General features: G+C 41.0%; 2 protein-coding genes across 2 annotated transcripts; one reads left to right on the top strand and one right to left on the bottom strand.

Moving 5' to 3' along the window:
* The first annotated feature begins 54844 nt into the window (after positions 1-54844).
* Positions 54845-73599, top strand: Nr2e1 (nuclear receptor subfamily 2 group E member 1). The gene is made up of 9 exons (XM_076859877.1): positions 54845-54869; positions 59477-59622; positions 62985-63072; positions 64642-64877; positions 66190-66336; positions 68752-68848; positions 69236-69385; positions 69637-69742; positions 73437-73599. Exons 1-9 carry the CDS (start codon positions 54845-54847, stop codon positions 73597-73599), a joined length of 1158 nt encoding a protein of 385 aa, XP_076715992.1.
* A 20441-nt stretch (positions 73600-94040) lies between these two features.
* On the bottom strand, positions 94041-141690 carry Snx3 (sorting nexin 3). Its single transcript, XM_076859876.1, has 4 exons — positions 141241-141690; positions 101711-101806; positions 96231-96355; positions 94041-94780 (listed from the first exon to the last, which is right to left on the bottom strand). Exons 1-4 carry the CDS (start codon positions 141400-141402, stop codon positions 94675-94677), a joined length of 489 nt encoding a protein of 162 aa, XP_076715991.1. The 5' UTR covers positions 141403-141690; the 3' UTR covers positions 94041-94674.
* Between the last annotated feature and the right edge of the window lie 2489 nt (positions 141691-144179).

The following is a 144179-nucleotide window of genomic DNA, read 5'->3' as shown; positions in this document are numbered from 1 at the left end:
AGCTACATTCCTAACCCTATTTATTTTTCATTGTTCATTTTAATTTATTTTATTTTGAGACATGCTGTCACTAAATTGCCCAGACTACTCTCAAACTTGTGATCTTCCTGCCTTAGCGTCCCCAGTAGCTGGGATTACAGGCCTGCACCGTGACACCTAACAAGATTGAGTAATTTATAACTAATAGAGATTTAATAGAATTTCCTGTCTAGTGAGGGACCGTTCCTTATAGATGACACCATCTAAGTACTCCCACAAGGCCGAAGGAACAGAGCGAAAAAAGGGGGGAAAATGTGTGCCCTCGCTTGATGGAGGAGTGTAAAAGAGCAAACCCAACCTAAGCCCTTTAAAAAGGCCTCATGTAATCCCTCCGTGAGGGCTCCACCCTAAAGGTCCCACCTCCTAGTACCATCATCACATTATATTTTAACGTGATTTGGGAGACACATTCAGATGCATAGCTCTTAGCTTCCAAAATACTTATTCTCTTCTGGAGGCTGGAACCAGTATTTGTGTGATTACTATTCCTTGTGGTCATTCAAAAGGGTTTATGGACACCATTTTTCCTCTCCATTTGTCTTACAGAATGAACAGTTGAGGAAGTTGTTCTTGTGAAAATGTAGGAGATGGTGAATGTCAGAGAGATAAAGATTGGTGTAGCCACACATTTCATTCATACCCTGTGGGAGACCAACCTTGCACTTGACTGAGTCACACTCCCCGGCTGGGTGCTGAGGTGCTCAGTCAAAGAAACGTGGCAGAGCTTTCCCCACCCTTCTTGGGTTGGAGGAGGGTCGGTGTCTCGTGCATGGGTGTGTCTTGCTACAGCCCCATGGGTGAAGCTATGCTCACCTGTTCCTTTGTAATATAACTCCTTGCCCTGTTTAGGATAGAATCTTCCATGGAAGTGCCTTGTGTGTGTCCCCTTCTCTTACTGTGCCCTTGGGTGTGGCCTACCCAGGTGTCAGTCAACCTGATGACAGTGGACATCATGAAGATAGACTCAGCCCCCTGAAACCTGACCCCTTGCCTCATTTGAATAGCTTCTCCTCAATAAAAGAGGTAAGGGCATGCTCTCTCACTCTCTCTCTTCCTGTGGACCCTTAAGGTCAGAGGAGCCGTCACAGCGACCCCAAAGGAAAAGGTCTCTTGTGTGGTTATTTTGCACAGCCCAGTTAGCCCAGTTTACCTGGAGTGACCCCTGAGCCTTTTAGTCTCGAGAACAGAAACCCAGCAATACCCAATCCCCATCTCCTTGCTACCTCTACTACGGAGGTTTGAAAGCCAAATACTGCTTCCCCAGCTTTTAGCAGCTCAAGACCTCAATATGACCCAGTTCTGACCCAAGAGAATTCTGTTAGGGAAACTTCTTTTTTTTTTTTTTTAATTTTTTATTTGCTCTTTTTAGTTATACATGACAGTAGAATGTATTTTGACATATATACATGGAGTATAACTTTCCATTTTTGTAACTGTACGTGACATGGAGTTACACTGGTCGTTTATTCATTTATGAACATAGGAAAGTTATGTTCAACTCATTTCCATTTCCATTCCCTCTCCATTCCCCCACTTCGCCCTGTTCAATCCAGTGAACATCCCCTTCTCTCTCCCCCTTCCCCTGCCTATTGTGAGTCAGCATCCACATATCAGAGAGAACATTCAGCCTTTGGTTTTGGGGGGATTGGCTTATTTCACTTAGCATGATAGCTTCTAGTTCCATCCATTTACCAGCAAATACCATAATTTCATTCTTCTTTATGGCTGACTAGTATTCCATTGTGTATTATTTTCTTGATCCATTCATCAGTTGATGGTTATATAGCTTAGCTATTATGAACTCAGCTGCTCGAAACAGTGATGTGGTCATGTCATTATAGTAGGCTGATTTTAAGTCCTTTGGGTATATACCGAGGAGTGGTACTGGATCAAATGGTGGTTCCATTCCAAGTATTCTGTGGAATCTCCAAGCTGCTCTCCATAGTAGTTGCAGCAATTTGAAATCCCACCAGCAATGTATGAGTGTACATTTTCCCCCACATCCATGCCAACATTTATTGTACTTGTGTTCTTGATTATTGCCATTCTGACTGGAATGAGATAAAATCTCAGTGTAGTTTTAATTTGCATTTCTCTAATTGCTAGAGATTGTTGAACATTTTTCATATATTTGCTAACTAATCATATTTCTTCTTTTGTGAAGTGTCTGTTCAGTTCCTTTGCTGTGAGGAGGACTTTTGATACAGCATATTTTCCTTAATAAATGGGACAGATGTGACTCTTACTACCCTTTCCTGAGCACCCTTCTCCCTGCTTTGAATGCAGAGATGATGGTTAAAGATATAGTAGACATCTTGAGACCACTAGGGAAAGTCTAAAGCAAACAAAGGCTAGAATACCTCTGGTCTTCTTATTGGGTGAGAAAAATTAGACCCTATTTGTTTAAGCCCCTCAAATTGACATTTTCATATTTTTATAACTCAGTACTGGGAACCAGAGTACTCCTGAGTGAGAAGAGTATTGTCTTTGGTTTCAATCTGGCCAAAATCATGTGGAAAAAACGTTGATTCACACAATGGAGATGGTTCAGATGTTCATAACCAAGCAAATCAAATTTCCTGTGTCTGGTAATCCAAACCAAAGTGACCCAAACTGGTTGGGATTCTCCACTAAATCCCCCATTAAGATCTATTATCTGAGCTCACTTTAAAAATACTCCACTGGGTTTCAAACAGCAAGGTACCAGGAAGCGTTATTGCCTGCCATGTTTTCTGCCACAGGAGAGTTTGGAATCAGAATCAGCAGATTGAATTCTGATTTTGTGTGGGCCCTCAAATCACCATGTAGCCCCCAAAGTGACTTCTCTGCCATTCCTCTGTATAATGAAGGAAATAATGCATAGCCTTCTTACCTCAGGCAAGTAAAAAAGAAATCACTTGCATAAAAATATTCTTTAAAACAGATGCCATCCTAATGCCTAAGGAAATACCCAATTCAATGTTATCAGTAATCGGGGGTGACAAGACAGGATGGGGTGAATCACCTGAGCCTACTGATCAAGCTGAGCTGCACTCAAAACAAAACAAGATATTGTGCCTTCTGATTCACTGCTATATGGAATCCATTTCTGATGCATTCTTGTCCCAAAAGACAGGCAGCGCTGGGGCAGCCTGAAGTTATTCAAGTTTTTGGATTTCACTTCTATTCTCATGGAAATACAAACAAAAAGAAGCAAGTTAAATTTCTGCTTACTTGACACATGAAATCGTTACCAAACGACAATGTGAAGAGACAAACAGCCAAATTCAAAATGGGGAACATTTCTCAGGACAACTAACCTGGTTTCTGAAAAACAGCCAATATCATGTGAAAAGAAAGGGTGGAGTGGGAGAAAGGAGATGTTATAATAGACGTTTAAAGACTTACAGCCCATAACAACAGCAACAATAGCAAAATATTTTAAAAGATTTAAGAGGTACTGGGTGTGGTGGTGCATATCTCTAATCCCAGTGACTTGGGAGGTTGAGGCAGGAGGATCAAAAGTTTTAGCTCAGCCTAGGGAATTAGCAGGGTCTAAGCAACTTAATGGGACCCTATCTCAAAATTAAAAGGGCTGGGGATGTAGTTCAAAAGTAAAGCACCCTTGTGTTAAATCCCCAGTACTCCCCCTCAAAAAAAAAATTTAAGAGCCATACAACTAAATACAAGTGTACCTTATTTACATCCCATTTCAAACTAACTAGTATTTTTTTTCAAGACTTTTTTTTTTTTTTTTTTTAGACATTCAGGGAAATTTTAAGATGAACTGACTATTACATGATACTAATTGTTGTTCTTTCCCACCCCACTCCCAGGACTGGGGATTGAACCCACAGCCTCACACATATAGGCAAGCATTCTACCACTGAACTACAACCCAATACCTTTTTATTGTATTTTGAGACAGAGTCTCACTAAGTTGCCCAGGCGGCTTGAAAGTTAACAATCCTTCTGCTTCAGACTCCCAAGTTGCTGGGATTAGAGCAATGCACAAGTATACCCAGGCCTAATTATTTTTTTTTAATTTTTTGGTTAGGTGTGATATTGCCATGGTAATTATAAGAAAATATCATTTTAGGTATAACTTCAGAAACTTAAGAGGCTGAGGCAGGAGGATCCCAAGTTTGAGGCCAGTCTCTACAACTTAATGAGACCCTCAGCAACTTAGAAATACCCTGTTTCAAAATTAAAAAAAAAAAAAGAAATGGGGATATAGATCAGTGGCTTAGTAGTAAAGCACTCCAAGTTCAATCCCCAGTACCAAAAAAAAAAAAAATTAAGCATGTGTCTATAAAACAGAAAGCAAAGAAAAATTAGTCAGCTGCTGGTGAAGGGAGGGGTTTTACAACTCATGTAATTTTATCTTTAAGTGTACATTCTGACCTGAATTGTGCTTCTGGTGGTCTAAAAACTGCAGTGTTTTGATAATTGTACTTTCTTCTCTTTGCTTTGTACATTTAGGCTCAGTCCAAACTAGAAAAAAGAAATCACCTTTGAAAGTAGCCAGAGCAGCAGTGGGACATTTAACCAGGACAGTGGTTAAAATACTAAGCTGAGCCAAGTGTGTAGCGATGCTCCAATGACAGAAAGGGAGGCCAGCTGAGGAGGGTCCATGAAAGCCTGACAGATGAGACAGGGTGGGCTGGGCAGAGAGCACTGTGCCAAAGTGGTGTGGACAGGGCTCTACCTCTGGCCCAGAGGGTGGTCACAGGGCTTATGATGGATTTGCCAGGGTTCCCTCTGTGGCCTTGGCAGCACTCATCTGAAGCCTGAGTCATGTGCTCTCCACGTGCCTTGCCCCTGTTTTGTCCCCACATGTGCACTTACACCATAAAGTTACAAGCACAGCGAGAGGGTTTTCCTGCCTGATACACTCAAATACAACCCCCGGCTGCATCCTCATCACAGCAAGGGTTGTTCTCAGTTGCTAAGGAGTGGCTGTAGTTCACACCCGATCCCCAAAAGACCAGCCCCAAACCACCGTGCTCCTAAGCCTGGCTTAAAATGCCAAACCCTGAATCTCAGCCAACAGCCAACAATTCAAGAAATATTCCCTGTGAACAGACCCAAGTCCTGGATTCAGTGCTGTGTTCAATACCCACTTTAGGGACATACAAACTAGTAGAAAGGATAAAGTGTATATAATATAATAGAAGAAGAAAATTAAAGGAAATGGTATTATATGAGAAGAGTTGAAAGGTGGGGAAATAACAAGGTTGTCTTTAAGGGACCAGTGACATTGAATCTTTACCTTAAAGGATAGATAAGCTTCCAGTAAACTGTCAGATTGGGGAGTTTTCCAAGAAAAGAAAATGCTTCATGTATATCTAAAAAGAACAAATTAAAAAATTAAAAATCTTTAAAAATTAAGAAAATGTTTGCAGGAAAGATGTGTGTCGGGGGGGGGGGGGAATCCCTGAAGATCAATACACTGTATAGGAGATAAGGTAGGAAGGGAGCAACATTGAGGTACATCTTGATAGTGAATTCAAGAGAGGCTTTAAAAAGCTCAAGGACACAAATGCCACCCTTTGCACTTCCTTGATTAACTTGAAGTGCTCACTCCAGGTAAACAGTGACATGCTAATCAGTGAGACCTTATTTTTGATGTCACCTTTTCTTTATTCTTTTTTTTTTAACTGTTTGGTCTTGGACATCAGCAGAAGCTCACTGTGGGTCTCCTTTCACTGTTTTGCTTTAGATTCTGAAATACCTCTATCATCTGGGCTCAAACCTGTGCCCCAGATGGTCCCTATTAAAAATGAATAAATATCAAAGGAATGGGGCTTGTATTCTTATCCACTTTCCCCTTGGACGGTTAATTTTTCTTTCGTTAATATCAGATACTGCAGACTAAAAGGGCAAAACGGTGGACGCGGAGGTTTGTTTAGAAGGAAGAGGAGGATGATTCTGGAACATGGATGTTCTTTGGGGCAAGGCAGTTCTTAGCAGGTGCAAGTGTCAGACTGAAACATCTCTCTTCTCTGTAATCACAGAGCTTCCAGATCCCTGATGTTAAGAAAGGAAATTGGATATCCTTGCTTGACACCAAACAGATCAGACCACAATGATGGAGAAAGCATGCTTGACCCAAGGGCCTAAAAGCTCAGTTTCTGAGTCTCACTTTTCCCATCTTTCTTCACTCGAATTCACTGGCTGTGTGGGCTCTCCAGTTCTCTGCCTCTTCCAGTCTTCCTTTTATTTATTATTTTTATCCCTCTGCTCTATTTTTCTCTCCCTCCTGTCTCCTACAAACTGTGTGGCATGAAGTTCCCCCAAACCTTAAATTCTTAAACTTTCATGTTCTTCCACCAGGGGTCGGCTTTGTTTCTTTTTTCGGAGGCTGATGCTGCTCTCATACTGCAAGACATCTTAGTGCACAAACAGACCCTTTTGGAGGTACCAAAGACATGGTGGTCAGGCCACAGGAGACATGACCCTAGGTTCAAAGTTGAGTGAGTAGAGAGGGTCGCCAAGAAAAAGGCTTGAAACTTCCAAAAATGCTACCAAAAGTGCTACCAAACTGCTCCTTCTCTGCTCCATGTGAGGCATTTGAACGGAATCAAGTCTCCTGGGTTGGGGATACCAGGAAATCTTGCGGAACAGATGAGGTCATGGCTCTGACCAGACCTTAATGAAAACACCTGGGCGGTGCACACAGTGATCTGGACAGTGGTTCAGGACGCTACCCTAAAGAAAGGAGCACAGGTCGCTGAGACTGGGGGAATGGAGAGACTTGGCAGGGTTAGGTCCCTTCCATCACCAGTGGGATGATGGTGATGGAAGGGCCCAAATGCCTAATCCCTGACTATATCCGTCCTTTAGGGTCGATTTGGAAGCCAAGGTCTGTTCCTCCGACTGTCCCACCCGCCTGCCTCATGGGTGCAGGAAACCAGTCTACTTCCCTGCGAACCCAGGACCAGGTATTCACCGCCAAAAGCCTTTTCTTCTTGTTGTGCTTCCTGTTTGTTTATTCCCATTTGTATCTCTCTGGCTGCAAATCAAGAGAGGCGCCCAAATATAAAAGTCAAGTCGAATTAAAATTGTATGGCTTGTGAGCTCCCAATAGCCCCCCCCCCACACACTTTTAAATTGTGTTTCAAAACAACATGGTGACTTTTGGACAAGATTTTTCTATTTCACCCACACCACAATAGAGATGCAATGAATGAGGCTGGTGAAATGTTTGGCTGTGTCAAATTCAGTCCCGCAGGCTGGCTTGGGCCAGCACTGGGGCTCTGCTTTGTGTTATGTTCACGGAGAAGATATTAATTAAAAGAAATACATGATTAAAAAGTAATGAGTTGAATAAAAATTATCTCAGCTCATTTTCTGATTATGTTAATTGTTAAAAACCCTTCAATCACGCCGTTGCAGTCAATGGGCTTTAATGTGAAATTAGTGGGCTCTTGATAACTTACAGTCCAGAATAATCCTGGCGGTTTAGTCATCATTCCTAATAACAAGGATGTTGCTAAGAACAGAAATTTTACATGATTTTGATACATTCAGCCCTTCCCCCATGTGTCATTTAAAAAAAAAAAAAAAAGGCTTAGCTTGTCGGCGATTTCCAACTCTTCCTTCCATGGCTCAACCGCGGCCATGGCGAGGACTTGAGTTTGGGTCCCGGTCCCTTCTACTCCCAGCTCTCAGCCCCTAGCCAGTGTGTCGGCAGACTGCTGACTGCCGCCGGCCTTTGGGGAACCGAGCGCGCAGCTTCCCCGCCGGCCGAGGCCAGAGAGCCAACCTGCTCTCTAGGCTCTGCCGGGGAACGCGGGAGGGGGTGGGCAGAAAAGATAATGGAGTTCTTAGTTTAAAGGCCCTAGCGGCTGCTGGGCCGCTAGGGAACTCGTCGTCCAGCGGCGGGAGAGTAGGGATGGGCAGAAACGCGTCTAGACAGTCATGGTGCGCCCTGCTGGGTTGCAGCGCACAGGCCCACCGAATTGTGGCGCGGACGTAGTAGCGTGCGCGCCTCCTCCTTGCGTGCTTTCGGGGCTTTGGATGCTAGGGATTTCCAGAACCCACCCAAAGCGCCAAAGGGGCGGAAGGTCAAGGAGCAAAGGAAATGGTTCTCCAGCCTGCCCGGAGCTCCTGACAGTGTGCTGCGCGCAGAGTAGACTCTTAATGGATGATTATTGGCTCTTAACGAAAACGAGTGAAATTCGTACATGATTCTGTTGTGTGTTGACGGCCGGGTGTTCTCAGCAGCCCCGGGCCCCCATGGAACGCCCCGAGAAGCTCCCACCCCACCTGAAACCAAACTCATAGCTGAGGAGAAGATAATAAGCTGGCGGAAGGATGGGGAGCAATGCTTCCTATCCTCTGTGAACTCATTTCACAACACATTTTTCACTCTCAGTGAGCCAAAGGAAAGAAAAAATACTCCGCACCCTCTTTTTTTTTTTTTTTTTTGGCTTCTTGGGAAACAATGCCTCTCGAATTTGGTCTGTGAGACTAAAACGACGGGAAGGGTCATGGGATTCTGGATCTTAGGCTGGTGTGGGTGATGAACTGCCTGAGACTGAAAGGATGGGCTCTGATCTGGTATTGGACGTCTAGAAATCACCAAAACTTCCCATTCAAAGCGTTTTGACGCCTTGACCAACCACCACCCGCCTACCAACTAGAGTTGAAGGTAACTTCTGCAAAAGTGAAGGTACCCTCAGCCCCATTTTTCTCCCAGAAGTGGGTAGGAAAATTGCATTTGCGAGGTGTGCCTGAAATTATACCTAACCCAAGATCTAGAGACACTGGTATGCAGAAAGTCCATGCGGCGGTAGGGAGGTCGACAGATGTTTGTGCCTGTGCTTTCCCAAGGACGTGCTCACGCCTGTGTTCTACAGATTTTTATTCCCAGAGCATGAGGTTCTATGTCTCCAAATGCCTTTTTTCAAATCTTCTACCTTCAAGGAGGTCTATCTGGATGGAGTTGGGGGTGGGGGTCTTCATTTGTTTTTCTTTTTCTCTGATGACTTCAAAAGAGCAATTTTCTTTCGAAAGCTTTTTAAATGTATGTAGGGGGAGGTGTTTTTCACCTTCTCAAGTCCAAAGTGCGAGGAATCTTCCCGGGGGCGGGGCAGTAGGGGGGGTGTGATGTCAGGGACTGGCTGGGACCAGTCCCAAGGCCAATTCTTCTTATTCGTCTCTCTATTTGCATCCGCTGTTAGGCTGAGGATCATTTTAATAAATAACAATGAACAGGAATGGCATCTAGAGGGCTTGTCGGCAACATTTAAAAGCCAATAGAGTTTATAATTCTACTCTATCATTTCTTATTGATTAGAGTAATCAAGATAAAAAGCTAGCCGGGCTCGGAGAACTTCAGCAGCATATCATTAAAGATAAGAGTCAGTTAATTCTGGAGCTGGGGTAATGTGGCTGAAATGAAGAGTTCATTTGCATGAGATGCTGAGCCCAGTAACAAGGGGACAAAAATCACTAATTAGGATTGCAGAGTGTCGCCCTCTCTGCAAGCACCCTTTCCAGACCGCGGACGAAGCGTGGATTCCATTTATGTAAATCTGGGGCAGGACTGAAAGCTCTCAATGGCTTTGTAGATTGTGATTATCACCCCCGCCCTCTAAGCCTTCCCCCCAGGCTGTCCAACCTGGGTAGGGATGGTGCTCACTGGATCTCCTCTTTCTCTGCCCATCCCACCCATACTCCCAGAGCCCATGTAGGGAATCCTGTCCAACTCCGTTGGGGGCACATGGGCGAGTGTCCAGTGCCTCTGTGAGCGGGTCCTTGCTGAGGGCTCTAGTCTAGTCGGTGAAGCCCCTAGACAGGCCCAACTCTGCAGCGCTCGAAGGATAAGCCGTATGAGTGTAGCACTGACCCTACAAGAAGTTCCAGGCCCTGCTCTCTAGCAAGGATCCCCAAAGGAAGCCCAAGGCCAAAGCCTATGATCCCCTACCCCCCACCTGGGTGGCTCCTTCTAGTCCCCTCTGCCAGACTCGCCATTCCGGACAAGCCGATTCGTGGGCGCCCAAGGGCGCGTGCTTGTACACTGCTAGCATGCGCGGGAGTGTGCACGTGCAGCATGTGCTTGTGTGTGCAGGAATGTGTGTGTGTGGGGGGGGGTGAGTTCAACTCTTTTATAAGTGTGATATGTTTTGTAAGTTTGTTACTGCGTGAACTTGTTTTTTCTGCATGTGTGTACACAAGTGTGTAAATGAAACGTAGTGTATGTAATATATACATATGATATCGTGTATGTGATATGTTCTTCCCCAGCGAGAGAAGCACAGCGAGTTTCACAGGTTTGGGCGCCCAAGAGTAAGACAGAACCCCTTCAATGCCTCGGGACGCCCCAAGGCCCTTTAGGGGACCCAGCAGGAGGCCGGAGGCAGAGCTTCCGTCTGCAGCTGCACCCGTGGGGTGGGCAAGGCGAGAAAGGAAACACCTTGGCGCAGCACGCGGCCCTTTCCTACGGTTCTACGAGCAACCAAGAAAGGCAGCCTTACCTTTCCATTGCCTTACCTTTCCCTCCACCCGCCCAGAGAAAATGAAAGTGACCACAAGGACGCCCAAAGACCAGTTTTTTAACATAACCAGAGAAGTGAACGTGGAAAGGCCAGAACCACACCGCGGCCCGGGAGCTTCCTCCGCCCGAGGCAGTTTGGGCTTCAGATCCTCCCGGGCCCTACCAAGTCGGTGCGAGTGAGAGTATGGACGTGGACCCCTTCGTCTACTGGTACAGGAGCCGTCCTTGACCTCGAAGATGGGGAGGGGGGTGGGATCCGCTGCTGGGGCTACTCCTCCCCGGAGACGCGGCGGCCTGCTTGACATCCGCCTCTTGAGAACTAACTTTGCCCCTTACTCGACTCTGACAGAAAGGAATCAAGGCCCGTGTCAGATAATTGTCGGTGTCACCGTGGAAAGTGGAAATGTTTGCACACTTGCAAGACTCGCTGTGTCTGCTCCCGCCTCTCCGCAGACTTCTCACGTCGCACTCCAGCCACAGCTCGGGGGCCACGGTTCCCTGCCAGACGTGGGGCTGAGCCAACCACGCGCCTCGTGCACAGGGCACCTGGGCTAGCGCTTAGACCGCCGCCTAGGCTACGCGCGCTAGCGGAGTGCGGGGGTCGTGGGCAGAGCGCCTAGCGGATGCCCGCACGGTGGTTGGACAGCTAAAGGCCGGGCAGAGCCGCCTGCGGGCGGGGAGTGGGAGGTTCCAGGAGAGGGGCGCGTTTCCTCAGCGTCCCTACCCCGCCCCCATTCTACTCTCCAGGGATTTTTTTTTTTTTTGTATCCGTGCACAGCTGGGGGGCTCCCTCACCACCCACCCCTGGGCCTCCCCATACAGAATAAAGTCAGTCTGTATTTAATGGTTATGGCGGATGTGAGAGGGATTTGGCAGAGGCAGAAGAGAGGCCTTTCGCTCTCAAATATCGCTCCTTACGTCGTGTGAGTCTACCAACCCACCACGACCCCATATTCTTGTGCGGGTGTCTGACTCGAATGACAAGCGAGCTGATTTTTTCAGTACATAGCTGGGAAATGTAGTGAGTGATAATAGAGATTTCTCTTTCATTTTTTACGCTTGACTTGGTTATTGTTGCTTTTCTTTTCCCGTGATTCCTTCTGAGGATTAGCTCTGACTTCCCCACTATTGGCGGTCAAAGTGGCCCCGACTCGGGATGACAATTGACGGGGATCAAGGGATTGCCCATTCTGTGCCTGTAAGAACGGATTCGTGCCAGAGAAACTCATCAAGTGGAGGCGGAGAATAAAGACCGTTCGGGGGTAAATGTATTCATTGAGAAGGGTTCTCCCAAATTGCTTCTAAGTTTTTTTAATGAAAAGTAACGATTGCAGCAATCAGCGGCTTTTTGGCGGATTACAAATCTGGAGGGAGCTGCGGCGCTGCATTGAAAAGTGCCCCCGCCTTCGAACGGGGCAGCCGGTTCACAGGAGCAGCGCGAGGGGCGGGGGTCCGGTCGCAAGACAAAGGCCGGGAGGGGGTGAGCCGAGAGGGTGCCTGGGGAGCTAGGGCGCACGCAGGGGAAGTGGACAGAGAGGTGTCCACTCGGGCGCAGGCGTGGTGCGCTGCCCCCCACAGGAAGGCCAGGAAGAGGGTGCACCAGAGGGTACCAAAGGAGACTGACCCCAGCGCTACCACCACTGGGTAAATTCTGGGCATCTGGAGCAAGGAAGGTGCGCCTGGAGGAGCTGAGCCCATCCTGATGGAGGAAGGGTGCCCTTCACCCCTGGCCCTTGCACATTTCTTTTAGGGATATTTAATTTGTGCCCGGGATCTAAGTTTGGAAGCCCACATGGCTATTGTGGGTTACAGGCGGGAAGAGGGAAAACAGGGTCCTCCTTGGGCAAGCACAAGACATTCGCATTCAGAACCCAACTGACTCAAAGGCTTCCAAGTGGCCCTCCCCAGTCCACTCTGCCCGGGGCAGGGCACCCTCACTACGCTGGTGGTCACCTTCTCGGGGCATCTCCAGTCCCGCGCTGCGCCCGGGCCTAGGCCTCAGCGCCAGCAGCCCAGGGCCTCGGCACTGGCCCTGAAGACACCGAGGGCGGGAGAGACAAGATGGCACTGAAAAAACCCGCCCTTCGCACCGAGGCCGAAATCAGCCTTCACAGCCTAAGGCAGTCCCATTCTGCCTGACTTTTGATACATTTATTTTTTAAATAGTGTATTCTTAGCAGGGGTGGGGAGTGGAAGATGTGTTTTTTTCACTCCGACTCTTTGAAGGCTTTCTGAAATAAAGGGGAGTAAAGAACCCAGGGCGGGTAAGGAGAGAGAAAAGAGACTCCCTTCTCGTTGTCCCTCCTCAAGTTTAAGAATAAATCCAGCAGACAGGTCTATAGCGCTGAAAGGTCTAACTTTTTTTCTTTGCAGCTTGTCAATGCGACCATTGCTTTGATGGGACGCTCCTCAAGGTGACACATTTCTGAACTTCACCCCCTTTTCAAACTAACTCCCTACCTCCTTGTTAGTGGCCAGCTCTGAACTTCTGCAGAGTGTTTTTGTGTGAGTCAAGGCTCATTCACGGCGCCTTTGTGGGCCTCTCCTCCTTTCAGGCCTCAGCGTGTTACACCAATTAAAGGGCGACGTGCTGTAAATGTAATGGGCCGCGCAGCGATTGTTTCTGACAAGCAACAAAACACATAGATCCACCCCTTAGATTAGGCCGTTGAAGGGGAGGTTGAGGCCGGTCAGTTTACTGAATAGTTTGTGAACTGTAATTCTGAAGGCTCATGTGAAAAAAAAAAAAAAAAAAAAAAGTCTCTTCCCACCTCCCTCGCCTTGCTCCCCCTCCCTGAAAGCTCAAAAAAAAGAAAAAGAACAAGGGGGGGGGGGACAAGTGACATCCATGGAACAGAAAGGGGTCAGTAGAGAAAAAACCTGTGTGAGGGGCTTATTCTGTCACTTGGACAGTCCAGAGAGCTCCTTCAGCTCTTCACCCTCCCCCCTTACTCTTTGAATATGTCTAACCTCTCCCTCAGTTTTATGGGCCCATGGCAGCCTTCTCCCCTGGTGGTGGGCCTGGTTCTCCCCACACTGAGATCAGGGTAGTAGGGAGGAAAAGTCAGGAATATTCCATGGGGGGTTGATCTGTTCCTGGTGGGACAGGGATGAGTCACAGGCTGCAGCAACCCTCATCCACCCATCCAGTGGCAGGACCCTTAGCCCCTTGCTTCCCTCCATCCTTTTTGCACAGAGCTCAGGATGCTGCAGAGGCCTAAGAAGCCAGTGCTCTGCATGGGCTCGCTCTCTCTCCTCCTAGAAATTGTTCTCTCCTCCAATGCCTTGCATACTTCCAACTTCTGCAAGTCACTGAAATCGTCTGAACTTAAAGGAGGCACATTTCACCTGGAAAGGAGACAGAGATTATTTACTCCATCTTCCTTACAAATTCCAAGGCCCAGAGGAAGAGAAATGGCTAGAGCAAAGACATCAAAGCAAGTTCTGAGCTGCAACTGGAGTTTGAGTCTCCTGCTTGACAAGCCACACCAGCCCACAGAGTACTGCCTCCCAACTTGCCTCTAGGGCTGCATTTCTGCCCCTGGTTGTCCTCAGGTAATCTCAGCTCTGGAACTTTGCTGAGGTGCTCCTTCTCCCACCCCCAAATTCCCATCCATCCTGCCACCCTGGGCCCACCTCCAGTTTTGCCAGACCAGCTCTGCTCAGCACATTCAAAGTTGGTTTTGCACAAAGAATGTTTTGCCTTTTCTACAAAACTTGCCCCCCCCCCCAGCTATTACTCCTCAGTACACCCCACAAGCTCCTCTATGTCAAATCCCTCCTCCCTCCCCATGGCTTTCTGCTTGGAAACCTATTCATTCTTCAAGGCCCTGTTCAAATGACACATCTGTAAAGTTATCCCAGACAGAAGAATCCCAAGGAAGGAATAAAGTTTACCCAGATGAAGGAACTGAAGGAGGCCCAGTGGGGCTGGAGCAGTGAGACTGGGAGAGGGCAAAGGTCAGCTCCCAAGCAGCCTTGTGGGCCACACAAGCACTTTGGATTGTACCCTGGAAGCAGCAGGAAGCCATTGAATGGTTCTGAGCAGGGAGGTTCCTTGTTGGACTGAACTTCTGGAGAATGGAGACTACATACATCCTTTTCATCTTTGTGTCGCTCTGCTCCAATTTCCAGTGTCTGCACATAACGCTCAAGAAACATTTACTGAGCCAAAGACCAAGATCTTATTACATAAGCAGTGAATAAGACATCTATACAACATTTAAAATCTTGCTATGGTCTGAACATTTGTGTCTGCTTAATTTCTATGTCAAAACTTAATGTGGTGGTAGTTGGAGATGGTGCTTTTGGGAACCAATTAGGAATTCACATGAATAGAATTTATGTCCTTTAAAAGACACTTCATGGCTAAAGACGTAGTTCAGCGGTAGAATATTTGTCTAGAACGTGTGAGGTCCTGGGTTACATCCCAAGAATGCAAAAAGAAAAAAAAATAATGTCTCACAGAGTTGCCTTGACCCTTCCACCTTGTGAGAACATAACAAGAAAACAGACATCTACAAACCAGAAAATGGGTCCTTACCAGACACTGGATCTACCAGCTCTCTGAGGTTGTACTTCACAGCCTTCAGAACTAAGAGTCATTTTTTTCTGGTTTATAAAACAATACATCTATGGTTTTCTGTTATAGCAGCCCAAAAGTACTAAGAAAGATGTTATTGACATAATATACAGGAATTATCATGTTCATATATTTCCTCTATGATTTTGGTGTGTGTGCATATTTTATGATCAGATGTTCCTCTTGGAATTTAATAATAAACCAATTTTAAAATAATGTTTCACTTAAAATATATATGACAAGTTAGTACAGATTATTGTAAAATTCATGGTGAAAAAAGATCATCTTTGTATATCATAAAACTTTTAAAATGTTTTTATTAATAGTTTTATTTTAGAGGACCTTATTATATGTGATTTGTTCTCTGGGTTCTTTTACTATCATAACCTTTTTTCTCTTCTGCCCAGTTTGCCTTATATATTATAGTTTTCCATTTTATGGCATTGTGCATTTTTGTATGCTATCTCAAATTCTTTTTGGAATACACTTTAAAAATGTTTCCTTGCTACCTGTTTCTACCAAAATTCTGTATTATACCAAACATATCTCATGTTATCATCCACAGAACCAAAGAATATTATAATTATACAGATATCCATGTGTTAATTAATCTGTCTTATTCCAATGCAAAATCTATTACCAGTCTTTTTGTAAGTCTCTGTGAATGAGATTTGGAAATATTGGAAATGGTCAAAATTATTACTTAATTATGATCATTGAAATGGCTTTAAAACTTTATATAGTTGACAACATAATGACATCATTCAGGGTAGCCTTCCTATTTTTTAATTTTTTGTTAATACTACTTATTCTTTCTACAGTGAAGATATAAAAGTGTCTCTAATTGTTCATAATAAAATTCACATGTATGTAAAAAATAATAAATAAATAAAATGCACACGACTCAGCCCTTCCTTATCTCTCACTTGCGATGAACCAAGTTGTAAGTGCCAGAATGTTCGGAATCAAGTCACAGTGTCTTTGAATCCTCAATAGTCCCTGATAGATGCTGGTCCTATGCTAAGGATTCAGTAACACTTGTCCATTGAAAGGGGTACAAGTGAAAAAATTAAAATCAGGAGGCCTGACACCTCTTGTTCTTGCCCTTACTAGAAACTTCACCTTGGAGAACATATTACTTAATCACACTGAAGCTTTAGTTTCTTCAATAAAGTAGGGATGCTGCTCAACTGTAGCAATTGTTTGGGAGGTCTAACACAATTTGTATGAGAATGACTTGATTTTGAAGTATACATTAATGAATGAAAGTAGTGCATGCCCTAGGGCCAGAGCAAGACCAGTAATGTGGGCACCACTTTAGAATGACAAAAGATGGGTCAGGAGCAAGTTCTCCTTGGAGAACCACCCGCCTTCCTTTGGGGCAGGCTTCCCCTCTTTTGCAGTTGGCACAGAGCCCAGCTGGTTCTATATCTTCCCTCAGGGCTGGCCACCACTGCTGACACCCTTCACACTTGGCTGCTTGTGCTTCTGGTCTAAAAAGCCAGTTTCAAAAATGCCCACATTCCCTTGCTGCACGTAGAAGCCTGCACTTGGAGACCGGACAACTAGATTCTGGGAAGCCATGGCAGGAATCACGCAGACTGCGATTCCTGCTGAGAACCAGGCTAAAGAACCACTCATGGTAAGAGCAGAGGGGCCCACCAGCCCCTGGCCACTCACCAAACTGTACTGCCCAGTGACTGTGAGGCTCTTGTCCTGGAGACCCCCTTGGGGATGAAATGAAATGTGAGTGTGAGACTACAGACTGCCTCACACCGGGATGCTGCTGGGAGGGTGGGTGATGGGTGTATGCACACACGTGTGGGCACGTACAAGTTGCAAACAACACTAGTCTCTGACAGACGCAGTAGGAAAAGAGACTCTCCAAAGAAGGAAGGAAGTTTTGTTTTTGTTTTTGTTTTTTAGTTTTTATATTCAAATAAAATTCCTCTTAAGAACTACCTCACCACCTTCAGTCAAAGAAAAAGGGGGCAGTAAAGGACTTGCTTAGTTTTTGCCTGGGTTCCTTCCCCAGCACTGAGGAGGAGAGAGGAGAGAAGGAGGGAGCGAGAGAGAGGGAGAGGCAGAGGAAGAGACGGAGATTGTCTGAACGCGTACAACCTCTAGGAGCAGGGAATTGTTTGGCATGCCCTGGCCCCCTGTGGAGATGGCTTTTGGGTCTCCAGGCTAAGTAGATGCCTAGCCAGTAGCCTGCTGTCTGGAGGCTAACATGGGAACGAATGCGTCCTTAGAGACCTTTCACTCCCACTTGATGTGTGTACTGCTAAATCCTTTCCCCAGCCCCAAACCAGAAAAGCTAGCTTTTTTCTTACAATTCTGGAATCCCTCAGCCAGGAGGAAAGATCCTGCTCAGTATCTCTAGTGCAATCCTAAGTGCTTTCCGTCTGGGATTCTGGACCTTCTCTCATATTTCCTCTCAACACATTCCTTCCAGACAGTATTTATTACCCAGATGACCAATGGCATCACTCATCGTCATAGGAGAGTAACTCTGGTGGTTGGCTGTGGCAGAAGCTTGGAGGAGCAAGTTGATGGGTAGTTTTGAGGAAGTGCAGGGCCAGGAAGGATCTCTCAAGGAAGGGAAATGACAGTGGAAGAAAAGACTAAGAAGCCTCAGAGATCTCTGGGAGATCCCTGGAGAAGAGGGTCCCAGCATGGTCTAGAAATGGCACAGTGTGCCCAGTGACAGCTGAGCATTGCTGACCTTGCCATCAGGGTGAAAGGTGGAGAGGCAGCAACCTAAACGAGTGAATTCAATTACATCTGAAGAATAGGCTAAATTAGGATACATTCCTTGGGCCAGTTCCAGGAAATATTTGTGAAAAGTTGGTTGAAAGAATACCACCATCCAAACCCTAATTTTGCTATTATATTCAAGCCCCAATTTCTTTGCAGTTTCTGATTAGAAAATGTTTTCCTGATTTTGTCTTTGCTACTGGCATGTGACCTCTTAATTTAATTTTGATTTTTGCTTATACAAACCAATTGCCATGGAAACTTTTTCCTGCAGTGTAGCAAAGACAGGAAAGTAGAACCTTAGTAGTTATATTTTGTACAATTAATTCATTTAATTAGTAATACTTCATAGCCATAGGCTAGGCTTTCCCTTGAGGACATCAGCAGTCTTTGTGTGTCTCTGCAATGAAAAAGGGGAGTGCTCTGGGCTGAGACATTAGTTGACTGAGGTTAAGAGCCACCGCTGGATGCCTTGATGCTGCCCTAAGACTTTCCTCCAGACCCCTTTCTCTGCCAGGCCTTCACACTAACCACTGCAGCTAGTGCCTGGATACTACTGCCCAATATCCAAATAGCCAGTCAGTGGAAATGAAGATGTAAAATCTCAATTTTTTAAAACTAATTTTTAACTTTTCTGTCAGTTGTCTGAAGTAGTAAAGAAAATGCTTTTTCATTTCTTCAATTTTTCCTCTTAAGGAGTGCTATTAACCCATTGAGAAAACTCAGCTTTATGGGAAATGTTATGCCTTAGCAAGACCCTGTAGCAAAAGAAAAATAAATAAATAAATAAATAAAAGGCCAGGGAAGTGTAACTCAGTGGTAAAGCTACTCAGGAGGCTTGAGTCAGAAGGGTCTCAAGTTTGAGGCCAGTCTAAGAATCTTAGAAAGACCCTGCCTCAAAATATTTTTTTTTAAATGGTTGGGGGATTTATCTCAGTGCTAGAGCATTTGCCAAGTATGTGCAACACCCTGGGTTTGATTCCCAGTAGAAAAGAGAGGAAGAAAGAGAAGAGAGAAGTGGGGGGAGAGGGGAGGAAGAAAAGATAAAGGGCCAGTATGACTGAGGAGGCGGGAAAGCTGTCCAGACAGAGCTGGGTTTAGTTCTTCTATAACCACCAGTCATGACCTTGGCCATGTCCACAAGCTTCAGTTTCCTCAAATGCAGACTGAGGATGATAATAGCATGTGCCTCACAAGGTTGTTTTGATAATTAAAGACAAAACATGGAATCTGTCCAGCTTGGTACCTGACCCTTTGTAGACTCTCAAAAATTGTTATGTCAGATTGAAGTTAAGCCAAGACATGACATTTGGATACTGTTACAACAGTGTCATTTAGGATGTCCTCCAGCCTAGGTGGGAGGCTGGGTGGGAGGTGGGCACGGTGGTGGGGAGGAACATAAAACTTCTCCACCCTCAGCCAGGGCAGGAATCCAAAAATCTATGTGTGGGATCTGCGTATGGGCCCCGGCCTTCTTTCTGCATTACTGGACTCTGGTGTTTGTCCCGTTCCTCTCACCTGCCAGACCCTAGTCAAGAATGACATTCACCCCTGGGCATGATAGTGCACCATGCAGTCCCAGCTACTCAGCTACTTGGGAGGCTGAGGTGAGATCATTAAACCCATCAGCCTGGCCAACATAGCAAGACCCTGTTTCAAAGGGAAAAAAAAAAAAAAAAAAAAGTGACATTCATAAACCTCCCCAGTTTTTTGCTTTTTTTTTTTTTTTTTTTTTTTTTTGAGAAACTGGGTCTTGCTATGCTGCCCAGGCTGGTCTTGAGCTCCTGGGCCAAAGCAATTTTCTTATCTCAGCCTCCCAAATAGCTTTTGCCTTTTTAATGTGACTGAAAGTCAGATTGTCAGTTCCAAGAGGGCAGTGACTATGTTTGTTTCTGTTCAACAATGTATTCTCGGTATCCTATGGCAATATTTGTTGAAAAAGGGTTTTTTTTTTTTAGCAATAAATTATTCATGACTTTCTTATATGCTAGCGTTTCAGTTAAACCTGAACTTAACAAACTGAACCCTCAATTTATCTGATGCTTCTACATCTCACTTTGTGAAAGAAGCTAACAGAACTAGTCCATATGAGGAATTTAGTATCCAAAAAATGGGCCTCAACTTTTCAAAATAATGATCTGAGATTTGCACAGATCAGCCTCATTACCCATACCTTGTATCTGAGATCATTAGCTCTGTAGAAGTCACTCAACAAACATCAATAGGGCAAGTCCTAGATGCCAAGGACTAAAACAATAACTTAAACTTTCAATTTACTAATTAACCTCATTACGCCTGAGCTAAAAAGACAAATATAACCTCCTCCATTTCCCCTTCTCATAGTAGGAAAGTAGGGCTCTGAGAGAGAGGTTCCTTGTGGTGCCTCCTATGACAACCCAGTGGGGCTAAGGGTGTCTGTAACTCTAAACCCAGAACTGCATTTCTCCCTGTGATCTCTTCCATGGAACTACTGTTTAAACTCATGATTCGCAGGTCACCAGGAGAGTGCAAATATTGTTATGTTTACCAAAAGAAAAGTGAACATTCTAAAAACACTTTTTGTGCAAGATTCTTAAAAAAAAAAAAATTCTGGTTAGCATGGAAATTTTATCCAGAAAATATTGTAAGTCAGAATACTTCACTCCCCAATGTACCCATTAATCCAAATTTGAATCTAATTATTTAGGATTTAAAATAGAAAAAAAATAATGTCTTTTTGGCTATTTCTAATAAAGCAAATAAAATTTTTTAGCATGCCTTTTTCTTAGTGGATACTTGATAACTAACCCTCTGCAAGGTCCAGCCCTGCAGCGGGTGACTGAGAGCTATGTGTGCAGAGGGAGTGGGCAGGCCTGCCCAGGTAAGCTAACACAAGAAGGCACAGGGCCAGAGAGAGAGGGAGACAGAGAGACAGGGAGGCATTAGCTGCAGTTTTCTGAGAAGCCTCACCCTTTATCCACTGCTAACTATGCTCCACCCATAAGCACAGGTAAGTTTGAATGGGCATTTTACCTTTAGGATCAAATGATCTTTGAAGAGGTCAGTTATGACAAAAAACGACCCTCAAGATGATTTGCATGAGAATGGATAGAAGCTCTGTATGATCTGAAGTCCTGAGAAAAACTGCAATGTAGCCACAGGAGTCATGCATACTCCCAGTTTCCCCATCACCCTCCCTGGCCAGCTTCTTAACCAGGTCTCCAGGATGCAGGAGAATGCAGTTCACAGGGCAGCTGGGCCAGGGCAGCAGAGTGGATTATTTTAGAAGGGAATCAGAGTGACGCAGTGATTGGTGCCTCCTTTATATGGTTCTTTTATTAGTCTACTGGGCTGCCATAACAAATACATAGACGAGGTGGCTTAAGCAACAGAATTTTTCACAGTTCTGGAGACTGAGATGTACAGAATTGAAGTGCCAACTAATTCAATTTCTGCTGAAGGCTCTCTCCCTGGCTTGCAAGTGGCTGCTTCTCTCTGTGACTTTGCATAGCAGAGAGAGAGAAAATACTCAGTTATCTTTTCCTCTTCATTTTCGCCCCCTGATACTGGGGATTGAATCGAGAACTCACACATGCTAGGAAAGCACTCTACCACTGAACTACAAACTCTGGCCCTTTCTTTTCTTTGAGACAGGGTTTTGCTAAATTGCCCAGGTAGACTTCAAACCTGTAACCCTCCTGCCTCAATTTCCCAAGTAGCTGGGATCACAGGTATGCTCCACCATGTCTGATTTCTTCCTCTTCTTATAAGGGCACCAGCCTTATTAGATCATGGCCCCTTCCTTAGACTTTAGTTAGCCTCTATCACCTTCTCACAGGCCCTATCTCCAAATACAGTCACATTGGGGTTACGGCTTCAATATGAATATTGAGGAATCACAAACATGTAACCTCTAACATTCTCCTTCAGGCTTTTCAAAATTCATGTCCTTCTAACAAATAAATGCATCTTATCCCAATAGCCCCCAAAGTTTTAACTCATTCTGATATCAAGTTAAAGTTTAAAATCCCAAGTCTCTTCTAAATTAGCATCTGAATCAGACATGGGTGAAGCTCAACTTGAGGCACTATTCATTCTGAGACAAAATTTCTCTCTAGTTGTTAACCTGTGAAACAGACAAACCATGTGCTTCCAAGGTGCACTGGTAGGACAGGTATAGGATAGACATTCCTGGTCCTCAAGGGACAAAAAGGAAAATAAGAAAGTGTGACAGGAGCTAAGCACACACACACACACACAGAAATTGTGTGGACTTAACTCACAAAAATTATGGAGAATGACAAGTGCTAATATATTCAATGGGAAAGATCTGCGGAACCCAGTACAATCCCAGTCTGAAGGCCAGTGGGCTGCAGATCCACCCAGGAACAAATGAATTTTTTGTTTGAATGCAAAGACAGAACACCACCAATGTCCCAGCTCAAAGGCAGTCAGGCAGGAGTTACCTCTTATTCATGGATGGTCTTTCTGCCTTTTTGTTATTTTTAGGCCTTTAACTGATTGAGTGTGGCCTACCCACATGAGAAAGGGCAATTTGCTTTACTCAGTTACGAATTTAAATATTAATCTCATACAGAAATATACTCATATACACACCCAAAATAATGTTTTCAACAAATAACTGGGTATCCTGTAGCCTAGTCAAGTTGAAACATAAAATCAACCTTCTGAGTTTTCAATCCCTCAAATCATTCAGATTTCTAAGCAAACTGGAATCTCCTAGGGAGCTTAAAAATATGCTATACCCTAATCCCACCCCTTGAATTACCCCGATGTAATTGGTCTGAGATGCAGCACAGATCTTGGAATTTTAAAAGCCTCTCAGGTGATTCTACTTGTGCCATCAGGGGGGCCAGACATGGAAATCTCAGCTAACAAAGTTAGTGGGGCAAGGAAGCCACACAGCAGTTCTTTGTGTGACTCAGCACCAGACCACCACCAACTACTAACATTCTGCTCCTTGACTGGGGGTGTAATTCAGTGATAAAGCCTGTACTTATCTTGTGAGAGGCCCAGGGTTCAGCCCCCAGCATTCCCCTGAGGGCCTTCATATCCTTCTAATTTTAACTGCAAAGAAATATCAAACAGTTTAACAACATGGTGCTAAGAACACATACAACAACAACAAAGGCATAGGGCTTTGGGCAGGGGAATAAGATTCTTTGGACTTGGGAATGGTGGGCTTTTATTTTAATCTACAGTGTTGGCAACAAGTAGCACTTTTGCTCACATTTCATAATGAATGTAGTTGACTATTGCACTTATAGCCACTCAGCTGATTTTGGACAGTTCCTGTCTGGGAACTTAGGAGCACATTCCTCTCCCTCATTTTCTCCAGTGTTGTGCCCACAGCCAGGAAAGGAGGGATGATTTGGCTAAGGGGACACCTGGCAGGGCCTCCACTGGCCATTGCCAGTGCCAGTGCCCTGCCCTGGTCTGATCTTTAGAGACTTGGGTCTCATGCAGGGTGAGGAGGGTAGGGGCTGGGAGGATGACAGGGAGACAGACCCCAGAGAGAAAGAGACTAGGACCTGGGTATAGATGGAGTTACCAGATATAGCTTTGCATATTTAGTATACAAATACTAAATTTCTTCTGTGCTGCTAAGAACTGAATGACACCTGTTTTCTGAGGGATAGAAACTCTTACCCATTCTGCCAGCAAGGAAAGAAGGCAAACCCAAATGGCAATTTATTATCTGGGTGAGTTTTTACACAGAACAGCTCAATAGCAATCTGGTGTGAGGCTAAAAGTACAGGAAATTTTTACACAGTAGACCAGGGTTATGTTATATTGTTCCACCTAGGGCCATGGAGAACTACGCTAAAACTACCAGCCCCTTCAAAGATGCAAATTTCTTTAATAGAATTTGTTGATAACTTGAAAATCCATGCAAGTTTCAAAAATGAGTTCTACAATGCGTGCAGAGATTGCTGCTTGGGAAGCCAAAAAAGTGTTGGAAATGGATGGTGGTGATGGTCACACAACCTTGTGACTGTACCTCAAAATGGTTTAAAAGGTTAAAAAAGAAAAGAAAAAAGGAAGAAATCCACATTTTAAAATAAAGGCATTCCGCGTTCAGAATTAACACCATCTTTATATTAATACTATCCAGACTCAAGCCCTGCAGTCTTTACCGTCCAAATCAGAAATTCTGGGTTCAACTACGTATAGACAGGAGGGTCGTGTCCATGGACCAGGACGCATACCCGCCTTTCTATGGGCAAAGCTCTGGTCGGAGGACTTGTTCCTCCTTGAACTGCAATTTTGATGTCACAGACTCAAGTACTAAGGAGAAAGACAGAACCAGGGAAGACCCTGGAGGGCCCTGAGAACTCCTCCCCAGAGCCACTGCCAGGGTCGGGCCGCACACCGCGGCCGCGAGGCGCCCCCACACCGAGCCGCGGAAGCCCAGCGCCCGCGGGGACCGGTCCCCTCCCGGCAGCTGAGCGGCGGTTCGCGGCAGACGAGGGCGCAGCCTACCCCAGGGGCTGGCGCTATTAACTCCCGGGGCCTCCTGTGGCTGCGAGGCGGTGGCAGCGGCTTCGCCCGCCTCCTCCCGCTCCCTCGGCTCGCAGGTTCAATAAGGATTACATCATGGAGCAAGTATGCGGGGCGGCCTGAGAATCAAAGCCGTCACAATCGGCGGCTGGTTAACTGTACTGTTGCTGAAACACATCCTTCCCACCCCCTCCCCGCGCCCTCTCCCCACCCCAGCCCTCTGCTTTTCGTACCATTAAGGATAGCATTATGGGGGAGAGGAAAATCTGATCAAAACTGTGGACCGCCACCGACAGATTTTCTATGGATTCTATAAAGGCCACCTTAAAGATTTCCCTAATTAATGGATGACATCTTTGGCTGAAGGAGAGGCGATGGATTCGACTCTGTCTTCGTCTTTGTTAACCTTCTAATTAACTTTCGTAGGTCACCCAGGTCTCCCAAACCTAAAAAGTGAAGAGGCCCATTGTGCAGGGAGCAGTCAACTTACTTTTGCTGCTGGGTACTTAAAAGGGAGGACGATTATAGGCCGAGAAAAATAACTCCATTTAAAAGCTTTGTGGCTGCAGAGAATACATAGGTCCCTCCCTTAGAAAATAATTGAAACACCTTTTATACCAATATTTCTTTGCATAATAAAAACAAATTAGCAAAATGCATCTAAATTCAGCAGCACTTTCAAATTACCTTTTCTGGAATGTAAGCCTCTGCAAGTCAACAAAAGAAGTTGGGTTTAGAGAGAAAATTGCAACTGCAACAGCCATCCGCCTTTATGCTGAGTGAGTGCAAGACAGGCCAGGGCCATGGGTACCTCCAGTCACCTCTCTGGAGAAATGTTTCAAATATATCACCCTTGCCAGGCTGAGTTCTAGGTGCCTGAGGGACCCAAAGACTGGCTATTAGCAAAAGAGCAGCACTTTTTTCCTAGATAGACTGGTCTTTTAGGGTTCATTTTTTTTCTTTTGAACGGGGTCCCCCTGTGTTGTCCAAGCTGGTTTCTAACTCTGACTCAAGTGATCCCCCCTTCCTCTGTCTACAGAGTAGCTGGGATTACAGGCATGCACCACCACACCCAGTCTGGGATTTTTGTTTTGATTTTTCTTGGTTTTTTTTTTTTTTTTTTTTGGTTCTAGGGATCCAACCCAGCTCCAGCATGTCTCCCACATGCTAAGCACCTGCTCTACTGTTGAGCTATACCTCAAGTCCCTGGAAATACTTTGAATGGTCTTAGTAAAAAGAAAACCACAGGGGGAAGCCAGAAAGCAAGATGGAAAACTAATGTGGAAAATGTAAAATCAGCAAACCAGAGGAATTTTTATTATTATTTTATTTAATTTTTTATTAATTAATTAATTTATTTTTGGTACCATGGATTAAACTTAGGGGCACTCAACCGCTGAGTCACATCCCCAACCCTCTTTTGTATTTTATTTAGAGACAAGGTCTGAGTTACTTAGCACCTCACTTTTGCTGAGGATGGCTTTGAACTTGCCATCCTCCTGTCTCAGCCTCCCAAGCCGCTGGGATTACAGTCGCTGACTCAGAGAAATTTTAAAAAATAAATAAAAAGATAACATTCCTGTTGAAATTTTACTTTTGGCAGATAAGATGCCACTCTAGCCCCTTGGTCTTTGAGGAAATATGAAGGTGACACTGAAGGTAGAGTAGGAGCTCAGCCAAATATGGAGTCACATGGAGCCTCCTTCAAAGGATTTTGCTCTAAGGGGCTTCCTCTGAAATACCTTGTAGGGACTGAGATTCTTAACCCAAGGATGACACCCCAGCTACTTCATTATTGTTTTCTGGTTGTAAACAGAACCTCAGCTAATTGTAGAAAAATATAAACCTTTAAATGTGGTCAATGTTTCAATTATAACAGTCCATTTATTTTTCTGCACACCCCAAAATTTCTATTCAGTTCAGATTTGTATCTTTCCTTTTCCTACCTTAATACTGTATCGTGAGTATTTTTCTGTGTTATTAAAAATGAGGACAAGATCCTTTTTTGGGTCCTACCCACATACCAGATTGAAGGTGAGGGACAACCTGATGACATCCCTCCTCTAGAAAACTGCCCCTTGTTGGGGGAACAAGTGCTCTCAGGTACTGCTGTTGGAGTTTAAATATCTACATCATCTCTGGAGGGTAAGCTGGCACTATCTATCTAAATGACCGACGTGAACATGCTGGGCTATAGATGTAACCCAGTGGTAGAGCCCTTGCCTGCCTTTGTGGGAGGTCCTAGTTTGTTCATGGGCATGGCAAAAACAAAACAAAAATTAAAAAAACAAACATCCCTTAATGTAGCAGTTCTTTTCTAATGATTGTTCTTTACAAGCATACTTGCATATGTAGAAAACTATATGTGTGTGTGTCTCACAAAAGTTATCCTTTACAGCATTGTTCATAATAGTGAAAGACTGAAACCAATCTAAATTTCCATCAAGGGGAAACTGGTTAAAGAAATAGAGTACCTCCATAGACTGGAATATTAGGCAAACCACAAAAAATAAACAAGGATGCTCTTTATGTACCAATTTGGAATGGTCTCCAAAATAGCCTGTTAGGTAAATAACAAAAACAATAAGGAGCAGAATATTGTATATTTGTAGGGAAATGTGAGGTTTGATGTAAAAACTTTCTTCTAGTACTAGTTGTTTTTGGAAAAGAGAACTGAATGTCTGAGGAATAGCTGTGGGAGGGAGACTTCACTAAAACTTTTATATCTCTTGAATTTTGTATTGTGCTTATACAGTGCCTTTTTTTAAAAAAAAAATGAAACTATAAATTTAAAATTAAAAAAAATGGTTGCCAGTTTTCAATGTGCCCCTTGCATAGCTCTGTACAATTCAAGGATGGCCCAATCTAGTCTCATCTCTACCATATACTAAATAATGTATTTTAGACTTCTCAAAGTCTGCCAGAATAAAAAGACTCCTAAAATGGAAGATATACAATAACTTTCACTTTGAAGTATTTAAATGTTTTTGATAAAAACAGGATAATGCATTCTGTGGTTTAATTGTTCAAAATTAAAATTTAACAGTGTTAAATCTGTACAAATAAAACATTCACAGACTTCATTGTTGCATACAAGAGGACAAAATGGCTTTGGGCCTCGGATTTGTGGAAATATTTCCTAACATTTGAGATGTGCCAAGCAAGAGATTTTTAAAAAATCAGATATTATGCAAATTCTTCTTGCTCACAGGAGTCTGATTTACTTGTATCAATCATTTTAAGTGATTCACACTTCATGAGCTATATTAAGTGATTGAACTAAAACCTGGGGCCAATATTATTTTCTCCCTACCCCCAACCAAATCTGTCTGTTTAAATGGCATTGGAAATCATTAGGTTGAACCATATGAAATTAGTGTTGTGTCAGAGATTCAAGAGCAGCAATTTCAAGATTCAATTGAATATCTTTCCTCATCATGATGCTGTGGTCTGTAGCCGAGACATTAATAATTGACTAGTCCAACATTCATTTTTCCCTTGTCCATTAGTAGAATTCCCATTTAGTTTCCATTTAGGAAAGTAGTAAATCTCATTTCAACTAAGTCATATATGTAGAATTCCCATTTCTTTTGCCTGTGATTGGTTTAGATGTGAGCATGTGACATACAGTTCTAGGCCCATGAGATGTAAAAAAAGACAGTCAGAAACTTCTGGGAAAGGTTTCTCTTCCATGGGACATTTTCCATCCAGATGGGCTTCCTGGAATTTCAGTAGCCATTTTGCTCCCACAAAGGTTGAAAGTACACATTCAAAATGGGCACACTAAGGTGGCACAATACAAGGAAGGAAGTTGGATTTTGATGATAGTACTGAGCTACTATTTTAAACAATTCAGTAATTCCTTCTTGCTACCTGAAATCATAATTTTCTTTGTTGGTTAGCAATTATGAACGGGTTTTTTATTACATTTCAAATATCAGTAGGTCTTTTTGGCAAATATTTTCACCACTTAAGCGGTGTGAAGCCCAGATAATACTTTGTAAAAGCTCTTAAGAGTGATTCTATTGTGCTCCCCCATAAAGATTATTTTAAATCATAAAAATAAATGACTCCTCAATATCATTAATCATTAAGGAAATGTAAATGACAACCACAATGACCTGCTGCTTTATAACCAGTAGCCTGGCTATACTAAAGATGGACACAAGTGTTGGTGATGGTGTAGACAAATTACACCCTTGTATTTTGTTGGTGAGAATGTAAAATAGTATAGCCACTTTGGAAAACAGTTGGGTAGTTCCTCAAAAAGTTAAGTATGGATTTATCACAGGACCCAGAAATATATCCAAAAGAGTTGAAAACATATATCCATATAAAAACTTCATATCAGCCAAGAAATTGAAACAATTCATTTCTATCAACTAATAAATGAATAAATAAAATTTGGCATATCTGTACAATGGAATATTATTTGACAATAAAAAGTTTTAATTATCAATAAAAAGAAATGTTATATTGATACATACTACAGCAGGATGAGCCTTGAAAGCATTAGGCTAAGCAAAAAAGAAGCCAAACACAAAAATATAATATATGCTTCCATTTATATGAAATGCCCAGAGTATGCAAATCCATAGCAACAGAAAGTAAATTAGTAGTTCCTATGGGATGTAATTGCTAAAGGGTATGGGGTTTGTGTTTTGGGGTGATGAGAATGTTCTGAAATTTGAGAGTGATGAATGTACAACTCCAAATATACTAAAAATTATTGAATTGTACTATTTATTTATTTATTGGTTCTGGAGATCGAACCCAGCTGCATTTAACCACTGAGCACTGAGCCACAGTTCTACCCCTTATTTTTTATTTTGAGGCAGTGTCTTGTTATATTGCTTAGAGCCTTGTTAAATTGCTGAGGCTAGCCTCAAACTTGAAATACTCTTTCCTCAGCCTCTCTAGTTGCTGGGATTACAGATGTCCACCACCGTATGACTTAAAAGATGAACTTTATGATACATGAATTATATCTCAATAAAGCTATTATAAAACATTAAAAATAAATAACTCCTATAATTGCTTTTAATTCCCAAAATTAATATACAACTAAGGGCTGGGGTTGTGGTTCAGTGATAGAATGCTTGTCTCAAATGTGTGAGGCACTGGGTTCAATCCTCAGCACCACATAAAAATGAATGAATAGAGATATTGTGTCCAGCTACAACTAAAAGAGAGAAAGAGAGAGACACAACTAAGAGCCAAATAAATGTGACTTGCTGGGCACAGTGGCACACGCCTATAATCCCAGAGGCTTGGGAGGCTGAATCAGGAGGATCGAGAGTTCAATGCCAGCCTCAGCAAAAGCGAGGTGCTAAGCAACTCAGTGAGACCCTGTCTCTAAATAAAATATAAATTAGAGCTGAAGATGTGGCTCAGTGGTCAAGGGCTCGGAATTCAATCCCTAGTACACAAAAGAAAAAAAAAACTATTTTTTCTCTAATTAGGTTACCATTTTTGCAGTCATTTAAGCAAAAATGAATGAAGATTCTATCCCTCAGCAGACTACAAGTTTCATAAGAGCTGCACCCACCTTTGCATCTTAGTGCCAGCAATCCACACATTATAAAATGAATGAATGGATGCTGGTGCATCTTCTTAATTAGCCCTTCTGGCCATCATTTACTTATCTGGAAAATGGGATCAAAGCAGGTATAGGATAGAGGTGAAAATTAAGTGTGATGGGTAAGTTAAAGCCTTGCATTGTTCCTGCCACAGAGTATCAGTCAGAGATAGTTTTTGCTGTTTTGTTTTGGTTTTGTTGTTACTATAATTATTTTTGTTATTATTGTATCTGGGGACCATATGTCCACTCATCACAAGAAATAGAAATTTCTTACCAGTTGTTAGGAACAAATTTTGAGTGATTATTTTTAAAATATATACTTTTTTCTTATTATAAAATTGAAGAAAAAGAGAATGCTGACTTTCAGATTTAAAAACAAAAATTTGGAAACTCAGACTTGGCAATCATAAGATTTTTTAACAGCCTATGAATATGTAAAAAAAATAAAAAATATTTAGATTTGAATTCCCATAGATGATTTAGTCTGAAACATTATTTTTCTGAATTTCTACTTTTTTCCCAGTTATTTCATGAATTTTAAAATACCAAAAGCCTTTTTCGTTAACCAGTCTGCTTTGGCCTATGTTACTTAAGTTTTCAAGAGGGCTCCCTCTTTCCTCCCCTCTCTCCTGGATTCCCTACTTATCAATTCATAAATCCACCTTATTTGAGTACAATAACATTCACTTTGCATGAGTGTAACACATATTGGTAGGCTACATATTGAGTCAGCATTGTTTAGGGGGTGTAGGGGCATGACAGAGGCCAAACTTCCATCCTTCCATCTTACACAGAAAAAAGTTTAGGTAAGTGATTTGCCCTACATCACATAAGTTGTTAATGGGATATTGAAAGGAAAGCTCATGGCAAGCTAAATGAAGTTCTTCCATCATATCACACATGGACAATAAGTGGCCACAGCAAAACATCTCTCCTGAGCTATGACATCAAATATTATTTGAAGAGCCAGGCAAAGCAGCACACACCTGTAATCCCAGTTACTCAGGAGGCTGAGGCAGGAGGATTGCAAATTCAAGGTCAGCCTAGGCAATTTAGTAAGATGCAGTCTCAAAACAAAGTTTTAAAAGGCTGGGAATGTAGCACAGTGGTAGAACACTTGCCTATTAAGTGCAAAGCCCTGGGTCAATCACCAGAATTCACACACACACACACACACACACACACACACACACAAAAGTATTACGAGACTAGACAAGTATAGGGAAAGAAAAGTACAAGATTTTCAAGTGCATTCTTCCAAATTCCAATGCAGGTTTTGATCATTTATATAGTCACAAGTTTTTATCTTATCAGTATAACCTATTAGTCTTCCTGTTTGCTCTTGTAGAGAAAATACACTAGCCAGGGAAAAGTGGAGAAGAGATGAGCAAGTAAGTGATTTGCTGGAGAGATTAGAAAATCTCTACTAGAATCAATTCACACTGTAGCTATCTCTCACTGCCCTTGACAAAAATAAGGGAAAAGAGAGGGCCAAATAGAAATCAGAGTCTTTTCACCCTGGGCATGAGCAAGGTTAGAAATCACTAAACTGGGCCAGAAAAAAAAATGGATGGCAACCTCAGCTTGCACATCATCCCTAGTATCAATTCCTTTTTCTTTGTTCTTAACATCAGGCAGACCCACCCACAAGAGGAAGATCTCCTATCAGTGTGAGGAAACTTTCTAACAACTAAGAAAGCTGGGTGTTTTCTCTGCAGAAAGGTTTCACCTTGTTTATGGGATGGGTTTTCTATTTTGACAGTTCACAGGGAGCAAGGCCCTATGGAGATGTATTCTTCCCCATGTCCCCAATTTAATCCCTTCATTCACTTTACATTTTCTTTTCCTTCCTCCTTTCCCCTTTGTTGTGTCTCTCTTCTCACTTACATTATCACACGGCCGTTTTATTCCTCTCATCTTGCCTTCTTTTATCACACCAATCTTTAGTAGTATGTTCTGAAATTCTAACTGCTCTGCTGAATGAGAGATCAGTTTAACACTAACAACTACAGGTGGGAAAGGGGAAATACTTAGAAATTATATTGGCCAAATTGTGTTGTTATATGGTGTGCACACACGAATATGTAACAACAAATCCCACCATATGTGCCACTGTAATACACCAATAAAAATGTAGAAAACAAACTACAGGTGGCCCAACATCCCTTTCTAAATCCATCCACCAAACAAGGAAGCCACATGTCTATCTAGACATATTTTGTAAAGCTTAATTTCATATACATACAAGTTTTGTATACAGACACATTAAAGAATTCTATGGGTAATATGTAGAGGCCTTTGAAGTTTCTTCTACATGTTAATTTCTCTGTTAATCCAGATGCTATTGCTCTTTGTGGCATTAGAGAGGTCACTGAGCACCATCCCGATAACCCCCCAGAAAACAATGGAATGCCAGGGCAAAACTTTTTTTCCATCTAGCCATTTAGTACTCTTTTTTCTTTTCTTTCTTTCTTTCTTTTTTCTTTTCTCCCTCTCTCTCTCTCTCTCTCTCTCTCTCTCTCTCTCTCTCTCTCTCTCTCTCTCTCTCTTTTTCTTTTCAGTAAAAGCAGTTAAGTCCTGGGAAGTCTTACCACTGATACCAATTTCTCCCTGGTTTGGTTGGTAGTTATCCTCTGCTGAGTATCCCACAGATTGACACATTTCCTAGCTTAGATAATTACTCCCCAAGGATCTACCTTGAGCCCCTCTGCCCTTAAACTGGCCTTTCTGGCCTTTCCATGATTACTCAGCACAAAGAATCATAGCTTTTACAGATGAACTTGCTTCCTGGTTTGGAATTCTAACAGCTCTAACTACAGCCAACCTGTTTATGGACAATGGGGGTTCAAAAGATGTAACAAGTGTTAGTGACTCCAGCCTTTTAGCTATCTGGCAAGCAAAATATCAGCTGAAATTAGAAGCTGCAAATATATTTTGTTTTAGCAAAATGCAGATGTAAGATTTATGAATTCTGCAGAACTTATTCTAACATATTAAACATTAAACAAAATTAAATTATTAAATTTAAAAAATTAAATTAAAATTAAAAAATTAAATTTAAAATTTAAATTATTAAATATTAAACATTAAACAAAATGTCCAAAATTATCTTAACTAGCTCTCTACAACTAGGCAAGCACTCTACTACTGAGCTACATCCCCAGCCTTATAAAAATTATCTGAATTTGTTAATATTTGGTGAATTTTAATTTTCCTAGCATGAAAAACAATTGTTCCAAAACAGAAACAGCTTATTTTGATGTGATTTTATAAAATATAAAAGTCTAGTTTATATACCATGCATAAAGAAAACCCATTTGTGTTTAAAAAAAAATTCTAGAGCTAGAAATGTAGCTTGGGGGTAGAGCAAGCTGAGCATTCATGAGGCCATGGGTTTGATCCTTAGCACCACAAAAGTAAATAAAATAAAATAGAAATTCCTCAATTTGTCTTAGGTTTTTGCTATGTATATTTCAAGATAACTTAAGTCTTTAAAAATTATGATTATTGCAGGAAATTTGAAAAACACAGAAGATAAAGAAAAATAATTGGTAATTCCACAATCTAGGCAAGCACTGGTGATACTTTCTTCCAGCCCTTTGACTATGCATATATTGCAAAGCTCCTGTTTTAGACTTTCAATGTTCTGTTTTAAAGCAATAATGCCTGCTGCTGAGGTGTGGCTCAGTTTTTCATGACAGAAAGGGAAAGAGAGAGAGAGAGAGAGAGAGAGAAATATCAAGAAAGAGGAAGAGGGAAGCTGCAGGATTCTCTTTCCAGAGAGGCTTTCCCCAAAAAAGCTTTTCCAGATCTGAAAAGTGAAAATATCAACATTTTGTATGTAATGGTTAAAAAACACCTGGTGAGGGGACTGGGGATGTGGCTCAAGCAGTAGTGCGCTCGCCTGGCATGCGTGCGGCCCGGGTTTGATCCTCAGCACCACATACAAAGAAAGATGTTGTGTCCGCCGAAAACTAAAAAATAAATATTAAGATTCTCTCTCTCTCTTAAAAAAAAAAAAAAAAAAAAAAAAAAAAACACACCTGAATGTTTACATTTCTGTCATCATTTCTTGGTATCTAAGAAATTGTCAATATTTTTCTATCAGCTTTTTCATGATTAATGTATTTTTTAAAAATATTTTTTAGTTTTAGGTGGACACAATATCTTTATTTTATTTTTATGTGGTTTTTAAGGATTGAATGCAGTGCCTCATGCATGCTAGGCAAGCGCTCTACCACTGAGCCACAACCCCAACCAATGATTAATGTATTTTTGACTGATACATAAAAGCATAGAAAATGCACATTTTAATGGAGTACTATGTGGTTTTTGATCCATGCATATATTGTACAATGTTTAAATCGGGTTAATTACATCTATATTCTCAAACATTTATCATTTCCTTATGGGAAAACATTCAGACTCCTTCTTCCAGCTTTTTGAAATGTGCAGTACATTGTTGTTATCTAGTCACCCTCCTGTGTGGTAGCACACCAGAGCCTCTTACTCCTAATTGTAACTTAACACCCACTGAGCAACCTTAAAAAAAAAAAAAAGAATCTTTCCAATTACCCCTTAGATTTAAACATGAGGATGACCATTATTCTGACATCCTATCACGTAGTAGTTAGTCTCTGCTGTCCTCCCTTCATATTTTTAACTTAAGATGCTCATGGGAGGGCTGGGTGTATAGTTTGGCGGTAGAGCACTTGCCTAGCAAGTAGAAGGTCCTAGGTTTAAACCCAATACTGTAAAACAAAATAAAAATAAATTAATGAGCTGGCTGTTTTTATGATGCTGGGGATCAGACAAGGAACTTCACACTCGATATTCATCCCAGGGCTACATGTCCCCAGCCTACACATGGATTTTTCTTCTATTTTTTCTTCTATTTTTTTTTTTTTTTTTTTGTACTAGCAAATGAACCCCAGGGTGTTCAACTACTAAGCTTCATTCCCCAGCCCTTTTATATTCTTTATATTCTAGAAATGGTTTTACTAAGTTGCTCATATTGGCTTTGAACTTGGGATCCTCCTGCCTCGGGCTCCTGAGTAGCTGGGATTAGAGATGTGCACCACCATGCCTTGTCTCCAGCCATCCATGAGCTGTGTATGTGAGCTGTGCACATTTGAGCATATGAGGGGACTGGTCTTGCATTGCGCGCTGATTGGGCTACACACTGTGCGACACTAATGTGCCTTTCTTCTCGCTCTGCCTATGATCCCACACAGCATCTGAGATGGGTGTGACTTGACAAGAGGTCAATCAATCTGCTGACCACAAGACATCATCAAGCAAGACTCCACCCTTCGAAACCCTACCCCTTGCCTTATTTGGGTGGAATATTCTATCAAATGTCTCCTCCCCCAATAAATAGGAGGTTTCGGTGTGCTCGCTCTCTTGCTCTTTCCAGCGCTGCCCAGCGTGGAGCTGACCCTTGGGGTCACTGAGCCGTCCTGCCCTCATTCTTAGAAACTCATGTTCGTGTGCTGCATGGTTTCTTCGCCATTTTCTTAGTTATTGATACAACCAGTTCCTTTGAACCCAGCTCAACTGGCCAACCCAGCCTGGCCAACTGGTGACAATGGCTGACCTTACCTGGAATCTTAAAAGATCCAAACAAGTTTGAATAAAGAATACAGTTTTCCAGGTTACTTTGTATCACAATGGCCTAAACCCTAAGGTCATTACATTACCTTCCTTTTCCTGTAATTCTGTATGGAAGAGCACACCCCTACAACCTACAGTGCCTGTAAGGAGCAGTATGAACCCACAGGGCAACACTGAGAGCAGAACAGTGTGTCAGCCTTCTAAGAGGATACTCAGTGTCTCATTGAACCTTAAGGAAGTCTCTAAGCATGACGGTGTTCAATACTTAATTGTGCTATTATTTCATCATGAAAATGTGTAGCTCTGCCTTTTGTTCCCAGCACTGTGGTGGATCAATGCTGATAGTTGATTTTATGTGTCAATGTGGCTGGGTCACATTGCCCAGTTGTTCGGTCTGACACCAGTCTAGTTGTTGCTGTGAGGGTACTTTCTGGATGTGATTAACATTTAAAGTAGTCTTTGAGTATAGCAAATTACTCTCCTTTACATGGATAGGTCTCACCCACTCAGCTGAAGCCCTTAAGAGAAATGACTGAGGTCCCTCACAGAGGAAAGAACTCTGTCTCTGAACTGCCCTTGGACCTGAGATTACAACATTAACAACATAAACTCTGGATAAAGACTTGAAACTGCTAGTCCGCTCTACAAATTGTGGACTTAACAGGCCCCACAATGTCATAAGCTAGCTCCTTATTTTAAAAAAAATCAATATCTTCTCTTATTTATTTATTTATTTATTTTGGTACCAAGGATTGACCCCGGGGGCACTTAACCACTGAACAACATCCCCAGCCCTTTTTCATTTTTTATTTTGAGACAGAGCCTCACTAAATTGCTTAGGACCTTGCTAAATTGCTGAAGTTGGTTTTGAACTTGCACTCCCCCTGCCTCAGCCTCCTGAGATGCTGGGATTATAGGCATGCACCATCATGCCTGACTCTACCATATATTTGATAAATATGTTATACAAATATATGTGATAAATAGCATGTAATGTGTAGTATGTAACATGTAGGTAATATATAGTATGTAATATCATATGTAATATACATTCAAATGAAGTACCTAATATTGGATAAAACATGTTTTAAAACACTTTAAATTTATCATTGAGTTGGTATAACTAAGAGGGACCTTCAAGTTTCAAAATAAATGAATAAATAAATGAAAGCAGTAACCTTGGTAGATAAGCAAGTTCCAAAGCCAGTTTTCATCTTGAGAGTTTCTACCAGACTCTGGAGACCTAGAGATCTGAATCTCAACTCTGAGATGATGCTTAGGCATTGTCCAAAGTGGGGAACCTTTTAGAAGAGTCCTTGCAACAAAAGTAGAAACCACAAAAGAATATCTATTCAGTACAAATATAAATATAAGTAAATAAAACCTGTCCCAAGAGGGGTGCTACATCAAGGACATTTGTCTATCTTGGTTGTAGAAGATTGACCTTTTCTGTTCTGCATAATGTTTAAAAAGCTCCTATTGTAACTTTTCAGCCAGGGATTATTTATCTGAGTATCTTCATGGAAGTGGCAGAGAACAGTATGTTGAATGTTAATTTTGGTAACTATAACCAATTTCATCTTGCTAAATTAATGTTTTGTACAATTTCTGAACTGTATACATTTTGTTACAGAGGACTTTTTTCCAGTTTCAGTAAATTATGAAAAGGAAGTTAATACAAAAAAAAGAGAGAGAGAGAGAAGAATAATTTGGAACCACAGGGGCTCGGGTTGTGGCTCAATAGTAGAGTGCCTGCCTCACACCTTCAAGGCACTGGATTCAATCCTCAACACTACATAAATAAATAAATAAATGTATTGTGTATATCTACAACCAAAAAAAAAAAAGAGTTCTCATAGAGGTTTTCTATCTGGATTCATACCATCTATATGGCCAAAACAAAATAGCAAACTAGCTAAATTTAAAAATAGAGTATTTCAATATAAAAGGATCCCAAGTTGGTAGTGAAACCAAGAAAGAAGGTTTCTAGTCAAGTCACCTGGTACAGAAGTATAAACCTTCTGTACAAATTCATCTTCAGTCTTGATCGTCAAGAATCCCTAGATAAAATTCCAAGACAAGAGACACTCAAAGAAGAAAAATATCACAAAACCTAGGAAAAAACATGCTATCATGGAGTGAACTGGAAGAAGCAAATTACCAAATACAAAAGCTACATGCCTAATGAAATAAAACAAGAGTTTGAAAATCTTGCCAAGGAATGGGACTGTCAGGAACAGCTAAATACATTTGAAATGGAACAAAATAGTACTTCAAGGATTTTTTAGAAATGGGAAGTGAGAGGCTTAAAAAACTGTTTAGTTTAGATCTGGCAGGAGAGAGAATTAGTGAACTGGAAAATAGATACAGAATACAGAATGCAAAACAGTTCAGAACAAACATTTCAAAGACATTTTCCAGAAAGCAGTTCAGAAATAACAAAGAGATAGAAAAATATAAAAGAGATGTTCAGAGTTATAATGCCTGCTAAGTGTAGTAGCACACATCTATAATCCCAGCTACTCTGAAGACTGAGGCAGGATAATCACAAGTTCAAGTCCATCTTGGGCAACTTTGTGAGGCTCTGTCTCAAAATAAAAAAATATATATATTTTTTAAAAGATTGGGGATGTAGTTTAGTGGTACAGTGCTTATCTGGCATGCACAAGACCTTGGGTTCAATCCCCAGTACTGCAAAAAAAAAAAAAAAAAAAAAAAAAGTCATAATACTTAATCAGTATTATGAAGGAAATCATAGAGAAGAGGCAATCCAAAGAGATACATTGATTCTCAGATCCAAAAAGCCAAGAACATCTCAAGCAGTATAAGTAAAAAGATATCCACCTGTAGCACTATGATTGGAAAAAATGCAGAACTCCAAAGGGGAGGAAAGAACTTAAAAGTAGGCACAGATGAAAGATGGACACTAATAAAGGTGCTGTCTTTGATTGAAAACTAACTTTTCAACAGCAACAAGAACAAAGCACAAAAGAAAGTAAAATTGATATGTTGAGGAAAATAACTACAAACCTAGAATTATAACTCCAGGGCAATATATTTCAAGAATGACCATAAAAGCCAGTCACAGTGGTTCATGCTTGTAATCACAACTACTTGAGAGTCTAAGGCAAGAGGTTCACAAGTTCAAGGGCAGCCTGGGCAATTTATCAAGACCCTGACTCGAATTGTTAATAAAAGGATTGGAGGAGGATAAAAGGGCTGGGGTTGTAGCTCAGGAGTAGAATGCCCCTAGGTTCAATCACCAGTATGGAAGGAAAGAAGGGAAGGAGAAAGAAAATTTCAAAGGTTATATTGCAGAAAGAAGTAATGTAAACCTTACCAATTAAAAGGCTTGATATAAAGAAGAAATAATCAGCAAAGATATAAACATGTGAGTAAATCTCAATTTGATTGTAAGAACAATGACATCTAATTTGTGGGGGAAAGGTATTAGCCTAGAACTGGATCCCAGAACTGGAAAGAGATTATGACCTATAAAGAATTTCTAAGGTTCTCCTATTATTCAGGAGGAGGAAAAATATTGTTAAACTTTGTTAATTGAAACTACTAAATTAATCAGGTAATCACTAAAGCAATAGATGCACAAAGATTATAACTTCTAAGCAAGAACAGAGGAGACTGGACTGAGAAGAGGGGGGAACCCTCAATCAATGCAAAGGAATGAAAAAAATGGGAATGACAAAATGGAGAAATATAAAGCACCAAAAAGGTGATAGGAATAAATTCTAGTAGATCAGTACATACAATAATAAATATAAACTAAAGTCTCCCTGTAAGGTCAAGGGGTGTAGCTCATTGACGGAGTGGTTGCCTAGCGTGCAGGAAGCCCTGGGTTCAATCCTCAGCACACAAAATATAAATAAAATTAAGATTCCAGTTATAAGACAAAAAAATTTCAGGCATGACTATAGTCCCAGGTACTTGGGAGGCTGAGACAGGAAAATCACATGAGCCATGAGTTCAAGATAAACCTGGGCAATATAATGAGACCCAACCTCAAATGGAAGGAAGAAAGAGAGGGAGGGAGGCAGGGGAGAAAAAGTAGGAAAATTCAAAAATTATCAGACTGATTTTTTTAAAAATCAGAGATACACTGTTTGTAAGAAATTCTAAAAACATAAAATCATAGAAATGTTAAAATTCAAAATATAGAAAACCAAAATTACCAGAAGAAAGTATGGAAATGTATATATTTTAAACATTTATATGCATTTTTTAAAAATACTATGGCCAAAGCAATATGAGAAATGAAAAGGATTACCTAATTAACTAACAAGGTATACCAATTTTATACTGATATGTTCTCAAAATCATACACTTCCCTTGAATATAAAAGAAAATGCAGTTAGTGCCATTGTGGCTGTTATTCAATAATATATTCAAAGACCTAACCTGTATAGAATGACAAGAACAGAGAAAAACTAAAGGTTAAAAAATTAACGAGAGCCAGGCACGGTGGCTCATACCTGTCATCTCAGTGGCTGGGGAGGCTGAGGCAGGAGGATTGCCAGTTCAAAGCCAGCCTCAGCAAAAGTGAGGCACTAAGCAACACATTGAGACCTCTTCTCTAAATAAAATACAAATTAGGGCTGGGGATGTGACTCAGTGGTCCAGTGCCCCTAAATTCAATCTCCGGCACAAAAGGGGAAAAAAAAAAAAAAAAAAAAAAAAAAAAGATTAACAAGAAAGTCAGCACAGTGGCACACATCTGTAATCGCAGAGACTCAGGAGGCTGATGCAAGAGAATTGCAAGTTCAAGGCCAGCCTCAGCAACTTAGTGAGACCCTCAGTGACTTAAAGAGACCCTGTCTCAAAATGAAAAAATAAAAATAAAAAAGAGCTGGAGTTGGAGTGCCCCTGGGTTAAATTTCCAGCACCAAAAAAGGAAAAAAATTAAAGATTCATATGAAAGATACAAAACTGTCATATTTGCACATGATGCTATTGACCACACAGAAAACCCAAAAGAAACTTCAGATAGAGTTTTCCCATCAATATACATTTCCTAAAGAAAAATTTATCAATAAGAAAATATGATTTTTAAAAGAATGGCATTATAATAGCAAAAATATATAACAATTCTAGTTGTAAATCTAAGAAAAGTTGTGTACCACATTTATAGAGAAAAATTATACCTTATTGAAAAACACCAGAGAAAGGCTTAAGAAAATGGAGAAATAGCAAATTGTTAGTAGGAGGTTTCAATAGCCCCAAAATGTCAATTGTCCCCATACTGACTAAATCCAATTCCAGTAAAAATCTCAACAATATTTTTCATGGAACTTGACAAACTAAATTTTCAATGTAACAGCAAAAGTTCAAAACTAGCCAAGTCTCCATAAGAATAATAATGAGGTAAGGCTTAACACCCTCCCAGATAGCAAGACTTAGATATAAAAGCTAGAGTAAGACAATGGGCTCCTGGCAGAAAGGTAGACAAAAGGGCCTTTGGCATATGATAGAGAACCTGGAAATAAATCAGTGCATGTGTAGAGACTTGATTCTACACATCTAGAAATAAGCAGGGAAAAAAATTCAATCCACGCTACTAGGAGAATTTATTTAAAAAATTAAATTTGGATCCCCACTTCATACCAAACACAAAAGTCAATTCTAATGGGACTAAAGATTTATCTGTAGAAAGTAAAACTATAAAATTTAGGAAACAATTTAGGAGAATATTGATATAACCTCATAGGGGGTAAGAGTTTCTGAAGACAAAAAATATCAACTCATGGGGCTGGGGTTGTGGTTCAGCAGTAGAGCCCTCGCCAGGCACGTGTGAGGCCCTGGATTGGATCCTCAGCACCACATAAAAATAAAATAAAATAAAATAAAGATGTCCAACTACAACTAAAAAATAAATATTAAAAAAAAATATCAACTCATCAAGGAAAATGTTAAGAAATTCTACTACATAAAGTTAAGACCTTGGTTCATCAGAAGACATTTGAGCTGGGCATGGTGGCACACACCTATAATCCCAGCTATTCCAGAGACTGAGACAGGAGGCTCACAAGTTCAAGGCCAGCCTCATCAACTTAGACCCTGTCTCAAAATACAAAGGGCTGGGAATGTGGCTTCATGGCAAAGCACCTCTCGGTTTCATTCCAGGGCCAACAGGGGTGGGGGAGACATTTGAAAACCCTGTCACAGAGGGAAAAAAAAGAAAAACAAACAACATTGGAAGGAGAGTGAAAAGACAAGCCATTTAATGAAGAGGAGGAGAGGGCGAGGGCTGGGGCTGGGGCTGGGGCTGGGGCTCAGTGGCAGAGCACTTGCCTAGCACGTGTGAGGCACTGGGTTGGTCCTAAGTACCACATAAAAATAAACAAATAAAATGAAGAGGAGGGGTATCTGCCATTCATATAAGTGACACAAAAGATTAGTATCCAAAATATTTTTAAGCACCTATGAATCAAAACAACCCAATGAAAAGATGGGCAAACTTAGAAACAGGTATTTCATAAAAGAAAAGAAAAAAATACAAATGGCCCACAAATACCTAAGAAATGTTCAACTCTATTAAGAGAGAAATGCAAATTAAAACCACAAATAGATCTTTTTTCCTATCTGAATAACAAAAAAAAATTAAAAATCAATCAATACCAAGTGTTGACCATCTGGCAGTGTAGCTCAGTGGTAGAGCACATGCTTGGAATGAGACAGACCCTGGGTTCGATCTACAAAATAAAACACAATTGACAACCATTTAGGGAAACATCGTGACAGTCTCTAGTAAAACTGAGTGTTAAGAAAGGCCCCATGAAGCATGCACAGGAGATGTTCACGGCAGCATCACTCATAACTGAGGGAGAGAAGGCAGGATCAATCACGGTGGCACAGTCCCACAGTGGAATAACATATGACAATGGGAAGGACGGTGCCACATCATATGAGTGTAGGATTAATTTAAAACTGAAATTAAACACGCTAGAAAAAAAAGAACCAAAGTTTTTTTAAAGGATATTTAAAGGATACATATCAAAGATGTAAAGTTATAAAGAAAGCAAGCAAATATGTAAAATACAATTCTGAGTGGTGGTTACCTCTGGTGTGTGTAGGTGGGGAGAGGCAGTGCCATCCAAAAGGTCACACAGGAGTCTCCTTGTGGACACTAAGATTCTAATTTTAACATAGCTGCTAGAATGTGGACATTCATTTGAGTTCATTATTTTAATTGTACAGATATGCTCAGACAGTATTTAATATGTATGATACATTTCAAGTCAAATCTTCATTGTGTTATTTCTGGTATCCTGGCTAACATGCTGAGGCTCAGCCTCTGACTCTTCTGCTTTCCCTCTGCAATGAAAAGCCACTTTAAATCCATTCCCTTATTTGTTTCAATATAGTAGAACCCTGAGGATTGAGTGTTCCTGCTTTTTTAGTTTGTGACTACCATGTTCGATATCTAATACTGAACTTGCCCCTGCTCCGCCATCATTAGATATTAGATTTCTGCACTTTTCTGCCAATCTAAGCCTTAAGGTACCAAGACTCTAAAGGTCCTTTTCTAACAGGGTTTGCTCAGGCTATAAGCATAGGCGGGGGTGTGGGGGGTGGGGGGTGGGAATTAAGTTTAATTCTGATCAGACCTTTAGGACTTTCCTCCAATGATGTCTCCACTGAGTGACTTCAAAACATGTTTTTTTCAAGAAGTCAGTAATCAAGCCTTGAAGGTTAACCACGGAGGGATGGAAATGCCTGATACCAGCATGTCACTCACCCCATCCATGGGTGGGTGCTACCAAAATTACCCAGCATCCTCCACTCTGAAGACTTTCCTCTGTTAAGTGGAAATGATAAGCAATTGTGCTGAGTGTTCTTAGAAGCTGTGGTTATAAGCTTTCTATTAATAGACAATAAAGACTCTCATCAATTCTGACTAAACCTACGCATCCCTACAGCCTGGAAGTTTCCTCAGGTCTGACTCATTCTTGCTTGTTTTTTTCTTCTTAATGTGATATCCCAGTCTTTACACCCTCACTCAACTTTTGCTGGAATGGACTTGCTCAGCATTATCACACTTGCCAATAAAGGTCAAATACTATATTAATTTTTGGCAGGCATTAATAACTTTCAAAATAAGCTAACATTCTTGTCATTTACTTGATTTGAACTTGCAAAGGCATCAATAAACTAAAAGAAAGCATACTGAGAATGGGTGGAAGAAAAATGTTGATTCCCAAATTTGTCTTTTGGGAATTCAAAATACACAATAGAGCACAGCTGTTCTAGATTTCCATCAGAGATTAGCAGATAAGTTATTATTGAAATTCAAAGTTGTGACATCTTTAGATAAATATTTGTCCTTGATTTTCACAGCCTCTGATTCAACAGAAATCTGGAAGGGTTCACAGTTTGGCCCAGAGAAGATTGTCTTAAATTGACAGCTTTAAAATGTGGTTGAAAAGGAGCCCAGGTTGGATTCTGCCAGCAGGTCTGTCGGCTGCTGTTGCTTCCCCACTACCAACGTCTAGGTCTCTGCCTCCAGCAGAGTTTCAATCTGTCCCTTGAACGTTGGCTTCACCCGTTACTGTGCCTGCCACAGATTTCAATACCTGGCACCAGATCTCCGCTCTCACTGTGCCCGCCCAGAGGGATGCCAACACACTAGCCAGATGCCTTTACGGAGACTCCACATGAAAGCCTGGCTCTTAAAACTTCAACCCTCTTACAAAGTCACTTTGCAGGCTATAAAACACACAAGTGCCCTAAGAGCAGAACCCCACCCACCTCCAAGTAAACACCTGGGATTAATACCTGGGGACCTCTTCTGTTAGCACTTGGCTTAAGCCCTCCACCCAACAGGTGACCTCCCTTACACACATGGTCCCTCCTCCAAGTTCATTCCCTTTGGGAGCTACTCCTCACAGAAGAATGTGGCCTTTGCACTGATCACAAAGACTGGGGTGTCTTAGATGTAACCACTGCCAAATCCAGCTTATAAAAGAGGCTCCTCTGCTGGGGAATGTGTCGAGTTTTATTGTTAAAGGAATCCCCTTCTCCTCTCAGTGTCAGTTGAAGAGCCCTTTGTACTCATTCTCCAATTTTGAGAAGAAGGGAACAAGAGGACATGAACTCCTGGGCCCTCCATATGTGGTGTTTAGACCAGTGACAATGTTAACCCTACAACCGATGTCATTTGTTTTTATTTGTTTTAAATCACTGATACTTCTCCAAGTACAGTGTGTCTAAAGAATAATCAGACATCTTTTTTCCATATGCTACATCTTATCCATCTTTTCAGAGAACGGGTGACTTCTCTGGCGTTCCCCAGACAAGGACCCCTCTCCCTCACCTGCTGTGTCTGTATGTTGAAGTCAAGCTCCCTAGGAACATAGTAGTTGCTCAATGCAGTAACTATCCAAAGAATGGTCACACCTCCAGGCCTAGAATACCAGTGAGGCAGGTTTTCCCTCTCCCCTAAACTACCTGCCTGTACTTCTCCCAACTGGGTGCCCCAATCCCCACCTTGGTCCAGTCACCACCTCGTTTCCCTAAGGCTAGCTGGGCTCTGGCTGGGATCTCAACTTCCGCCTGTAGGGTGCACCCGGGAGGGTGCGACACGCGTCCGGAGGGGATAGCAGAGGCGGGGACAGGGAACCGGCCGGCACACCCGCGTCCTTCCCACTCCTGGGTTCCCCGAGGTCCCTCCAGTTCCTTGACACCCCCCGCCCCGCAGCCAGAGTGAGGCCAGGAGCGAGTGGAGAATCTTGGCCACGGCCCCCTCCTCCTCCTTATAAAAAAGAAATTGACTTTTGTTTGGAGTTTGTGAAAAGTGGGGCTCGGGGCCCAGTCAATGGGGCGCCCCGCGGCGCAGGCTGAGTGGAGCTAGAGCGAACCGCTCAGCCGCGGCCCCAATTAATCCGCCCTTTGTGCGGCCCGCCCGGCCGCCCCCGCCGCAGCAGCACCAGCGGCCCATTGTTCGGCCTCGCCGGGCCGCGGGATTTACCCTTTTCAAACAGCCGGTTTTGTCCAGGGCAGTTCGAGCGGAAGTTTCTCACTGACAATTTGCCCCAAATAGATAGATTTGTCAGGAGCGACCTTCGGGAAGGAAGCAAAAAGCCACCGGCCTGAAGGTTGGGCCCGGGACCAGGACTCGGGCGTCCCACCCGCGGCCGCGCCGCCCTCTGCGCCCCCAGCCCCTCGGCCCCGCCGGCTCCGCGCGTCGCGGATGCGCGCACCTGCAGAGCCAGACGCGCTGCGCACCCGACCTCCACTTTCCCCATCTGGCAAATGGGGGCAGCTTGGCGATTGGGAGCCGTGAAGTCCAGAGCTTTGGCTCAATCAGAGCGCACCGCCTCGGTTTCCTTTCTCTTTGCCCACCTCCCCTTCCAGAACTGGGAGCCAGGCCTCAGTGACCGTGGGCAGCCGTCTGCCTTGAACGTGGGTCGTGGTAACAAGCTCCGGATTGTGCACGTGCTGTCTCTGTTCGGCCCTCCGCGCCTCCTTAACAAAGATGTCAACCGTGTTAAATCACAGGTGGTGCCTTTGTAAGACCGGCTATTGTCTCCTCATAAGTCAAGATATAAAACGCTTTGTACTGAATGGCCCATGATCTGGAGCTCTCGACTTGGGAGTCAGGCTGTTAGATTGTCCCCTCCATCCTCCCCCCCAACACACACACACAACCACCTACCAGAGCCACTCTTCTCCCAAATGACCTCACTTAATAAGCAAAATTTAAATGGGGAAGAAAAAAAACCCAACACGCTGTTGATGAAAAGAATAGTTACTGATTTCTTCACACTTAATGGCAAGTATGAGTCTTTTAAAATACAGTCTCATACCAAACAGATCTGTGAATTTTAAGCAGAACTGAATTGTATTAATCAGTTGATGGGTTTGTTCATTTTTTTTTTATCACTAGACGAGAAATACAAAGGTTGAGACTCCACTGTGTCTATTTCTACTGTACTCAAGCAATCTCTTCCTTCAGTCCAGAAATTTTCCTGCTAGTTGCACATGAGGGGAAAATTGAAACAACAATAACAACAACAACAAAAAAAAAATTCTGGGTTTTGTTTATCCATCAGGTGAATACACTCTTCAGCATCATACAGAGGAAACCCTAGGTGGTCTTTAACAAGATTTCAGTGGTTAAGAGCTACAATTTAGAGAAGATGACAATACATACACAGTGTCAATAGTATTTAAACAAACATCCCAGACAACAGAATAATGGTTATTAACTATGATGCTTTGGGCTTCTGACTAATTTCTCATGTCTGTCTGCAGCCAAACAGCTGCAGGGTTTTTCCCCCCCTTTAAAAACTGTTTATGTGCATCATTTTAAAAATTGCATTTAACAGCCATATTTTCCAGAACAGTCCCTCTGGGTGCAACTGAAGTGAATGGTTGAGTAATAGCAAGGAAGCCCATAGTAAGAATGTGTTTCATGCCAAACGACTCTAACCACTCTGCTAGAAATCCACTACTTTAAAAGATTATCCCTGTCTCTGCAGTGCTGATAGCTGTCTGACCTTCAGTATGCTTTACATATCTAAATAAATGGAGCTCCATGACCCTGCTCCCACTTGCACGAGTGTTTTCAAAATTGATTAAATTATGCCATTCTAGTAAAGTGTACCCCTCCTGGGGTTTAAAAATATTTTAAAATCAAAAGCAAAGGTAAGGTAATTTTGCATAATTTCTTTCTCGCTCTTCCAGACAAATATCAAATTTTTAAAATTACTTTAGACTCTCAGGATACGCTTAGTGATACAGCACTTGCCTAGCATACACTAGGCCCTGGGTTCAATCCCCAACACCACAATAAATTAATAAATAAAAATTACTTTAATGATCAGGACATTAGAATGAATGCATTTCTTGTATACCCCACATATGCAATTACAATTATTATTTAGCTAATGCAGTTGGAAATACTTATATTTAGGGATACAAATGTGTACAATTATGAATACTTGGGTAATTATACATTATTGTAGCTAGTCATAAGTGCAGGGACTAAAGTTGAATTACCTCCACTGTTTTCATTGTTATTTTTCAGTACTAAGCATCCACTTAGCACTAAAAGATGGTCAAAACATATCAAAAGAACCTCAACCTTCAAAAAAGGCATCTAAATATTTGTATCTTTATAAAGAGATACGCACAGTTGCACATGGTACAGGTGGATGTTTCAAATATCTCATTATTTAATGTCCTGACTGGATAGAAAGGTTAGACTTCAAATCCCTTTTTTATCTATCCCATATTCATGTAGTTACATATGAAATTTTAGAGACTGGGAGCAATGTCTGCAACCTGGTCCCTGAGTTGTGAACTCCTATACCTGAAAGGCCAAATCCTCTCCTCCCAGCAGGCAATCATCTTATGCCCTGAAGCATGAGATCTGATTACCCCTATCATCATCTTAGCTTGCATAGATACAGATGTTATTAACGGCTGTAGTTTATCCAACCCTTTTTTAAAACGCAGCTGCAGCATTTGACTTGGGGACCTCCTGTGAATCCCACTGGTTGACTCCTTCTTGCACAAAGCACGTGGGGTTTGGGGGAGGGAGAGGAGAGGGGGAGGTTTGTTTTGTTTGGGAGGGATTTTTTTTTTTTTTTTGAAACAGACTTCCCTAAATAGCCACTCGGCATCTTTGTAAGTGATGTGAATTCTGAAATTACTTACTAGAATAGGATAACAGAGTACTGTGTGAACTAGATCCATTGGAAACAAAGCATACTAGAATGTATGATGCTTTTCATTGCATTGGCAGAGATCAAATACGTGGTCCTGACATACTTAGTCACATAATAAAGAATCATAGCCTGTTCTCAAATATGTTAGCCACATTTAAACCAGGCTACCCAGTTTTACATAACAATCGCTTCTAGTAGTGTTGAAACACTAATCTGGATAAAGCAGATCCTAAACCTGGTATAGAGGGAAGACAGGAGTGTTTTTAAAAATCTAAAAGACCCAGGTTGCCAATCCGAATCGATCAAATTCAGTGATTCACTGATCATTGACTTTTTCTCAACATCTATCAGTAGTGCCTCTTAAGTACTAAGCATCCACTTAGTGTTTCTCTCGTAAATCACAGCATTCATACTACAAAACAGAAAGAGACCTCCCAGACTTTCTTATCCCTTGGGATACAGCAAACTTTAAGTACTAACAGGGAATTTGAAGAAAAATCTGTAAAAACATAGGAGGCTGAAGTTGCAGAGATGCTGAACTATTGCTTTAAGATTACAAAACACCGTTCTTAATTTTGATTACTTCACTAGTAAATGAGCGAAATTGCCTTAATTGGAGCTTCTAGAAGTCCTTCTGGGAAATGAGAGGTAGCTCAATGCAGTGGAATGAATATTTCAAAGAGCGCTGGACTCGGCATTAAGAGATCTGAGTTCTGGGGTGGTCTCTATTTCTAGATGAGTGACCAAGGACAAGTTTTGTCTTGAAGCGTCTCGGTTTCCTCATCTGTAAATTGATTAAATTAATGAGTACTATGGCCCTCTCTAATTTGTGTGCTCTGTGATTCTGGGCTATATGGAAATCAAGTCAGACTTTGAAAATCACAGAAAATTAAGAGGCTGAAGAAGGCTGGGTGGCCAATCTCTTCCTGAATGGAGTCTGCCTTCTTGTTTCTCTAGTTGTTTTGTTTTGTGTTAGAAAGCCAAAAATGAACTGCACTACTTCCCAAGGTTTGGGGAGTCAGAGGACCTGTCCCTATTCCCTTCTGGGGCTGAACAAAGGTGAGCCCCTTTAAGCTTCAGCTTTCATTGTGAGTACCACTAGGCAGCTTCTCATACATCCCACCTTTGTAAGGCCCCACTGTGTGCCAGGTACATGGAGCTAGTTAGGTGTTTATGTTTGTTTATTCTTAGAGCAAGAATAATATCAAGGGGCAGTGGGACTCTCTATGAGCCTCGAATGCTCAGCCTGACCCTAGAACTAAATTTCTTCTGCCAAATGAGGGTGCAAATTAATGTGGAGATATGATTTGCTATTTGTTAAGGGGGAAAGCCTCTCACACATGGTATTGTCTTATTGCTGCTGCTGTTAGCAGAGGTCTTCTTCTCATTAGTGGGAAGTACCAGAAAGTACTTAGCAACACGGTGCTAAGAATGCAGAGCACAGTATCGTAATGTGTGTCAAGATAAAACTCTGCAACTCAGCATCCATTGGAGTCTAGAAGACCTGGGTGTCTTTTCTGGATTGTTCTCCATATTTATTTTCTTAGATTGGAGCCAAACAATTTATAATGAGGTGCACAGCAGAATCAGGAGCAAGCTGGCAATACTTTTTTTCTTTCATTCTGTTACTTAGCAAGCTCTTACTGAGCACACACATATGCTACACACTCTGCTCCATTAACCATCTCTCACTCACCAACCATTAGTCAAGCAATACCATAGGTTGAATGACTTGGAAGCCAGTGAACATGAACTTTCTCTTTTGTGTACACAATCAAACAAATAAAAACTTGTGTCAGAGTGTCATTTGGAGACTGAACATTAAAACTCAGCCAAGTTCAGCAAGTAGGCTTTCCCAGTTTCCTGGGTCTATTTCTTACTGTTTGTAGGTAAAGATGAAGAGCATTTTAAAGAAATGGGTCTTCTGGAGGCAGAATGGTTTAAGATCTGCTCATTGATGGGAAAGCCTTTCCTTTCTCCCTTGTCTTTTGATTTAGGAAGGGGGTATGGTAAATGGATAAAATAGCATTTTTTTTTTTTTAATTTTTGGAGTAGCCAGTGAGTGGCAGAGCTAGCAATCAAACCCAGAAGTCTGGTGATTGGAAGGGTGCTTTCTACCATCTCTCTCAACACAACCTTTGTAACAGTCCTCTACCTCCCTTTTTAGACTTGGAAGAGACCTTAGCAGAAGAGTGAGCTATATATCACAAGACAGTTCTCAGAAGCAGCAGAGTCCTCTAATACAGGAAGTTTTCCACAGAGCCCCTGACAGCCCACCCCACTGCATACTGGTTTAGAAGGCCCTGTATATTTTTCTAGAGTTTCCTGTGTTTTACCCCAATCTAAAACACAAAACACTTTAATGTATCTTCTCCCCTGCCCTGATGTAGACTCCTTGAGAAAGGGGCCATGTCATTATTCTATATCCACAGGAATTAGCACATAGTGGGTGCACAAGCCCTTGATGAATGCGGTGGGTTGATGGATGGACAGAAAATGCCCCTTGATACCTGGTCCTTCTCAGTCTCCTTCCTTCCTTCCTTCCTTCCTTCCTTCCTTCTTTCCCTCCTTCCTTCCTTCCCTCCTTCCTTCCTTCCTTCTTTCTCTCCTCCTTTACTCCATATTGAGGATCGAACCCAAGGGTGCTGTACCTCCGAGCCCTTTTATATTTCTTTTTATTTCAAGACATAGTCTCACTAAATTGCTGAGGCTAGCCTCAAACTTTGGATCATCCTGCCTCAGCCCTCCTGAGTCCCCAGAGCCAACTGTTGGTCTTATTTCTCATTTTCTGGACTAAATATAATCATCCTTTAATAAAAGATGCCTTCCCTATGTTTTCGGTGTTTATTTTGTTTGAGAGATTCATACTCACAAGAGACTACAGGGGAAGTGAGAAACTATGTTTAGAACTGGTCAGAAGGGTTCCAGAACCTCTGGGCTGTGGTTTTCACCTCTGGTGGAACTTAAAGTCTTATTTCCCTTAAAAGGTATCTCTGAGATCGGTGGCACTTGCCACTTACTAATCATTTCCCTTAGTGGTCTCACAGGAAAAATCTTTGAAACGTAAAGCTGAACAGACTCAGAGTTCCTTAAAAATAACTATGTACAGCTAAGAGAGGTCTAGTCATTTGCCCAAAGTTCACAGCAGGTTGGAACAGGGCCTGATTTCTCATCTGGCTTCCTGTGGTTAACCTTGCTGTGCCTCTAGTGGCCTCTAGGGAAATCTGCCACTGACTGATTGACTTCCTTCACCCAACATTTATGTAGCACCTACTGTGAGTCAGGCAGTGTGCTGGGACCATGCACAGGAAAATTAAAAGATACAGTCTTTGCCCCTCAGAGGCTTTCTTCTCTGACCTGCACCCAAGAGAGCTCCCACTTTTCCACAGCTTTGAGCCAAGGTTCCCGTGGCCTGCAGCATCTTGGTGTGAGCAGAGATTGATGGACACTTAGGCTCCAGGCTTTTCTGGGACCTGGTGGGCCAGTGGGTCCCAGCCCCTCCCGCCTACCCTTGGAGCTTGTTGCCGCCGTTACCATCGAACCAATCATGCCAGAAAGTCATCATGATGATTTCAGAACTGCATTGTGAATTATGCAAAGCGCCCGGATAATTACAGCCGGGCGCTCAGAACACAGGACGCATATGCTGCGGGTGTGTGTGCCCGTTTGTGCCTTTTGCCAGGGATAGATTGTGTGTGTGTGTGTGTGTGTGTGTGTGTGTGTAGGCGCGCGCGCACATAAACGCGTGTTCAGTGGACATCTTGACACCCGGCTTGATTAGAAACTGGTGTCAGGAGAAAGAAAGAACATTCCGATTTTGATTTTGTGACAATTTGGTGCGTCTCAGGAGTATTTTTCAGCAGCGTTGGTGCTTGCAAATGAGCCAGCAGTGGGGATGTGGGGAGGAGGAATAGGGAAAGAGGTGATTTGGAGCCCAGGAAAGCCATTATTGTCCTATTTCTGAGCCCCCGCACTCACAAAGCAGCTCCTAGTTCTCCTCCTGGCTACACACACTTAAACTTTCCCCTAGAGACAGGCCCGGGTCTAGTCTCCCACCCCTGCCCTCATCTTTGCCCGAGACAAATTAGTTTGACTCTTGAAGTTCTTTGTCCTTAACCAAGCGCCCCCTTCCGCCTCCGCATCCAGATCGTGGTAGTGGTGGCGGCAGCAGCAGCAAGTGGATTTCTGGCGGGAACCAGAACCTGAGGATCCAAAACAGAGCCTGGCATCTTAATTGTTTCTCAAACCCTTACCGGAAATCCTTTTGCTCCCTGGGCGCGGAGTTCGAGCTTGCCTAGTCGCACACAGGGCTCGATGCGCACGCGTCTGCCCAACTTGACCGTAAAAAAAGAAAAAATGTTGATTTCTCGGCTTGTTACCTAAAAAATCTCTTAGGCTACGGCTTTGTCCCGCAATGCCCTAATCTCGTCCCAATTCGAAAGACCGAGGATGACTTAGGAAATAGTCATCCACCTCTTGTTCTTTCCGGGTCGCCCGGGCCCCGGCGCCCTGCTGGCTGCATTGTGAGGAGGACGCGGGATCCGGTGTGCGTGGTGTGCGCCGCCTGGGGCTTCAGGCCACTGCGAGATAGCTGTGGAAAGTTGAGGTCACGTGTTGAGGCCGCCAACCCGAATTAACAGCCTGCGCCCCCCGGGATGCTGGTGGGGGGTCGATCTGCTGCGTTCTCCGTGGGCTCGGGGAACTCAAGCACTCACTTCCATGCACAAATTCTCTTTGGAGATTCAAGTTGACACCGAGTCCGGAGAAAGTGGAGGCCGGGGACTGGGGGCGGGAGGTAGGAATTACTTAGCGCTGGCCACCTCTCCTCCACCCCAGAACACCGCGCAAAGGGCCGGAGGCATGACCCCTGACCCCTGGCCAGGCCCACGCCCTGAGGAGAGGCTAGCAAGCTCTTGTTCAACAAGTTCAAGCTGCCCAAAGAGCTTAAAGAGAATTAATCTCGTAGTGATCGGAGATGACCGCTCTCTTGGCGTGCGCTCTCCCAGCGCTGTGCAAGGACCAGGACGCCAGAGCTCAGAAATCGCGGGAAGGCTAGTGGGATGGGGCGGAGTGGGGGACCTCTCCTGGATCTCTGAGCCTGGAGAGAGGGAGCCAGCGACGCCCGCTGGGGACAAGCTGCGGGAGGGAAAGCTCTGCTTTCCAGCCTCTCCAATGTGCATAACGGAGTCACCGGAGCTTCGTTCAGTTCCGGATGGGCCGGTTTTGCTTGGGAGAAACTGGCGTTGCCCTCCCCACACATCAAGTGCCCAAACCCACCACGCGGAAGGTCGAAGGAACGCCATGCCTCCGCAAGAACCCATCCCAGGCCCCATGACCGCACACAGCATCCTCAGCTCTGACTTTTCATAGAGAGTTGCAAAATGAATATATTACTCACCTCGGGCCAGATCCAAGTTTTACCCAACAGAAGAGGCACGGGACCAAGAATGAACCAACTCATGTGGCTATGTCCAGCGTGCACAATCACACACAAACACAGCCACCCCATTTCTTCCACGAATTTATCTGTCTGGCACTCTGGAGAGAGGGGGGAAAGCGTTTTGAGAAAGCCCCATCACCCCTCCCCTTCTCCCTTACCATGAAATATAATAATTCATTTTTATTACAAGAGCAGCACCGTCCTCACCATCACGCACGCACAGAGCCTCACTCCCATATTCACTCTCTAACTCGTCAGCTCCGAGAGCGCCTGCATTTTCTTTGGGAGCCGCTTGGAGGTTCATTAATATCATTAGCATTTAACCCCCTCCCTCTTCCCATCTCCTCCCCGCACATGGCTGACGTCAGACCCCGCCAGGAGTTGGGGGAAAAGCTAAGTGGGCCAGGGACGCCCTATTCCCCTCCCCGCGGCTGCCTGTCAGAGCGCTTCTGGAGATATTTCAGAGGACCCAGCCCGCAGCGACAGGCACAAAGTCACGGGGTAATGAACTTCGGGGACCCTTTGCCGCTGCGTGCGCGGCTCTCCCCGGAAACCCGGACCTGGCCGTTTCTTCCCTCGGAAGATTTCCCAGCAATCTAGTTTTCCCACTCGGCTCTCGGTTCCGGCAGCACGGAGCCCATCTGCCTCTGAGCCTGCGGTTGTGTTTTTTCCATCTTTCTTTAGAGGACCAGCGGTCTGTAGAGATCTGCCCACACTCTGCATGCCTATGTAGAGGGAGAGGTGGAAGACTGAGTGACAGGAATGGGGAAAGAGAGGGATTTTACCCTTTTTGTTCCATAGGCAGACCATTTTCGTGTCTCCATCTGTCTTTCAATACCCTTCTCGTACTGTCCTCCCTTCTTCAGCCTTCCTGTCCATCTCTCCATCTGTCTGTCCATGTGTATGTCCATCTTAAGCAGCAATTCCAGCAGCCGCAGTTTTGCAAGAGGCGGGAAGAAACTTAAGGATGCTTAAATTTCCACCGTGGAACGAATTCTGAGCACCGGGAGAGCAGCGCCGCGCGCGACCGATACCCACCTGTCGGGCCCCGAAGCTTTGCAGGCTGGAGGGCGGCTGGCGAGCTGCGGCGCCCGGCAGCGAGGCGGGCGCTGCCGGCCGGGACTCCGGCAGTGCCCACCAACCGCTCCGCCCCGGGACCGCCAGCATGAGCAAGCCGGCAGGATCAACAAGTGGGTACCTCTCCCCGCCGCGGTGGGGCCCAGGCGCGCAGCCTGGGGCGGGCTGGCGGGAGGCCGGGGAGATCCTGTTCGGTGCGCTGCGGCTCCTGAGCTCCCGAAAGGGACGTCCGCGGGCGAGTGCCCTTTGGCCCAGGTCCTCGTAGACCGTGAGTCGGATAGTTTCATGGAGAGTGGAGAGCAATTTCGTTGCTTCTGGATTGCTAGATTCTCCCTCTTTCTGGTATGGTGAGAAGGTTGCGACCCACTCAGCCCACCAGTCCAGCGAGTTGTTTCCATTTAGCCGCCAGGTGCTGGGGATGGGAGGGGTGCGACGGGGGCGGGAACTGGGCCTCAGCTCCAGGCGGCAGCACAATAACACATTCGCTCAAAACTCGGAGCTCCAGCGCGCAAAAGCAACTCTCTGCAAAGCGGATTTTGAATGGAATGCTTTGCACCCCTTTTCTAGCTATTTCAAATAATCCTGCAAAACTGGGAAGCAGAAACAATTTAAAAGTCACATTTTCTTTAATCCTAAATCCGCGTAGGTCATAACTGGGGAATTTAAAGTATGGCGAACCACTCTAGCAAAGAGAGAACCAAATCCCTAATCCCAAGGACTTTTCGAGCCGAAGCTCAGCAGAGGCAGGAGTACGCGGCCTGCTCCCTCCGCGCGCTCTCTCCTTCCTCAAACTTCCTTGGCCGCTGCCACTCTCACCCACTGCCAACCCGCAGCTGACCTCTACCCACCCCACTGCGGGACTGCAGGGCTACTTGTGAGCGTGAGGACATTTGTGTGTGCAATCCCAGCGGAACCCGAGAATGTGCAGGCCTGCGCCGGCGTTGGGAAAGCGCGGCCGCGGGGCTCGGATCTCCCCCCAGGCTTTTCAGTTCCCGCCTTCTCCGGGTCGGCGGCTGCGGGTTCCAGTGTACAGGGCTGTGGCTGCCACAGCCCTCACATCCCGGAGTTCTTCCGCCGCCGGTGTGGTTTTCGCCTATAACATTTTTGACGCTCAGTGCGTCCTTCCCGCCCCCTCCCCCCCTCACTCGCCCTCATTGTCCAGAGTCTTTGAAAGTTGGGAGAGTCCGAGATACTTGTGAGGACTGGTAATGAAGTTCCACTTAGGAGGGATGCAATTCCCGCCCCTACCTTCCACCCCCGCAAGAAGTAGGTGGTGTTTTTATTTTGTTCACTTGTTTTGATTAGGGTAATGCCGTTTAAAAAAAAATTAGAGCAAAGTGAGTGTTAACAAAAAGAGAAAAGGAGGAATATTTCGGGCTAGAGCAGAGAGAGAAGAGAAGGGATCTTAGCCGCGATGGGAACACACAGCCGACCCTTGCGCAGGACTGGCGGGTCCCTGGGGCCTATCCTTGCCGTCGCTGTTAGAATCTCCGGGAGGTGAGGCGGGCTCCGTTGTTGTTGCCCCAGTTCCCGGAGTGCCTGCCCTTCACTGGAGGCGCAGAAGGAGGCCTTTCCTGGGGCGTTCCAAGTCTATTTCAAAAAACGAAGCTCTCGGGCCTGGGCAGGCCTCCTGGCTCCTTCGCCCCGGGACAGGCCCTCAGTTCCCGCCCTGGAAGTAAGAATCCTCGAGCTCTTTTGCCCTCTTGGGGTGCAGAGATAACTGGGGGCTTGAAAGGTGAGGGCTCAGTGGCCAGGAAGTGAGCAAGCCCTCTGTGTGGACTGGACTACAGGCGGACCCTCAGGATTTGGGGGTGGGAGAAGGCAGAGTGGGCACATTAGGGAAACTTGAGAGCGTCCCAACTTGCCAAGCCTGCATTCGACCTTGGAAGCCTTAAGCCCGGCTCAAGTTGGACGCCGCTGCTGAGGTTGCTTAGGCCGGCAGGACAGCAGCCCCGGCCCCCAGCGCTGCTGCGCCCAGGCGCTCTTCAGACCTGTGGCTGCAGCCTGCCCGAAACCTGCGGCCCTCCAGCCGGGGGCGGCGAGGGGGTCGGCGCGCAGCAGGCCGGGTCAGGACCGGGCTGGACTGCGGAGGTCTTCATCTCCCGCCTCGCTCGGCTTCGCGCAGTTGGAGGGCAGAGCGATGTCACCCGGAGCCCCGCCTGGGTGGTAACAAGACCCTGGCCAGTCACCCCTGCAGCCCAGACTAACTTCTTTCAACAGCCTCTGATGGTAATTACAGTAATCGAAGCTGCCATATATCTTTAGGCAATTATGACACACAAAAAGCCCCGAGGGGACCCCCTGGCGAGGGAAGTTAAGAACGGTTTTCCAGCCTGAGGAAACTCCGGCTCGCCTCAGGTCGGAGCTCGCTCGGCTTGCTAAATGAGAGGAGCTTTGCAACAGGGTCAACCAGTGTGTCTCGTGACCCCAAGTCACCCTAACGTGGCTGGGTGGCGGAATCTGAGGCACAGACCCGCTATGCCCAGGAATTTTCGCGTCCCTCCCTCCTGGGCCCCGCCCCAGCCCATTTTCCTGTCTCTAATCTGCCCCAGGAGCCTCGGCACCGAGGTCTGCCCCCAAGGCAAGGCCGGCCTGCAGCGGTGGTGGCCCAAGTAGCCACCAACCGGGAGTCCGGGCCCAGAGAGCCAGAGAAGGGTCACCAATCCCTTCACCCCCATCGGATTCTCCAGGGAAGTGTGTCCTTGGCCTCCGGTCTGGATGGGAAGCGGGGAAGACCCCGTCACTGCTCCTCCCACACACTCATCTTGGCATCATCAAGAGTGCCCCGGGGAAGAGGAGGACAGCTGGGGCGACTTTACTGCTGGGCCCCCACACGGACTCCAACGCGTCCAGAGCGCGTGTGATAGGCAGGGGAGGATGGTGGCAAAAGACGGAAACCAAATTTTCAGCTTCCCGAGTGAGAGCGGTGCAGCAGAGCTGGCCCGGCTCCTGGGCGGCCGTGAATTCCTCCGGGCTCAGTGACAGACTCCCTGAGGGGGTTGAGGACAAGACCCGCTGTGGCCTCCGTGGGCTCTCTCCGGCCCCTCCCTCCCCTAGCACAACCTCCCCTCCCGCCCGGCGGGAGAGGGGGCGCCTAGGCGGTGGCCGCAGCGCCGAGCGCCTCCCCCCACCGTCCTTTGTCGCGGTCCGAATTCCCATGCTACTCTTTTTGACGGGTCACTGGTGGCTCTATAGGCAGGTGCTGCGGCGGGGTTGTAATTACCCGGGCTGAGCCTGGTCGTTACCCACCTCCCCTCACAGCCCGCTCCTCCTCTCTCCCCCCTCCACCTGAGGCTGAGGCCCCGGCCCCGGGTGCAAGCCCGACCCGACGCGTCGGAGTCCAAGCGAGTTTCCACCTGGGATGCCTCCGGGTCCCTCCCCAGGCCGCGTCCTCACCTTCCTAGTTCCCCTCGCTGAGTGGTCTCTGGCCTCTCCCGACCCCAATCTAAGTGCTCTGGGAGCAGCTGTCGAGTTCCCAAGAGGCCTGAGGTCTCCCGGGCCCAGACCGGAGGCCTTTCGACGGGTAGCGATGGGAAAATCAAGTGTTAATAAGTTAATTGTTATTAAGTAATATTTTATTAAAGTGTTAACACTTTTAAAAATACTCCCTTTGTTTTACGGAAGGAAGGATTTCTAAATCCCAATAAACGGATTCAGGCACTTGTTGGACTCTTGAACCTTAGAGGAAAACAATTCCCCCCCTTTCTGAATTTTTGCATATTACCCTCTCCCTAACTCCCCCAGGGGTCGCGACCACCCCAGGTTCAGGGGGAATTCCAAGTAAAGTTCTCTGGAGCAGGACTTCAGTGGGGGTGGGGAAACAGCCTAGAGAAATTAGAACCTTAAAAAAAAAAAAATCAGCCTCTGCCTGCGGCAGAACGACCCGGAGGAAGACTCACTTAGGATTAAATAAGAGAAGGCCGGTCTTTTAGGGTAAAAGAACTTGGGGAGTAGAAGAGATGGCGTCCCACGCTATCGTGGGACAACTTAATGTCGCCCTCCTCTCTCTTCCTAGACCCGTGCTACTTTACGCAGAAATTTTTATCCTAAAAAATAATAATAATTTCTCAAAAGCGCTCCACCAAGCATTTTCTTAATAGGTAAAAAGAGAAAGTTGGGCAATTACCACTACCCTTATTATCATTAATAATCTGAGTATTAGCATCACAATAATAATCCTAATAATAACAACCGCCCGGCAGAGCTCCGAGAAAACTCGATTGCCTTCCAGCTGCCATCCCGGGTTCCAGCCGTGTTTGTTTTTCTTCTTTTCCCTTTTACATTTCAAGTTTGTCTCCTCGCGCGCTCACTAACAACTTTCTCTGTTAAATGCAAGAGCTGAGGAGGGAGGCGGCCAAACTTTCCGCGGAGCAGAAAGGCAGCGGCGGGCAGTGCTGCCGCCCGGGCCTGCTGTAATCTTTTATTCCAAAATGGGTCTCGGCGATTAGGGGAGACCCAAATACATGTAGCGGTGCATGAATAATGCTCATTGTAGGAAACTGACACTTGCTCAAGGAAAAAAAGTTTGGCTATAAAATCACTTCATTATTTGCTTTTACCGCAGCTTCGATGCTAATCCCTTCAGAGGTCAGATTGCTTAGCATCTCTCTCTCCCTCTCCCCTTTCCTCCCTCTTCTCCGCCCTCCTCTCCCTCTTGCCTCTTACCGCTCCCCCCCCCCCACCCGCCGCCCCACACACCCTGTCTTCCCTGCCATTTCAGGCCGCATTTTAGATATCCCCTGCAAAGTGTGTGGTGACCGCAGCTCGGGGAAACACTACGGGGTCTACGCTTGCGACGGCTGCTCGGGGTTTTTCAAGAGGAGTATCCGAAGGAATAGGACATATGTCTGCAAATCTGGAAACCAGGTACCTTAGCCAGGGCTGCACTGCCCGGCTCCCCTCTGATACCTCCCCTTCCTTTGTGCCAAGGCCTCCTCTGCGTTTCCATGCTGCAGAGGAGAGGCCAGGCCCCGGCCTCTCCCTTCCTCTCCCTTCCTTCCTGCCCCAGCTCTGGGAGGCCCTTTGGCTCTGGAAAGGCCGGATAAGGTGAGGGAAGACAGATGAGTTTTCAAGAGGAAGTCTGAAATCTCATAGCCTTCTTACACTTTTTTTTTTTTTTTTTTTTAATCCCCTAACAGATTTTTGACACTGGGTAAGGCCCTTGCCTAGTGGCTACAAGCCTACCCAGGAGACCTAAGGAACTTTAGAATCTAAACCACAAGAATCAAGCAGGAGAAAGGGCTACCTTAAATTGCCTGCCCACCTGACCCCCATTTCTAGCAGCACCCAGGTTCAGTCTACTGACCACTGGCTGGGATGGCAGAAGTAAAGGCACATGGGCATATGAGTCAAGGTCACCACTACTAAGACTTAGCTACTTGGAAGACAGAGGCGGTGCTCTGAGATGGGCCATCCCTTTTCAGCTAGGGAGAAGCAGAGCTGTTATGAAAGTGGATGATGGAGCTTCAGCACCCAGGTTACTTTAGCAGGGCCTTGTCAGAAAAGGGCAGGGTGAGGAAGAAGACTCAAAGAGGGTGTAACTGGGCTCCTTCCCAAATTCCCATATCTCCTTCCACCCTTTCTGCTTAGAAGATGTGCTAATTGTGTTTTAGTCTTCAAGAAACAGGGCATTCAGGGTATGAACTGAGTATGAGCCAAAGCTTTCAGACACCGTGAGCTAAAACCCCTGATTGACTCAGTTTACAGCTCAGTTATAAGCTTATTTCAACCTAGGAGATCAAACCTTCTGTTAGTACACTTTGCTCTCTCTTTAGCCAGACATACAGACCCTCAGTACAGAGTCTCTGCCTTCATTCCTGGGAAGATCCCTGAGAGGGCATTAGTCAGGAGGCATCCTTTGGTATCCAAAATGACACAAGGCTTTCACTAATTAATGTATATGATACACATGAGCACATGCACACCTCATCTGATGCTAGTGAATTATTCTGACTTCTTTTTCTGCAGGCATGTCTGCTCATATCAATTTCTGATAGCTTTGAATTGGTAGCAAATACATGAACATATTTGCATTCGGATGTCATTTTCAACTCTTCAGCCCTGTTACCTGTTTAATTGAATACTGAGATCTGTGTCTGTTTCTAGCTTCATCTTATGGACACATCACCTTATAAACAGACATAGGACTGTATCCCAGTAGCTCCACAGGGCTGGGATTACTGTGTGCTTTCAGATTTGAACAGGCTTCTACTTTGATAATCTTTTACTTTTGTGCAACATGCAGAATTGGGAAGCCTCAGATGTTATGCTTGATATTTTAAAAGGAGGTGGCCATCCACATATATTGATTTCAGTCCAAGTACTTATACAGGAGGGATAATAGACTCATCAGGCCTGGTGTTCCTTTTCTTGCGAAGAGAATAAAGAGGCTGAGCTGAGGCGCTCATTCCTTCTTCTCTCAGCCTTCAGATATTTATACACATTTTATCTGATGTGAAGACACACTTAAGTACTAATAAAGGTTTTTAATTTGCATTTGCATATTTATCAGAATACTGGGAAGATATCATTTGGGGACAAACCTTTGATTATATTTAATAAGTTCTTTAAATCTCTTTACATTGAGTTATTATACTGGCCCAAAATGCCTTGAAGAACACTCTTAGAAACTATTTTTTTTCTTTCCTCTCTTTTGTTTTAAGACTAGGTAAATAAAATTTCAATTTGTCATTAATAGCAATGAAGACATTTAGACATTTTTATGAACTGTCTCCATCTTTACTTTAAACAAATAGACATATTATTTTATTTAGCTTTGTTTTTGGTGCTGGAGATTGAACCCAGGGTTTCATGCATGCTAAGGATGCAGTCTACCACTGAGCTAGACCCCTGGCCCAAAGCAACATATTTTTAATTGAAGGCGTATAATCATATAAAACTAAACATTCAAGTGTGTAATTTTCCCTAAGGGATATTTCAGGAGCAAATGTACTTGCTCCTATTTCAGAGTATATGAAGCAAAATATAAAGACATATATTTTATTTTCTTCCTTCCCACTACAAATGCAATGATGGCAACTTATATAAATATAGGAAAGCACCAAATTTCTTTGATATTTTCTGTGAATAAAATAACTATGCACAGCCTGTGGATGTAGCTCAGTGGTAAAGTGATTGCCTGGCATACTCAAAGACCTGGATTTGATCCTCAGCACCATCAAAAGTAATATTAAAAAAAATAAAAAGTACATATTCCTCTTTATGTATCTATGCATATGTTCCCTCAGTAATTACACCTAACACTAAATAAATTCTGAAAGAAACCTAACCTGTAAATTTCCTGTTTTTATGGTCAATACTTTTTCCCCAGAAAATTGCACTAGGTAAAACACTTATTGTCTTACTTGTGTGGGATAAATATTTCTAAAGTGGCAACTACCCATTTGTCAGTTTTTATGCTAGTACTATCTGTCCCTATTATCTTTTTGTCAGACAGTCCAAGTACTTATACAGGAGTGTGTATTCACACAGTAGACATTTCTAGATGTTCCCCAGACCTTGGGCTCTTCCCTTCATCCCCTCATCTTTTGTAGGAAGGCCTTGCCATCCTACGCACTCTGGCTTTTCTCTCACTCCCTGGGAATGCCTGTGTTTCCATTAATCTGAGCTGAGGCTAGTTTTTAAGACTTGAGAGCTGTCTCGACAAGCTGGTTATAAGAATGGCCTCAAGTACAAAAGCAAAAGTGAGATAACAGAACAGTGGAGAATGAACAGGAAAGATTTATCTGTCAGATAAATGGGCTCACCCAGAAAGTGGCAAAAGAGGTAGACTGGAGACCTGAAAGCAGAAAGAATAGTTAGCAGGGAGGAGGATGTAGGGTGGATCTTGACCCGCAAGACTGCTCCCAAGCTCAGGGCCAAGTCGCTGTCTTGGGTCCTGAAAAGTCTCTTCGTTACAAACCACTTTGCTACTGGCGAAACTGCCCTTCTTCTTTCAGCCCTGCGGGATATGGCAAACCAGGCTTTCTGACCCTTCACCTGCTGAGAGGAGGACTTTTCCTTCTTGTCGATCCCAAGAATCAGGGGCTAACCCACTTGCAGTGGGCCCGGGAACCCTAGCTCGCTACCTGGCCCAAGTCTCTTGAGCTTGCGGTTGCTGCCCCCAGGTCTGCGGTCTGGCTAGGTCCCTATGCCTTTCCTCTCGCCCTGGAACTAGAGGGGGCTTCTAGTCCCCCGGGGGGCCGCTGACCTCCTGCGCTCTGTTCCAGGGAGGCTGCCCGGTAGACAAGACACACAGGAACCAGTGCAGGGCGTGTCGGCTGAAGAAGTGTTTGGAAGTCAACATGAACAAAGATGGTAATCAGTACATCCCTTTATTCTTCTAATGTTGATTGAGTAGTAAGTAAATTATATGTTCAGATAATACATGGCACTCCTATGCATGCAAATCATCTCCTGAACACAACACTTCTTTCCAGATGCTGGGAATTGGCCTCGGGCTTTCAGTCGTATCTGCTTCATCTTTTCACCAGTCACCCACACACCCCACTAAATTCCCCAGGACAAGGCCCATGCCCAAATCCGAAACTTGGCTCCCCCAAGCATCCTCAGAATGTCAGCGTTGGGGGGAACTCACGCAGCTCCAGACACAGCATTTCCCACCTGAGTCCTGAGTCCTAGTCTTTTCGCTTTTTTTTTTTTTTTTTTTTTTTGCCATCCCCAAGACTGTTTTCCTCCCCCCAGAATCTCAGTCTAGATAATCTCCTTGGGGGGAGATTGTGGCTGAGATGGTGGCGGGTTGGAGAAGAAATTGAGGCACGAAATCCGGAAATTCAAGCTCCTTTTTGCAAATTCACAGATGCCAAAATCAGTAGGTCCATTAGGCGGGTCAAGGCTTTTTCAGAGCCTTTTCTCGGTTCTACAGGAAAGCGAGAAAAGGGGTGACGTCTTGACAGGATGACGCCTTGGGTGCCTCCGACACCCGGTTCCCCTTGGGCTTCAGGATGCTTCTTGGGTATACACTGCATCCAAGCTGAGTCCCCCATCGTGGCCTGGCGAGGGCCCTCCAGCCCCGGGCATGAACCGGGGGTTCTGGGCGGGAGGGCGGAATACTGTCTAGGGACAGGGTGTCGAGTGGGCCTTGGGGTGGAGGAGGCCTGGGTGGGTGGCAGCCGCCTGAGGCACGGCGCCTATCCGGGAAAGCTCCTTCCTCCGCAGCTCAGGAGGCAGGAGGGAGCGTCCAACCTGTTGAACTTCTGTATTGACAAGTTGTCAAGCTCGGCGGGCGGAAGATTGCCCTGAATTAATTTGTTTGTTTAAACTGTTGGTGGTAATTGTCACATCTCCCCTGCCTTCCTCCAGCGCACTCGGTGAGGAGCTCTCCCATGTCCCATCCCCCAGCGTCCCCGGGGCTTGGGTCCTTTTCTCTTGGGGCCTGGGAGGCCAAAGCTATTCCTATGGGGGTGGGTCTGGAGGTCCGGGGAGTTGTTTTTGGGAGGAGCTGGAAATATCTGTCCAGAGACTTTGTGCCTAGATGTGAGTGACACTCCCTCTCCCCGTCCTGGGGGCTGGGGGGGGGGGGACTAGGGCACTTCGCTACTCCTGCCCAAGAGTCTGTGGTTAACTTGCTAGCCCCTGAGTGAGAATGAGCCCTGAACCCACCGAGAACACTAATATTATGGTGGCCCTTGGGGTACAGGCTCCTCTTCTTGGCCTCAGCTTCCTAATCCATACAATGTAGGAGTTAAACGCTAACACAGCGCCTTCTGCGCTCACATTCCCTCTCCCTCCCTCTCTGCGCCTCTCGGGTGACTTCCCAGCCCTAAAGTGACAATGGGATGGAGGCAAAGTGGCGCTGAGCACCGAGCGGCCAAGTGGGCGGCGTCTCTGATCCTGAATGTGTTGTCCGCTTGTTCATCTCTGTAGCTGTGCAGCACGAGAGGGGTCCTCGGACATCCACCATTCGCAAACAGGTGGCCCTCTACTTTCGTGGACACAAGGAGGAGAACGGGGCAGCCACGCACTTCCCGTCCGCTGCTCTGCCAGCTCCCGCCTTCTTCACCGCGGTCACACAGCTGGAGCCGCACAGCCTGGAGCTGGCGGCTGTGTCCGCCACTCCAGAGCGTCAGACCCTCGTGAGCCTGGCTCAGCCCACGCCCAAGGTCAGTGGTCTTGCTGGGCCCTAAGAGACTGGAACCTAGCAGAGGGTGAAGTAAGGCTCACTAGTTCTTCCAAATTGTGATGAGTTCAGACAAAAGACTTCCTGGGTGCTCATCTTTAGGCTTCTCACTCTCTCCTCTGAGCCAAAGATTCTCAAACTTTAGTGTAGAGTCGCCCTACATATGTAGTGTAGAGTGGCTACAAATGTGGAATACCAGAACCATAACCCAGAAATTCCCTTTCAGCAAGTTTGGGGTGGAGGCCAAAAACTTTCAACTTTTGGAAACCCCAGCAGTGATTGGTGATGGAGTGGATCTTGTCCAACCCCAGGGTGGGGGGCAGCCTTAGGTGTTCCCAAAGGCCAGAAGAACGGATTTTCGTTTTAGAAAAAAGCAGTTGGCTCATCTGGAGTTGGCTCATCTGGAGTTGTGAATCTCTGGGATCTATTATCTTGGGCAAAGTGGTGGGTCTCCAAAGTGGTGGTGCAAGAGAGAAATGTGTGGATCGCACTGTTACTGCTCCCCTTACTGCCTTAAGAGACACAAGGATTTACATCAAGATTGAGCCCCTACTTGCAGGGCCACAGCCTGAACCACCTGGGAAGGCGCCACCTAGGGACTATTTTCCAGGCCTCCAGCGGATACCTCACCAAGGTTCCCATTCCAGAGGGAGAAGGGCCCAGGATTTTCCCTAGAGGAGGGCCAGCTGCAGCCCCACACTGCAGGGAAGCCAAACACCTGGGCACATACACATGCACAATATTTAATATTGCTTTCTTACCCTTGATGTGTATAATAAGCTTGGAAAAGTAGTGTTATGAATATGTTGTCAGTTATGAATGGGAATGCTCTGAGAATGATTAAGATGTCTAATTGAAATATTTCCATAATATACTAATCCTTTCTAAAAATACTCATATGCATATTTGTGTTTGGGATGCCTATTAATTTATACTTTTTTCATATCTATTTTTATTTACACAAATGCAAACCGCTCTTGTTTAAACTGGGAGACAGGCCTGGCACTTGGCTCAGCCCAAGGAAAATTTCCTGTAGGGGATAGAAAAGCCAGACACCCCTCTGGAAGGGAAAAGCCCCCAAAGAGTGGAAATGGGCCTTCCTCAACAGGCATTATTTCCAAAACTCTGTAGATACAGATGTGTGGTTTTTACCCACCTATGGCAACTGTACATTTAAGGGGAACCTATAGATTTCTTTCCATCCCCTCCCCTGCTTTAATTAGAAAATCAAAAGTGTAGCACTTCTTCCAAAGCTATTGTTTTCTCACATCCAGGTGTCTCTCTTTCCGTCCTAGTACCCCCACGAAGTGAATGGTACCCCAATGTATCTCTATGAAGTAGCCACAGAGTCAGTGTGTGAATCAGCTGCCAGGCTTCTTTTTATGAGCATCAAGTGGGCTAAGAGTGTGCCAGCTTTTTCCACGCTGTCTTTGCAAGACCAGGTATGATCAACAGGATACAGAAATCTTGTGAGAAAGGGGGTTGGGGGACTGGGGTTGTGGCTCAGCAGTAGAGTGCTCATCTAGCAAGGAGCTGGGTTCGATCCTCAGTACCACATAAAATAAATAAAATAAAGGCATTATGTCCAACTATAACTAAAAAAAAATATTTAAAAAAAAGAAAGAGGGTTGGGAAGGAAGCAATAGTCCTCAAGCATATCAAAAGATACAATACCTCAGTACCTGGATAAATCACCAAGGTAGGCATATTTTTAGGCATAATGAAGAAACCATTTATTTTTACCATCATCTTTCTAAAAATTCAAGTTATCTGCCTATGGAATTGTTAGTAAGAAATGCAATTATGTTATTTCAGAAAAGCTGGATCTGATCTATGAAAAACACATATAAGAACATTATCGCTTTTGTAGTTTAATGGAAACATCAAATTTAATCTCAAATTTTAAAATGTGAATGCTTTTTAAAACCATTGGGAAAAAAATAGTGTTTTATTGGGAACATTGGAACTGTGAGAAATAGAAGGTGGTAAGAGTATTCACCCATGAGATTTTTGGAATTAGTCTCATCATATTCTCAGCTTTATATTTTCCATTGAGATTTTAAAGATTTTAACTATTGATTCATCTGCATGTGAAATTAAAAAGCACATTGCACACCTCCTATAGGCTAGCATCTTTTGTGATTCTTTAAGTGTTTTTAGGCATTTTGTAAACAAATAGGCATTTTGCATAATTCTGTGGTTACAATGACATTCAGAGGCAGGAAAATTATGTGCAGCTAAAAATTGCATTGTGCCAAAACCCAGAAATTTTGTTGTTAGGAATATCAATAATGGCCCCTGCCAGCATTTTTCTAACTTTAAGGGAAAGAAAAGAAATTGAGGCATTTACAGCCGTTGACTATTACCTATGCACTCACAGAAATTAATGACAAATTTCCCAGAAAGCTAATATATAGGGGTTTATTTATTTATTTTTTATTCTTTCCCTCTCCATGCTGAAGATGAACCCCAGGGCATCTTATAGGCTATTGCTCTACCACTAAGCTATGCCCCCAGTTCTAGTAAGTAGTTCTAAAAGGCAAAGATTTAACTCTTCATTTTATACCCAATTAAAGCATAATAGTAAGCTTTAATATGAAATATGTTTCCTTTAGAAAGACTGGGCAGAGCTGGAGATGTAGCTCAGTGGCCCTGAGTTCTATCCCCAGCACCCCAAAAACAAAACAAAAGAAAGACTGGGCAATGTGTTAAAAATATTTTATCTTCTAGCATGAAATATATCCATAATTACATACGGTTTACCTTGCACTTTACAATTATTATTTTCTGTACTTAATATGATAAAATTTAAAAATAACACATTTGAAAATTCAAACTTTCCATTTGTTTGTGATTTTGGTAGCAAGCCTGCATGATTCTTAGCTCCTAAAAGGAAATTCTTTCATATTAATCATTCAGAATTGGCTGAGTTTTGAGAGATTTCTTTCAAAACTAGAGATTTTTTTCAAGCCTGTTAAATCCTATCTTTGACCAAGTTTACTGGTTGGCTCTGCGCATTTGCTCTGTTCATGTGTATGTGTGTGTTTGTATGTGTGCAAATTGGCTATATTTTTTTTCCTCAAAACAAGTATTTGTAGACTCTTTAATCCAAACAGAATTTACTTACTGTCTGCCACTTAGCCCTAAGCAAACTGCATTGAAGTGGAATCTAGTATATTAATTTGGGAAAGGAGGCAGATTTTCATTTTAAATATTCAGTAGCGCATTTTATTAGAATGAAAATGACAAGCACCTTGATGCTGTCCACTTATGAGTCTAGGAAAAATCAGGCAGTGAGATGAGGTAAACTCAGCAAAACCCGATTAACATAATTATACCCTGATTTTCCACATGCCTCTTGGGAATTAGTGATCTATCTCTCTTTCTCTCTCCCTCTCCCCTCTCTCACCAACCCAACCCCCTCAACCTTCCAGGAAGATGGGGACCCACACTTGTCAGCTTAGTCAGGAATCCTCTCCCTGACAATAACAGCCTTCTGTACCGGGGAGTCCACCTGCCCATGCACTGGTGATATTTCTTAGATCCTGGGTCTCTGAAGAAGTTTCTAGGTGGTCAGGAATGGGTGGATATAAGGACAAAAGGGGTGAATCCTCTTCTGAGAGAAGCAAACTTTGAGGAATTGGAATGGCTGACTCTCAAATGCATGTGCACATCTATAGGCACCTTTTCAAAAAGGAAAATATGGGAAATAAGGGAAAGCTAGATTATTTGGAAAAAAAATTACCAAAGACAGGCATTTAAAACACTTTTTAAAATAATGGAAATTTACATACTGAAATTGTTTATAAATTTATAAATTACACACTATATTATATTATACATCTATTGTATGACAGCTGATGCTTTTGGAAGATGCTTGGAGAGAACTGTTTGTTCTAGGAATAGCACAATGGGCCATTCCGGTTGATGCTAACACTCTACTGGCTGTATCTGGTAAGAATTGCACAATTTAATGACTTTGTTGTAGAAATTACCATAAAAATACATTACTGAAAAAAGAACAACATGTAAAGAATAACAAATTCCTGCTGAACAATAGAGTATACCTGTCATTTATAAATCTATATTTAAATGCAAATAATGTTGTTTTGTTGTATTCATGACTGCTTGCATTGTTATTTAAATGCAAATTACTGTGTTTGTTATCATCCAAGAGAAGATTTTATATTAACTTTCATACAATATAGCCAGTTTACATGGAATCAGATATCTTAGAGTGACAATTGAATAGATATTGATATGCAAGATTTTGTCAAAAATCAATATTAAATCATGAAAATGCCTTCATATTAGAATATTTATCCCGTATTTTTATTCTAGGCATGAATGGTGACAACACAGATTCCCAGAAGCTGAACAAGATCATATCTGAAATACAGGCTTTACAAGAGGTGGTGGCTCGGTTTAGACAGCTCCGGTTAGACGCTACTGAATTTGCCTGTCTGAAATGCATTGTCACTTTCAAAGCTGGTAAGTAGACCCAGATCCCTGTCTCTTCTTCTCCAGTTTTGCCGCCTCATTAATTCAGCCACCTCAAAGTCGAGACTGACCTTCACAAAAAGAGGTGATGTTTTCAAGAGAATTGATCTACTTACGCTGGCCCCATCTTCAATGGCTGTGGTGACCCGCATGCTCTCCTGAAGGGGACCCATTTCCAGAGCAGTGCATTCCCACAGTATTTCCTGTGTTGCCTATCACAGTTTCCTGGTCTTCATTTCTAGTTCCTACACACAGTGGTTCTGAACTGAGAAGTTTCCGGAATGCTGCCGCCATTGCAGCTCTTCAAGATGAGGCTCAGCTAACTCTCAACAGCTACATCCATACCAGGTGACTCTTGTTTGCCTTGAACATGTACTTAAGAAAATTGCTTCCATTGTGAATGTGCAAGCAGGCAGGAATAAGCCAATCTAAACATTGTGTCTGATTATCCTGTTGCCTACCAGTTAATTTAGTTAGAATTTATGTCCTCACCCATCTCTCAGGGTGGGTGAGAAGAGCAAATCAAATTAGGTGATCAAAGTAAAAGCATTGTGAGGAACATTACAACTGTCCTGGATGAACAAGTTGACCAACCAAGATAGTTAAACATGTTTGCATGAATGGATATGGGAAGGATCAAAAGCCAAGTCTAAAGTTTTATGGTTGGTATATTAAATAATGGTTACATCATTCTTGATTAAAGGTAGATGCCTTTCCTTAGATGCCACTCCCAGTAGAAGGACCAGAGAACTTTCTAGAGAAGCCATCTTTACCTCTAACATAACTGCGATTTGGCTTCAGTGAGGGGTATCTGTCATTTTGGCTACTAGCAACCACAGGTTACTTCTGGCCAACCAGGGCCCTCTGGTAGAGGCTGCCCTAGCTATTTGTAGAAACTCTTCAACAGCATTGGGCAAGCCCACCAAGAGGTGTAGACTTTCTGATTCCATTTTCAGATGCAAAATGGATGCAAGAGCAATTGGAGCCTCTCTAGCTTCCTAAGACAGGATTGTGGTGGATCTGAGATAGAACAGAATTGGCTATTCTTGTTTATTCTCTAGACTGATCTTGAAAGGGACCTGGGAAGGCCTGCCTCCATCATCTCAACATCAGCCATAGACACTGTGGTGGGAGTAACTACATGAAATGGGTAGAGGCCATCGGTGCCTCCCTCACATGAGCAGTCAAAGAAATCCCAAGTCAGCACTATCAGTTCAGAGTGACACCATTTCTGCTAGAATCTCCTTTTTAGTATCATAAATCCTCTTCTGAAAGCTGAATGAATAAAAGTTTACCTGCACATGGAATATCATTGAAACTATGTTGAAAGATTGTGTATATACGTTTTTCCAAAGTAAAGTGCCGTAGTTTGAAATTTAAAATCCATGTTGAATTTCAGAACATATCTATAGTAACAATGTTTGTTCAAAATGAAAAAAGCAAAACAAAGACAAATGGACTAGTATATAATTTGCACACTTTTCTCCCACTAAAGTCTAACCTTTGACATTTAGAGCTGATAGGATATTAAGAGCACCAATCTAAGGATGGGATGCTCAGCCTTTGGTTCAGTCAAGCCTTTGCTGAGTACTTGCCATGCACAAGGCTCCAGGTGGGCATCGTGGGATGCCAAAAAGACAAAAGACATGCCCCTTTCCATTATGTGCAGTGGGCAGAGATGTCACTCCAGTTCACACCAGAGAGGAGAGAAAAGTAAAATGGGAAGTTGGAGAGATCAGTTGGAAGGGGGTGAGGAAAATCTGGAAAAGCTGACTGATGTGAGTTGGTCCTTGAATGGTGGAAGGATTTCAGTAGGGAAGAGGGGGTGCAGCAAGCCAGTCGGTGAGCTGGTGGCAGTGTTGTGGGAGGTGCCAGAGAAGTGTGCCAGGGGGAGGGCTGGGAGCCTGGCACACCAGAAGCTGCCCATAGAGTGGTCCAGGAGAATTCCACAAGAATTCCATTCTTTCTATATAAGAGAAACAACTAGTCCACTACATCTTTTCCACTTCTCAAGAAAATGATCTGTAGGAGGACTACTTCTGCTTCAGCATGATGTTCTTATTTCATGATAACAGCTACAGCTATAGCTTAATATCTAGGGTCATACATGTGACATAAATGATGATGTTGTATTCCTTAGCTCTTTCAAATCAGTTAGTCTTCTTTCCTCCAGCACTTTCCTGTCTAGGAAAATAAAATCTGAAATTGAAATGAAAAGTTAATGTGCAAATTGAGCTAATTGTTACAGCTCTGTAAATTATTTCTCTATCTAGGACATCAGGAAAAGGCTAGAAAATGGCATTTCACAAAACTATATTATAACTGAAGTTCAAATGCAGAACTCTGTGGTAGACACAAAACGTTCAAAATGGGAAAAGAAACTTATTATTTGTGCTAATGGATGAAGTCAGAGCTATAAATGTTCTAAAAAATAGTTTTGAGCAGTTAGATTTTCTCTCTCAGACACATTGTTACTGTTTCTGGGTGGTACATTACTCCACATGTAATAGACAATTAATTCTTGTTGACTGACGCCAACCAACCTTTTCCCAAATAGAGAATAAAGGAAGTGGGTGAGTAAATAAGTGGAAAACTATTCATAGAAAGTCAATAATTAATTATCTATGGATTCACAAAAAATGCATGCTTTCTGAGCATTATTATTTCCCACAATGGTTTCTTAGCATGGGCAATGGTTGGCATATGGGGTGGATGCTGCAGACAAGGTACAGCTTGTCTAAGTAGCCTCTGCCTCAGACCCTCTGCATGAAGAAGGACTGTTGACGAGAGAAAGTGGCCAAAGTGACAGAAAGACATGAGACATGGGAGAATATATTCAGCATGGCAGATATATTCAGCAAGGAGAAAAAATGGTGTATTTTATGTTTTCTTTTGTTTTAATGTAGATAAATTTCATTATTTTCTTATCACATTTTTAAATGTGGTCTGGTGGCCCCTATCCATGGTGGTCATGCATGAAGCTGGTTAGTGTAAGAGCCAAATGAGGTCCTCAGAGACCCATAATGAATTATATGCCTCGTATCCAGTTGAAGAGAGAGACTCCTATTTTTAAGAGACAAGAATGAAAGTTGCTCCCCTGGACTCTATCTTCAGGGTGGAAATACCAGGCAATTAAACACAGCTACCAAATTCCTTTAAAAGAATTTTGATATCTCTGTTTCCAGCACCTTGTGGATTGGGTTGAACTTGGCTTAGCCACACAGCACGCCCTGCAGCTTGGTTTTTTAGGTGGTTTGTTTCAGTGGAGGAACCCCTCCTTGTGGAGCAAATTGATATCCGATTTTAAGCTATTGGTTAAAGAAGTATAGGGTCTGCAGTGAGGAGGTGGCTTACAGGCATCTAAAGACAGCAGGAAATTGAACTTGCACATCTGAGTACAGATGTATGTTGGACATCAAGAGAAGAAATTGTTAAGCAATTTCTCACATATTTAATTATATGCCAATTTCATTGACATGAAAGTTGGGTGGCACTGCCACCCAACAGAACTTAGTCTTTAATTTGCAGTGTAATAAGGATGGAATTATTCCTGAGAGTGACTAAGTATAATGCCTGAATAATAATTTGGAGAATTGCTTAGAAAAAGAAACCATTTAATTTGAGGGAAGGAGCCTTGTGAAGGAGATTTGAGGACTAGAAAATGAAAGTTCTATTACTGTCCTTGTCATCAGCGCCATAGTCATTTTCTACAGTGGCAACGTTAAGTTTGTTATTTGGTTTAAAGTTAGTATTATGTTTCTTAAGACTCTTCTTTCTCTGAAAAAAACTCAACCCCTTTGCTAATGCAGAGAGAGTCACCATGTGATTTGTGCCCTGTCGTTAATCTTCTCCGTGTCTCAAGTAGTCCACCTGCAAGACAGGAACAGTAGTACCTGTCCAGGGCTCTCCTGCAGGGGCAGGATGTTATTTAAGAGGCCCAAATCAGGGAGTTATACTGGAAATGGTGTGTGTTCAGGTTCAAGATGTTAATTCCCATTTGAAAGGGGCTCTGACAATGCTCTCACGGCTTCTCATATTCCAGATACCCCACGCAGCCTTGCCGCTTTGGAAAACTCCTGTTGCTTTTGCCAGCTTTACGTTCTATCAGCCCATCAACCATAGAAGAAGTGTTTTTCAAAAAAACCATCGGCAACGTGCCAATTACAAGACTGCTTTCAGATATGTACAAATCCAGTGATATCTAAGCTCTCAAAGTACCCACTTTTCAGGATGGGACAGTATCAGATGAACTTCTACCCGTGGAGAACAAGCCTCAACTAACAAACCCTTCAGGAAGCAGAAACCTGGGAATGTGTAGCCTTCAGGAAAAAAATGCCAACTGACACACAACAGTTCAGTAGCTAAGACCTGCTGCCTCCACCAGGGCAGGGCAGCCAGGAAGGAAAGGGGGTGCAAGAGGACTGCGTGGCAGGAAGTCACAGCTGCTGTGCCCTGGGAGGGGAAAACTGGGGGCTGCCACAGGCCGAGCTATTCTGCCTCTGACCTGGAAGATCTGGCCAAGCTTCAAAAGCTGAAAGACAAGTCGTACTTTCCTTTCCTTATTAGCACATAGAGTTGGGTGACCCAATATAGTTCTGTGTATAACATCCTACTGCAGCCTTCGGAACTATGTTATGTTGGAGAATTTATTTTAAAAAGAATGGTTAGGTTTGAAATCGAGAGTATTATCAAAAGTTTTCCTTCTATTGTAATACATCATTAAGTGGCCTTCAGAACCGAGTTAATACGTGAAAATTAGCTTATGCTGTGTGATTTGCTTTTCCTCTATCTCCTTTTCCCCCTTTCTCTTTTTTTTTCTTCATCTTCTTCTCCACACCCCCCCACTTTTCCTTTTCCTTCTCTTTTAATACCATAGGCCAGGCAACCTTGTCAAAGGAATTGGTGGACAAAAATGAGATTCTCACCAGGATTTCAGGTTGGATAACATCTCAAAAATAGAAGAGCTTTACTAAAAAGAACACAAGTCGAGGGAAGATGAGTAAAAACAGCAAAACCAAATAAGTGAGATGAGTGATTGAGTGAGGCAGATTGCTGTCCCTTTAAGGTCATGCTGAAACCAAAGGCAATGGGGTCCACACTCGTGGTTCAGCAAGTCACAGCAGACAGTAAACAAAAGTGGACACAATGCCAGAAGGAACTTCAAGGAGATGAGCACCAAGCGGTTTCCTGATTGATCCATTGCTAACAGCCTGAGACTCTTCAATGCCTTTCAGAAAACTCTGGTTTCTAGTAAAGCCTTGAATACGCGCACACACACACACACACACACACACACTCTCACACACACAGAGGCACGCGCGCGCACACACACACACACACACACACACACACACATGCACCACATCATCCTATGCTATAAGCTGCTCCTTTGGTATGAATCTATACTTACGGAAATGTAGAAACAAACATTTTTAAATAGCTGCTGTACTTTTCACATTTTGATTTATTAGGTACTAGCACTGAGAAGAAAATTTCAGCACTTGGACTATCATAGGAGGAGTAAAACTTTTCTTGTACAAAGTGAATTAACTGATTTGTGAAGTTAAAAGGTTGTACTCATTGTATTTACAAAGAATAAAAATATATTGAATTTAAACAAACTCTGCCTGATTTATTTACCACCCTCCCTGGTGGGTTCTCACTCCCCAGATATGAGGTGGCAGCAGCTACAGCTGGTGTTAAAACCAAGGCTCAGAGCACTGCAGCACAGAGCCGAAGGAACAGAACCACAAAGGCAATTTCCTTTTTACAGTGAATCCCATTTGTAAAATGATGAATAAAGAAATAAAACATAAGATTCCGTTCTCTACAGCTCTCAAATGTAATTGCATCTGTTAGAAAAATTGCTGTGTGAGGAAGAAAGAGGCCGATTAACGGTCTTCATTCCCTCCTCTGTTTGTAACTCTCTTGCCAACATTTCAGTCCTGACCAGGAACTTGAATGATCAAAAAGATAAAGCATGAAGATCTCTACTGTTAAGTAAGATGTGGAAGGAGCCAGAGACAGTCATCCAGATGTTCCCAGCAAATCTCAGGACACTGGTCCCACTGCCAGAGGCCAGTAGTAGAAATCCAGGTGCCCAAGGTCATGGCACTCTGGCCTCCTGGGAGGCAGCCCCAGCAAGGGTTGCTTATCCCTCTGCACTTAGACAGAATGGCCTTGTAGACCTGTATGTGTGAAAGCTCCACCAGTCATGTACTTTTCTACTGATTTCACAGAGAAAAGCAAGGTTGGGCTGAGGAGGTAGCTCAGTGGTAGAGCCCTTGCCTAGGATGCCTGAGGCCCTGGGTTTGATCCCAAGTCTCTCTCACACACATTCACCAAAAACAGAAAATCAAAGAGGTACTCAAATATGTATATAAGGAGGTCCCTTGCAATTCTGTTTATATTTAACAACTAAATGTCAATCAATAGACAATAGATACGGTAGATAGACAGGGTAGCTAAAGGGCATGACTAGAGCCCACACTTCACCATGAGTCTTTTTTTTTTTTTTTTTTTGGTACCAGGGGTTGAACTCAGGAGTACTTTACCACTGAGCCACATCCCCAGCACATGCACACATCCCATTTTTTAAAATATTTTATTCAGAGACAGGGTCTTGCTAAGTTGCTGAGGCTGGCTTTGAACTCGTGATCCTCCTGCCTCAGCCTCCCAAGCCACTGGGATTATAGGTTTGCACCACTGCACCCAACTTCCTCATGGGTCATGAGGGGAGGGGAGAAGTGAACTGCAAAGGATGCATACAGCTTGGCATCATTTATATTAGGTTTTACAATCCACAGACTAATACTAGATAATGTTTATGGATATATGAATGTATCGCCAACATTTAAAATGAGCATGAATATTTAAGATAAATGATAAATCATGATAGTGGTTACCACGGGGTATTGGTGGGATTTATGAGGGATACCAAGAGGATTATAAAATGTTTCTGTAATGGTTTATTTTATAAGGGAAAAAGTCTGACACACCTATGAGATCAAAGATAAGATTTGGTAAATTGGGTGATGGGTCTGAGGCTGTCCATTTATATATTAGTCCAGTTTAGTTTTAATATTTCTGGCTAACAAACAACACCAAAAGTTTGTAACCACAAACTTAATTCCTTGCTCACAGGATTGCCTGTCACCTTGGCTCTGCAGGGCTTGGCTCCAGGGCTTCCTCATTCAAGATTGGCAGCTTCTTTCTCTAGAGCAGCTTCTTCTCATGACAGCAGCTGAAGTGCAAAAGGCAAGACCAACCACGCAAATGCATTTAAAGATGCTACTTGCCTAGATTTGCTCACTTTTCACTGGCCAAATCCAGACATAAGGCCAAATTCAACCTCAAGAGGGCAGGGGAGCGTTCTCTTCCCATGGAGGTGGGACAAGGGGAGGAGATTCACTGAACCATAATAAAATCTAGTACAGTCATAATCTACTTCAAGTAGTTTCGGTAAAATTAAAAGGGAATAGGATTCCTATGGCAAGCCATAGGATACTGATTCCCTCTGGAATGTCTTTGTCTGGGGGCATCTCTGCCATTACAAACAAGAACTAAATCTGACTCTCAACTTTTGAAAAGGCCCAGAAATCAGGAGCTATTTCGTCTAGATTTGGGAGATTTCTACTCAAGATGACTTCCTTGGGTCCTTTAAGACCCCACTTACTCTCATAGTTTTAAGATGGACATCCTCTAGTGGCTGGTGTAGTAGGAGAGGTTCTGCAGTGGTCTCTGAATATACAGGTTCAAAATAGACAATTTAAATGTTTGTATGAGAGAATGAGCCTGTACTGTAGTCAAAAACTGCAGAACTTCCCCTTTGGCAGATGGGTTTTCTGAATCTGGGAGGGTCCTTTTTCAAGGGTTATTTCTATATCATGACCATTGGGTAGAAGCCTTACTTGCATTTGCATTTGAATGACTTTTAGTTGTCCTTTGATGCTAGGGAAGAGGGAGAACAGGAGATGTGTTCAGCAACTGAATGGAGACTTTCAAATTATTTTACTTACAGTTTGAAGTTTTTAATCAAATCGAAAAGTCCAAGAACTGACCCCATTGGCCAGAGACCTGTAAATGGCTGCCTTCCTTAATCATTTTTATAAAAATGGAAACACCCTACTTTTCTATAAACTTTGTGTGTGTTTGTGCACATGCATGCACATATGTGTGCACGTGTGTGACTCTCTTCCAGTGGGTACACAAGGCTCCATCTCATTCAATTTATCTGCCTAACATTCCATTTTACAATACCCTCTAGTTTATCCAAGTAATTCTTTGTTGATGGACTTAAAGTTACTTGCAGTTTTTCATTATAACAAATGAAACTGCAAAGAACCAGGCTTCTATGTACACTTTTGAGGACTTGTGGGAGAATTGCTGTAGGATAAATTCTTAGAAGTGGTGTTTCTGGGTCAAAGATTATATGCATTTTTAATTTTGATAGCTACAGCCAAATGGCTCTCCAAAAGGGTTGTATCAATTTGCACTCCTGCCAAGAGGGTATGAGAGGGCCCATTTCATTGCTCAGAATTTAAAAGTGCTTAATCAGACACAGGCTTGATGAACACTTCAGAAGCTATTAGAAAAATACAGAGAATGCATATGTTTCTATTATGAAAATGCCTCTTTTACAATGCTTATTGGACTGGCTAAGTAGGTCTCACCCTGTACCCATGGTCAGAGCTTGGTTTCCCCATATTTCCAGCCCAGGCCTCTTCTTCATTAAATTTTGGGAGTATCCATGTCACAATGAAGTCAATACAAAGTAGGCGAGTGAAAATGTAGAAATAGCTTGTCTGATGCTTTCTGTAACTAAGATGCTGATCTAAGAAGCCCAGTTACGTGGGGATTGAGTGTAGCTCAGCGGTAAAGCATGCGTTTAGCATATATGAGGCCTTGGATTTAATTCTTAGCTTAGGTGGAAACTAAAGAACATTAACTCTCTATAAAAACTAAATAACTCTAAATAACTTTTACCACAAATGCCAAAATGGCTTATTTTCCATGTAGTCTGTATTTTTAATGTTGTGAGATTTTTGGAACTCATTTGGAACATGAAGTAGCCTTTTTCTCTGAATACTGCTGACCTTCACAGACACTGTTCAAGAAGGTCATCAACACTTTCAGCTGCACACTGTCAGCTGGGCTTGTCAGCAGTATGGCAGAGAGCAGACTCTCGGATAAAGAAACCAGGATGTTGCCACATATCCTGGGCATCTTTGTGATGTGACAAAGTGCTATAGTGCTCTTCTGGGAAGCCGTGAGTGGAGTCAATGTATTGAGAATGCCAAGGTCATGGGTTTAGTTTTCAGAATGAAGATTATATGTATCTCTAATACAGGCCAATCACACTGTCCCAGGACACTAAGATTTGGCTTACTCTTTCATGGAGTCTAGAAGACAAGCTATAGCTCCTGACCCACCAATAATCAGTCCAGGGCATCTTCTCCCCAGCCATAAGCCCAGGAGAAGGAGCACCAGCCCAGGTGAAGAGGCCGGGGTTCTAGTTAAGACCAATGTGATCTTGGGCACATCAGCTCTCTGCTCCTCTGGGGTTTCATCTGTGAAAGGGAGTACTAGGCTCAATGTCTAATTCCCCTCCTTCTGATCTAACACCTTATTGTGGAGCCAGGAGATTACCAGAACATTCTTCTTGGTGGCAAGAACTAATCAGAGTAAGGACGTTTACAGATGTACTCAAACTTGGCTACTTATGCTACTAATTGTTTTTTCATTTAGACACATCCTTCTCAATCCTGGTTGCACTTGGTATCACCTGGGGAGATTTCAAAACTCCGTGTCCTGGTTACATCGCAGACCAATCGCACCAGCATCTCTATATGGGGCCCAGGCATCAAGGTTTTTTGTTTTGTTTTGTTTTGGGGGTGGTGGTAGAAGGGAGGTAGTGAATCCAGGATCTCTTGCATGATAAGCCCACACTCTACCTTCAGTATTTTTAAAGCCCCCTAAATGACTCCAGGGGTCAGAACCCAGAAAAGAAGGTATATCTTCAGACTCCAGGATTGTGGGTGACCCTCGTCCCTCATGCCTGGCTTCTCTCCCCCTACTCTCTGATGACCTTTTAAAAAGTTAATTCTTCCCTCTCTTTTCCTGCTCTGGCCTGTCATTGAACTCACCCAGCTGATTGTGGCGCTTGTGATTGAGAACCTCTTCTGACCGCTTCCCTTTCCCCAGAAATTAACGTGATCATTAAGGCTTATAATTTCACTCACCAGTGCTATCAATCAAGGGGCTGCGAAAACGGAGTTAAGAGTCCTTTTGTAATTGGCAGCAGCCTGTGATTCTGAGCAGAGCATCTAGGGTCTGTGGGAGGCTGGAAAAGGGGAGGGCCTGGTGTGCAGGGAGGCGCTCTGTCCCCAGGCTGACTCCCAAAGCTTCCCCCAGGGACTAGCAAACTGCAGTCTTCGTCTTCCCTGAATGTTAAAATGAGAAAGTCAGTTCTTGCCCAACCTAAACTCTCTGCAAGAGCAAGGGTCTCCCCAGCATCCTTGGAAAGGGGAAGATCAGTGGATTCCTTCTACACACTGGGCAACCCATGTGTGGTTGGGGAAGAGCAGTGGATTCAGATGATCTGTAGTTCAGAAGGGAGGTTGAGGTTATAAGACCCAAGAGAGTGATACATACCTAACTGGACCCCATTTTTAGTGATACTCTGGAACCTCATGAACTACAACTGAGCCCAGAGCAATGAATACTTGGCTCCCTCTGTGCAGCCCAAGTAACCCCAAGCTTCTTACTGCTGCATGATGAGACTATCCCTAGGAAGAGGCTGTTTCCCTCCTGGGAGAGCTGGGCTGCCTGATTTCCTTAATAACACATGAAATGCCTTCTGGAACACTTGATATATACATGGTGGGTAGTATGTGGGCCAGAGGAAAGGAGATGGCTATTTTCTTTAAAATACAACACTATAACAATGTGCAAAGTGACTTTCTTTTTTTTTTTTTAACTTTTTTTTTAGTTTTAGATGGACACAATATATTTCATTTATTTACTTATTTATTTATCTATCTATCTATCTACTGTGGCTTTGAGAATCGAACCCAGTGCCTCACACATGTGAGGTAAGCGCTCAACCACTGAGCTACAACCCCGGCCCAACTTTCTTTGTTTTAGATAATACTATACACAAATCTTTTTTTGTTGTTTTATTTATTTTTTTCTCAATTTTTATTGATTTTTTAAAAAATAAATGACAGTGGGATGCATTACAATTCTTATTACATGTATACAGCACACTTTTTCATATCTCTGGTTATGTATAAAGTATGTTGATACCAATTCATGTCTTTATACATGTACTTTGGATGATGATGTCTATCACATTCCACCATCCCTGCTAATCCCCTGCTCCCTCCTTTTCCCTCCCACCCCTCTCTGCTCTATCTAGAGTTTATGAATTCCTCCCATGCTCCCCCTCCTTATCCCAGCCTCCTTGTATCAGAGTAAACATTCTGCATTTGTTTTCTGGGATTACCTAACTTCACTTAGCATTCTCTTCTCCAACGCCATCCATTTACCTGCAAATACCATGATTTTATTCTCTTTTATTATTTATTTTATTCTCTTTTATACACAAATCTTGAAGGGGGAAAATCACTTACAAATTCTACCTCTCCAATACAATCATTTTCACTTTGCCTATTTTTCTAGTTTGTGCACATGTACCTATATATGTTAACATCTTTGTAATCAAAGTGAACGTGTTTTGCATTCTGACAGCCCTCTTAACATTCTATCACTGACAGTTTTTATTAGCAGCTATAAACTCTCAGAATTCCTTTTAGTGTTCTCATAATAATTCTGTTACTTGGTATGTGCCATGATTTACCAGCCATTTGCTGTTTTGGACAATTAGGCTCAATAAAAATGTCTAACAAAATAAATGCACAATCCATGGAATAGTATGAATAAGACCTACCCTCCGAGATTGTCTAACATGCAGATTCCTGGTTCCTACTTCTTGAGACTGGGACCCAAGTGGGAGGTAGGACCTGGGAATCTGCATCTAGCAATCCTGATATAACTATTGCCAGCTCCATACTTCCTGAAACACTCCCTGAGGCTTGCCCTGAATTTCTTCAGGGAACACCAGTGATACCAAGAGACACCAAGAGAAATTGCTTTCATCTGGAGCTCTTCCAATTAGCACCAGGATTGAGCACAAGATTGGAGTAAATGTCTTTTCAAAAAGTGGGTCACACTATAGCTTCTCTCCCACCTGGCTGTTCATTGGTATTTGCTGGGCATTGGCTCTCCCACAAGGCAGTGTCACTAGACATGTGTCAACAGCATGTGAGCTCTAGTCACAAAAGGAACTCATAGTGAATCCCCTAGTGATTTGTTCCAGGAATCAATATTCCAGTGGTAGCCACTTGGGTGGGATCTGTCTCTTCTACCTGCATGGGGAAGAGTGGGCCATCTGAGCAGTCAGCTTAGTGAAGGGGTCAGTGCAGGATGATTCGATTTACCATTGGGTCCTCCATGGTTCCTGGCAGCCCAACCCTATATACACACAGGCTTCACATGACAGCCTCCATCTTTCCCAAGCCAAAGCCATCTGACAGTTTTTCAATCTGTTCTTTCTTTAACATTGGGTTTCAGTGGTACAGGAAAAATGTCTGTCTAACTTTCTGCTGGTTGCATTAGTTCCCCTTCCTTTATACACTCTGAAGAGTAGAGTCAAGCTGACCAGCCCTTGTGTTTTGTTTTGTTTCAGGGCAGTGATCATGGGCTTATTCTTTTTTTTTTCTTTTTCTTTTTAGATATACATGACAGTAGAGTATATTTTAAAATTTTTTTTTAGTTGTTGATGGACCCTTATTTATTTATTTATTTATTTATATGTGGTGCTGAGAATCAAACCCAGTGCCACACATGTGCTAGGCAAGTGTTCTACCACTAAGCTGCAACCCTAACCCCAAGTAGTATGTATTTTGACATATTATACATGCTTAGAGTATATCATGGGCTTATTCTTTTGTTAGAGGGGGTACTGGGGATTGAACTCAGGGGTTCTCAACCACTGAGTCATATCCTCAGCCCTATTTTGTGTTTTATTTAGAGACAGGGTCTCACTGAGTTGCTTAGCACCTTGCTTTTGCTGAGGTCGGCTTTGAACTCCCCATCCTCCTGCCTTGGCCTCTGGAGCTGCTGGGATTATAGGCGTGCACTACTGTGCCCAATTCACGAGCTTATTCTTGACCTTGTTTTTCTTTTAAGTATGAGTTATGAGAAGAGTTATAAATGATTAATAATTGTGATGATACTTTAAAGAAAAATATATTGCCAACATACATTTTTCAATCAGCTTTCTATCTCATATTGTCTTATTTTTTGCTGAATTTTAGTTTTCTCTCTTAATTACCTTATTATTGTAATAGCACAGCATCAAGGGTAAAATGACATACCATGAACCCAGTAGCTAGATTATATCATCTTTGAAAAGTCAATGCACTTTTCTCAAGTCCTTTTGTCCTTTATTTCAAAAAGGGTCGGCAAATGCACATTTTAGTGGAATTAGTAACTTTTATAAAATTTCTGTGGCTTTGAAGTAAATTTCATACTGCACATATTCACTCTGAGAAGCACTGCCAATCTCTGGAAAGAGGTTGAAGAGGGCACAAGGAAGCATCATGACTGAGCCCCAGATTCAGGGAGGCTGGGCCTCACCCTTTTTTGGTCCCTCCTTCCTCAGAAGTGCTGCAGGCAAGTGCTTGGCAAGCTCAGAAGTCAAGTTTTGGCCAATTTGAGTTTTCCCCTCCTTGGGATCAACCTAGCTTTCTCCTCTTTTATTAGGAACTAGACAGGACCAGTTCTGTACAATTGCCTACTCCAACATTTTGTCAATTAGAGGGTCATTTGAATTAATTATATATATATATATATATATATATATATATATATATATAAAAGTTTCTGGAATTATAGGCCAGGTGTTCCTTTCCACAGCTCTTGCCCAGAACCTTCTTTTCCAACCCCAGGTGACAATGGTTCCACAGTTACAGCCTCTGGAAGCTGCTCTGTCCCTGTGGCTTCTCTATAACTTGCCCTCATCTATGTAGATAGTCCTTTTCTCAAACTCTCCTCAAATTATAAAATTTAAATCCAAGTGGCCAGCTGTTTTCTACCGGAACCCTGATGGTTACGGGTAATATTTTAAAATGGTTCAATAAGTTTTTGTGTTTGCATGCTTTTCTGAGGATTTTGTTTTGGCCTCATCTGGCTGATGCATTCATTTGCCTAAGAGAAATGTTAGGATTTGTTATAAAAAGGAATGAAAGAAAGGCTGGGGCTGTAGCTCCATGATAGAGTGTTTGCCTCACGTGCGTGAGGCACTGGGTTTGATCCTAAGCACTGCATAGAAATAAACAAATAAAGATTTTGTGTACATCTACAGTAATATTTTTTTTTTAAAGAGACAGTGAGAGAGGGAGAGAGAGAGAATTTTAATATTTATTTTTTAGTTATCGGCGGACACAACATCTTTGTATGTGGTGCTGAGGATCGAACCCGGGCCGAACGCACGCCAGGCGAGTACGCTATTGCTTGAGCCACATACCCAGCCCTACAGTAATATTAAAAAAAAAAAAAAAAGGAATGAAAGAAGAGGAAGAGGAGGCAAGATTTGCTTCTGATATTGGTTTAAACCATATAATAATATTACAAAGCCAGGCTATAACTGAGTATTACAAATTCCTTTTTTTCGTGGGCAGCACCTGAAGAACCAAGTGAGACCTGTTGCATTTGTCCTGTAGAAAACATTGTACTTGGAATATTAGATGGGGCAAAGGGGAGGGAGGGAAAAGGAAGGGGCATGGGGTAGGAAAGATGGTGGAATGAGATGGACATCATGACCCTAAGTACGTGTGTGAAGACACGAATGGTGTGACTCTACTTTGTGTACTATGAATTGACATGCATTCTGCTGTCATATATAACAAATTAGAATAAATAAATAAATGTTTAAAAAATTTAAAAAAAAAAGAAAAGAAAACATTATGTTTGGCCTGACAGTGAAGCCACAGGCTTGCTGCTGATTGGGTGAAGAAGAGAAAGTGAAAAGAAAGTTCTTTTTTTCACAGTCCTTGAGTGTGAAGGCAGGTGAATCATGCTCACATAGGTGTCCCAGTTTTCCCTCAGGCCTCCCTCTGACCTGGGGGCAGGAGGGACAGGAAGTGAGGGTAACTTTGGGGTGAGCTTTCTGCCCCCAGACCTGTTTGGATTCTGCTAACCAACAATAATCTGAGGTGGCCAAACCAACCTGGCCACACCCTGTGAAAAGACAAGCAAGGTCCCAAGTTTAATATTCTCAGTTCCCTAGTGTTATGGTTCAGATACTAGATGTGCCCCAAAAACTTATATGAGAGATAAGGCAGGAAAGGATGGAGGTGAAATGATCGGGTGGAGACCCTTAACCTAATCAGTGCATTAATCCACCTGAATGGATTAACTGGACAATAAGTGTAGACAGAAAGGGTATGGCTGAAGGAGGTGGGTTGCTAGGGGTGTGCTTTTAGGGTATGTTTTGTCCCTGGTGTGCCAAGCTTAGTCCCTCTCTGTTTCTTGATTGCCATGTCCTGAGCTGTTTTCCTCTTCCACACCCTGCCTCACCTTAGGCCCAAAACAATGGAGTTGGCCATCTGTGGTCTGAGACCTTTGAAACCCATGAGCACCAAATAACCTTTCCTCCTTTGTGTTGTGGTTGTTAGGTCTTTTGGTCACAGCAGTAAAAAAGCTGACTAAAACACCTGGGAAGTGGAAGCTGACCCAAAAGCTAAGGCCTCACCACAGCAGGGCAAAGTGACAGACTCCTCTGCAGAGGGCAGGGGTGACCACTGGGTCTATGATCGCCTGGAGAACTTAGCAGAGGTTCAGGGGTCAGTATTCTGCAAGAGCTGAAGCGGGGACTACCACAGGCTCTAGTGCAACCTAGAGACCAGTCTACCACTTATACCTGCTTCAAACCTCAGTGCCAGCACGTGCAGGGGGTGACATCAGCAGACAGGACATCTTCCCAGAGACCACTGAGGTGGAAGCACCATGTCTGGGGATCCCCAGTTTTTCCTGTGGACAGGAGCGCAGGTCTGTGATACCAGCCCCCATTGTAGGGGGACTTCCTAGGAAAATGGGAGCAAGGACTGCTTGCTCTTTCAAGTAATCTTACAGTCCCAAGGACAGAGGTGAGAGAAACATTTCACTGTATGCCCTTTAAAAAAACATCAGGGACTGGGGATATAGTTCAGTTGTCGAGTGCTTCTGGGTCTAGGATGCATTAGAGCCTCTGGTAGTCCCTTTTGGGTCAGCGTCCACTTAAAATTTAAATTTTTTTTTTTAATTTTTGAGACAGGGTTTCACCCAATTGCTAGCCTTGAACTTTTAATCCTCCTGCCTCAGCCTCCTGAGTCACTGGGATTACAGGTGTGTGCCTCAGCCCCCAGTTCCCTGCTTAATATGGAAGGCATTTATGCAGTGCTCACATTTGGAACTTTCTTCCAACTTCCTCTCAGAGGAATGACGGTGTCATCTCACAGTGCTCCATTCCCACTGCTTCCCCCTCAGACTCTCCCCAGCAGCAATATACCTTGGCCTGGACTAAGGACACAGCAAGTTTTTACTTGGTGTTGCAATGTGCTAGTGTGTCCTGGAAGGGAAGAGTCTGGTCAGTGGGTAACTTTTCTGCCTAAGTACAGATCAAAAATGGAAAAACATAAGTATTTAGAAATCATAAATAGGGCTGGGGATGTGGCTCAAGCGGTAGTGCGCTCGCCTGGCATGCGTGCTGCCCAGGTTCGATCCTCAGCACCACAAACAAACAAAGATGTTATGTCCACCGAAAACTAAAAAATAAATATTAAAAATTCTTTCTCTCTCTCTCTCTTTAAAAAAAAAAGAAATCATAAATATTTTCTCAAGGAACTGCTTTTTAAATTTTTAAAGCAAACTACTGATACACAAAATAACATGGGTAGATCTTAAAAAAAATTTTTTTTTTTATAAAGAGAGAGTGAGAGAGGGAGGGAGAGAGAGAGAGAATTTTCAACACTTATTTTTTAGTTTTCAGCGGACACAACATCTTTGTTTGTATGTGGTGCTGAGGATCAAACCCGGGCCGCACGCATGCCAGGCGAGCGTGCTACCGCTTGAGCCACATCCCCAGCCGATCTTAAAAAATTTTAAAAATTACATAAGCAGCCAGATAACAATGATGCAGGGCCAGGACTGAACTCAAGATTAGAGGACTTCAAAGCCTGGTGCAGTGACACATGCCTGCAATCCCAGTGACTCCACAGTCTGAGGCAGGAGAACTGCAAGGTCGAGACCAGCCTCAGCAATTTATAAAGGTCCTAAGCAACTTAGTGAGACCCTATTTCAAAAATAAAAATAAAAAGGCCCAGTGGCTCGGGAGGGTGAAGCAGGAGGAACACAAGTTCAAAGCCAGCCTCAACAAAAACGAGCAACTCAGTGAGACCCTGTCTCTAAATAAAATACAAAATAGATGGGGATATGGCTCAGTGGTTGAGTACCCCTGAGTTCAATCCCTACTACCCACCTTCCCACCAAAAAACGGAGGAGGCTGAGGATACAGCTCAATGGTTAAGCACCCTTGAGTTCAATTCCTGGTACAAAAACAAACAAACAAAAGCAAAAACCCAAAAAACCCAAACATATGTTCTTTCAATTTCTCCCCAGGACTCTCTGGTTCCCAGCACCTCCCCTTGGTTTCCAGCCCCTCCCCTTGGTTTCCAGCCTGGGCTCTGGGTCTGCCGTTAGGGGAGGCCCCTGTTTACTGCCCTTCCCACATATGCAAGCAGAGGAGAGGCTCAGATTTGGTTGCTTCTAAGATTCATTACAGTTCTAACACCCTATGACTCTACAAAGTCTGATTCTTTTAAAAAACTTATTTTTGACTAGTCAATAGTCACATGATACGAAGTCCAAAAGGACATACATGTTACAAACTACAGGAGACCAAAAAGACATGACTACTAAACACAATGTGGTTTCCTGAAATAGATCCTGGATGGAGAAAGGATATTAGTAGAAAAAATAGTAAAAATCAAAGGACAGAGTTTAGTTAATGATAATGTACTGATATTGGTTTCTTAGTTTTAACAAATGTGCTGTGGTCATATAAGATGTCAGTATGCAGAGAAATTGGGTAAGGAAGTTATGAGAACTCTTTATTTTATACTTATAATTATTCTATAAATTGAAAATTATTTTAAAATAGAAAGGATTTTTATGTTTTACCTTTTATTTCTGCAGTGCTGGGGATTGGACCCAGGGCCTCACACATTGCTAGGCAAGTACTCTACCAGTGAACTCCACTCCAGTCCTGAATTTTTTTTTTTTTTTTTGGTGGTGCTGGGGATTGAACCCGGGCCTTTGCATGTGAGGCACGCACTCAAACAACTGAGTTATATCCCCAGTCCCTGATGTTTGTTTTTTAAAGGGTAGACAGTGAAATGTTGCTCTCACCTGTCTTTGGGTCACCCAGTACCCCCAAAACAGGAAAAAAATGTTAACTTGATTCAATTAATGCTCAAAAGAAAATATCTATATTCTCTAAGTATCATTTCTCAAAACAAAGTATGTTTGAAATAAATTTCTAGAAGTTCAATTCCTCAGCTTATAGTTTAATGTGTATGTATATTTAATTGTAGGTGGACACAACACATTTATTTATTTTTATGTGGTGCTGAGATTTGAACCCAGTGTCTCACAGGTGCTAGACAAGTGCTCTTCCACTGACTACAACCCCAACCCTCAGCTTATAGTTTTGATAATTATTGCCAAATTGCCCCCCACCCCAGCCCCATGGAGGTTTTACCAATTTATCCTCCCAGTAATATCTACAAGGACCAATGGTCTCACCAATTGAAGACTACTGAGACCAACTCACTCTTCAGTTTGTCAGACTGTCAACTCTCTTAAGCAAAACCTCAAGAATGCTGTCACAAAATGATAGGTCTGTTCTCAATGAGGTAACATAGGCAAGCAGGGAGTTGGCTACAGCAAGGCTGAGAAGAAGCCATAGCCAAATGATTAACATTCCTGCCATCAATTACTACTGTCCTCAAGGGGAGAAGAAGAGTATTGTTTCTGCTCCACAGCACACAAAGGGTCAAGTCTCACATTTGCTCCTAGAGGGGGGAAAAAAAATTCCACAGGTCAAAGTGTTCAGATTACAGATCCAGGAAAATCCCATTGCAGAATGAAGACAGCAAATCCCCAGTGCAGTTGAAAGGACAAAACTTTCTTCACCTCAGAGACACTCCAATGAATAAACCGGTTAAACATGGTTTGGATTTACTGAACATGAAAACAACTGGATTAAAGTAATCTAGCTAGAAAGGAAAGGAAATGTACCGAGAAAGCTAAGTAATGACAAAGCTGCAGTGTTTACCTCTGCTGAGCAAGGACGGCCATCCCAGTTTTGTAACCAAATTCTCTTAAATTTTCCTTTGGCTGATGCTAATGAGTCTTTGCTCATATTGGCCTCCTCAAAAATGCTGGAATCAAGGCAACTGTGCGAGCTCTTGGGGCACTGATATCCAGCAAGTCAGAGACCCTGGCACACCAGAGTCCCCAAGCACCGCCTATTGGGGTGAATGCTCTGGCATGGGCTTTGGCCAAACTTTGCAATCCAAATGGCGGCAGTATCCATCACACAGGCACAGGTTTTAGGATCACAAAGATGAGGGTGAGAATTCTAGTTTCACTTTTTCCTGGCTGTGTGACACTGGACAAAGTAAACTCTGTCTCAGTTCTCCTCTTGATAAAAGATAAGTTCTTCTCTTGATAAAAAGCCACAACCCCAGCCCACTAGATGTTATTTTTTTTAAAAAAATTATTATGCATGGTGTTCTCTCAGCTTCCCCGATCTGTGATTTGGTGTCAAAGGTCTCAGTCATTACTTCAAATATATATTTTTTTCCTCTTCAAATGTACATTTTTTCCATATACATGTACACTGTATCTTTTGAAATGATCCTAGTTTTTGGATGTTCTGTTGTTTCTTCCTATGGTTTTTCTTTGCATTTCATTTTGGGACATTTCTATTAACCTATATTCAAATCCACTGATTTTTTTCCTCAAATATGTTCAGTCTACTAATGGGTCCCCTGAGAGCAATCTTTGTTCCTAGTACAGTGCTTTTCAGTATTTGCTTTTTTATTCTAAGTTTTTGCTTCTATCATGCATCTGTTCTTGCTTGTTTGCCTTTTTTCATTGGACCTTTTGATGTATTAATTATAGTTACTTTAAATTGATAACATTTGTGACCATACCTCTCTCATTCTGCTTTCTCTCTTTTTTTTCTTGCTTTTGGGCACGACTTATTAATTTCTTGTTAAAAGCCACACATGTAACACTAGGAAATGTAAACTGAAGAGACAGGCCACAAGTGTGAAGGTTTATGGCAATCTAGCCAAGGAGCTGAGACTGTTTCATGTCTGTGATGTTTTAGGCACCAGAGGCTTCACCTTCCTCTGGTGTCTGTTTTTTGCCTCTCAACTCTGAATTTCCCTAACTGCTTCTCAGAGAAGGGCTTTTAGCTATAATCACTGTGATTACACTGGAACCCATTGGTATTGTGGCAGTGGAGGGAGGTATTCCATAAACTCCAGATTAAATCTGTATTTCAGTGGGTCTATGATCTATCCAATTATTCCTCCAGTGGTACAGCTTTTCTATCCTCCCATCCCTGGTTGCAGCATTTCCGATCTATTTCCTTGAAGTCCTGATCCCTGCTGACTATTTTTTTCCCTTAGGTAAGACAGGAAGGAAGACTAGTGTAAAGCTGGAGTGGGAATGCCCTTTTCCTAACAGGGATAAGGCTCTGGCTATGTTTTACCCTAGAGAGTAGACCTCTGTAAAGGGGGTTCTGGGTGTTGTTTCATAATGATTATGTGGTGCTGAGGACTGAACGCAGTGTCTCACAGGTGCTAGACAAGTGCTCTCTCACTGAGCTACAACCCCAACCCTCAGCTATAGTTTTGATAATTATTGCAAATTGCCCCTCACCCCCACTCCACGGAGGTTGAACTAATTTATCCTCCTTGCCAGAGTCACAAAAGATACCTCTAGATGTGAAACTCTGATAGAAGTGAAGTTTACTACTGTAGGGGCCACTCTAAAAATGCAATCTCCAGGGATTTCTTAAAGTTACACTAGTCCACACTTAGCCTCCATCAAATCATTACCATGAAAAGTGTTTCTAAACAGGTTATGGCTCTAGAGACTTCTATTGCCAGTAAGCCAATTTGAGTTTTCTTCTCTCAGATGAGCTTGTCACTCCCCATTTTGGAGAATGGTCTAAAATTTGATGGATCCAAAAAAAGTTGATTTTTGTCTGTCCAACTTTTTCTTTTTTCTTGGTGCTGGGGCTTGAACCCAACCCAGGGTCTTGCACATACCAGGCAAGCACTCTACCACTGAACTACACCCCCTGCCAAGCTATTTTTTGTTTTAAGAACAAGGGTAACAATTTTCCAGCTGCTTACATATAGAGCTGAAATATGAAGTGTTTGACTTTGAATAACCATTTCCTTGCTTCCATCTGGATTTCCATGTTCTTTATAGTTCTCACATTTGCCTTGTGTACTTTAGCTAAATAGTACAGCCATATAAAGCCTTTTCACAACAGGGTCTTAACAAGACTGTGTTTGAAAAAAGGGCTGGTGCTTGACGTCTCCTGGCTATGTTAGAACTTTGTACATTTAAAGGGCTTAGTGCTGCTGGTTGAGTTTATTGGGTCACTTCCATTTATGGCACTCACTCGGACAGTGAAGAGCATTTCTGAATTTCCTTTTTGCTTTTTTGAATTAATTTTCCTGGCCCCTGAATCAAAGTTTTAATTCCTTTACAAGGTTAGAATACAGGAAACTTCAGTGTTAATCAAGATTTATAAATGTAGTACCTCAAGATCTGATAAGACATTTTTCCCTCAATTTCCTGATTTCTTTTTTAGGGTAGTCAACTAAGTTTGAATCTGACCAAACTCCAGCAAATCAAAGAGTTTCCTAGCTAAATACCTTAACCTGGCGGTTTCAGCATTACCTGGGAAGTTTAAAAAAAAACCAAAACAAAAACGCCTATAGACTCAGTCTTAGTGAGTAATTATGCTATGTTTAGGGAAATAAGATATTCCAATAAGCAAGCTCTTCATGTCCAAAGGGCTACTTGCACTCAAACTTAAAAACAAAACTATCCATTCTTTCAATCATGTAGAGCCTAGCTAGAGGACATAGGAAATGTTACTGAAAACTCCCTCTTTCATTCATTTAATAACTGCAAGGAGCCGCACACCCTATCCACTATGCTAAGGCATGGCCTTTGAGTAAAACATACTCAGTCTAAATTCAGCGTCACTCCATCCTGGGTAACTTGAGCACATCCTTGAGCTTTTAGAACCTGTCTTCTCATCTGTCAAGAATATCACCTACTTCATAAGGGACTTCTATTATGAGATCACAGCAGAAAAAAAATCAAGAATGATACTCTACCCTCCTGAAACAGTTTCCAACTCTGTTCCCAGTCCAAACACTTGCATATTGTACTAATCACCACTAGCACCCACTGAACATTTAATCTACAAACCAGGCAGCATACTAAGCTCTCTATCTGTCCATCCAAACCTCCAACACATTTTATCTGTAAAGACTCAGGGGACAGCAGCCTCCTCCTTTCACTGGGCATATTGATTCCTACCCCTAAAACAAAAGAGGCAAAGCAAGTTGAGGTAACAGGTTGAGGACTTTTCCTCTAGAGTAGCCCATAACAAGAGGACCAAGTTGAAAAGTCATAGGATGTAATAAAAGAGATGCTCCTTCCTCAGTCCCTCTTCCCAAGGTCATAAAACCAGTAGAGGGTCAAAATGGCAGAAATTCCAAGCAGGAAACTAAACATTACAATCCTGAAACACTATGACAACAGGATTAGTGGTACCATTTGCTGCTACTACTAGTTGTCTACATAGGCTGTGACTGCCATCAGGTTAACTATTAGAAAGCTTTTGCATATTTTAGATACCGTTGTTCCACAGATTTTACATTTACTCCTAAACACCATTTATAGCTGGCAGGAGGTGAGACAAGGCTATCTCTAAGTAGACATAAAGCCTGAAAATCTTGTTTATTTCCTATCCAATCCTTCATAACTCACTGCCAACTTAAGTACTGTTCTCTTAGGAAGACTCCTGAGGGTTTCGAGAACCCTTCCTTTTGTGATTAGAATTAACAGTGCCTGCATTTTTACTTCAGTTGGCTAATAGTATACTTTTACTATCACCATGGTCTCAGTTCCCTAAGAGACAACATTAAAAAGCACCTTCTTGCATTAGGCAAAAAATTATACCTGGAATAAACAACTTTTTCCCCTAGTTTAAAACCTGTGGTTTGTCAAGAGCATGCTTGCCCTTAGAGAAAATTGTAGTAGAGATTAAAAATAAGTAAGACATTACAACCATCCTCAACATTATTCCCTTATCTTTAAGAAACAAAATCAAAAGAATTCCATGGTAAGTGGAAACCTTCATACTGCTGACATTTTTCTGCTTTTCACTGCAGGAAGTTTAGTAGCATCTCTCATCCACCTAGATTCCAGTAGCATTTCCTAGTTGTGACAACCAAAATATCTCCGAGCATTGTCATAAAATTACCCTGGCTGAAAACCATGTTTCAGAGGAATTACTTAGTTTAGAAGAGCTACCATTACTCTGTTCTGAACATCCCAAAGTGACAGCATTTGATTTTAATTTTCTAACACACTGAAATAAAATTTGCATGTTTAGTTATATATTTTCTTATATAACCAATTTTATGGAATTATGAAATACTGTTTGAGCAACAAAAGGCCTTATAAGGCAGCTCTGACTTCTTCCTCTGATTTCTAGATTGCTTGGTATAGATCCCAGTTTGAACAAGACCTAAACTTAATTCCTCTTAAATGTACTGACCTGTGATGCATCTGGGGTGGGAGGACAACCTGTCCTTATCTTGGGATTTAACTGGGGGTCATGATAGGTCCCCCAAACACACTAAGAGATTGTGCAGACTCAAACTAGAAACAACATTCTGGCTGCAAAGGTCTAACCAGAAACAGCAAGGAGTTTTGTGTTGTACAGTCTCTTATCATTTAAACAAGTCACTCTACAACACTGCCCTTTTCTCTTAAAGAGGATAGAGTGTGTCCCAAGCCCAAGCCTAATAAAAGAGAAAGCATGCACCTGCTGACTTACTACACCCTTGCTAAGTTCCAACAAATCACTCAGATGGACTAGGGAAAAAATTCTGAGAAACAGGAGGCATGGTATTGACTTATCTTAAAAGGTCTTTTAAAGAATGACTTGAGATTATAAAGCATTTCTCAAACACAAAGTGCTTCATAAATGATTCAATAAGCGTCAAGGAATGCTTTTCTAGGGCATCACGTTTTTGTTGTTTAAAAGAAAATACCCCATTCAAAAGGGGGTAGCATATTTGATATCACCACTGTTTGAAGAGGAATGGAGTTACAGGAATGAGAAGTGTGTAATTAGTAAATAATCCCTCTCAACAAGTGAATTACGATGTAAAGCCATAAGGGAGAAAAGAAAAGCTAGAGGCACCACAAATCAGTGCATATCAGAAATGCATTTTAATTTTTATTTGAAAACAACTTAAATTTTTAGACAAATGATTTTAGTATATAAATTTGATTTTGTTTTTATACAGAATATAAAGATTTCCCTCATTAATCTTCCATGTGAAGGGTATTACAGACTGGAAGGAAGATACGTTCTGCACACAAGTCTGTATCTTCTGTGTGCGGCACTGGAAACAAATGGTGTAGTGCTCCTACACATAAATTAGATCAAGTGACATTACAGTTTAAAGGGGGAGAAGAGAAATATTGTCGTTAATCCAATTCAAGAAGCAAACATGACACAAAAACTGTGCAAATAAGACCAAGTCAGTAACTTTAGTAGGACATTGCAGATTATAAGGGAAGGTTTGTGAGGCTATAGTGTGTACCACATTAAAACAGCAAGAAAAGCTATTTATATAGAAAAGCTGGAATGAGGGATTTTCACTAAAGCAAATTAACTTCTTGTCAACTGCCAAAACAAAACAGAGCATATGAGTGTTAGTATACTGAAGGCATATTATACCAGTTTCTGTGCAGCATGCTAAAAGTTATTTAGAACTTCTTCACACTGGTGCATATGAATCATTAATGGTCACATTTTTGCCTCTTCTCACCAAATTTCAGGCATGTCTTATTTTAGATGGAGTATAGCTTTTATCTATGATCTCATCCTGTAAAAACATGTGAAGACAACGTTCATTCTGTGCCAGAGGATGACCAGCGACCCTGGGAATAAAAAAAATACAAATTTAGTCCAATATTTCATAAAAACAGGAGTTTGAGGTTGAGATATATATAAATTTTCTAAAAGTAAGTATTATTCTGGACTACCAATAAAGCTATGCTTTGTCAACTAATAGTGTATTTTCTTTCCTTGAGTTCACATTAGCAATTTAGAAAACAGTTCTTACTGGATTAACTATGCACTGCTTCTCATAATGTGTATCCAGTTGGTTTCTTAAGTACTAGTTGGTGTATTCATAAGAAACAAATGAATTTTAACATTAAAAGTGAAATGTATCACTGGATTCTAAGAATCCATTTTAAAAAGAGATGCACGATTAGAGTTAGAAATACAGGGAAGTTCAATAAAAGCCTCGATACTAAGAAACAGGACCAACGTTCAGGTGTTTTGTTTTTTCTTTTTTCCTCATTTCTTTTTCACTGCTTTTAAAGTCTTCTATCACAAGCTAAACACAAAACCAGACTGGGTAACTAGAATTCTATTTCAGAATTTAAAAACATCTAACATAGCATTGCCTTCCCCCAAACAAAGTATGTTCATAATAAGACAAGTAAAGGTTGTGTGCTATGATAGATAACCAAGTTAAAGGCTTTGTGTAACCCTTTCTCTTTTGTTTACTACTCATGGATCTTCAAATTACAAGATAAAAATTAATATGTAAGCTCACAAAACCATGTTTTCATAATTAAAGTGATCCCTTTCTTAGCATAATCTTTCTATTTCTTTGGCTTCTTAAAAGTAACTATATTTTAGCTGGGTGTGGTAGCACATGCCTGGTAGTCCCAACTACACAGGAGACTGAGGTAGAAGGATCATCTGAGCCCAGTTTGGGGCCAGCCTGGGCAAAACAGTGATACCCCATCTCTTAAAAAATAAAAAATTATTATTTCAAAGATGAGTAAAATTAAATGCTAGACATATTGATTTGAGCTTATCAAGATTTTCTAAAAGACAACCCTAAAGTCTTTTTATATTTTCAAAAAAAAAAAACATTTTTAAGGGAAATAAAAAATGTACACCTTTACACAAGACATGTTGATAACACTTCCTTCTGCAATCAAACAAAATGATTGCAAACGTATTGTATGTTTTATTGTTCATTCTAGAACATACCCAAATCAGAAAGAATCATAAGTAAAACTATGTTTTTAAATGCTGCAATTTTAAATGTAATTTGCATAAATTAAGAAAATATAAAACTTAGGTCAACACAAAGCTACTTATTTCAATCACTCAAGTGTGTTAATATTTATCACATGATAGTCAACTTGTCATATACTTTTACTTTGTTTAAATGATACAAAAAGTTAGAAAATGATCAAAAGAAAAGGCAATATCATGATTTAACTTAACATTTAAAGTTACAAGTGGTCAACTCAAGTAGTCTCAAAACAGCTCCCTCTCACCCCCTCAAGAACAGAGAAAACTTACTTGTTTATAAACTGCTCCAGCCCTTGCTTCCTTTCCTCTATAAAATTGTCATCAAATATTCCATCATCTCCTCTAAAAGGTAGTTGACGCAAAAATGCTTTCCCAGGGAGTGGGGGAACTACAACCTAAAACAATATGAAGAAAGTAAATTCTTGATCATGCTAACTAGGTTGTGAAAATTTATAAAACACAACATGTCAAACAGTAGACCCTTATTATGAGAGCTGTCCCATTCTCAAACTAATCTAAACGTAAAGAGAATTAGTAAAAGTATATATATTCTGAAAAAGCTCAATGTTTTGGAGGCAAGACAAATGAATGCAGAAAAAGCTCAACACACTGTAGTTCCAAAAAGACAGGTCCCAGAGCTCTATTTGGATACAGCACTTTTCTTAGTCTTATCAAATCACAGATACACAAAAGCAATAATCTTCAATTATTTGATTCTTAAATAAAAGATTATGCCTCTCAGACATTTCAGGAGAAGAAAATGCTTTAATGCAATGAAAACCACAGAATTCAAAATTGTCTCAAAAGAAATAAAATGTTATCTACATGTTCTTCCTGCAATATGGTAGATAAGAACTCTGAGGTTTCTTCAATATCTTATCATCCACTACTATTTGGTGCCATTTTTTCCATGTCTTAAAGCTAAAAACATGTCAACTTTCTCCCAAATCCTCTATTCTGGGGGCTGGAGTTGTGGTTCAGCGGTAGAGCGTTCACCTAGCATGTGTGAGGCACTGGCTTCATTCCTCAGCACCACATATAAATAAAATGAAGGTATTGTTTCCACCCACAACTAAATAAATATTTTAAAAAAATGGTTGGAAATGTAGCTCAGCGGTAGTGCACCTGACTAGCATGTAAAAGGCCCTGGGTTCGATCCCTTGCACTCTCTGCCCACATACAAAAAAGAGAGATAAATGGCTGATAAGTACATGAATAGGTGATCCAAGAGAATCGAAAATCAAAACCACAGTGAGAGACCACTTCATAAACAATAATAACAGAAATAAATAAGAGGGTATGGAGAGAAGTACAATGCTCAAATACTGCTGGTGGTAATGTGAAGTGTGCAACTGTATTGGGTCCAATAGTTCCAGTTACTTGGGAGGCTCAGGTGAGAGGATCATTTGATCCCAGGAGTTGAGAGGCCAGACTGAGCACAGTGAGAACCTGTCTCAAAAACAAAAAACACTGGTGGCAACTATTTCAGAAAACAACTTGGTAGTTCCTCAGAATTTTAAAAAGTTAACAGACCCACAACACAATCCTAGATATATACCCAAAAGAAATGAAAACATTCACAAACAAAAACTTGGGTATAAATTTTTCTCTCCCTTTCCTTCCCTCTCTCCCTTCCTTTCTTCATGGTGCTAGGGATCAAACCCAGGGTCTTATGTTTAGCAGGCAAGCACTCTACCACTGCACTACATCTCCAACCTATGCACAATTTTTTCTTAATACCAGGATTGATATTCAAGAAAAAGGCATGTAAAAAGCCCTGGGATTGGTATTCAGTGAAAGAGTGCTTATTTGTCTCATGAGCACAAAGTTCAAGTGTGAGCACGCTCCACAACAAATTGAATGGAATACATGAAGTGTATCTATATAATAGGATATTATTTAGTAATACAAAGAAATGAAGTACTGATACCTTGAAAACATGGAAAGTAAAAGAAGCCAGACATACGAGATGACATATATTGTGTTTCCATTTATATGACATGTTTGGAATAGGTTAAGCCCTTAGAGAAAATAGATTGATAACTGCTTAGGGCTGGGTGAGGAGGGGCTGGGGAAAAATTGGTAGGAACTAATTTTTTTTTAAATATTTTTTTTTAGTTGTCAATGAACCTTTATTTTATTTATTTATATCCTCTACCACTGAGTTACAACACTAGCCCAGAATTTCTTTTATAGGGTGAAAAAAATGTTCTAAAATGGAATAGTTATGTTGTTAAGTTGTACAACTCTGTGCATATACAAAAAAACCCCAGAATTGTACATTTTAAATTGGAAAATTGGGCTGGGTTTGGTGGCACATGCCTATAATCCCAGTAGTTTAGGAGGCTGAGCCAGGAGGATTGTGAGTTCAAAGCCAGCCTCAGCAACTTAGTGAGGCTGTCTAAAAAAAATTTTTTAAAAGGGCTGGAGATGTGGCTCTATGGTTAAGTGTCCCTGGGTTCAATCCCCAGTACCAAAAAAAAAAAAATGAATTGTATAGGATGTAAATCTTATTTCAATAAAGCTGTTGCTTTAAAAAAAAAAAAAAAAAAAAAGGTAAAACATACATTCAGCAAATGTTAAGCAAAGGCCAGAGCCTATCACAAACTACTTCTCCATGGTCATTAAAAATTTCTTCAATGGGAGGGGAGGGGAGAGGAGGGAGGAATGGAAGGACAGCAGAATAAAATAGACATTATTATTGCTGTGTGTATATATGTGACTGCATGACCAATGTGATTCTGTAACCTGTACACTTAGAAAAATGAGAAAATCATATCCCATCTGATTCAAATGTATGATATATCAAGATCATTGTACTGTCATGTGTAACTAATTAAAATTTTTAAAAAAACTGGAGGGAAAAAAAAATTTTCTTCAATACCCAGAATTGCCCCAACTTTGTTTTATACATCTATAATTTGTATGTAGTTGAGTTATACATTTTTATTTCGAAAGAGCCAGATGTTTCAACTCCATTTATCAAATTCCTTTCTGCAATGGTGGTTTATTTTACTTTTTTATATTGAAGATTGAAGCTAGGATCTGATGCATACTAAGCACATGTTCTACCATTGAGCTATAGTCCTAGCCCTCAAAGTTAATTTTGTTATGAACTAAAATCTCCTATTAAAACACGTCAGCTTTTAAATCCTACTAGAGCCTGCTAATCTGTACATCCAATTCTAAAGCAATAATATCCACTGAAAGTTTTTTATTTTTATTTTTTGGATGGCCTGAGGATCGAACTCAGGGTCTCATGAATAGTAAACAAGTGCTCTAGGGGCTGGGGATGTGGCTCAAGCGGTAGCGCGCTCGCCTGGCATGCGTGTGGCCCGGGTTCGATCCTCAGCACCACATACAAACAAAGATGTTGTGTCTGCCGAAAACTAAAAAAATAAATAAATGTTAAAAAATTCTCTCTCTCTCCCTCTCTCCCTCTCTCTCTCACACACACTCTCTCTTTAAAAAACAAACAAACAAACAAAAAACAAGTGCTCTATCGCTGAGATATTCCCAGCCTCTAAAGTTTTAAGCACCTTTTTTGAGGGTGGTGTTAGTTATTGAACTGAACCCAGGCCTCCCTCATGCTAGGCAAGTGCTCTATCACTGAGTTAAAAGCCCTAGTTCCTTAACTACTATTTCTTTAAGATATGCTCTTATGCCTGGTAAAATACTTTCTCAACAGATAAAGAAAAAGTGTGACTAATCTAATCTTGAGCATTCTGATCCTAAAGTTCATATATACAAACCTCCAAGTTTATAACAACTCCAACTGAGACTTCTATTTGGATTTTATGAATGTGTGTGTGCAACTTTTATATGTAAAAGTTAGGCGATATTACCTATTTTCAGGTCTCTAGTTTAACTTTTACAGCCTACTATCATCTATCATACTATATATCTTACTATTTTTTGTGCCTTCCCTTTACCAATATATTAATATTTGTGCATAATGCTCCTGTATCCAGTCATATTTATCTGGTTAAGGTTTTTTCTTTCACTTTTCTAGTTTATTAAGCTTAGAAAAACTGAATAACCTAGACTTAATCTACCTTGGCACTCCTAACACACTCACTTTACTGCATTCTAATCACAAAATTAACTCTTCATCATTTTAAGCATACCATGACCTTCCATGACTCCACGCCTCTAATGTCATTCTGAAGTAAGGTTGAAATGAAGGACATCAGAGTGGGCTTTGTTCCCTTGAATCCATTTTGCAGCCCAACTCACCTAAATTTTTCTTTTAAGCAGACAATTCTACAAGGTATATAATAAGTGTTTCTCAAACTGCAGGTAGTGGCCCATCAGTGGATCATGACCACCATTTAAAAAGCCAACCTCACAATGGTGATGGGGGATAGGGGGAGGGAAGCACAAAAGTTCAGTGGATTAGTTAAAGGGGAAGGAAGGGAAGGGAGCGGAGATGGGAATAGGAAACAGAGTAGAATGAATCGGACAGAACTTTCCTGTGTTTATATATGAATACAACACAAGTGAAACTCCACATCACCTCCAAGCACAAGAATAGGATCCCAATTAGAGTACGTCACACTCCATGTATATATAATGTGTCAAGATACATTCAACTGTCATGCATATCTAAAAAGAACAATTTTTTTTTAAAAAGGAAATTTTAAAAAGCCAACCTGAAGAACATCAGCATGTATCATGCAAAGATTATTGTTTTATGAAACTCTGACACATATGTATGCATGTATGTATGTGTGATGAAAAAAAAAATGTAGCCAAGTCTCCCAAAATTAAAAAATGTAGCCAGGTCCCCCAAAACTCCTGTGTTAATCCAGAAATATTCAGAAGTAAAATGAGTAGAATACAAGAGCTGCAATCTAATCGATTCATCCCTAGTTTGAATGTACTGAGTGGTAACTGTAGGCAGATGAGGCTTGGCTGGAAGAGGTAGGTCACTAAGGGGGTATTCTCCCTGTGGCCCTTTCCCTCTCCACTTCCCAGTGGCCATGACATGAGCAGTTTCCTATGGCATGCCCTTCTGCCATAATGTGCTAACCTCACCTTGGGTCCAAAAGCAATGGTTGACTCACCATGAACTAAATCTCTGAAATCATAAATCAAAATAAAATTTTCCCTCCTCTAAGTTGTTACTGTCAGACTTTGATCAGAGCAATACAAAGCTGACTAACACACCAGGTGCACAGGTACACACCTGTAATCCCAGCTACTCAGGAGGCTAAGGCAGGAGAATTCCAAGTTCAAGGTCAGTCTGGGACTCAGCAAAACCCTGTTTCAAAATTTAAAAAGGCGCAGGGGGAACTGGGGACCATTCGGTGGTAGAGTGCTTACCTAGCATGTACAAGGCCCTGGTTCAAGAACACTCAGTGTTGTGGGGGAAAAAAAATATTATTATTGATGAGTAGGATAAAATTGGAAATACTCTGACATGAGATGCACTGAGGAAGCAAAACTTTTGGAACAGAGAAGATGGAATAGAATAAGAGAAGGAAGAAAGTAATAGCAAGAAGGTTCTAAAAAGTGTTATTCAACTGTGAGTCAGCAAAGGTGTCAATTGGGCCACTAAAGTAGATAAGAAAAGAGTTCTGAGAAAAAGTTACAAGACTCTATTTCCCATGAAATAGCACAAGGTTGAAAGGATGAAACATTTGAAAATAAAAAATCATGTTTGCTTTTACTCATTTTAATTAAGATAATTTTCCTAAGAACATTATAACTTAAATATTTTGCAAAGGTGCATTACAGGTAATTTTTACCTTGCTCTCTCTCTCTAATTCACTTCGCAGCCATTCAAAGTCACTGTATCTTCTTCTAACAGTAGATTCCTTCAGCTTGAAAATAGGAAGATTTGTCTGAAACAAACAAACAAAAAATCACTTGTAAGTTGAAGCACATTAAGGAGACCTCAAAGCTGGGGGAGGGAAGCAATGCTTGTCAAATTGATAATATGACAAGCAGGGTTACCTTAAAATAAGAAAATGATTTATTAAAACATTTTAATTACGGCTGGGTGTGATGGCACATGCCTGAATCTCAAAAAGCTCAGGAGACTGAGGCAGGAGGACTGGAAGTTTGAGGTGAGCCTCAGCAATTTTGTGAAGCCCAAAGCAACTTAGTGAGACTTGTCTCAAAAAATAAAAAGGGTCAGGTTATGTGGCTCAGTGGTTAAGCACCACTGGGTTCATCCCTGGTACCAAAAAAACATTTGATTACAATGAAACTCTGCTAATTGTTTAAAAGTATATACTTTATATGAGAATATAACATTTAAAATGTACCTTTGCATGTATGCTTTTGGATATCATTCTGCTTGAGGGTTTTTTACATACATAAATATATTTTTTTCTATCATTTTGGTAAAAATGTTAATTGGGGGGTGGTGAAAAAAGGTTAGCTCTGGGTTAGGGATGTAGCTCAATGGCAGAGCACTTACCTAGCATGCTTGAGGCCCTGAGCTTAATCTCCAATACCAGCAAAGGGGAAAAAAAAAGGAAAACGGTGGGGGGAGGAGGCTGATTTGATTGTTACCTATCTTAGTAGATAGTTCTCATAAGAGGAATAACACCTTACAGACTTTTAAATGAAATACAAAGTATTCTGTTATTAGGACTAAATTAGATCTTGCATAATAGAAGAAATGAATAAGCATTATTTTAAAGTTTTATTTTAATTGACATACATGTATGAGGTACAAAGTGACATTTTAATACATGTATACATTGTAGGATGATCAAATCTACGAAATAAACATATCTATCACCTCAGATATTTATCATTTTTTGTTGTTGTGAGATCATGGTTAAATCCTCCATTTTAGGTATTCTGGAACATACTTTAATACTAATACCTCTTGTGCAACAGAACACCCGAATTTATTATTCCCATCCATCGATGACTATACTTGATGACCATCGTTTCCCATTTATTTGTCCACTTCCCCTATACACAACCTCTGGTGAAAACCATTCTGTTCTCTATTTCTCCCATTTGAAATACAAAGAATTATTCTTAATGGGTTTCTAAAAAATTCCAAAAAAAAAGAACAGGGAAAGTGCTGCAATGTCTCTCCTCTCTTACTACAAGTAGGAAGGAAAAAAATTTTTTTTTAAATAACTAAATAAAACAAATAGGAAATTAAGAGCTGGGAATGTAGCTCAGGGGTTAGCCTGATCAGACTAAAAAGTAGAGTTACACTATGTGGCAGACCAACCTCCTAGATTCAGGTTGTTCCTGGAAGAAAGCAAGTTTAAGAACTAAAAACATAATGCTCATGAGATTAGTTAAAATTAATAAATTTTTTGGAGACTATATTCTGTACAAGATTGCAAAAGTTACTTAGTTGTTGCCACTTCTGTCAACTTCTAAACTTAAAAGAAAAAATTCCTATATTTTTATTATATTCTTTTTTTAAAAAAAATGCAACCAAATCCAATAAAATATGGTTTCATGATTAAGGTCTATTAGAAGAAGCAGTAGGATACCACCACTTATTATCAAGAACAGATTTTTAAATGCTTATCACAAGGCTTGTAGAAAACAGAAATGATTTAACATAATAAATGCCATACTCTAACAAAAATGATATTTAATACTACGTATTCTCTCAGAATACATTCTGTCTTAAATTCAGTCTTTAAACTTAAAGAACTTTAAACCATTTTATAACTAAAAAGAAAAAAGTTCATTGCCAAATGAAGGAAAAACTGGCTTCTTACTTTGGATAGAGAGGGACATCAATATCTTGTAAAAATTCACTCCTAAGAAAAATCTACTCATTTGTTAAACTTGATGCCACTAGTAAATAGTTGTCATACAGCAAAAGAAAAGCTTTTTACTCAAGACCTTAAATCCATTTTGTAGTGGTGTCAATTTTTTCCAAAGTGTATTAACTTCTGTGTTGTACACCTTAGAGCCTGGAATCTTCTACGGATGTATAGGTTTCAAGCATGAAACCAAATCTCACAAGAGGTTTAAAAGCACTTGAATTTTCTTTCCCAGGTAACCACAACATTTGTTCATTGTATTAATGACTAAGAGGAAAATTGCATCTAACAAGACTCTCATTATACTAAAAGTCAAGCTTGTATTTAGAGATGCTGGCTTGCTATACAGAGAGGTATTCTCATTCCTCAGAGTAATAAAATTAGGTCCCCTGGAGAGCAGAATGATAATTCCCAAAAAAGAAAGCACTGGATTATTTCTCTCTAATTTCACCCATTGGCTTTTTAACCAAGTTCATACTTCCGCATTAAAATATTAAGTCTTTGTAAGTGTCTAAAGATAGAAAGGCCTTTACAGAGTTAAGTATTTTCTGCAGGTGAGATTTTACATTTTGAATTCCCTTCTCTCAAATTACTTTACAAAAGGGATTAACTGCTCTCTTTATTCAGTATGTTAAGATCAAGCTTGTGAAAAGAGTTCCCTAAGAATTTTCATACTTCTGGGTAAGGAAGTCTACAAAGTTAATCTCTGAAACAACATATCAAGCTTACAGGTACAATGTTGAGGGAAGAGTGCCAATTCGGCTCATTTTACCTTCCATTTTCCCTTTTGAACTTTTGACACAATCATGATTATATCTGATTCACTCTAATGGGGGAGGGGCTGCCTTTCTATGATTAGTAGTTGGCTAGATTGTACACTTTTAAAAAGAATCACAGTTAAAGAAAAATCATTTTGTTTTCTCAGTTGGTTATGATTTCTTTTGTGCTTTAGAGTTCTGATAAAGTCACATCAAGAAATTCTGGCTCAGTGGTAAAGAACTTTGCCTAGCATGCATGAGGCTCTGGGATTTGAACTCATCACTACCAAAAAAAAAAAAAAAGAAAGAAAGAAAAAGAAAAAAGAAATTCTTAATTATTTGTTTTTTACATTTAGAGTAATAAGTATGCCTATTAAACGTCTTCCTCATCATTATAAAGTCATTTCAACTTAGTTGATTAAAAAAAAACAAATGAAAAACTGCTCATTTTGTTTCAGTCTCTGAACAATCACCATTGTTTACAAATTCTTGTAGTTGGTCACTTTTAATTTTTTTTAATCCTTATAAAGTATATGAGTGTCAAAAAGAATATTTTTTTCCCCTGCAGTTTTGGGGAGGACTCAACTATTATTTACTGAGCATCTATAAAAAGGCAATAGTATAGATAAGGTGGGAGAACATTGTTTACAATAACTAATAAAAAATAGTGCTAGCCCTCATGAAGTTTATAACATACCAAGGAGGTGAGAAGATAAGCATATAAAAAGCTGAATTTACATGATTAAAAATACCAAGAGGCTGAGGGTATAGCTCAAGATAGAACACTTGCCTAACATGTGTGAAGCTAAAGCTCCCTGGCAAAAAAAAAAAAAATAATAATAATAATAATAACCCATTAACCACAAACAAAGTTGAAAGACAAAGTACAAATTATAAACAAATATTTACAACATTTAACAAAGAAACTTCATTAAAATGTAAAGAATAGGGCCAGGGTTGTGGCTCAGCAGTAGAGCGCTCGCCTAGCTATGCAAGGCCCTGGGTTTGATCCTTGGCACCACATAAAAATAAATAAAGGTATGGTGTCCAACTACAACTAAAAAATAAAATATTTTAAAAAAGTAAAGAATATAGAAAAAATAAATAAAGGTATGGTGTCCAACTATAACTAAAAAATAAATATTAAAAAATATGTAAAGAATATAGAAAAAATAAATAAAAGTATGGTGTCCAACTACAACTAAAAAATAAATATTAAAAAAATGTAAAGAATATAGAAACTAGTGAGATAAACACACCTAACAAAATAAGGAGAACACAGAAAAAAACCAATGGACAATAATGTTCAATTTCACTCACAAAAGTAGTACTAGTTAAAATGATAATAATCTATTTTTAAATTGTAATATCCAGTGTTTAGTGGGGAGGGTAAGAATAGAAATTCAGTGAATTAGACAAGGGGGAAGGAAGATAAGGGAGAAGGGATGGGAATAGTAAAGACAGAATCAATCAGACAGAACTTCCCCATGTTCATATAGGAATACAGGACAGTGACAATCCATATCAATCCATATCATGTACAACTGCAAGAATGTGATCCTAATTAGAGTAAGTAGTATTCATATCCCCCCCATACACACATACACACACACACACACACACACACACATAAATAAAATATGTCAAAACACACTCTACTGTCAAGTACATCTAAAAAGAGCAACAACAAACAAAAAAACCTGTTAATGGTAATAGAAACTGGTACAACTTTTTAAAGGACGGCATATTGATGAATCTACCACTCTTTTAAATGCACATATTTTAAAAAAATGTGTTCTAATTAGTTATACATGATAACAGAGTGTATTTTAATATATTATGTACAAATGAGTATAGTTTTTCATTCTTCTGATTATACATGATGTAGAATTACATTGGTCACGTAATCATATATGCACATAGGATAGTAATGTTCGATTCATTCTACTATCTTTCCTATTCCCATTACCTCTCTCCATTCCCTTCATTTTCCCTTTTCTAATCCAAAGCACTTCTATTCTCCTCCCCCATTCCCCCATCCCTGTTGTGAAATTAGTGTTGGCATATCAGAAGCATTTGGCCTTTTTTTGGGGGTGGGGGACTGGCTTATTTCACTTAGCATGATATTCTCCAGTCCCATCCATTTACTGACAAACTCCATAATTTTTTTTTTATGGCTGAGTAACATTCCACTGTGTATATATACCAGTTTCTTTTTCTTTTTTTTGATAACTTAGGTCACTTTATTTTCTAATATGCCCAGCTGAAGGTTATCCATTTTATTGATCTTATCAAAGAACCAGCTTTTGGTTTTCACTGATTTTATGTGTATCTATATACACTCATATACACATATAAAATTATATGTAATATAAAATATAACAGTATTATAACATATATTTTGTAGTATTGTATCATGTATAATATATTTTATAATATATTATGTATAATATGCCATTGAATTCCACTCTTTATAACTTCCTTTTTTCTCTGTGAGTTTGTTTCTTTCTTTTTTATTGGTCATTTTTATTCTTTTATTTATTTATTTTCAGTTTTATTGATTTTATTTTTTTAAAATACACGACAGCGGAATGCACTACAGTTCTTATTACACATGTAGAGTACGATTTTTTATATCTTTGTATACAGAGTATGTTCACCCAATTCATGCTTTAATACATGTACTTTTTTTTGGCATTACAATTCTTACTACACATATATACCACAATTTTTCATATCTGTTTCTAATAAAGTACGCTGACACCCAATTTGAGTCTTCATACGTGTACTTTGGATAATGATGTCCATCACATTCCACTGCCCTTGCTAATCCCCTGCCCTTCCCTTTTCCTCCCACCCCTCTTCCCTAACTAGTATTCATCTAATCCTCCCATGATCCCCCTCCCTACCCCACTATGAGTCAGCCTCCTTATATCAGAGAAAACATTTGGTATTTGTTTTTTTGGGGACTGGCTAACTTCACTTAGCATTATCTTCTCCAACTCCATCCATTTACCTGCAAATGCCATGATTTTATTCTCTTTTAATGCTGAGTAAAATTCCATTGTGTATATATACCACTTTTTTTTAATCCATTCATCCACTGAAGGGCCTCTAGGTTGGCTCCACAGTTCAGCTATTGTGAATTGTGCTGCTATAAACATTGATGTGGCTGTGTCCCTGTAGTATGCTGTTTTAAAGTCCTTTGGGTATAGACCAAGGAGAGGAATAGCTGGGTCAAATCATTCCCAATTTTTCAAGAACTCTCCATTCTGCTTTCCATATTTGCTGCAACAATTTGCAGTCCCACCAGCAGTGTATGAGTGTACCTTTTTCCCCACATCCTCTCCATATACCAGTTTCTTTATCTGTTCATCTGTTGACAGGCACCTAGGTTAATTCCAATAGTTTAACTATTATGAATTAAGCTTCAATAAAGATTGATGTGGCTGAATCACTGTAGTATGCTGATTTTAAGTCCTTTCTGTATAAATCAAGGAGTGGGATAACTGGGTCAGATGGTGGTTCCATTCCACGTTCTGAGGAATTTCCATACTGCTTTCCATAGTGGTTATACCAATCTGCAGTCACACCAACAATGTATGAGTGTACCTTTCCCCCCACATCCTTGCCAACATTTACTGTTGTTTGTATTCTTGATAATTGCCATTCTGACGAATAAAATCTCAGTGTAGTTTAAATTTGCATTTCTCTAACTGCTAAAAATGTTGAGCATTTTTTCATATATTTGTTGAATGATCGTAATTCTTTGTGAAGTGTCTGTTCAGTTCATAAGTCCATTTATTGATTGGGTTATTTGTGGGGTTTTTTTTGGTATTAAGTTTTTTGAGTTCTTTATATATACTGCAGATTAATACTATATTTGTGGTGCAGGTGGTAAAGATTTCCTCCCATTCTGTAGGCTCTTCGTATTATTGTTTCCTTTAAATGCACATATCTTTTGAGCCAACAATTTCACTAGAAATTAATCCTACAAATATTTCCACATATACAAAAAGAGGGCTGGGTTTGTGGCTCAGTGGTAGAGGGCTTGCCTACTACGTGTAATTCACTGGGTTGGATCCCCAGCACCACATTAAAAAAAAAAAAACTAAACTAAAAGATAGTGCACAGAAATTTACATTAGTGCCATTTCTATAATTTTGAAAAGCTGGGCATAAATCTCAGTGGTAGAATATCTGCCTCCTAGCATGTGCGAGTTCCTAGTTTGATCCCTAGTGCACACGCGCGCGCGCGCGCGCGCACACACACACACACACACACACACACAATCATTCTCTCTCTCTCTCTCACAGAAAACATAAAGGAATTGACAGCTGACAATTGATTTAACCAGGATTATTTTAACACAGGGAGCTAGCGATACAACAGGAAGACCACTGAAAATGGTAAAAATAGTGTGAACTAAATACAAAGAAGAAACAAGTGCAAAGTTTATTTAGGAAGTAATTCTTGTAGGAGGTGATTAAAAATCAAACTCCAAAGGTTAAAACTGAGCCCTGAATGTCTGGCTAAGGCATCTTTATGGAGCACCAGGAAGTAATATCTTTGAAACAGGAAAAAAAAAAAAAAAGAAAAAAAGAAAAGAGAAGTTGCCAAAGTAAAGCCACAAACCAGGCGTGCGTACTCTGTAATTTGAGCAATCTGGGAGGTTAAGGAAGGAGTACTACAAATTGGAAGCCAGCCTAAGCAATTAGCAAGACCCTATTTCAAAAAATAAAAAGGATGGGTGGGACTATGATGCACCTCAGTAGTAGACTGCCCCAGAGTTTAACCCCCAGTACCCCCCCCCCAAAAAAAGCACAACCTACAAAATGTGGCTTGTATGCATTATGTTTAAGAGAAAAGTTGGTCCTAGTTTGTCCTCTCCCACTTAATGGGAATTGAACCCAGGATCTCACGTACATGGTAATACGTGCTCTACCAATGAGCTATGGCCTCAGTGCCCTAGCTAGGCTAGTGATTCTTACAGTTAATCTGCCTGAAGTATATGGACAAGAGACTGCCTACTGAGGTAAATTACACACAAAAAAATTCCTTAGAGGTTGTTATGGTTTAGATATTAGATGTATCCCCAAAGCTCCTATGTGAGAATGAAAGAAGGTTTAGAGATGAAATGATCGGATTATGAGAGGTTTAACCTAATCAGCGTATTAATTTCCTGATAGGGATTAATTTGGTGGTAACTATAGGCAGGTAAGGTATGGCTGGAGGAAGCAGGTCATTGGGGGCATGCCCTTACAGTACACATTTTGTCCTTATTGACTAGATCAATTACCACGACCCACTCCCTCCCTCTTCCTGTTTCCTGGTGCCATGTTCCCCGCTGCTTTCCTTCCACATGCACTTCTGCAATGATGTTCTGTTTCATCTCAGGACCCAAGGAATGGAATCAGTCATCTACAGACTGAGATTTCTGAGGCTATGAGCCTCAAAATAAAGTTTTCCTCCTCTAATTGTTTTTGTCAGGTCTTTGGATTGCAGCAGCGTAAAAGCTGACTAAAACAGAGGTTTTACTTTGGATGTCACTTAAAATGCTTTTTAGGTTTATCTGCACAGAAGTAGAGTGCTATATTCTGAAATTAAATATAAATCAGACAATATGATTACTTTAAGATGAAGAAAACTTTTATAACATAAAAAAGCAAGATTTACTATTTGCTTCCCCTGACACTCATATTTTCCCTCTAATTTTAATGTAAGTTGCTCAAAACCAGGCTGAGCATACAGTAGAAGTCACAATTTTATTCCTAGCTACTAGACATTTTACTTCTTACCCTACCAATGAACTCAAAGGTATCAGTGAATCTTCAATTATGTTTCAGAATTACCTGGATAGCTTAAAACAATGTTTTTAAAAGGAGGTATAACACATTAAGGATACATCTCAATGAGTTTTCACATGGTTTTAGCAAACCTGGGTAGTTTTTATAAAGTCTTGAGGCCTAAACCTCAGATCAACTAACTCAAATGGTCCCTTTAAAAATTTCCTCAGAGCTGGTGCAGTGGCGCACGCCTGTAATCCCAGTAGCTCAGGACGTTGAGGCAACAGGATTGTGAGTTTAAAGCCAGCCTCAGCAACTTGGCGAAGTCCTAAGCAACTCAGTGAGACCCTGTCTCTAAATAAAATACAAAATAGGCCTGGGGATGTGGCTCAATGATCAAGTGCCCCTGAGTTCAATCTCCTGGTGCCAAATAAATAAATAAATACAATGAAATTCCTCAGATGGTTAATAATCTGATAGAAACTACTACCAGATTATGTCTGATTCAAAGAACCATACAAGCAGCTAAAGAAGTGCTCAGAAGGTTATTTACAGCTGTAACTATCTATATTTTAAAAAGGAGAAAAGAATTGGGGAGGTAACTCAGTGGTGGAGTGCTTGCCTAGCACACATAAGTCCTGGGTTCAGTCTCCAGCAAAGAATGTAAAGCAATGTAAGGGTAAGTAAGAAGAACAACCTTAAATGAATAACTATACTTTCACCTTAGGAAACTAGAAAAATGGCATATTAAATTCAAAGCAACTAGAAGGAAGGAAATGATAAAGATTAAAGTAAGAATAGAGAATAGGAAAACAAAGGAAAAACATTCTAAAGATTTGCTGAGGCTGGCTTTGAACTTTCGATCCTCCTGTCTCAGCCTTCTGAGCTGCTGGAATCACAGGCATGTGCTACCATGCCTGACTTGTGAGAGAGACTTCTGAAGAACTGAACCTTTGGGATTATTATTATTATTATTATTATTTTAGCGAGAGAAAGAGAGAGAGAGAGAGAGAGAGAATTTTTATTTATTTATTTTAGTTTTCGGCGGACACAACATCTTTGTTTGTATGTGGTGTTGAGGATCGAACCCGTGCCGCACGCGTGCCAGGCGAGCGCACTACCGCTTGAGCCACATCCCCAGCCCCTGGGGTTATTTTTAATAACTTGTTTTACAAAATTTTTTACAGTCATGTTTATCTTTCTATGGGAGAAGAAAATCAAAGCCAGTAACCCTACTAATTCTCTTGTTTTCTTTCTTCCCTTCAAATTTCCTTCAGTATAAAAGTACACAGTTACTAATACTCTATATTAGTATAGTGATCAAAAGCTTGGACTCTGCCTAGGTTCAAATCCCAGCAATCTCACTAAATTAGGTGAGTTGAGAAAATTAATCTGTTTCTCAATTTGCTCATCTATAAAGTGAGGATAATACTGTAAAAGCACACTGAAATAAAGATGTTTTAGAATTTAAACAACCTATATATATTATTTCTATTACTTTGAAGTCATATAAATTATAATCTTTTTGAAACAAATATGTAACACTTGAAGATCATGTTCATGAAACCTTGAAATCAACTACTGTTGTAGTGATTAAATAAAATAATACATCAAAAATTGCTTAAAATTGTGCCTAGCACACAATAAATGTAAAGTCTGTTATTTATTTTTCTTATATGATCTTGTCTTTTTTAAGCTTTCAAGTTAGCAAAAAATTCTAATATTATTCTAACAAACTGTGTATCTTTAACCAATTGTTATTTGTCAATTTGGTAAATCTACAATTATTTTTGCTGAAAGTAAACTGCACACATCATTATGTATTTTCTAAGAAAGATGTTATTCTTTTACATAACCAAAGAACAAGAACCAAATACAGGGCATTTAACATAATATACGGTCCATATTTTTTAACTTTTTTAGTTTTGGGACAGTTTCTTCCTTTTCTTCTGCAGATTCTTTAGTCTTGCTAGACTTGGCTTCTCTTTTCTATCTTTCTTCACGCTTTGGTTTCTCAGGGTCTCCAACTTTTCCATGGCTGTGTCTGATTCCAAACTGGTGTAGCCACAGAATTTCCCTGGCATCATTCAGCACAACTGGCCTAGGCCTACCAATTTCCCCAACTGTGTGCAGAAGAAGAGCCATACTCAAATATTACTAATTGTCCCTATGATATCTTTTATAATTTTTTAAAAATCAGAAGCCAATGAAGAATCAAACACTGATGAAAACTGAAAAACTGTGGAGTTCTTCAGATCTGCTACCACAAGACCAACAGAGGGGATGTGATGCTGGTTCACTCTGATAGGCTACTTAGAAATAGACTGGCTCCTTATTCACTCCACTCACAACAGCCAGCCCATTTGTTTTACTTTGGGCAACCTGAAGGCTCTCAATAGTTGAGACCAGGGCTTGAAGGGAATGTGCATAGGAGAAAAAGCTCATCATATAGGGAAAAAAAAAAAAAACCTCATCATATTGTACTATATAGGAAAGAAGAGTATACTGATATTCAACAATAATCTCTTGGCAATTTGAAATAAAACAAGATCCCATGAAACATTCCAAGAAATAGACCTTAATGACTGGCCAATCTCTAAGGCTGAGGTTAAAGTGTATTTAAAGGAGGAATTAGAAGACTATGGTGAGGTAGTGAATGTCGGTAAACATAGTCAAGGGCTGGGGTGGTGGCTCAGCCGTAGAGCATTTGCCTCGCATGTGCAGGCCCTGGGTTTGATCCTCAGCACCATATAAAAATAAATAAATAAAATAAAGGTATTAAACACACACACAGTCAAGGCTCAATAACCCACACCTGTAATTCCAGCTACTTGGGATATTGAGGTAGAAGGATCACAAGTTCAAGGTTGTCCCTGGCAACTTAGTGAGACTCTGTCTCTAAATAAAATACAAAGTAGGGCTGGGGATGTGGTTCGGTGGTTGAGTGCCTCTGAGTTCAATCCCTAGTAGCCCGCACCAAATAAATAATTAAAAACAAACATACAAAGGGCTGAGGATACAGCTTAGTGGTAGAGCTTGTCTAGCACGCATGAGGTCCTGGATTCAATGCCCAGGACCACCAAAAAAAACAGTCACAACATTTTGGTGCATAATCTATTTCAGAAAGATGAAGACTTGCAGTGCTGGGGATTGAATGCAGGGTCTCACACATACTAGGCGTACATGTACTACTGAGCTACATCTCCAGTCCAATGAAGACATCTTTTTATGAGAAGGGAGGATAAGCTGGGCATGCCTGTAATCCCAGTGGCTCAGGAGACTGAGGCAAGAGTATCATGGATTCAAAGCCAGTCTCAGCAAAGGCGAGGCACTGAGCAACTCTGTGAGAACCCGGTTTCTAAATAAAAATACAAAATAGGGCTGGGGATGGGGCTCAGTTGTTCAATCCCCAGTACCAAAAAAGAAAAGAAAGAAGGGAGGATGAGGAAAGGTTGCACAATGAACACTAAGTTTCAGTTAGCATCAAGAAGTTCTGGTGTGGGGGGCTGGGGATGTGGCTCAAGCAGTAGCGGGCTCGCTTGGCATGCCTGTGGCCCGGGTTCAATCCTCATCACCACAAACAAACAAAGATGTTGTGTTCGCTGAAAACTGAAAAATAAATATTGAAATTCTCTCTCTCAAAAAAAAAAAAAAAAAAAAAAAGAAGTTCTGGTGTGTTGTAGAGTAGGACAGCAATTAGGTAATTCAAAAAGCTCAAAGAAAGAAGTTCAAAGAAAGAATTTTGAAATGTTTTTACCATAAAGAAATGATCAATGTTTGATATAGACATGTTTAACCTGATTTAAACATTACACAAGTACATATGTATCAAAACAACAGTATTCCATTATTAGGTACAATTTTTTTTTATTTATCAGTTAAAACTTCTTTAAAAAAAGATGAGGACAAAGATGGGTTTTTAATCTGCCTTTTACATACAAGCAAAGATTATAGTATGATATATTTGCCTATTTTATATGACATCCATTTTTAAAGAGGGCAATCATCTTTAACAAAAGCTTTATTTTTTAACCATGTTCTGGTTCTTGGTTTTGTTTTTTTTTTTTTTTTTTTTTTACTAGAGAGAGAGAGAGAATTTCTTAATATTTATTTTTCAGTTTTCGGTGGACATCTCTTTATTTTATTTTATGTGGTGCTGAGGATCGAACCCAGCGCCCCGCGCATGCCAGGCGAGCGCATTACTGCTTGAGCCACATCCCCAGCCCTCTTTTTCTATAATTAAAAAAAAAAATATATATATATATATATATATGTATGTATGTGTATGTATGTGTGTGTGTGTATATGTATGTGTGCGTGTATATATATACATAAATATATATATATATATATATATATATATTTTTTTTTTTTTTTTTTGGTGCTGGGGATTAAACCCACGGCCTTGTGCATGAAAGGCAAGCACTCTACCAACTGAGCTATATTCCCAGCCCTAAATATTTTCTATTATTTAAAGAACTTCTTAAGGTTTTTAAGTATCCACTTATTTCTGTGAGGAAAACTCTTAATGTGTCTTTCAACAGAAAGACTTCTGGGGCTGGGGATGGAGCTGAGTGGTATAATATGGCTCAGCATACATGATCACTCCTCATCTCTAGGGTTCGATTCTCGGCTGTGGGGTCGGGGCGGAGAACTTTGGACAATTTTTCACTTTCACATAAGCAGTGTTGTTTTACAGGGCTAATTTTGTAATTTTAAAATATGCAACTGGGGACATGCCACATGAGACAAAATTATAGTATAAATCAGCACCCTATATTTCTGCTTTCCTCTATTTTGTCCAAGTTAGATAATGGTACAGTTGATAAGCCTTTTGCAATAGCCCAAGGCTTGCCATTTTCATGTTATAATAGTTTATCTTTAACTGCTGTTGAAGGACAGGAGGGAAATGGCTGTTGGACCTGACTTGTTAACAGCTACTGCTTTATTAAGCTCAAGTACAAGTGAATAAGTCAATAACATACTACATACACACTGAACCTGAAGTAGTCTGCCTAGGACTTAAGCTACCTATACCCTATTATAATAAACAGGACAAATCATTTATGTGTTTCTATGTAATAAAATATATCATAATAAAAATTAAAAAATTTTTTGTAGTTATAGATGGACAGTATGCTTTATTTTGTTTCATTTTTATGTGGTGCTAAGAATCGAAACCAGTGCCTCACACATGCTAGGCAAGTGCTCTGCCACTGAGCTACAGCCCCAGCCCCTCAAAATATTTTTAAAAAGAATCAAGCACAGCCTCTAGTTATTTCATTTTTAATCTACAATTCTCCTACCTTTTTTTTGCCATTCAAGACACTGACTTTTTTTTTTGTACCAGGAATTGAATCCAGGACCTCAGATATTCTGATGCTCTACCACTGAGCTATATCACCAGCCTAAACCCCAGCCCCTTCTTTTCTTTTTTCTTTTCTGAGTGTTGATGATTAAAACCAATTTCTACCACTGAGTTACATGCCTTCCCCCCGCAATTTGTCTGATTTTAACCAACAGAAGATATACTAGTTTAATGCAGAAAAGACCAATTCTCTGACAAATAGTGTGATTATGTAGGTGTGTAAATGTATTATATTCACAAATTGTTTATTTGAATAAACAGAAAATGAAAGAGTTTATAGTTTACTTGGCTAGAATGAAAAGATGAATATTTACACTTGCCTTAGGAGAAATTCAAGGCAATTCTTATGCTTCTATGTATGTTGCCTTTTCAATTCCAAGATGATAATGTATTCTGCTTAGCTCATAACAAAGTGATGAACTAACTACAAGATCCTGTGACATTCAGGAAACTATAAAAGAAAAAAAATAAAAACCAACAGGGATTTTGTTGGTATTTATTTCCTCTAATAGCATACCAGAAACAAAACTCCAAAGATGAAATGTCATAAGAGATGTCTGTATGCCTGATACTTTTCAACTGCCATTTATATAAAACAGAAACCAGCCATTTTTCACAAAAAGCACTGTTAATCACACAGAGTAATATCATCAGGAGACTAAAAGGACATTACATACTAAAGAACAGATTTTTGAAACCATGGTATAGAGGTATAAAACAAGTGGTCCCTTCAAGTCTAAGTAGAGGAAACTGCCATATTATTGGTCTCCAAAAAGCTAGGTCTTATACACTTACACAGGCTGACCTATTAAAGTCAAAGATACCCTATATGTAACCTGATTATCACTGATAGCCAAGCAGAAAACCAAGCTTCAAAATGCAATCACCTGAAAATAGCTTAACAATAGATATTAGAAAAATGTTTACTAGGTGTTTCTAGTATTTCTTCAGATAGTGTCACGTGTACATTTGAAAAAGAGACTGGCAACAACATCAAAAGTATACTCAATAGGCCATACTCTATTCAACCAATCCTAAGAGATGTAAATGGATGCCCCACTACAGTTCTCATTAAACAGTTGCATTTCTCCAAATATCTACATCTAGAGATAAAGGATAAGCTGAGAAGTGCTTAAGCTATTACCTCTCCTTCAGTACTTTTGATACTGTTTTACCCAATCTGGAACAGCATGAATAATTGGAGATATGGTTTATAACCTAGATGAACTCCTAAATATGGCTGTGGAGAAGTCATTTAAATGAAGAATAAGCTTTTAGTCTGGAGAACCTTTGAAATGTAGATTGTCACTAAGCCAAGATATTTAGTTTCCTTCTTTTTCAAAAAAAATAAGGACATGGCCTTCCAGTGATACAATTCCTGGTTATTTTAAAAGAAGTATCTTTTATGGTATAATTTCCAAAACAGTGGACAAGAAAGTATCTAAATTAATCTAATGCATTAAGCCGACTAATTCCAATACTTTTCCTACTTTTTCCATATTCTTTGTGAATTAGCAACAAGACTTATCTGTGAGCTCATGCAAGGTTTTCAGTAAGCAAGTTTTAATAGAATTGTGCAATGATTCTATTTTAAAGCAAAATTCATAACAGTTCATGAACATTTACATAATTTTACAGGTTCATGTTGAAAGGAATGACTATTAATAGACTAAGACCTTTTGTTGGATGATTTAAAAGTATATTTAATATTTATGTTCCTAACTTGCCTAATTTTAAGAATCAAGCTCCTCAAGTGTCTTCACCTATAATCTCATTCAATTGGTTCAGGGTAGAGTCTAAACACCAGCATTTTTAAGTGATTCTGAGGTAAAGCCAGGGTTAAGAAACACTGCCCTAGACTTGCCAAATATGAAAAAGGGTATGTGTTCAGATCTCCAAGAGACTCTGGTTTAGCAGAGATGGCTATAGGCAATAATATTCATCCATTCATTCATTCTGGGCAGTATTGGGGAACTGACTCAGGGACACACCACCACTCAGCTATATCTCCAGTCCTTTGCCTCTGGAGTAGCTGGGGTTATAGGGGTTTACTACCACATCTGGCAATATTTTACCTGGATAAGGACAATGATTTGGAACTAATACTATGAAAATACTGAACTGGAAATGGATGCAAAGACATTATACTATGATATGAAAAACAGTGAAAGAAGTTAATAGTTAACTAGCTCTATTCAACAATCCTAAAATTCATACAGAACCACAAAAGATCCCAAAGAGTCAATGAATTTCTGGGGGAAGTATCAGGGTGGAGGTATCAAATTTTCTGATTTAAAATTATAGGATAAAAGCTATAGTAATCAGAACAATATATACTGTCATAAAAGCAGACACATAGACTAGTGGAACAGAATACAGCCCAGAAATAAATCCAAACATATCTGATAAATTAATTTTTTTGACAACTAATTCTTTGCACCAAGAAGATAAAATGGGATAAGGAGAGTCTCTTTAATTAATAAGGGATTCTGGGAATACTGGATTTCCACATGTAAAGAATGAAACAAGGGGGCTGGGGTTATGGCTTAGCCCTTAAGTGCTTCCTAGCCACTTGCGGGGCATTGGGTTGGATCCTCAGCACCACATAAAAATTAAACTACAACTAAAACAAAATATTAACTACAACTACAACTAAAACAAAATATTAAAAAAAAAAAAAAGAATGAAACAAGGCCAGGTGTGGTGGCACATTCCTAGAATCCCATTTACCTAGGAGGCTGAAGCAGGAAGATCCCAAGGTTGAGGCAGGCTGGGCAACTTAAACTCCATCTCAAAATAAAAATATAAGGGCTAGAGATGTATCTCAATGGTACAGGACCTTGGGGTGCATCCTTAGTAGCATACACACAAACTTACACATACATACACACCCCTACCACAAGAAACCAATAAAGGGAACTGCATTTTTCCTATTTTAAACAAAGGCAAGATTCTGAAATAAAAGTAACTGAAGACTGAGTTGCTCTCTCTATAATAAATAACACGATAAACTTCTAATAATAGATATTACAACATGATTTGCCACTTATAAGAGAATAATGCAGAGCTATTTTTTAAAGCACAAAATATTACCTGGAAAACTATAAAAACATACAAAAAAGGATGTTTAATGAATCTTAATTCTCTCAGACATGAGTTATACATATATCAATATACTTCATTCTCTTCTAGTCAAAATAATTAGCTATGATAAGATCAACTAGACAATATCAAACACTATGCATGCACAGTCTTTAAATGTATAGATTGACATCAGTGCCATTATAATATGCTATGTCTATCACTGAGCCCCCAAAAGATTATTGTTCTCACAACCTCCAATCACTAACATAAAAATCTCTTTCTCTCTTTTTTTTTTCCTGTGGGGGTGGGGGTGGTAAGGGAGAAGGCAATACTGGGGGCTGAACCTAGAGCATTAAGCATTCTACACAAGTGCTCTTCCACCGAGCTACATTCTCGGCCCTTTTTATTTTACTTTGAGTAGGGTCTAAGTCACCCAGTCTGGCCTTGAACATGTAATCCTCTTGCCTTACCTCCCTAAGTAGCTGGGATTACAGGTGTGTGCAACCATGTCAGGGAAAATCCTTCTTTATATTAAGAACAAAACTCCACATAGTAAACCATGGATAAGTGAACAGGTCACAAGAGGAACTACAACTTACAATCAAAGGTATAAAGGCTAATCATTAATTTAGTGGATTGGGCTGTATAAATTCAGTGGCAGAGTGTTTGTGTGAGGCATGTGAGAGGCCCTGGGTTGGTCCCCAACAATGTAAAAAACAAAACACAATTTAAAATATTTTCTGGCCAGCACACCCTCTTTACTAATTAGGTGTACTTAGTGTTTGAGGTGGGGCTGGAGAGCAGGGTATTCTGGTTTCTCCCTAAATTAAGGTCATTCTGAGTATTTTGTCTGGCTTTCTTTCTCCCTATACTCTTTACTCCTTGCCTATCCTGAGTTGTAAAGCTTATAAGAAAAAGAAACACTCTACATCTCTAAGATTTTCCCCAAAACGTATTTGTAAATATGGTATATTTTTAAAGTCATGACATTTGTAAATACTATGAAGTCTCATAAATTATAAAATGTAAAAGGGTAATAAGAATATGGGGCTGGGGATATAGCTCAGTTGGTAGAGCACATGCCTCACATGCACAAGGCCCTGGGTTCAATCCCCAGCACCACAAAAACAACAATAACAATAACAACAACAACAACAACAAAAGAATAGAACATATAAGGCCTTAAGAATCTGTGAACACACATTATGAAAAATACTAAAGATACACATGGTCCCTGCCTTAGCCATATTTATAATATCAAATCAGAATGGCAGCTATTATGAAGACAAACAACAATAAGTGTTGGCAAGGATGTGGGGAAAAAGGCACACTCACACATTGCTGGTGGGACTGCAAATTGGTGCAGCCAATATGGAAAGCAGTATGGAGATTCCTTGGAAAACTGGGAATGGAACCACCATTTGACCCAGCTATTCCTCTCCTTGGTCTATACCCAAAGGACGTTAAAACAGCATACTACAGGGACACAGCCACATCAATGTTTATAGCAGCACAATTCACAATAACTAAACTGTGGAACCAACCTAGATGCCCTTCAGTAGATGAATAGATCTAAAAAATGTGGCATATATACATAACGGAATATTACTCAGCAATTAAAGAGAGTAAAATCATGGCATTTGCAGGTAAATGGATGGAGTTGGAGAAGATAATGCTAAGTGAAGTTAGCCAATCCCCAAAAACCAAATACTGAATGTTTTCTCTGATATAAGGTGACTGACTCATAATGGGGTAGGGAGGGAGAGCATGGGAAGAACAGACGAACTCTAGATAGGGAAGAGGGGTGGCAGGGGAAGGGAAGGGGCAAGGGGTTAGCAATAATGGTGGAATATGACGGACATCATTATCCAAAGAACATGTATGAAGACATGAATTGGTGTGAACATACTTTATATACAGAGAGATGAAACACTGTGCTGGGAAGGAGGAGGCTACAGCAGGAGGATTTCAAGTTGGAAGCTGGCCTCAGCAACTTAGTAAGACCTTCAGCAAATTATCAAGACCCTGTCTTAAAATTTAAAAAATGAAAAGGACAAGGGTTGTAGCCCAGTGATAAAGCACCCCTAGATTCAATCTCCAATCCCCCCACCCAAAAGAAGCAAGCAATTATATATTAGTATAATTCAGAATTTGTTTTGTACCATTATGATAAATTTAGCATAGTAGTAGCTAATTACAGTCTGATTCCTGGAAGTAGCAGTGCACAGATAGTCAAGAGGATCTGGGTTCAAGTCCTTCTATAAAATTCATTAATAGTATGTCAAGTTACTTTCCTTCTGGGTTTTATCTTTTATTTTCAATGCTAGGAACAAGACCCTGGACCTTGCATAATGCTCTACCACTGCACTACCCTCCATTAAATGAAAACATTACTACTTATCCCAATAATGAAATAAGAACTATCATAATTCATACATTTTATAATTTATTAGCTACTTATTGTAGGTGGGGCAAATCTATGCATTATGTCATGTTTAATCCTCTGAAGTTTTATATTATGGCCAAAGAATTCAAAGAAAGGAGTTAAGGAATTTGCTCAGGGTCATATGTCTAGTAATAGGCACAGAGAGGATTTAATTCTATGCTCAACTTCAAAGTCCATGCTCTTAATGCACAGTGTGGTTACAGTACCTGACTTAAAGCAGATGTTAAAGATTTAAACATTCATTGAAAGATCATTTAATAAATATCTGAACACAACTATTATGTGCAAGGGACCAAGTAATACTTAGCTACAAGGTTGTTAAAAAGCATTTTAAAAGGGCTGGGTATGTGGGTCAGTGGTAGAGTGCTTGCCTATTATGTGTAAAACCCTGGGCTCAGTCCCCAGTACTACAGAAAAAAAAAAAATTTAAACATTACATAAAAAGTGCTTCTGATGATGCAGAAGTTAACATTAACAGCCCAGTAATATGAATAAAGACTTTTCTCTTTAAAACATGGAACCCATCCAGGTGCAGTGGCATATGCTTATAATCTCAGCAACTCAGGAGGCTAAGGCAGGAAGATCACAAGTTCAGGACAGCCTAGGCAACTCAGTGAGACCCTCAGCAACTTGGTAAGATGCTGTCACAAAACAAAAAATAAAAAGGACTGAGGATGTAGCTCAGTGAAAAGCACCCTTGGGTTCACTCCCCAGTACAAAACAGTAACAAGACAACCAAGAAGCACAACGAAGTCCAAGTAGGAAAAAAATAAAGAGATCTACACCTAACCAAAAAAAAAAAAAAAAACACAAATTGTTGAAAGTTATAGATAAGCAAAATCCTAGCAAGAGAAAAATGATTCATCACATACGAGGGACCACAATAAGATTAACAGCTGAATTCTAAACAGAAACAATGGAAACCAGAAAACAGGGGCTTATTTAGAATGTTAAAAGAAACAAGAAAAAAACAACAAAGAATTTCATATTCGGTATAGTAGGTAGACTTTTGTGATGGTCCCCAAAATTCCAACCTCCTACACATCCCCTTGGCTATGGCTGAGGCCTATAAATATGATGGATGCCACTTCCAGGGTTAGGTTACACCATATGGCAGAGACAAAGGCATTTTGCAGATGTAATTAATGGCCGTGAGGTTCGACTTACAGTTCATCAAACAGAGATTTTTGTGAGTGACTCCCTTAAAAGAAAACTTTAGGAAAAAAGTTTTAGTCTCCCTTGAACTCAAAAGGCTTTCCCCACCAGCCATGAAGAGGAAAGTTGCTATACATTCTATAGCTGCAAGAAATTAATTCTGCCAACAACTAAGTAAGCCAAGAAGATAAGATAAACTGCAACCTTGACCATCTCTTGGTCCTGAGAAAGCCTAAATAAAGGGCTAAACTTGGGCTGGGGATGTGGCTCAAGTGGTAGCGCGCTCGCCTGGCATGCGTGTGGCCCGGGTTCGATTCTCAGCACCACGTACAAACAAAGATGTTGTGTCCGCCGATAACTAAAAAATAAATATTAAAAAATTCTCTCTCTCTCTCTCTCCTCTCTCTTAAAAAAAAAGGGGGGGGCTAAGCTGAACCATATTCAGGCTTCTGATTTACAAAAACTGGTGGGATAAAATCTGGTGGTGTTTTAAGATGTTAAATTATGTGTTCGTCCCCCTCTAGTGCTGGGGACTGAACCCAGGGCCTCATGCATGCTTGGTAATTTTAAAGGTAGCAACAGAAAACTAGTAAATCAAGGAAAACTAGCCAGATGCAGTGGTACACACCTGTAATCTTAGCAACTCGGAGGTGAGACAGGAGACCAAAAGTTCAAGGCCAGTCTCAGCAACTTAGTAAGACTTTGTCTCAAAAATAAAATAACAAGTTCTGGGGATGTAGCTCAGAGGTACAGTACCCCTGCATTCAATCCCCAGTACCAAAAAAAAATTTTTTTTTTTTTTAAGTAAACAAACAGGGAGGGAGGGCCTGGGTATGTAGCTTAGTATCAGAGCAACCAATTTTAACTCCAGTATCGCAAATAAAAAAAATACCCATAAATAAATAATAAATCCAGAAAACCTATTCTTTTAAAACAAAGATTAAATAAGACAGCCGGGGACAATGGTGCACATCTGTAATCCCAGCAGCTCGGGAAGCTGAGGCAGGAGGATCAGAAGTTCAAAGTCAGGCTCAGCAACTTAGCAAGGCCCTAAGCAACTCAGTGAGACCCTGTCTCTAAATAAAATACAAAATAGGGCTGGGGATGTGGCTCAGTGGTAGAGCACCCCTGGGTTCAATCCTCAGTCCAAAAATAAATAAGGCAATAAGACATTTCCAGATAAACAAAGACAGCAAGAATTCATAATTAGCATACCTGCCTTAGAAGACTTAATACTAAACACCTAGATGCATGCCCATAATCTTATCAAGACCCTATCTCAGAAGAAAAGTAAAGAGGTCTGGAAGTATATTTCAATGGTTGGCTGCTTGCACAGCAAACGTGAGGACCTGGGTTTGATGCCCAGTACTGAAAACAAACAAACAAAAAAAGATCCACTGGTGAGTTATCTTAAGCTTGCCAAAACAAAAACTATTACTCAGCTTCCTGGTCCTAATGAAATAACCAAGACAATTAAATTATAAAAAGAAAGTTGTTGTTCGGGGTCCTGATTCCAGACCTTCCAGTCTACAACTGAGTGGCCAACTGCTTTGGGTCTCTTGAGAGGATGGCACATCATAGTAGCAGTACATGGTGAAGCCAACTTCATACCACATGAGCTAGGAAGCAAAGAAGAAGAGGCCACCAAGGTACTACAATCCCCTTCAGAGGCAGGCTCCCAATGACCTAAGAACAAGGCCCCAACTCTCAATAATACCACCTTAGGAACCAAGCCTTTAATATATGCACCTTTAGGGGACTATTCAAAATCAAACTACAGCAAGGACTTAAATCATAAGATTTCAATATTTTAATATGATGGATTTTTCTGAGACCTTTATAAAGAACTTTGAGGAAGTAGGACAAGAAGGGAATTTGAAAAGTACTTCCTCTTCCATTTGCAGTATAGGTACAGAACAGGAAATTACTTCAAGGTCTCTGAGCTAAAGTATCTTGCAAGAGCCTGGAGCTCTTAACAGACATGAAAACACATACAAGCGAAATCTGTTTGGGACTAGACACTTTCACTACTTTAACATGTAACCTGGATGGAACTAAAGAGAAAGGAGGCAAGATACTATGCATTCTGAAAGATGTTATTTATTCTCATTCCAGTTCTTTTAATTAAACTACAATCCATGTAAACTATGGCTTATAAATTTGCATTCAATTTCTTAATGCAGTCTACTGAAGACCCAGAGGCAGAGTCAAAGACAACCCCTGTGCACTATGGCCACTCCATATCACACCTCTTTGAAGGTAGTGAACACCATAGTCCCCAAAAAAGCCAGAGCAGCACCCCAAAAGCTGCCCAGCAGGCCCAAATGGCTCTTTGGTCCCCTCAAATGTAAGCTAAGTGGGAGAATCTAAACTTGTAGACCACTGAAAGGGAGGGTGCCCATGAGTTCCTATCCAGCCCTGGCGAGCAGCATGCTTCACATGCCACATAACTACTTTTTTGGAAGACAGGGTTTTGCCATGTCGCCCTGCCTGGTCTTGAACTCCTGGACTCAAGAGCATCTCCCACCTCACTCTCCCTGAGTGCTCAAATTACAGGCACATACTACCACCCTCAGGGTTTTTAAAAGGTTTTTGTTTGTTTGTTCCTAATGACAAAATGTTCCTATCAAGAAAATAAGTCTAGGGGCTAGGGATGTGGCTCAAGTGGTAGCGCGATCGCCTGGCATGCATGAGGCGCTGGGTTGGATCCTCAGCACCATATAACAATAAAATAAAGATATTGTGTCCACCTTAAAATAATGATTAAAAAAAAGAAAAAAAGTCTCTAACCTTTGGCTGGACAAAGAAAACCTTTTTTCTTTACCTTGAATGGGATGTGAGGAAGTAAGAGAATTTAGGAAGCACTTTCTCTTCTACTTAACTGAACAGGTACAGAACCAAATTTACTTTAGGGCGCTGAATTACTGTCCTGCTTCCTCATATTTCACTCAAGATAAAAAGGAGAAGAAAAAAAAGCATTCTTAATACAATCAAAGGCTAGATATGTATTTTCTCAATAAAAACATTGTATTATACTAGGAAAAAAACGTTTTCTTTCCTTTTTTTGGGGGGTGGGAGTACTGAGAATTTAACAAAGCGGCAATTTACCACTGAGCTATATCACCAGCACTTTTTGTTGAGCTAGGATCTCACTAAATTGCTGAAATTGGCTTTGAATGTTGGATCCTCCTGTCTCAACTTCTTGAGCCACTGGGATTATAGGCATACGTGACCACGCTCTAATCTTTTTTTTTAATCTTTTTATTTTTTTTTTTTAAGAATGGAGTGTGTGTAAAGGCAGTCCATAACTGGAATTTGGCAAATGAGTAACAGGGACCCGACTGAATGACCAGTAACTAGAAACACAGTGGGACTGAGACAATTACATCAAACAAACTCTTCTCTACTCTGATCCCTTCATATATGAGTAATCCTGTGCATTTCAGAGAAGAGGCTTATAACACTTCTGATCAACTTCTGACAAGTAAAATCAAATAAGTCAACATCAATTCCAAAGAAACTGGACACAGGGATATCTGGAAGTTTAACACTTCAATTTAAATAGCCACCTGTGGCTTATGGCTACTGTATTACTGCAATTTTAGAGAAGGGTAGTCAAAGAACATATTCTTTCTAAATGATCTACTGAAGAACTACCTTTATTCATAAATGATGGCATTTTTAAACCTATAAAGTGTTTCTTAGTTTTATCAGATTCTACATAATTGTGATTCTACAATGCTCCCTTAGCTTTGACATTCTTTTTTTTTTTTAAACTAGGGATTAAACCCAGGGATGGTTAACCACTGAGCCACATCCCCAGCCGTTTTCATTTTTTAAATTTTGAGACAGGATCATACTAAATTGCTGAGTCTGGCCCTAAAATTGGCATCATCCTGCCTCAGCCTCCGGAACTGCTGGGATTATAGGCATGTGCCATGGCATCCAGCTTAGCTTTGACATTTTTTAAAAAATATTTAATTTTTAATTGTAGTTGGACACAATACCTTTATTTATTTATTTTTATGTGGTGCTGAGGATTTAACCCAGGGCCTCACACTTGCTAGGCGAGCACTGTACTACTGAGCCACACAATTCCAGCCCCTAGCTTTGACATTTTTGAACTTACTTTATACAGAAGCTTTAGGCTCCTTATATATTTGATACATTTATTTTTGTTAACTTCATAATTTTTCAAGTTGAATTTTAAAATTCTATCCCATGCAAATGGATGTGGATATTTTGAGAACAGGTTCTTGCTTATCTTAAATAACTGCTTAATGTTCAGAAATATTGTGACTATATAATTACTGTCTGAAATACCTGAATGTATTTTAGACTTTGAGAGAATCACAAGTTGCAAAAGTCAAAGTACTGTTTTCCTAATGTGTGGAAGGTATTACTGCTTGAACTTGTTGAAATTATGATGGTTCAAAGGCCTGACAATAAAGTCTGAAATATTTTCTAAGTTAAATTTTAATTAAGCCAATAACCAAAAGTACTCATCATCTAATACTCAAAAATTTACACTTACCTAGTCTCAGAAATTAGCATTTCTCATTTGAGGGCACCAGATCACAACAGCAATAATAAAAAATTCTATCTAATATCTGGAATAGATAAAGTACTCAAAAAAATGCCAAAAAAACACAATGGCCAAATAACTAAAGACATTTCTCCAAAAAAGCAAATGGTCAACAAATATATGAAAAAAAATTCAACATCATTAGCAATCAAGAAAATGCAAATCAAAACTGCACTGAGATTTTCTCTCACTCCAGGTAAAAGGGCAACTGAGAATAAAAATAAAAGCTGGTGTACTTGGGAGGTCGAGGTAGGAAGATTCCAGGTTAAAGGCTGGCTTCAGCAACTTAGTGAAGCTCAGCAATTTAGCAAGACCCTGTGTCAACATAAAAAATAAAAAGGCTAGGGAGTTAGTTAGTGGTGAGGAGCCCCTGGGTTCAATCCCTAGTACCCCAAACAAAACAAACAAACCCCACAAATAACAAATAAAAACAAAACAGGAGGATGGGGCTGTGGCTCAGTGGTAGACAGCTTGCCTGGCAAGTGTAAGGCCCTGGGTTCAATCTTTACCACCCCATATAAGTAAATTAAAAAAGATCCATTGACAACTAAACAAAATATTTAAAACAGAACTATAAATAACAACAAATGCTGGTGAGGATGTAGGGGGAAAAGGCATACCCATGCATTGTGGGTGGGACTAATCTCAGTGGCTCGGGAGGCTGAAGCAGGAGGATCGAAAGTTCAAAGCCAACATCAGGAACAGTGAGGTGCCAAGCAACTCAGAGACCCTGTCTCTAAACATAATACAAAATAGGGCTGGGAATATGCATCAGTGGTTGAATGCCCCTAAGGTCAAACCCCGGTAACAACAAATAAATAAATAAATAAACAAAAAAATAAATAAAATTGCTAGGAATGGACCTACCATTCCAGATATCCTACTCCTTGATATTTATTCAGAAGAACTAAAATCAGCATACTACAGTGATATGTATATGCTAATATTTATAACAGAATAATTCACAAAAGCCAAGTTATGGAACCAAACTAGGTATCCCTCAACAGATGAATAAATATAGAAAATGTGATATATATACACTAAGGAGTGTTACTTAGCCATAAAGAATGAAATTATGTCATATATGCTTGTAAATGGATGGAACTGGAGAACATCATGCTAAGTAAAATAAGCCAGACTTAGAAAAAGTCAAGGGTCAAATATTTTCTCTCACATGTGGAAGCTAGAGAGAAATGAGGAATTTTTAAAAAGGGGGAATCTCATAAAATAGAAGGGAGAACAGTGGAGTAGAGGAAGAAAGTCACGGAGTGGAAGGAGGTATGGGAAAGGAAAGGAACTGTAGAATAAAACTGACCAAATTATGTTATGTGCATGTATAAATATATTACAAAGATTTCCACTTTTATGTATAACTGTAATGCACAAATTTAAAAAAATAAATAGAAGGAAAACCAACAGAGTAGAGGAAGGGAATGAGCAGTTGAGGGTTATTTTTCCAAAATAAAGAAGAAATTACCACAAGGTTACTTTGGCGCCAAGTGGAGATTAACAATGCTGACTGAGCAAGTCAGATATGGTGGTACATGCCTATATAAGATATTCAAGAGGACAAATTAGTAGTATCACCTGAGCCCAGAATTTCTAGGCCAGCCTGGGCAATTCAGTGAAATCCTATCTTTAAAAAAAGGATTGGGACTGTAGCTTAGCAAGCAAAGACCTGGATTTAATTCATAGTATGCAAACTAAAAGACTGAGTGTGAAAGAATCACATAATCTTTGATACTCTCCCCGCCCATGAATATAATTTTGATAGTGTTTTGTTTTTGTCTTCTGTGATACTGAAGATTGAACTCAGGGTGTATTACAATTGAGCTATATCCCCAGCCCTTTTCTTTTCTTTCTTTTGAGTCAGGATCTTGTCCAGGTTAGCCTTGTGGTCCTCCTGCCTCAGCCTTGAGCTGGGATTACAGACACGGGCCTCCATGCACAGCTTAATTCATAGTATTTTTTTTCTTTTTTTAAAAAATGTCTTTTTATTAGTACATCATAGTTTCATATGGTCATGTGCTCATTTTCACATATCCATAATGGTGGGAAACAAGTCACTGTTATGACAATTAAGTTTTAAGGTAGTGGGCTGGGGATGTGGCTCAAATGGTAGCGCGCTTGCCTGGCATGCGTGCGGCCCGGGTTCGATCCTCAGCACCACATACAAACAAAGATGTTGTGTCCGCCGAAAACTAAAAAATAAATATTAAAATTCTCTAAAAAAAAAAAAAAAGTTTTAAGGTAGTTTGCTGTGCACTGATAACTGACACAACATTGTTTAAAGGGAACACCAGGCTATGCTGTATACATATATTTGAATTAGCTTTTGGCAAGAGGAATAAGGGAAGATCTTTAGGATTAAATTTGGGGAAAGAGCTGCTAGACTGTCTTAAGTACATCATAAAGCATAATTTTGCTGAAAGAGAAATAAGAATGAAAGGTAAGAATGTGTAACTGGGGATAGGAAGAGCAGTTCAGTGGTGGAATGTGCTTGTCTACCATGTGTGAGGTGCTGGGTTCAATCCCTGGCACCACCAAAAAAAATTTTTAAAATTAGCAACTGATGTTTATCTATGATTGGTTTTAACTAGAACTAAGAGCCACTAGAGTGTCAAAGAAGTGGAAGGATGAACTGGGGTTGTAGCTCAGTGCTGAGAGTGCTCCCTTGCACATGTGAGGCACTGGGTTGGATCCTCAGCACCACATAAAAACAAAACAAAGGTATTATGTCCATAAACAACTAAAAAAAAAAAAAAAAGAAGAAGAAGAAGAAGATAATAATATATCAAAGGAAATACAAGGGCAAGTGCCTACCATACTGTCTGAACACAGCAGACTCAAGAGATGCTTTAAACAAAATATAACCTATAAGTAAAACAAAGAGAGAGAAATGTTTGAGTCAGACAGTAGTAAGGGGTCCTTACTGGTCAGAATGCAGAATTATTTTTGTGTGACTTGGGTAGGTCATTGACAACATCAGATGCTGGCAATGAAGCACAGAAAAGACAAAAAAAGACAAAAAGGTGCTCTCTTTGCTGGCCCATCATCTGCTCTCACATTCCTGGCCCCAGAGGGCAGATTTGGGTTCCCACAGCACATTATGCATATTTTTACCAATTATTACCAAACTGAATTGAATTTACCTTTCTCCCACCTCCAGTGTTCTAAGCTTCTAAGGGCAAAGCATGTCTTATTCATCTCTCAACTAGGCATCTAGTATAGTATCTGACATAGACTTAACAGTTCTTAAATGTTTATTTGATTTTTCAATAATCAAAGAAATCTTGTAGTTCTATTTCAGAATGGTATGAATTTAATAAACGCAACGGTCAGTTTTATTCAACTTAGTATTCCAAGTGCTCAATAAAGCAAGTGGCCCACATGAGCTATTCAAATTTTAAGTCAACAAACCTAACAAGAAATTTAGTTACGGACTGGGGATGTGGCTCAAGCGGTAGCGCACTCGCCTGGCATGCATGCGGCCCAGGTTCGATCCTCAGCACCACATACAAACAAAGATGTTGTATCTGCCAAAAACTAAAAAAGTAAACATTAAAAAAAAAAAAAAATTCTCTCTCTCTCTCTTAAAAAAAAAAAAAAAGAAAAGAAATTTAGTTAGGGAAAAAAAAACTGGGCAAGTAACATTGCAGTTAAAAATCATATCTTGGGCTGGGGGATGTGGCTCAAGCGGTAGCGCACTCGCCTGGCATGCGAGCGGCCCGGGTTCGATCCTCAACATCACATACAAACAAAGACGTTGTGTCCGCCAAAAACTAAAAAATAAATATTCAAATTCTCTCTCTCTCTCTCTCTCTTTAAAAAAATAAATAAATAAAGTGTGTTTGATTATTAAAAAAAAAATCATATCTTGACGGTTTGGGGCTGTAGCTCAGTGATAGAGCTCTTGCCTAGCATGTGGTTTGATCCTCAGCACCACATATAAATAAATAAAATAAAGGTATAAAAAAGTACGACATTTAAAAAGTCATCTTGATGTCTAAGCAAAAAGCTCTATAATTTATTCCAACTTAATATCAATATCATCTGCCCTTCTAAACTAAGAATTCTACCAATTAATTACACTGTTCCATTTATAGCTGATGTCATAGCTTCTCAATTTTCAACTTAAATCCCTTTCTATAATTCAGACATTAAAATTACCTATAGCAATGCTCTAGGTAATCTATATGCAATCTATACTGATGTAATTATTTAAAATATTTGTATAATTTATAATCATATTAATGATTAAAAATCACTAATGGCACACTGCCATATTGTGTAGGAGGTTAACATGTATGAACACCACATAGTAAATAGTGATATGGTATAAGAAACTAATTCTGAGCTCGAAAATATTTAAACAATGATCCTGGCTAAAACTAACTGCAATCAATTTTGTCAGGCATCATCTTTAGTTTTTCCACTTGTTTTCTGACTCACACTAAACTACCACAAACTTCAATTTTTTTCTACATGGTCATTCAAAGAAGTTTATAAAAGGCTTCGAGTGAGAAAATTAGCTTTATAAACTGAAAATCCGGGCTGGAGTTATGGCTCAGCGGTAGAGCGCTCGCCTAGCACGTGGGAGGCCCTAGGTTCAATCCCCAGCACCACATAAAAATAAATAAAATAAAGGTATTGTTTCCAACTACAACTAAAACATAAATCTTATTAAAAAAAACCCTGAAAACCCTTTTAGCTGATCTCAACATAAAGAATAACAGCAGCAAGTCTATATAAAAACTGGGTCTCTAAAAGGAAAAACGGGTATCAAATATTTCATTCAGTACCCAGTAACAGGCCTGTGCATTAAGATCCTGTTAATATTTTATTTTTTGCTGTGCTGGGGCTCAAACCCAGGGCCTTCTATAAGCCAAGCTAGTATTCTACTAATGAGTCACATCCCCCAGGCAAGATCCTTTTAATATTTAATTAATATGTAAGATAAAAAACTAGGTTATATTAACTACTATTTCCTCATTTACTACTATCTTCCTAAGATGAAAGATTTATTTTTCATAGTCCAACAGTTTTGATATTAGATTCTCCCAATGTAGTTTGATTTTCAATACAGCAGACCCTCTTTTCCTTGTGGTATATGTTCTAAGATCCCAGTGGACTCCTGAAACTGCAGAAAGTACCAAACCTTATATATGCTATCTTGTTTTCCTACACATGCATACCTATAATAAAGTTTAATATAAAAATTCAGTACAGATTATTAAAGCTAACAATAAACTAGAAAAATTATAACAATAAAGTTGTGTGAATATACACTGTAATCAAAGTAATATAATCTTTTTTAAAAAAAGTTTTTTGTAGATGTAGAGAAGCAGAATGCCTTTATTTTATTTGTTTATTTTTGTATAGTGCAGAGAATCAAACCCTGTGCCTCACACATGTTAGGCAAGCGCTCTGTCACTGAGCTACAGACGCAGCCCAAAAGTAATAAAATCTTAATCTCTTTCAAGATCTTAATGTACTGTACCCTTGTTGACTACAGGTAACTACAACCACAGGAATAAAACCATGGATAAGTATTATAACCGTGTTTCATTTTTTTTTTTTTTTCAGCACTGGAGATTGAATCCAGGGTGCTCTCCCACTGAGCTACATACCTGGCCTTTTTTTAATTTCTGAGACAATGTCTTGTTAGATTGCTAAGGCTGGCCTCTAAACTGAGATCCTCCTGTCTCAATCTCCCTAGAACCTGGAATTACAGATGTGTACTACCATACCTAGCTACTACTGTACTTCTGTGCTACATAAACTCTGCACCAGGAAATGGCAAACTACTTCTTCTGCAGACAAGAGGCTAGTCTCAAACTAGTAGGCTCAAGTGATCCTCTAATTTCGGCTAACAGTGTAGTTGAGACTACCTACCACCACACCTAGCCCAACATAGTTTAAAACACTTAAGACAAAAAAGTTAACTCTCTATTTTTTAGTACCTGTGGGCCAAAGTTAAATACTACTGAATGCTCCTATCAGATATGCTATGTCTTCACAAACTCTTTTTTCTTATCAAAATTAACTCTCGGGAAGGGATCAAACTTATTCATATTTAAGATTACCAAAACTATGACAATTCAAGTTCTCCCAAATTCAATGAACTTACTCTATACTGTAATTGCAGGCATCAGAATAAAGGGAAAGAGCCAGGCCCAGTGGCGAAGACCTGTAATCCCAATGATTTGGGAGGCTAAGACAAGAGTATCACAAATTCAAAGCCAGCCTCAGCAATTTAGCAAGGCTCTAAGCAAGTCAGTGAGACCAGTCTCAAGATAAAAAATTTTAAAAAGGGGTGGGGATGTTGCTCAATGGTTAAGGGTCCCTGGGTTCAATCCCCAGCACCGACATAAATAAATAAATAAAGGGAAAGTATAGATAATATGAATGTAGCTAATATCCTAAAAGAGCAAATCCCAAAGATTTGTTATTGTGACAAGAAACAACTTCTTTTCTTCCCTTCTTCGATTGCCCAGCTAGCCTAAACTTTCCTCTATAGTTAACACATGACAATGGAACAAAAGTAGCAATGATAACAACTCCTAGGGTTGTGTCCTTCCAGTGCAAGAAGAAGTCCTTCCCCTGACTAGAATGTGGATGTTACTTTGAGGGAGTCATAGTCGAGCTGTACCAGCCCTGGACTGTGCCTGAGGCCTCTCCACATGGGGCACAGGGAGGGAAAACTCTTTTTAATTTGTGGTCTCTGTGAGACTTACCCAAACTGAATCTTTACTTTTTTATTTTTTGGCACAGGGGATTGAACCCAGGAACACTTTAACCACTAAACCACATTCTCAGCCCCTTTTAAAAAATTTTTACTTTGAGACAGGGCCTAAATGAGTTTCATAGGGCCTCACTAAATTGCTCAGGCTGGCTTTGAATTTGTGATACTCCTGTCTCAGCCTTCCTGTCGCTGGGATTACAGGCATTCTACACCACATTTAGCCAATATCCTAATTGACAGGACCTTTTCTGGCAAGCCACAGTAAATATCACATTTTACTAACATGTTCAGATTGCTAGGTTCTAAGTTAAATATTTCTTTAAAGAAATAGAATTTTGGCTCAAAGCTTTAAGTGTTTTACTTCAGGAATCAAATCAATAAACAGCAGTTCCAAGATTTTCTTGGACACCATCTTTCTTATGTGATGTTTAAAAAATTGTTGGCTCTGCTTATATGGAAGCAGCATGTCTAATAATAGTGCAGTACAGGAAAACCTGTATTATCACCAGGATAGCTAAAAGTTAAGCGTTTTGAGACATTCTCATTTTACACTTTCTCCTTTAAAAGTGTATACAGCCCAGACGGGCATAGTGGCATGCAACTCTAATCAAAGCGGCTTGGGAGACTGAGGCAGGAGGATCCCAAGTTCAAAACCAGCCTCAACAAAAGTGAGGTGCAACTCAGTGAGACCTTGTCTCTAAGTAAAATACAAAAAACAGCTGGGGATGTGGCTCAGTGATCATGTGCCCCTTAGTTCAATCTCTGGTATTCACCTCCAAAAGTGCATAAAGTGGGAATATTCATAAAATATAAAAAGATTCCTTTTTAAGTGGATTGATTTATTCTTTTCTTTCCTTGACTTCTGGTTTACTTTTATGGTTATACAGGAACACAGACATGGATGTCGCAAGAAGAGCAAAAATATCTGGCTCAGCTGAGTATAGTCCATGCTTCTCCTTCTTCCCCAAAACTTAAAACTATAGAAGTCAGTGTGCTTTCAGCTAAATATTTAAATTGTTTCCTCTCCAAAAATAGTTTTCCATCTTTGACGAACTTCATTATTTTCCTCTTTACTGTCAGGATCTGCTTTTTTAACATGTATTTATTATTATTATTATTTTAGAATCTGCTTTTTTCTTTAACCCTATCAAGGCTACCAATAATTGTGGCTTTTTATGTTTTACTCATGCTTCTCTACTGCATATATTTCTCAGTGAGACAGAGAGCATGGTGCATACCAGGAGATATTCTAACTATAGTAAAGTGCCCTTGCTCAAGTACTTTGTAAACTCCTACTATCTAAAAGTCATCTTATCCAATTAAAAGAGCTACCTCACCCACCCCTGTAGCAGGATTGAACCCTGGGGCACTTAACCACTGAGCCACATTCCTAGCCCTTCTTAAATGTTTTATTTATTTACTTTTTAATAATTTCTTTTATTTTTATTTCTTTACTTTTTTATGGTACCAGGGATTGAGCTCAGGGGCACTCAACCACTGAGCCACATCCCCAGCCCTATTTGTATTTTATTTAGCAACAAGGTCTCAGTCACTTAGTTCCTCCCTGTTGCTAAGACTGGCTTTGAACCTTCAATCCTCCTGCCTCAGCTTCCCAAGGATTATAGATGGGATTATAGATGTGCACTACCACACCCGGCTTTATGTTTTGAGACAGGGTCTTGCTAAATTGTGTATGCCTGCAATCCTCCTGTCCCAGCCTCCCAAGTCACTGGGATTACAGGCATGTGCTATCATGCCTGGCTAAAAGAATCTTAACAGTTTCAAAATCTCCCCAAGTGATCTGAATGTTCAGTGAGGGTGGACAAAAACATATGGGCTCTAAAGGTCAGAAAACTTAGATTTAAATCCCAGTTTTGCCATTACTAGCTGTAACCTTGGACTAGTTAAATTTCCTAAACTTTATTTATTTATAGGTGTCCACTATATGCCAAGCACAGTATCAGGTGTTGAGTAAGGATAATTATGACATCCCTTGTCATCTGGGAGCTTTTAATGGAAGATACAGGAACTACAGGAAGACACAGACAAGCACCTCAATCCTAATAGGGCTATGAAGGCATACAGGAAGCAAATTCAATTTAGAATGAAAGGATCAGCAAAATCTCTAAAAAGAGGACATTAAAACTGAGTGCTTTAAAAAAAAAAGTAGTAGTAGTTAGATGAGGTTATTAAAGGAACAAAGGAGGAAGTGTATACAAGACCTGGACATAACCAATTCAGCTTAGTTGATAAATAAAATAGTTCAGGACCAGAACAGAAAGTAAGAATGAGGGAGGGAGGCCAGGGCAGTAGTGCACCCCTATATTCCAGCTGCCTCAGGAGGTAGAGCCAGGAGAATCCCAAGTTTGAGGCCAGCAATGACAACTCAGCAAGATCATGTCAAAAAGAACCGGGGTGTGGTGTGGGTGTGTGGGCGCGCACGCAGGGGGGCGTGGTACTGTGAAATGTAGCTCAGTGGTAGTGCTCTGGGTTTGATTCTGTATTAGGGAGACAAGAGTTAAGGATCACTATGAACGAGACCTCAGCTTCTACATCTGCAAAATAGGGATCTATCTACTCTGCTTGGTTACCTCAAAGACTGAATTATATATAGAGAGAGAGAATGTGCAAAAGAATGTAAATGTACAGTGCCTTGCACATAACAGGTACTCAAATGATAAGACACTTCCACTTGGCTTTACGCAGAAAAAAAAAGCTCACCTTTTATTATAAGCATCACTAGCAAACTGTTAACACACTCATAAGAGCACAAATTTAATAGGTAAGCTCTTCTTTAGCAATTTTTCCTGGGTGCACCTTAACCTGTGATGTCAACTCCTAAGTCTCAGGGTGCCAACATTGATATTGCTTTCAAAAAGTTTCAGACAGTTGAAAGTGCCTCAACATAAGGCTGTAGATACAAATGCTTTAATACAAATGCTTTAAAAATATTTGATTTTTAGTTAAATAAACAGTAGCTATGGACCACTTCTGAACCAAAACCAGAATACTTCAATTTAATCCTGGCTTTCGCACTAACTAGGTAAGTTACTCTAGGTAAGACAACCTTTTGTGCCTTGGTTCCTTTCTGTTAAACTGAATAGTATAGAACAGAACCCTTAATAACTTAAAATAAGAGGCTAGGTGGGCATAATGGCATATGCCTGTAATCCCAGATCCTTGAGAGGCCGAGGCAGGAGGATCACAAGTTTAAGACCAGCCTCGGCAATTTAGTAAGACTCTTTCTCAAAATGGGGCTATAGCTCAGTGAAAGAGGACCACTGGGTTCAATCCCTAGTACTAGGAAAATGAATGAGTGAATGAATAAATAAAAGAACAGGCTACTTTTTTTTTGGTGGTGCTGGGGAGCAAAGCCAGGGCCTTATGCAAGGAGACAAGCACTCTACCAAAAGAGCTATATCCCTAGCCCAAGGCTACTTTTTAATTGCCAATACCCACCCTATTTCTTTAAGGAATGTCTTGGGTTAGAACAGAATCTTCCCTATGAAAATTTTTATTCGGGCTGGGGATGTGGCTCAAGCGGTAGCGTGCTCGCCTGGCAAGCGTGCGGCCCAGGTTCGATCCTCAGCACCACATACAAACAAAGATGTTGTGTCCGCCGAAAACCAAAAAATAAATATTAAAAAAAAAATTCTCACTCTCACTCTTAAAAAAAATTTTTTTATTCATTTTTACTATTTAGTCTTACACTTTAATACAGGTCAACATACTTTGTTTATATAGTGCTGAGAATTGAACCCCTGGTGCTCTGCCACTGAGCTACATGCCCAGCCCTTTTTATTCTCAAGCAGGGCCTCACTAAGTTGCCCAGGCTGGTCTTGAATTTTCATTCTCCTGCTTCAGCCTCCCAAGTCAATGGGATCACATGTGTGTACCACCACGTCTGGCCTGAAGCTCAACTTGAAAAAACTATTTGTTTAATTAGTAAACAAGATGGCTTCTTTTTATACATTTACCTCAAGAAAGACAGACTTCCAGGCAGGCCTGGTGGCACTCGCCTGTAATCCCAGCAATTTAGGAGGCTGAGGCAGGAGGATAGCAAGTTCAAAGCCAGCCTCAGCAACTTAGTGAGGCCCTAAAGAACTTAAAGTGGCCCTAAACAACTTAGTGTCTCAAAATAAAAAATAAAGAGGGCTGGGGACGTGGGTCAGCAATTAAGTAACCCTGGATTCAATCCCTGGTACCAAAAAAAAAAAAAAAAGAAAAAAAGAAAGGTATACTTCCATACCAACTAGGTTTCTTCTTCTTCTTCTTTTTTTATGGTGTGTGTGCATGGGCGTGAGTGCTGGGAATTGTACCCTGGGCCTTGCACATGCTTTGCAAGCACTCTGCTGTTCAGCTACAACCTCAGCTATTTTCTATATTGAGACAGGGTCTTGTTATGTTATCTAGGCTGGTGTTGAACTTTCGAGATCCTTCTGTCTCAGCATCTGGAGTAGCTGGGATTACAGGAGTGCACCACCACACCTGGCTCCAAGTACGTTTCATGGAAAGAAAATTTTAGTAACTGAACTGAATATTAACACACAGAAAATATAAATGGATCACTGGCCTTAAGTTCAAAATATATTAATATTTACAAAGAGCTAGCCTTTGAATGGGTACTATGTGCTAGTCACCGTGCTATAAAGGGTTTTATGTTTATTATTTCATTTAGTCCTATGAGGCAGGTACTATTATTATCAAATCTATTTCATAGAAGGGGAAGTGGAGCTTGAATTCTGTACTTTGCCCTGCTAGTCAGTGAGAAATCTATTCTCTGAATTCAAGATATCTCAAAGCTCAAGAAGGACTTTTACCTCCACTCCTGCTTGAAATTGTTTTCTCCAGATACAACAGTACATCTTAATTTAAAATCCCCAGAAAATTAAAATTATAGCACAAACTTCATAAACAGTGACTATATCTCTCTTTCAGCCTTCTCTTTAATATGCCAAAATAATTCTAGACCCTGAGCTTTCCTAAACCTTTAATCATTTATGGTGTGCTCTGCTGTACCTACCCATTAGAACAATTTAAAAAAACATTAACACAGTGCCAATTATTTTCGAAAGCCCAGAGATACTAATCAAGTGATCCTAATAGTCTTAAACACTATTCTCAAACCAAAAAAGATAAATGGAGATTGGGAAACTTGCATTCTAAAGTGCCACCATCCAGATAAAATTACCCTGTGAATTAGAGTAATTTCAATCAGATCCTGTAAAATTGAACATTTTTCTCAAGACCAGAATTACAGAGTAACTGTAAGATAGCTCAAGGGCCCAAACTCTGAAGAATAAAATGGTTTTCCACGTGGCAAATTCAATAGCAAAAGGCAGGCAGTAGGAACTAGGGAAAAGAGCAATATTTTTTTAAAAAAGCAACAACAAATAAAATTACAAAATGATTAACCTGTTCAACTCATGGCCATTCTACCTTAATACAAGACTATAATTACTCTCAAAAATCACATGCTGCTTAAGTAAGGCCTCATGTCTTACTATATGGTGCCCTCAGTTTTAAGTTAACATATTACATACTAAGAAAAACTCACATTTCATAAGCATTAAAAACTCAATTATGTTTTTTTGGGGGGCGCGTGTATTTATGACTATAACAGTCATTATCAGGCAAACTAGTTTATATAAAAATAAAATACCAGAGTAAGTGTATAACTTGTTAATTCTCTAACTCACTAGGTGAGTCTCAGAATTGTTTTCTAAACCATAAGAATGGCACTTATAAACGATTTATATTTGTCATATCAACTATTTGGTAATAAGATATCAGATGTATTTAAAAAGAGGTATGCTGGTCCTGGTGGTGCATGCCTGTGATCCCAGCAAATCAGGAGGCTGAGGCAGGAGGGTTGCCAAAATATAGAGCCAGCCTAAGCAACTTGGCAAGTCCCTGTCTCTAAATAAAAAGGGCTGGAAATGTGGCTCAGTGGTTAAGTACCCCTGGCTTCAATCCCAGGTACTAAAAAAAGAGAGAGGGGATTAAATTATCATACTGGAATCTATTTAATAATGCACTTACCAAGATAAACACAAAGTTATTACTTGAAGGAAGTGTAGGCAGGAGATTCCAACTCAATTGTGTGACAGGAAGTATTAGCTATGAAGTTTAGAAACAGGAATACCAAGTTTTGTTTTAGCTCAAGAAAAAAAGGAAAATGTGCTAGTGAATAAAGGCAAAAGAGGAAGTTCTTTTTAGAGAACCATCTGCCATGTTATAAAAACAATACAAAATTATTTCTAAAGTTAAAAAAATACTCACTTTTTCATTGGGTTTATTTTCAACTATTTCTCTGGGTATACTGGAGCTCGAATTTTTCAGTTTCCCTTAACAAGACAGCTTATGGTTCACATTTTACATTCACAAAGAGATAAGGAGGGTTTGTAACATTCATATCTTTTTGCTAAAGTTTGATGATAAACTTTTTTTCAACACTAACATCATAATAATCATTTTTTAAAAGAGCCTAAGTTTCACAATGTGAATATCTCAACACTAAAGAACAGGGTACTTAAAAATGGTTAGGATGATAAATTTTATGTTGTATTTTTAACACACAATAAGTTGCAGATGTTAATAAGAAATTACTCCACTTAAATTTAAATAATTTGTTGTCTAAATTTTGGTTAATCTAAAGCCACAATCATTTTATGCTTAATGTTAAATAATTTGTTGTTGTCTTTAACAGCTGAATTAGTGTAATGTAATTAATTTTTAAACACTTCTACACATGGGCAATATCTTTAATCCTGAACCAGAGTAAAATTGAAGCGTTATTCTCAATTAGCATCTTTCAAATCATCTGAATTACTTTTCCCAACAAGTACTAGTTATGAAATTATAAGTGTGTGTTTCTACTTCAATTGATTCCTTCATTCAGTTAAGTGCAAATCTTGAAATTAAGAGAGCAAGATGCCAAAATGAACAGGCTTTTCTTAAAGCAGTTGTGCTTTGAACATGAGGTAGGCGACATTTCTCACACCTCAGCCTTTAGCAGGATTGACAGCCAAGAATGCTAAGGTCAACCATTTCCCATCACTGTTCACGCGTGGCTCAGTCCTATTAAAAATTTGTCAGGTTTTTGTGAAGTATCATCAAGTTCTCCTAGTAGTGTGCAAGCTAGGTTATTATGGTTGGGCTTGAGGAGGCCCTGGAACAACCAGCTTGACTTGGTCATCTCTGGGAAGTCTCCAGGAAAACGAAAGGAAACGCTTCAACTTTACGCAAACCCCTTTCTTAGTCACACCTAACTCCCTTCCCAGTGAAGGACTGTGTTCTGGAAAGATCTACCCCTTTCCAACTCAAATGTCACTCCCAGATCAGCTGCTAGAGGGGCAAGCAGAGCTCAACCCACTCCCTCTTCTTCGAGCACCTTCTCGAGTGCCGCAGCCCCTACAACCTATACAACCGGGGCCCGGGCTTACGACCCCAGCCCACACGCAAGGCTACCACTGCGTCTCCCTGGGGTCCTGGCCTGGGCGGCAGTGGCCAGCCCAGGGGATCCGCTCCTGATCCAGAGGGGGCGACCAGAGCGAGTGTGAGGGGTCTCCCGGCTGAGCGGAATGATGGTCTCACCTTGACCCTGATTTCGTAGGTGGTAAAGCGGCCCCGGCCGACCCCCACGGTCTGCGGGTTGCTCACATCGATCTCGAGGAAGTTGCTGGGCGGCCCGTAGGCGTCATTCAGGTTCTGCGGCTTGGTGATCAGCCGCCGGGTGTCCGCCACGGTCTCCGCCATTTCGCTGTAGCCGCAGCCGCCGCGGGCTCCCTCCGCCCACTCCGCGTTCCACAGACGCCGCCGCTGCCGCCCGCCGCGGGGACACGGGGCTCGCGCGCAGCGGTCGCGAAGCGAACGAGCACGTAGAACGGGCGTTCACCCCGCTCGCGAAGCTCCACCCCACGTCCCTCCAGCTTCCGCCTCTGTGCCTGGGGAAAAACAGCTGACCCGCCGGATCGCCGCGTCCCGGCCCGGGAATCCCGGCTGAGGACCGGGAGGGGCACTGCCCGCAAGGAGTTGAGTACCAGCAGCGTCGCGGGACGTGTAGCTAGCGGGTTCCAAACGAACTACAGTGCCCACAATGCACCGGGCGAGCGCGCCGCCGGGAGGGGCCCGCTTGCTGGAGGGCCAGACGTCCGGGGGCGGGAGCTTCCGGTTTCCCGGTGCCTGTCTGGACCGGGCGCGGGGGTCGCTGGGCGCCTTAAAGGGTCTGAGCGGTCTTGGAGGTTTGGGGGCAAAAGTTAAACCGCAAGGTAGGGGCGTTAGGACCGCAAATGTAAACAAAACTTATCCAACCATGAACTAATATTCCCACCGCTCCACAGTGAACCCCTGAAAATGCTTCTCTTGGTAATTTTTAATGCCTCAGATAGTCTGGCCATGAGCCTGAGTTTCACCAGACCTGTGGCTAGATTGATAAACTGAAGGCAGTAAAAAGGGGGAGTAGAGTTTTTGAAAACTAGCAGAAGCAAAGCACTAACGTCAAACCGGCGATATGTCTGCTCTCTAAAACAAGATAGTGAACAGGCTGAAAGCTTCCTCGAGGTTCCTTCTGGGTAACTGGCACTCTTTCGTTTCCCAGGAAGTCAGTTTTGAAAGAAGTGGTAAATGTGTCTGCTACCATTGATATTTAGTTAAATAAGCCTTCACAAAAAAAATGGGGAAAAGATCCTAAAATGCAAGTTGTGAACGTTGAGATAGGATACATTTCAATCTCTACCTCAATAGTTCTTCTCTCAATGATTTCAACATTTTAAAAATAACAAACTTCGGTAACTCTAATCACTTTTATCTGTCCCTTAAGCAGAAAAAAAAAATTCATAATAGCTATTTTTTTCTGGTGCTGGAGTTTGAACCCAGGGGTGCTCTACCACTAAGCTACATCCCTAGATCATTTTTATTATTTTTTGAGACAGTCCCCATATGTTGCCCAGGCTGGCCTTGAATTTGTCCTTTTCCTGCCTCAGCTTTCCCAGTTTCTGGGATTGCAGGCAAATGCCATTGCACCCAGCTATAGCAACCTTCTTGATAACACTAAGAAATGTTGGAATAAGAAAAAAAAATATTTAGGGGTTGGAGTTGTAGCTCCGTGGTAGAGCACTTGCCTTGCATGTGTGAGGCACTGGGTTCTATTCTCAGCACTGCATATAAATAAATAAAAAAAGATCAGGGCTGGGGATGTAGCTCAGTTGAAGAACGCTTGCCTCTCATGCACAAGGCCCTGGGTTCAATCCCCAGCATCACACACACACACACACACACACACACACACACACACACAAAATTACTTAAGCATGATGTAGATTATTTTCCAGAAAACTTAACAATTATTTGTTCGAAAAAAACCCTATTGGTGTTCGAATTCTAGGTACTGGATATAAAAAGGTAAATAAGGCAATTACAATCTAGTATATAATCTCTTTGGAGAATGAAAAATAAATTGATGAGTAATATACCTACCAGTATGCTTGGTGCTCTGAAGAAAGTAAAACTGGATAATGTGATAGTGACTGAGACAAACTTATAGGTAGTGTGGTCAGAGAAACCATCTGTGAGTACATCTGTCTTTCAAGAAGGAAGAGTAATAAGAGAGTAAGTATGTGCTTGGGCTATCTCCTGATGCAAGAGACCAGTTGGGAACTTAATTGGTATGATTACAGCTGTGAACTGAAGTGTGTATAAAAGACTCTTTGAGGGCTGGGGCTGCAGCTCAGTGCTAGAGTGCCTGCCTTGCACATGTGAGGTACTTGGTTCCATCCTCAGCACCACATAAAAATAAATAAATATTGTCTCCATCTACAACTAGAAAAAAAATATTTAAAAAAAAAATTTAAAAAGACTCTTTGAAGTGAAGTATATGTGATCTAAGAGACCAGGAACCACCACATTGTGTTGTCATTGGTGGATGTATACTCATAGAAATCTAGTGTCTGGTTCTTTGAAGGCCCCTCTGGGCAGTATTGGCCAGCAGCAAGTATCTGCTGTGGAAAAACAACTGCAAAGGAGTACCAAAAGATAAGCTACTAGAATTAACAAGAGAATGTAGTAGCTGGATGAAAATAACAAATTAATAGTTTTCCTTTGTCTAGGGAATGTCTAATTGGGATAGAGATGGAAATTATCAAAAGCCAAGAAAAAAATACATATATCCTATTCACAACAGCAACCAAAAGTACAATATCTAGGAAAGAAGGCACAGAATCTATCAAAACACAACTGAAATTTTATTAAAGACATAAACCAGCTGGGCACAATGGTTCACACCTGTAGTTCCAGCAACTTGACAGGGTGTGAGGCAGGAGGATCACTTGAGCTCAGGAGTTGGAGACCATCCTGAGGAATATAGTAAGATCCTGTCTCAAAAAAAAATCTACAGGGCTGGGATTGTGGCTCAGGGGTAGAGTGCTCGCCTAGAGTGCAAGGGCCTGGGTTCTATCCTCAGCACCACATAAAAATAAAGGCATTGTGTCCAACTACAACTAAAAAATAAATATTTTAAAAAATCTACACAAAAAAGT

This window comes from Callospermophilus lateralis, chromosome 6 (assembly GCF_048772815.1).
Source record: "Callospermophilus lateralis isolate mCalLat2 chromosome 6, mCalLat2.hap1, whole genome shotgun sequence".
NCBI lineage: Eukaryota > Metazoa > Chordata > Mammalia > Rodentia > Sciuridae > Callospermophilus > Callospermophilus lateralis.
The sequence above is the reverse complement of the archived record's forward strand: the minus strand, read 5'-3'. Positions and strand labels throughout refer to the sequence as shown.

Bases quoted from the DNA above. Each gene is read 5' to 3' on its own strand.
- Nr2e1 (XM_076859877.1), top strand. From the start codon at position 54,845: ATGAGCAAGCCGGCAGGATCAACAA. The intron at 66,337-68,751 runs GTATGATCAACA...ATTGTATGACAG, and splicing joins CGCTGTCTTTGCAAGACCAG to CTGATGCTTTTGGAAGATGC. The intron at 69,743-73,436 runs GTGACTCTTGTT...CTCATATTCCAG, and splicing joins AACAGCTACATCCATACCAG to ATACCCCACGCAGCCTTGCC.
- Snx3 (XM_076859876.1), bottom strand. From the start codon at position 141,402: ATGGCGGAGACCGTGGCGGACACCCGGCGGCTGATCACCAAGCCGCAG. The intron at 101,807-141,240 runs GTGAGACCATCA...TGTTTGTTTCAG, and splicing joins CCTACGAAATCAGGGTCAAG to ACAAATCTTCCTATTTTCAA. The intron at 94,781-96,230 runs GTAAGTTTTCTC...TTTTATTCCCAG, and splicing joins CTGGAGCAGTTTATAAACAA to GGTCGCTGGTCATCCTCTGG.